This window comes from Oncorhynchus keta, chromosome 2, assembly GCF_023373465.1.
Source record: "Oncorhynchus keta strain PuntledgeMale-10-30-2019 chromosome 2, Oket_V2, whole genome shotgun sequence".
Taxonomy (NCBI): domain Eukaryota; kingdom Metazoa; phylum Chordata; class Actinopteri; order Salmoniformes; family Salmonidae; genus Oncorhynchus; species Oncorhynchus keta.
The window spans coordinates 6,150,067-6,255,165 of NC_068422.1; the positions used below are offsets into that span (position 1 = coordinate 6,150,067).

Consider the following 105,099-nt stretch of genomic DNA (forward strand, 5'->3'; position numbering starts at 1 on the left):
GAACTTTGTGTTTTTACTGTTCGGCTGTCCAAATGTATCCATTGTTGATAAGAAGCTTGAGGCTCGAGATACATGACACGGAAGGAATGTTTATGAACAATGTATAAGTTTCCCATCAGTGTGATGTTTGCATAGAAAATAAACATGGGGGATACAGTGGTTGTGGTCAGGTGTCCTTATTTGCCCCCCAAAATGTTAATTTTCCCTTACCGCCATCATCTTGTGGTTACAACTGACAGTGAGGTTTGAGAATGATAATTGTAAAATGTTCAGTACATTGCACCCCTATAAGAGCTCATTATCAATGACTTCAACAGTTATCTAAACAGTTACTGTTTCTGAATACAGTTTCTGTCAATTTGAGAGTGTGTTCCTTTAAATGATATTGATCAAATTAGGCCTAAAGCCCAGAAAACTGTCTAGAGAGCGATATGACCACAGACCTGGGTGGAATATGTCAATACTTGAGGTTCACATGATTTATCTTGCCTGGCATGAGTTTGCACTTTTGGGATTATTTGATTGAGTTTATTTGCAGCAGGTATCCTAACTGTTAAAAGCATTGGGTTTATTACCAAAAAGTTTCTGGTTCGAATCCCTTAGCCGGCTAAGTGAAAAATCTGTCTATGTGCCCTTGAGCAAGGTCCTTGTTAGTCGCTCTGGATAACAGCGTCTGCTAGATGACACATTTAAATGAATAATTTCCATTATTTCCGTTGCAGACATCTTATAGTGCATGGTTTAATACATGATATAATTACCTTTACAGACATAAACAGACACGCTACTGAGCTGCTATGAGCATTCAGTCATAAACCAGATTTGGACATTCTTTTAAAAATAATTCCTTGTTATTGCTTTGAGTTGTAGTGGTTTATTTCCACTGCACTGTGCTGGTATACAGAAAGGTGTTTGAAACAATCAATGTTAGAGTCTCTGGCATGTGCATTGAACTGATGAACATCTCTAATAAAATAATTGGCTAGGTAGTTACCTGTGTGCTTAGTCAGTAATTATGTTGAATTTGTACAACCTTTTCCTCCAACTATAGCCAGCATAGTTGATTAAAATGCACACAATTGTTTCTATTGTGTCTGAGAAGCTTAATCAAGCAAAAATACTTAAAATGTCTGAAATACATATTTGACCCAGGTCAGCATGACTGGTTTCAGAAAAGGTTATGATTTAATTGCACAAAGGTGCAGCATACGAGGTGCTTTTCAACCTATCCAGTGTTTCCCTGTCAACCCGTGAGATTATTATTGTGGGAGCGATAATAATCTGCATTATTATTATTCTGGGGTGATAGCTTCATTCGCTGAAGATGTGGGACTGAAAATTCTCTCTTTTTTACTCACAGTTTGAAGGGAACATGTGGAGGGCCAGAGTCATGCAGATCTAGTTACTTACATACAGGAAGTCAGTGGTTTAGCTTCAGTATTCCTGTTAGTTTCTTCATGTAGAAAGTTATTGCCCTGTCTATTCTTGGCCATTTCATCTATTGTATATTAAACTGTAATGGTTATGTTGGTTCTGGTTGAAAATATTCACCTCATTATCTTGTCCACCCACACACTACATCTGACCATTCAAACGCCCACACAGAACCATTACTTTGCCATGTGTTGCCCTACTGAAAAAATGGCTGGTTGGTTTCATTAGCATTTCTTTGCCAAGGAAATGGAGGTACATGGCAACGGGTACCTTGTTATTCAAGCTAACCTTGTCAGAGGAAAGTATGATTTTAAAAAGTAATTCAACAATCTAAGAGGTGTAAAAGTGTAATGCCTCCCCTCAGATATGTTTTTTGGGGAAAGTCGTGCAAATCAATATTTCATTTTCGCATTGGTTAATTAAAATTAGGTTGCCGTTACAGGGTTTAAGATGAGGGCCAGACTGTCAATGGGATGCTGGTCATCAAAGTCCGCTTGGTCTCTCTCATGTTTTGTCCAAACATCCCCAGGCGAGCGGAAGAGAGGACATTGATGATTCAACATTGAATGGAGAGAGAGGGAGAGATTACGTCTTGGTGCCCCCACTGCTGGGGAAGTCTCCTGTGAAGTGTATGAGTGCCAATTGGCAGGAACATCACCTAGCTGGGGTAAGTCCTCACCAGCTGTCCCCGCCAGCTGCCCCTACAGTTTGAATCATGGATGTGGCGATGCTATTTCTGCTGTGTCAGGGCTGAACACATTGGGATGCTGCAGCATTTTCTGTCCAACTGGGCTCTCTGAGGCCAGATTACGTTATTGTTAATGTTTTCCATTTTCCCAAGCTTGGAAATATGTACGCAATAAAGCCAAGTAAATAGTGGGAGCAAGATCATGAGGTTTCACTACAAAGTATTCTCCATGGTAATTATGTTGCCTGTAATATCTAGGTCTCTAAAGTATATACACTACCGTTCAAAAGTTTGGGGCCTCTTGGAAATGTCATTGTTTTCCATGAAAATGAGTTGCAAAATGAATAGGAAATATAGTCAAGATGTTGACAAGGTTATAAATAATGATTTTTAATTTAAATAATAATTGTGTCCTTCAAAACGTGCTTTTGTCAAAGAATCCTCCATTTGCAGCAATTTGTAATCTGGTAATCTGAAGAGATTTCACCCCATGCTTCCTGAAGCACCTCCCACAAATTGGATTGGCTTGATGGGCACTTCTTACATACCATACGGTCAAGCTGCTCCCACAACATCTCAATAGGGTTGAGATCCGGTGACTGTGCTGGCCTCTCCATGATAGACAGAATACCAGCTGACTGCTTCTTCCCTAAATAGCTCTTGCAAAGTTTGGAGCTCTGCTTTGGGTCATTGTCCTGTTGTAGGAGGAAATCAAATCAAATCAAATCAAATGCATTTATATAGCCCTTCGTACATCAGCTGATATCTCAAAGTGCTGTACAGAAACCCAGCCTAAAACCCCAAACAGAAAGCAATGCAGAAGCACGGAAATTGGCTTCAATTAAGCACCATCCACAGGGTATGGCATGGCATTGCAAAATGGAGTGATATCCTTCCTTCTTCAATATCCCTTTTACCCTGTACAAATCTCCCACTTACCACCATCAAAGCACCCCCAGACCATCACATTGCCTCCAAGTACTCCTCCAGCATATTTTCATATTTTTTACTGCGTCTCACGAATGTTCTTCTTTGTGATCCGAACACCTTAAACTTAGATTAATCTGTCCATAACACTTTTTTCCCCCAATTTTCCTCTGTCCAGTGTCTGTGTTCTTTTGCCCATCTTAATCTTTTCTTTTTTTGGGCCAGTCTGAGATATGGCTTTTTCTTTGCAACTCTGCCTAGAAGGCCAGCATCCTGGAGTCGCCTCTTCACTGTTGACATTGAGACTGGTGTTTTGTGGGTACTATTTAATGAAGCTGCCAGTTGAGGACTTGTGAGGCATCTGTTTCTCAAACTAAACACTCAAATGTACTTGTCCTCTCGCTCAGTTGTGCACCGGGGCCTCCCACTCCTCTTTCTATTCTGGTTAGGGCCAGTTTGCGCTGTTCTGTGAAGGGAGTAGTTGTTGTGCGAGATCTTCAGATTCTTGTCAATTTCTCACGTGGAATAGCTTTCATTTCTCGGAACAAGAATAGACTGACAAGTTTCAGAAGAAAGATCTTTGTTTCTGGCCATTTTGAGCCTGTAATCGAACCCACAAATATATACAGAAGCATAAGGTCTCTAAGCATAAGGGGGTTAAGGTCTCTATTAAATCTGTATAACTGAATCAAATCAAATGTATTTGTAAAGCCCTTTTTACATCAGCAGATGTCACAAAGTGCTTATACAGAAACCCAGCCTAAAACCCCAAACAGCAAGCAGTGCAGATGTAGAAGCACAGTGGCTAGGAAAAACTCCCTAGAAAGGCAGGGACCTAGGAAGAAACCTAGAGAGGAACCAGGCTCTGAGGGGTGGCTGGGGGGAAATTATAAGAGTAAATGGCCATTAAGGCTAGATCGTTCTTCAAGATGTTTAAACGTTCATAGGTGACCAGCAGGGTCAAATAATAATCACAGTGGCTGTAGAGGGTGCAACAGGTCAGCACCTCAGGAGTAAATGAGAGAGAGAAAAAAGAGAAGAGAGAGAGAGAGAGAGAGAGAGAGAGAGAGAGAGAGAGAGAGAGATTTGTGTTACAGCCTGATCTTAAAATGGATTAAATTGAGATTTTGTGTCACTGGCCTACACACAATACCTAAATAATCTCAAAGTGGAATTATGTTTTTAGACATTTTTACAAATTAATAAAAAAATGAAAAGCTGAATTGAGTCAATAAGTATTCAACCCTAAGCAAGCCTAAACAATTCAGGAGTAAAAATGTGCTTAATGAGTTGCATGGACTCAAATATTGTTTAACATGATTTTAATGACTACCTCATCTCTGTACCCCACACATACGATTACAGTATATGTAAGGTCCCTCAGTTGAGCTGTGAATTTGAAGCACAGAACTCCAAGCACAGAACTTCAAGATTTTTAAAAAGAATAATGTGCAAATAATGTACAATCCAGGTGTGTAAAGCTCAGAGATTTACCCAGGAAGACTCACAGCTATAATTCCTATATTGACTCAGGGGGTTGAATACTTATGTACTCAAGGTGTATTAGCATTTTTTTTCATAAATTCTTTACAAATGTACATTTTTCTTCCACTTTGACATTACAGAGTATTTTGTGTAGATCGTTGACAAGTAATGACAATTAAATACATTTTAATCCAACCTTGTAACATAACAAAACGTGGAAAAAGTCAAGGGGTGTGAATACTTTCTGAAAGCACTGTATGCAGTCTCTGTCAACACAGCAACATTGCCTTTAAATTTCAATTGGGCTGTAGCGCTAAATTTCTGCGATACAGATTGAAGCCTTAGGTCGAGGTCAACATGGAGCTGGCCAGCTTGTACGCCTAAAAAAACGTACATTAATTACCCCTGGTTGAATGGGGAAAGAACAGGGTTTTGGGATAAACCCTAAAAATAAGGTCTAAGTTGAACACAGGTTTAAGAGATCTTATAGGTTTTGTTCTATGAGATAATATCAGTCAGTTAATATGACCTTTATGGATTCTGAAGAATAAGATGAATAAGATGTTGAATAAGGTGTTGACCAAACCGGCCATGTTGCGTGCCCAAGCGTTGCAAAATACATTTGCATATACATGTTATTCAATCATCTCATCCTAACTACTCGCACGCGTCAATGGGCATCTGTGTAGCCGGGCGCTAAAATATGAACTTGGTTCTATTTTAGATGCTTAAAGTGCTGCATGTCCCGCCTCTCCAGACTCCTCATTGGTTTTTAGGAGCATTATACCCACGTGGGTGATTGAAAGATGAGCGAGGTCCACACTCCAGTCCAGTTGGTGGCAGTAATGAACCATAAAGTTCGTTGCCAACCGCCATATAAAATTCACAGAAGAAGAAGAAGAAGAAGAAGAGATTAATCAAAGAAAACTAATTAGCTTTCCCCTTTTTTATCTGTGGATGAATTGTTGGAGTAGAGAGCACACCCAATGTTAATCTTCCAGGACAAAAATTAGCAACAGCAAGCTACAGTTTCAACCTGTTGGTTCACAGTTGGTTTTGGTGGGGATAGACGAAATGAACATGTGCACGATGGTGCACGTAGACGCACGTGCAGAGCCAGTTTGATCAGCATATAACTAGTTCCTTTCCACTTCCTTGCAACACAAGAAGCACAGCCCTTTCACATTGTATCTCTCTCTGTTTGTTCAACATCTTATTGTACAGCTTAGGGTTCAACACCATAGTGCCCTCAAAGCACAACATTAAGCTAAAGACCTTGGGACTAAACACCTCCCTCTGCAACTGGATGCTGGACTTCCTGACGGGCCACCCCCAGGTGGTAAGGGTAGGTAACAACACATCCACCACACTGATCCTCATCACAGGCGCCCCTCAGGGGTGTGTGCTCAGTCCCCTCCTGTACTCCCTGTTCACTCATGACTGCACGGCCAGGCACGACTCCAACACCATCACTAAGTTTGCCGATGACACAACAGTGGTAGGCCTGATCACTGACAACGATGAGACAGCCTATAGGGAGGAGGTCAGAGACCTAGCCGTGTGGTGCCAGGACAACAAGCTCTCCCTCAACGTGATCAAAACAAAGGAGATTATTGTGGACTACAGGAAAAAGAGGACAGTGCACGCCCCATTCTCATCAACGGGGCTGCAGTGGAGCAGCTTGAAAGCTTCAAGTTGCTTGGTGTCTGCATCACTAACAAACTAACATGGTCCAAGCACACCAAGACAGTCGTGAAGAGGGCACGACAAAACCTATTCCCCCTCAGGAGACTGAAAAGATTTGGCATGGGTCCTCACATACTCAAAAAGTTCTACAGGTGCACCATCGAGAGCATCCTAACTGGTTGCATCACTACCTGGTATGGCAACTGTTCAGCCTCCGACCGCAAGGCACTACAGAGGGTAGTGCGAATGACCCAGTACATCACTGGGGCCAAGCTTCTTGCCATCCAGGACCTCTATACCAGGCGGTGTCAGAGGAAGGCCCAAAAATTGTCAAAGACTCCAGCCACCCCCGTGTCGTGTCTTTGGCTATGCCGGATTAAATGATATGACATGCTATTCTACAAAATAATTTCTCCGTCATTAATATTACCTGATTGAGCTAATCATGTAAATGTAATTAACTAGAGAGTCGGGCACCAATAAATAATATTTATAGAGCTGTTATCTTCCGAATAAACTCTTAAAGACCTAGTCATATTTTACCTCAATAGCAGTTAATATTAATCGTCATCTTAATTCAGTCTCATCTAAAAGTTGTAAATTCTTGGTTATCTGCACGAACCCTGGCTCACAAGTTGAATCAGCAATACACAATTGAGTTTAATTATTGATTTACTAAATACCTAACTAATCACACAGAATTACACATACACATAATTAAATCATACCTTGATTACAAATTACGTCATAAAGGAAAACGTCCCTAGCGGGCGGAACAGATATGACAGCTTGTTACACAAAAGAAAAGGGGCTGGGTTTGAGTGAAAGAGTGGGAAGACTGAGGAACAAAGGGAAGAAGCTGTGCTATCGTAAATACAGTATCTTATGCATTCTAAATTACCGCCCATTTGGAAAAGGCAAATGCAATAAATATTTACTCTGAGCTGGGCTTCGGTAGGTTGGTGGTAGATGGAAGGCCGTGTTGCCCAACCGAGTCCTCTGAAGAATGTCTCTGGTTGTCAATTGGATACGTTGTAGTAACGTCGTTGGGTGATAGACGGGTTACTCTGTCTGTTCCTTCCTAACCCTCGTTTGCATCTGCTGTTGCTAACTCAACGGCTAGGAGGTATCACTTCTGTAGTGAATAAGAGTTCAAAGTTCATACCATTCGCAACCAAAGCTCACGCTGATGTTGGCTTCGTTCTGTAGTTATTATCTGAACCATTCTGACATCAGACCGTCGTCCTCACGTCCCCGGAACAGGAGGTTATATTGTCGTCAAGGGCTTATATAAGAAGGGAGAGGTGGGCATGTTTGAAAAGTTTTATAGCCCATGTCCTTTCACAGGGGTGGGCCACTGATTGAGCAGAGCCCTATCTTATGAAAACCCAAATCTCACATTTTAGAAGCTAAAATCACATTTCCTCCCATCACGAATAATTTCCTATTCAAACATTTAAATTGAACAACAATTCCATGTGAATCCGATAACTCTGATGTGTAGACTTTCCACTGTAGAGTTTATGTCATCTTATCATTGATGAGAATGTCTCAGATGACAGCCGAACTGACATCATATTCATTAAGTACCACCGCATAAGTTAAATTGGTCGGATTACCAGAATATTGTTAATTTCCCCCCACCTTATGATGTTCCCAGAATCTCTATGCTAACCAAGGGTTTGCAAATGTAACATCAGTAGGGTAGAAAGAGGAAAAAGGGGGGAAGAGGTATTTATGACTGTCAGAAACCTAACCCCCAGGCCAACATCATGACACTAGTCATGGAATGTCCTCTCTGCTACCGTACAGCAAGCGCCAAGTCTAGGTCCAAGAGGCTTCTAAACAGCTTCTACCCCCAAGCCATAAGACACCTGAACACCTAATCAAAGGGCTACCCGGACTATCTGCTCTCCCCCTCTTTTACACTGCTGCTACTCTCTGTTGTTATCTATGCATAGTCACTTTAACAACTCCACCTTCATGTACATATTACCTCAAATAACAGGTGCCCCCGCACATTGACTCTGTACTGGTACCCTCCTGTATATAGTCTCGCTATTGTTATTTTACATGTTACATTTACTTCTTATTCTTATCCTAATTTTATTAAACTGCATTGTCAGTTATGGTCTTGTAAGTAAGCATTTCACTGTAAAGCCAACACCTGTTGTATTCGCCAAATGTAACTAATACAATTTGATTTGATTTGATTCTCTCAACTCAATAGTAAGTATTGGAAACATTCGAACAGATGAATCTCAGGTTCACAAAGAGGTATACGCTTCTTGTCTTCATCCGTCTGGGTGAAAAACTGATTGAACCAAGATGGCATATTGAGGTAGGCAGAGTGCCAGTGGGAAAAAAAGTCCTACTGCCTGTGAAATCACATTTTCCAGGTGCATGACATCTACAAGACACACTGAGGTTTATAACAGCTCTAGGGCTGATTGAGCGAATGTAACATAATTTAGCAGGGCCTTGGCTAAAATACGTTTATTCCCTCACGTTGTTCACAAAGGCACTAACATTACACACAGGCCGCCAACGCCCTAAAGATAACTGGCAGGCTGATATGGCAGATGAGCTGTTTCAAAATGCTGTTATCAATTTATCCTTTAAAACCTCTTCAGGATTGGTGGGTCCCCTGCGGGACAGTTGAGCTAACGTAGGCTAATGCGATCAGCATGAGTTTATAAGTAACAAGAAAATTTACCAGGACATAGACATATCTGATATTGGCAAAAAGCTTAAGCTTCTTGTTAATCTAACTGCACCGTACAATTTACAGTAGCTATTACAGTGAAATAATACCATGCTATTCTTTGAAAAGAGTGCACAGTTTTGAATGTGAAAAGTTATTAATAAACAGATTAGGGAGATTTGGGTAGTCTTGATACAACACTTTGAATAGAAATGCAATGGTTCATTGTATCAGTCTAAAACTTTGCACATACACTGCTGCCATCTAGTGGCCAAAATCTAAATTGCACCTGGGCTGGAATAATACAGTATGGCCTTTCTCTTGCATTTCAAAGATGATGGTACCAAAAAAATGAAAAAAAAAATGTTTTTTTTCTTTGTATTTTACCAGATCTAATGTGTTATATTCTCATACATTCTTTTCACATTTCCACAAACTTCAAAGTGTTTCCTTTCAAATGGTACCAAGAAAATGCATATCCTACTTCAGGGCCTGAGTTACAGGCAGTTAGATTTGGGTATGTCATTCTATGCGAAAATTGAAAAAAAGTGTCTGATCCCTTTAATGTACTTTAGTAGCAGTCTGTGACCTATTAAAGTGTCATGCAGTCTGTGAGGAGCACAGAGAGGACTTGCGGTTCCTTTAGCAAGCTGTGAACATAGCATTTATCCGCTACAATACAATAACTTTCAAACTTGTATAGTGGTATTTAGTAGGGGGAAGAATTGATTTATCTTGTAAATTAATTTGCAACCTGTTCAGGGCAGTATATCACCATACCATAGATTTAGCTAATCTAGTCGGAAATTACTACCAAGAACATATATTTATATTCACGATGGATTTGTTCTGACTTTGAAATTAGCCTTTCATTTTTGTATTTGATTAATTTCTGCATTGGAACTGTCAAATCGGTGAGCAGCTGCTCTTTTGATCATTGTCATGAAGCCACATCCGTCTCACTCGCGTTAGAAGTTCAGAAAGAGAAAGTGTAGGCTATATAGAAATAATGACTCACATTGAAAATCATTAAACAAAATACTGAGGATTTTTATCAGCCTAATCGAGGTGTAGATTACATCTCACATTCCAGTGTTTGTACTTGTAAACAAGGCTGCATGGGATTTCTCTTAACGCGACTCCGTGTAGCCAATGGCAATGCCCAGGTATAATGCCAGGAGCCGCTTGTGGATTTTACAGCTCTAATGCAAGTTCCACCTCTTACATCATCCACACATCATCTATGCGGATGTCGGCTAAAGCGTATCTAAAGTGGTTCCCTGCGTTGTTGGACATTAGACTGTCAAAGCGCCAGCAAATCACCTCGAAGTGATTTTAATTTGGGTATTCTGTTTCAAACTATTCCCACGCATAATAGGCACGTGATCATATACAAATGTAATCATGGTTTTAAATGACGATTTATTAATATTACATCTGGTTGGGTTTCTTGCGGTCAATTTGCAGTCTACAAATTATTTCTAATTATGTTCTGCCCTCCTGAACATCCGCTCAAGAAAAAATCAGCCTGCACTGAATTTAGTTGATGATCCCTGGACTTGTGCGTCACGGCTCTCCTTAGCTGTGTACCATGTGAGTCGCGTCAGCCAGGCTAGTAAACAACAGGCAGATAGATGTTTTCTTAATATCCATGAAATATTCTATTACAGGCCTGGCGCCTCTGACGATAGAAGGGTACGCTGTTTTGATCAAAACAGATTTGATAGGGGAGTTAGTAGAAAGAGTTACACTATTTCAAGGGAAGGTTGTACAATATGGACATCTTCTCTTCGGCTTCTCCACTGGTTACAGCTTACTCATCAGTATGACATCCTCCCACATGGCAGGGCATTCTGCTGCTTATAGAGTTCAATAACCATCTGCCAAGTCTGCTACTATTGGCTCTTCCCATTGTAGACATGGAGGGCACAGTTTTTTATTTTTACCTTTGGCAAGTCAGTTAAGAACAAATTCTCATTTTCAACTAGGAACCATGGGTTAACTGCCTGTTCAGGGGCAGAACGACATATTTGTACCTTGTCGGCTCGGGGATAAGAACTTGCAACCTTTCGGTTACTAGTCCAACACTCTAACCACTAGGCTACCCTGCCGCCCCGTTTTGAAATAGGGTCGTTCCACAAAAATAGTGCCTTTTCTGTCCCTTTGATATTCTAAGTAGAAGTTCTGCACTAATGAGGCTGGTATGTTAAATTAAGTTCAATTTAATATAGACCACATGGACAATTCAATAAAATTGATTTTGCTATATGAATAAAGACTTGCTAAAGTGACAAATTTCAGCATTTGAGATGTCCCTCTCTGCACCCTCTGACTTTCAGGAAGATTTTAACCCACTTAACCACTCTGAATTCTCAATTGCCACTCCTTGTTGCACACAACAAGCTTCCATTCCCCCTTTCACAAGGGGAGTTATGGCTGGTTTAAGATCATTATCAAGCCTGTTACATTCAAGCCTGTTGCGTTCAAGCCTGTTGCGTTCAAGCCTGTTAAGGTCAACCCTGTTAGGGTCAACTCTGTTAGGGTCAACCCATTTATGGTCAACCCTGTTACTTTATTTTGCATTAATAGGAACTTACAGTATATTTTTTATTTAACCCTTTGAGATGGGAAAACTCCTTTTTTAATAAGTTGAACATATGCTCTTTATGACAGGATGTTAATTAGGTAAAATCCGATCTTTTTTTTACCAAGTTACGCTCTTCAAAACGGCACTGAACGACCCGGGCAATAGAGGCAGTTTTGAATTGGGCGAGCTTGTTTTGCAAAGCGTAACGTAACAGGCGTAAAATAAATGCCTGAAGCTAGATCTCTTAGAGCAGTGTTTCCCAAACCCAGTCCCGGGGACCCCAAAGGGTGCACCTTTTGTTTTTTGCCCTAGCACTATACAGTTGATTCAAATGATTAAAGCTTGACAATTAGTTATTTGAATCAGCTGTGTAGTGCTAGGGCAAAAACCAAAATGTGTACCTCTTGGGGTCCCCAGGACCATGTTTGGGAAAACAATGCCTTATATTCTGGTCTTGATGAGAAGAAAAAAAAAGTTGCGTCACAGGCTCTCTCTCCATTATTTCCATTCCTCCTGACAACCGGAACATCTGGTTGTTGGGGACTGCGGGGGGGGTTAAAAGCCTTGTTTATATCTGGTGCTAACATGCATCCTTTGTCCTGATATTGTCCTCATTCTGATTGTGCACACATTGTATCTGCTGCACAAATGTGTCTCATTTCCCTCCATTGTGCCTGCATTGTAATCAGATATCAGGTCCCCCGTAAGCAAATTATTTATGATTTATTATTAATAAATTATTATTTCTTCTAAAATAATATTTATTTATTCATTTTAAGACATATATTGATGCCATAAGTCAATGGCGTCACAGGGCAAAGATTTTAGAAGACAGGATAATGATGATTTAAATGGTTTCACTGTCTAAAACCGTCTACACTTGTAAGATATCCAGACACATTAGATCCCTGTCTACCTTAAGTTCTGATCAAAATGAGACTTAATCGTCTACACCTGTCTAAAAATGTGCGCACAATCAGAATGTTGACAAGATCAGAACAAAGGATGTTAGAACCAAGTATAAACAGGGCTGTACACTGACCATCGACGACAAGGCCAGCTATCAGGGGTGGTGGATACAAACCAACTTCTAATCATTGACGCCCCGGCTTTGCAAAATTAGCTCACCCACTCTGTTGTTGTTCATGCCTGTAAACAGGAAGTCGCCTGGCTGTGTACCGTATGATGAGGTTATATTGCTGTGCTTGGCAACCAGTGGAAAATGTGACATATGTACACTAATGTAAGTGCAAGCAATGTCTGTTTGACTGCTTCTCCCACAGTAACCTGAAACCAATAAACCCCATCAGAGATTTATTGCTGTAACCTAATGGAAAGTGATACAAATTGACATCCTCCATCTAACATATGATTCTTCTAGAAAAATGAGACATTTAAGTGAGCTTTAAACCATCTGTTTCCATAAAATGTGGGTTTAGCAGTTGGCACAAAAGGCTGGCCAGTAACCCACTCCAGTAGATGTTCACATACAGTATTTTCCACAAACATATTAGCTACTCATAATTCCCTCACAGAGATATGCTGCTTCAAAATATTACGCAATTAATATTACTTGAGACGTGTGGTCTTTGTTCAAGGGTCCTGCCTGTCACTTTGACCCTTCTAAGAGACTGAACGTTTTGCTTTTGGCATTTGCTGCTGCCTATATCCACAGAGGTGCTTTTCAACTGTGATCAATGGCCAAGAACCAGAGACAAAGACATGCCATTGGAACTGAGTGCACCACTCCTGCTTGGCTTTTTATTGACCCATTCAATGACTTCACAGTCGACTGCAAGGTGGATTAAGGCCAGGCAGACAAATTACTTTCCACCGCACAGATGATTTTCAACACAAACACACTTCTACAACATTTGGATCCTGACCACTTTAAATCGATTATGCACAATGGGACAGAAACAGTCCGACAAAAGGTAAATAATAATATAAACTTGTGTTTTCATGGCTTGGTCTGTCAATACACAAAACTATACACAATGACACACATACTGTTAAAAAAATAAAGGGAACACTAAAATAACACATCCTAGATCTGAATGAATGAAATTCATTTTTCATTTTTTCTTTACATAGTTGAATGTGCTGACAACAAAATCACACAAAAATTATCAACGGAAATTAAATTTATCAACCCATGGAGGTCTGGATTTGGAGTCACACTCAAAATTAAAGTGGAAAACCACACTACAGGCTGATCCAACTTTGATGTAATGTCCTTAAAACAAGTCAAAATGAGGCTCAGTAGTGTGTGTGGCCTCCACCTGTCTGTATCACCTCCTTAAAATGCCTCGCATGCTCCTGATGAGGGGGCGGATGGTCTCCTGAGGGATCTCCTCCTAGACCTGGACTAAAGCATCCGCCAATTCCTGGACAGTCTGCGGTGCAACGTGGCGTTGGTGGATGGAGCGAGACATGATGTCCCAGATGTGCTCAATTGGATTCAGGTCTGGGGAACGGGCGGGCCAGTCTATAGCATCAATGCCTTCCTCTTGCAGGAACTGCTGACACACTCCAGTCACATGAGGTCAAGCATTGTCTTGCATTAGGAGGAACCCAGGGCCAACCGTACCAGCATATGGTCTCACAAGGGGTCTGAGGATCTCATCTCGGTACCTAATGGCAGTCAGGCTACCTCTGGCGAGCACATGGGGGGCTGTGCGGCCCCCCAAAGAAATGCCACCCCACACCATGACTGACCCACCGCCAAAACGGTCATGCTGGAGGATGTTGCAGGCAGCGGAACGTTCTCCACGGCGTCTCCAGACTCTGTCCCATGTGCTCAGTGTGAACCTGCTATCATCTGTGAAGAGCACAGGGCGCCAGTGGCGAATTTGCCAATCTTGGTGTTCTCTGGCAAATGTCAAATGTCCTGCACGGTGTTGGGCTGTAAGCACAACCCCCACCTGTGGACGTCGGGCCTTCATTACCACCCTCATGGAGTCTGTTTCTGACCGTTTGAGCAGACACATGCACATTTGTGGCCTGCTGGAGGTCATTGTGCAGGGCTCTGGCAGTGCTATTCCTGCTCCTCCTTGCACAAAGGCGGATGTAGCGGTCCTGCTCTGGGTTGTTGCCCTCCTACGGTCTCCTCCACGTCTCCTGATGTACTGACCTGTCTCCTGGTAACGCCTCCATGCTCTGGACACTACGCTGACAGACACAGCAAACCTTCTTGCCACTGCTCGCATTGGTGTGCCATCCTGGATGAGCTGCACTACCTGAGCCACTTGTGTCCGTCTCATGTTACCACTAGAGTGAAAGCACCGCCAGCATTCAAAAGTGACCAAAACATCAGCCAGGAAGCATAGGAACTGAGAAGTGGTCTGTGGTCACCACCTGCAGAACCACTCCTTTATTGGGGTGGCTTGCTAATTGCCTATAATTTCCACCTGTTGTCTATTCCATATGCACAACAGCATGTGAAATTGATTGGCAATCTGTGTTGCTTCCTGAGTGGACAGTTTGACTTCACAGAAGTGTGATTGACTTGGAGTTACATTGTGTTGTTTAAGTGTTCCCTTTATTTTTTGAGCAGTGTATACACACACACACACACACACACACACACACACACACACACACACACACACACACACACACACACACACACACACACACATATATATATACACACATATATATGTACATACATATTTTTATATATAAATATATACAGTGCATTCCGAAAGTATTCAAACACCTTGACTTTTTCAACATTTGTTACGTTACAGCCTTATTCTAAAATGGATTAAATTACTTTTTCCCCTCATCAATCTACACACATTACCCCAGAATGACAAAGCAAAAACAGGTTATTAGAAGCTTTCGCAGGTAGCCTAGTAGTTAGAGCGCAGGGCCAATAACCAAAAGGTCACTGGTTCAAATACCCGAGTCAACAAGGTCAATCGATATGCCCTTGAGCAAGGCACTTAACCCTAATTTGCTCCATGGGCACTGTACTACTATGACTGACCCTGTAAAACAACACATTTCACTGCATCTATTCAGTGAGTGAATCTTTTCATTTTTAAGCGGATCTGATTGAATAGAGCCCTAAGTCAACATATTACTCCATTTAAGTGGCCATGGGGTCACTTTTAGTCTATGTAGCTAATACTGAAGGGTTATGGCATCTTCTTCCTGAGCATACACCGTTGATGGTTCGTATCTATGTATGTGATCAACAACGGAACAATAAAGCAATTTAGAGGAATATATAGACCTCGTATATGCATGATGGATATGGGAGTGGCAATACATGTACAGTACCAGTCAAAAGTTTGGACACACCTACTATTTTCCACATTGCAGAATAATAATGAAGACATCAAAACTATGAAATAACACATATGGAATCATGTAGTAACCAAAAAAAGTGTTAAACAAATCTAAATATTTGTTCTATTTTAGATTCTTCAAAGTAGCTACCCTTTGCCTTGATGACAGCTTTGCACTCTTGGCATTCTCTCAACCAGCTTCATGCGGTAGTCACCTGGAATGCATTTCAATTAACAGGTCTGTCTTGTTAAAAGTTAATTTGTGGAATTTCTTTCCTTCTTAATGCATTTTAGCCAATCAGTTGTGTTGTGACAAGGTAGGGGTGGTACACAGAAGATAGGGCTATTTGGTAAAAGACCAAGTCCATATTATGTCAAGAACAGCTCAAATAAGCAAGGAGAAACGACAGTCCATCATTACTTTAAGACATGAAGGTCAGTCAATACGGAAAATTTCAATAACTTTGAAAGTTTCTTAAAGTGCAGTCGCAAAAACCATCAAGCGCTATGATGAAACTGGCTCTCATGAGGACTGCCACAGGAAATGAAGACGCAGAGTTACCTCTGCTGCAGAGGATAAGTTCATTAGAGTTACCAGCCTCAGAAATTGCAGCCCAAATAAATGCTTCAGAGTTCAAGTAACAGACATCTCAACATCAACTGTTCAGAGGAGACTGCGTGAATCAGGCCTTCATTGTTGAATTACTGCATAGAAACCAGTACTAAAGGACACCAATAAGATGAAGAGACTTGTGTGGGCCAAGAAACATGAGCAATGGACATTAGACCGATGGAAATCTGTCCTTTGTTCTAAATTTGAGATTTTTGGTTCCTTTAAGACTGTTGGAAAATCATTCCTTGTGAAGCTGGTTGAGAGAATGCCAAGAATGTGCAAAGCTGTCATCAAGGCAAAGGGTGGCTACTTTGAAGAATATAATATCCAATATATTTAGATTTGTTTAACACTTTTCTGGTTACTCCATGATTCCATATGTGTTATTTCATAGTTTTGATGTCTTCACTATTATTCTACTATGTAGAAAATAGTCCAAATAAAGAAACACCTTTTAATGAGCAGGTTTATCCAATCTTTTGACTGGTACTGTACATACATGAATATTATGTACTGACATAATTCAAAGATACAGTACTCACATATGAACAGCACATAGCGCCATCAATACGAAACTCATCCTGTACATCACATCAATGTAAAAATCTATAGGGTAATTGGCAGTAAACTTGTGATCATGCAACCGATATACATTATGTACAAAAAAAATCCATAGAATGAGAAAAACATTAGTATGCATACTATGGTTCTCTTCCTATATTCTACAACTGCCCTTAGCAGTCTGAAATGAATGTAAATTGATTGGTGCACACAGTAATGATACATATTCCTTATTATCTAGGCAAAATTCATGTACTCCCAGCCACTTTGAGATCAGCATCAACAATTACCCCTTAAAACAAGACCCAAACACCTTCATTTCCACCATCAGGACCACATGGCAGTAAAACTAACCATTTATTCTTAACACCTTGCCATGCACTTCCATGATTACGTGAAGTTAAGGACTATGTGTCTGATTTGGTTATATTTGTCATTGCACTGTTGGGGAAGCTTGCAAGTAAGCATTGCATTGCATGGTTTACATTGTATCCTGTGCATATCACAAATAAACATTGATTTGATTACTGTTACCTTTGGCTGGACTTGCCTAACCTACAACATTGTCATAGTTGCAAAACCATTTCCCTTCCAGTCCATGGGGACTTGGTCAAGGCCTGTTAAGGTGCTTCAGGAAGCCAAAAAGTATGTGGTTAATTAAATCAGTGCTGTGTTACAAAGTGAAACTGTTTTGTCCTTCATGGATAATGGCCTCTCTCTCTCTCGGTCTGTCTCTTTTCACACAGCACTAAAGCTCAGTCTGGTCTGGTCTGTGTAAGCAGGTGTGGCCCAATGTTATCAACCTCTATTGATCTGTAGAGTTGGAGCCAGGTTGGCCCTGGGAGACGGTGTCCATATGTCCGTGCCGAGGGGCATCCAGGCCCCAGGCTCCGGGGAAAAGCCCGATGGTGAAACACGCAGCGGGGAGAGAGAGCCTTTAGGCAATGCCGGCAGCCGACCAGCACCCCCACTGGAGAGAGAAATGCCTCAGGGCCGATGGAATCTGCCAAGGCACAGGGAAACAGACACTGTTGGATCAGAACTGCAGTCTGCACCTTATAGCACACTGTTACTAGGCCTAAATCAAAAAGCAGTTTATTATCTTGTATGACTCATAATGAACTGTAATGGCTGGGGATCAATAACGTTCAAGTTGTCATTACCTGGTAAATTGTTTGCTCTCTTCATGAACTTCCATCTCTTTGCTTTTGAACTCATTCAGTTCTTTACGGATAGCAGCCTGAGGGAATATAAACATTCAGTTCTTTATGGATAGCAGCCTGAGGGAATATAAACATTCAGTTCTTTACGGATAGCAGCCTGAGGGAATATAAACATTCAGTTCTTTACGGATAGCAGCCTGAGGGAATATAAACATTTAGTTATTTACGGATAGCAGCCTGAGGGAATATAAACATTCAGTTCTTTATGGATAGCAGCCTGAGGGAATATAAACATTCAGTTCTTTACGGATAGCAGCCTGAGGGAATATAAACATTCAGTTCTTTACTGATAGCAGCCTGAGGGAATATAAACATTCAGTTCTTTACGGATAGCAGCCTGAGGGAATATAAACATTCAGTTCTTTACGGATAGCAGCCTGAGGGAATATAAACATTCAGTTCTTTACGGATAGCAGCCTGAGGGAATATAAACATTCAGTTCTTTACGGATAGCAGCCTGAGGGAATATAAACATTCAGTTCTTTATGGATAGCAGCCTGAGGGAATATAAACATTCAGTTCTTTACGGATAGCAGCCTGAGGGAATATAAACATTCAGTTCTTTACTGATAGCAGCCTGAGGGAATATAAACATTCAGTTCTTTACGGATAGCAGCCTGAGGGAATATAAACATTCAGTTCTTTACGGATAGCAGCCTGAGGGAATATAAACATTCAGTTCTTTATGGATAGCAGCCTGAGGGAATATAAACATTCAGTTCTTTATGGATAGCAGCCTGAGGGAACATAAACATTCAGTTCTTTACGGATAGCAGCCTGAGGGATTCATAGATTAATTGTCAAATTTTTGAATTCATTGTCAAACTATCAGACCATCAATAGCTTCAGACAGGCAACACATTTAATATAACTGAAGATTAAATGGTAGATAACTCATTATCTGTGAATAATGTATTTATAGCATTGTTCAGGTAGCTGGAATACATGAGGAAGAAAATGCCAACGAAAAGTTTTTTAATTATGCCTTTTTATAACCTCTCTTATTTCAAGTATTTAATGGCATTATGAATGTCATGTGTTTTAGTCGCTTTAGCAATAACATTATACGGTAGGAGTCTGGAACCCACTTTGTCAGCTGGAGTGAGCCTGGTCCAGGGTTTGTCTGCGCGACGGTCATAGTCCTTAGCATCTGTGCACTCCACGTACTCATTGAAGCGCAGAATCCGCCGAGCCACCAGCTCTGCTACTGTCGGCCTCACACTCAGCTATAAAAACACACACGAAATATACAGAGTGGACAAAACATTAGGAACAACTGCTTTTTCCATGACATACTGACCAGGTGAATCCAGGTGAAAGCTATGATCCCTCATTGATGTCACTTGTTAAATCCACTTCAGTGAGTGTGGCTGAAGGGGAGGAGACAGGTTAAGGAAGGACTAAGCCTTGAGACAATTGAGACATGCATTGTGTATGTGTGCCATTAAGAGGGTGAAATACCAAGACAAAAGATTTAAGTGCTTTTGAATGGGATATGGTAGTAGGTGCCAGGTGCATCAGTATGTGTCAAGAACTGCAACGTTGCTTGGTGTGTATCAAGAATGGTCCACCACCCAAAGGACATACAGCCAACTTAACACAACTGTGGGAAGCATTGGAGTCAACATGGGCCAGCATCCCTGGGGAACGCTTTCGACACCTTGTAGAGTCCATGCCCTGACGAATTGAGGCTGTTTTGAGGGGGTGTTCCTAATGTTTGGCATACTCAGTGTAAGTAGCCAGTGATTGACAACTGTAAAGTGTGACTTCGAGACAAGACAGCTGCGGCACGGGAGATGGATAGAGAGTTGTCGGAAGAGTTTAAGTCCTTCCACAATGCCATACAGGGGCATTGTGTTGAAACTACACTCCAGTTCTCTTCATTATATCTAAGGTCAAGCAGTGTTGGCCTAACCCTGGAAAATTCCCTCTTCCCCCAGCCACCACAGGGGCGAGCAATCTGAGGAATTTCAAGCAGCCTGATACTACACTGAGGCATGCTTCTCACACAGAGCTGGAATGCCCTACAGTATGCACTGTGGCATGCTTCTCACACAGAGCTGGAATGCCCTACAGTATGCACTGTGGCAACTGAGTCATACAGTTGTTGCATTTTGGCTTGTCAAAAAACTCTAAAATTATGAGTTTGTTATTTTCTATTATACTTATTTATACTTATACTTATTAAACAATGGAATAAACACAATCATCTTCCTCCACCTTCAATGTGGGTTCTGAATGTGACAATGTGTGCACCCCCTCACATTTTATAACCCTAAATGAGTTAGACATTTGTTTGGTAATTCATAAATTAAGAAATTGTTTGGAAATTCAGTCAATGAGATTGAATTTTTATTGGTAATTCAGAACCTAAGACATTATCTGGTAATTCAGTGAATATGAGTTTGAATGTGTTTGGTTCCAGTTAATTCAGTTCCGGCTATGTCCACCAGATGGATCTGTGTACCACAAATATCAACACAAGTCATCAGCCATAAACTCAATGAGATGCAGACGTTCAGCAGGCTTACCTAAACATAGTATAAATGACAGTACCTTTCGGGAGAGTCTCCTTTTAATCTCTTGTATGGCTTCATGTTGATCAGCTTCATTTGTCTCTGCAGTGAAATCAAAAAGAAGTTGTAAGTAGGCTGGGGTGGTACTTTACTCCCCAATATAGCGATTATTAATTAAGCAATGTGGTCTACAAATGGATGAAAAAGATAGATCTGGAAATGATACGGTGCTTATCTTTCCAATTGATGTTGGAGTGTCCGCCTTATGGCTACATCTACCAAACAGATGTCCTGGAATATGGAATTATCTCAACAGAAGTCTGCTTTTGAGGTCTGAAAACATCTGACAAACTTTGATTTTAGAGTTGTATTTTGTCAACCATACATAGTCAACCCTTTAAACCCAAGCCCAGCATAGACCATTGTTCTATTCTTCAACAGATAGTTGTTGAGATTCTAACAGATGTGCATAGCGTCCCTGCGAGGCTGTGCATAGCGTCCCTGAGAGGCTGTGCATAGCGTCCCTGAGAGGCTGTGCATAGCGTCCCTGAGAGGCTGTGCATAGCGTCCCTGCGAGGCTGTGCATAGCGTCCCGGAGAGGCTGTGCATAGCGTCCCTGAGAGGCTGTGCATAGCGTCCCTGAGAGGCTGTGCATAGCGTCCCTGAGAGGCTGTGCATAGCGTCCCTGAGAGGCTGTGCATAGCGTCCCTGAGAGGCTGTGCATAGCGTCCCTGAGAGGCTGTGCATAGCGTCCCTGAGAGGCTGTGCATAGCGTCCCTGCGAGGCTGTGCATAGCGTCCCTGAGAGGCTGTGCATAGCGTCCCTGAGAGGCTGTGCATAGCGTCCCTGAGAGGCTGTGCATAGCGTCCCTGAGAGGCTGTGCATAGCGTCCCTGAGAGGCTGTGCATAGCGTCCCTGAGAGGCTGTGCATAGCGTCCCTGAGAGGCTGTGCATAGCGTCCCTGAGAGGCTGTGCATAGCGTCCCTGAGAGGCTGTGCATAGCGTCCCTGAGAGGCTGTGCATAGCGTCCCTGAGGCTGTGCAGGCTGTGCATAGCGTCCCTGAGAGGCTGTGCATAGCGTCCCTGAGAGGCTGTGCATAGCGTCCCTGAGAGGCTGTGCATAGCGTCCCTGCGAGGCTGTGCATAGCGTCCCTGCGAGGCTGTGCATAGCGTCCCTGAGAGGCTGTGCATAGCGTCCCTGAGAGGCTGTGCATAGCGTCCCTGAGAGGCTGTGCATAGCGTCCCTGAGAGGCTGTGCATAGCGTCCCTGAGAGGCTGTGCATAGCGTTCCTAAGAGGCTGTGCATAGCGTCCCTGAGAGGCTGTGCATAGCGTCCCTGAGAGGCTGTGCATAGCGTCCCTGAGAGGCTGTGCATAGCGTCCCTGCGAGGCTGTGCATAGCGTCCCTGCGAGGCTGTGCATAGCGTCCCTGAGAGGCTGTGCATAGCGTCCCTGAGAGGCTGTGCATAGCGTCCCTGAGAGGCTGTGCATAGCGTCCCTGAGAGGCTGTGCATAGCGTCTCTGAGAGGCTGTGCATAGCGTCCCTGAGAGGCTGTGCATAGCGTCCCTGAGATGCTGTGCATAGCGTCCCTGAGAGGCTGTGCATAGCGTCCCTGAGAGGCTGTGCATAGCGTCCCTGAGAGGCTGTGCATAGCGTTCCTAAGAGGCTGTGCATAGCGTCCTTGAGAGGCTGTGCATAGCGTCCTTGAGAGGCTGTGCATAGCGTCCCTAAGAGGCTGTGCATAGCGTCCCTGAGAGGCTGTGCATAGCGTCCCTAGCTTCTAGCAGATATAGAGAATGATCAGGTAAACATACAGACGTAGGATCTTTATTTGAGCCAGTTTGCTACAGCAGGAAAATAATCTTACAGCAACAGAAAATGTGCATCATCATGTGAATTACACTTAATATACATTTTTCTAGGGGTTGATACATTTTTCCGAAGGGAAAATCAATCAGAAATTTCATTGTGGAAATTACAAACTTCAGAAGCTTTTTAAACCTAATATGCACTAAGTTCTACTACAACTGGGTGATCAAGTTAAGATTCTAGATATGTAAAGAACACATTCCTATTGACTTTTATCCTGCCATTCTCTGACCAACAATGTTTTAACACTGTCTGGCACAATAAGAGCCCAAGATGTTTTCCTCTTAAATTGTTTTATTTTGACTGGTCATGCTCAATCTGGGGCAATGCGTTTCCCCACATCGATTTTACTAACCAATAAACTGGGAAAGCAGATGGGCCATCAGTCGATAACTGGCCCTCCCTCCCTATCAATGGACCACAGGATGTACGTACGCCAGCAGCATACCACCCTGCATACCACTGCTGGCTTATTTCTGAAGCTAAGCAGGGTTGGTACTGGTCAGTTCCTGGATGGGAGACCAGATGCTGCTGGAAGTGGTGTTGGAGGACCAGTAGGAGGCACTCTTACCTCTGGTCAATTTTTTTTTTTATCCCAATGCCCCAGGGCAATGATTGGGGACACTGCCCTGTGTAGGGTGCTGTCTTTCGGATGGGACGTTAAACGGGTGTTCTGACTCTCTGAGGTCATTAAAGATCCCATGGCACTTATCGTAAGAGTAGGGGTGTTAACCCCGGTGTCCTGGCTAAATTCCCAATCTGGCCATCAAACCATCACGGTCACCTAATAATCCCCAGTTTACAATTGGCTCATTCATCCTCCTCCCCTGTAACTATTCCCCAGGTCGTTGCTGCAAATGAGAATGTGTTCTCAGTCAACTTACCTGGTAAAATAAATAAACGTGGCACCTTAATTGGGGAGAACTGGCTCGTGGTAATGGCTGGAGCGGTTTCAGTGTAATGGTATCAAACACATGGTTTAATACCATTCCATTTGCTCCATTCCAGCCATTATTATGAGCAGCCTCTACGACAATACACCAATAGACTTTGATACACAACTATCCAGTCTTGATACACAACTAGTCTTGGATTCCAGCCTGGCTAATTCATTCACATACAATGTATTCTAATGTAAACCTGTAAGGCTAATTCATTCACATACACTCTCTCCTTATGAAAACCTGTAAGGCTAATTCCTACACTACCGGTCAAAAGTTTTAGAACACCTACTCATTCAAGGGTTTTTCTCTATTTTCTACTATTTTCTACATTGTAGAATAATAGTGAAGACATCAAAACTATGAAGTAACACATATGGAATCATGTAGTAACCAAAAAAGTGTTAAACAAATCAAAGCATATTTTATATTTGAGATTCTTCAAATAGCCATACTTTGCCTTGATGACAGCTTTGCACACTCTTGGCATTCTCTCAACCAGCTTGGGGGCCAGTGTGGTCCTGTCTGTCTGTAGCCCGACTGGGGCCAGTGTGGTCCTGTTTATCTGTGGTCTGACTGGGGCCAGTGTGGTCCTGTTTATCTGTGGTCTGACTGGGGCCAGTGTGGTCCTGTCTGTCTGTAGTCTGACTGAGGCCAGTGTGGTCCTGTTTATCTGTGGTCTGACTGGGGCCAGTGTGGTCCTGTTTATCTGTGGTCTGACTGGGGCCAGTGTGGTCCTGTCTGTCTGTAGTCTGACTGGGGTCAGTGTGGTCCTGTTTATCTGTGGTCTGACTGGGGCCAGTGTGGTCCTGTCTGTCTGTAGTCTGACTGGGGTCAGTGTGGTCCTGTCTGTCTGTAGCCCGACTGGGGTCAGTGTGGTCCTGTTTATCTGTGGTCTGACTGGGGCCAGTGTGGTCCTGTCTGTCTGTAGCCTGACTGGGGCCAGTGTGGTCCTGTCTGTCTGTAGCCTGACTGGGGTCAGTGTGGTCCTGTCTGTCTGTAGCCTAACTGGGGCCAGCGTGGTCCTGTCTGTCTGTAGCCTGACTGGGGCCAGTGTGGTCCTGTCTGTCTGTAGCCTGACTGGGGTCAGTGTGGTCCTGTCTGTCTGTAGCCTAACTGGGGCCAGTGTGGTCCTGTCTGTCTGTAGCCTGACTGGGGCCAGTGTGGTCCTGTCTGTCTGTGGTCTGACTGGGGCCAGTGTGGTCCTGTCTGTCTGTAGCCTGACTGGGGCCAGTGTGGTCCTGTCTGTCCGTAGTCTGACTGGGGTCAGTGTGGTTCTGTCTGTCTGTAGCCTGACTGCGGTCAGTGTGGTCCTGTCTGTCTGTAGCCTGACTGGGGTCAGTGTGGTCCTGTCTGTCTGTAGCCTGACTGGGGTCAGTGTGGTCCTGTCTGTCTGTAGCCTGACTGGGGCCAGTGTGGTCCTGTCTGTCTGTAGCCTGACTGGGGTCAGTGTGGTCCTGTCTGTCTGTAGCCTAACTGGGGCCAGCGTGGTCCTGTCTGTCCGTAGTCTGACTGGGGCCAGTGTGGTCCTGTCTGTCTGTAGCCTGACTGGGGTCAGTGTGGTCCTGTCTGTCTGTAGCCTAACTGGGGCCAGCGTGGTCCTGTCTGTCCGTAGTCTGACTGGGGCCAGTGTGGTTCTGTCTGTCTGTAGCCTGACTGGGGTCAGTGTGGTCCTGTCTGTCTAGTCTGACTGGGGCCAGTGTGGTCCTGTCTGTCTGTGGTCTGACTGGGGCCAGTGTGGTTCTGTCTTTCTGTAGCCTGACTGGGGTCAGTGTGATCCTGTCTGTCTGTAGTCTGACTGGGGCCAGTGTGGTCCTGTCTGTCTGTGGTCTGACTGGGGCCAGTGTGGTCCTGTCTGTCTGTAGTCTTACTGGGGCCAGTGTGGTCCTGTCTGTCTGTGGTCTGACTGGGGCCAGTGTGGTTCTGTCTGTCTGTGGTCTGACTGGGGCCAGTTTGTTCCTGTCTTTCTGTGGTCTGACTGGGGCCAGTGTGGTCCTGTCTGTCTGTGGTCTGACTGGGGCCAGTGTGGTCCTGTCTGTCTGTGGTCTGACTGGGGCCAGTGTGGTCCTGTCTGTCTGTGGTCTGACTGGGGCCAGTGTGGTCCTGTTTATCTGTGGTCTGACTGGGGCCAGTGTGGTCCTGTCTGTCTGTAGCCTGACTGGGGCCAGTGTGGTCCTGTCTGTCTGTGGTCTGACTGGGGTCAGTGTGGTCCTATCTGTCTGTGGTCTGACTGGGGTCAGTGTGGTCCTGTCTGTCTGTGGTCTGACTGGGGCCAGTGTGGTCCTGTCTGTCTGTGGTCTGACTGGGGCCAGTGTGGTGCAGTCTGTGGTTCTGTCTGTCTGTGGTGCTGTCTGTCTGTGATCACTCACGTTTCAGAATGTTCCTCTGCTCCAGTTCCTCAGTACTGGGCCTCTGACTAAGTCGTCTGTGAGGGACAGAGAGGGAGAAGGAAGTGAGACAACACCACTGTGATTTGTTCCCTAAAAGCTTTGTAGGACCAGGATCATTTTAAGTCCCTTGGATGAAAGATGATTTTAGTGCCACCAAATTTTCAGGAATCTCACACCAGAACAGTTATTTCATATTAGATATAATCTTGATGACAAACAAATACTGTAGGTTTTAGAGACTTGGCTCCATCACATCTCATTATTCTATCCACAACTTTAATAGCCCACCCAGGGTAATGTTATCAACCCCCCACTGAAGAGTGGAAACTTAGAAGAAGCATCGGGTTATACCCACAGCAAGTCATGCCGGGTCTTCTGGAGTGGTGGATCCCTAAGCTAGAGACACCTACTGCTGCTTCAGACAGTGGTGTGTGTCAGTGTTTCCTCTGGAAACATGTGTAGCAGTGGGGGGAAAAGGAGTGAGGGGAAAAGGTTGCGGAGGGGGGTTGAAGAGGGTGGGTCCCTCCTATCATTTTTATGTTGAAGGACTGAGGAGATCAGTTCTGGTGACTTTTTTAAAAGGATGAATTTGAAAAATTATGCTGACACCATCTAAAATAGAATTTCCACCTCCAGAAATTAGCCCAATAACACATTAGTAAAATTATTTTTAATATATTGGGCCATGTACAGTATATATCCTATGCATGGTCCATATTATCAGCTATGCTATTAGCAATAAAGATTATCACCTTTATCCCAACTGATGCTGCCAAACGCAAATAAATAGGCTGAAGCATGGGTTTGCCTTTCTGCATTTACCCTATTGGGCTAATCATTAGCCAGATCTCAAATGTCATCTTTTAACTAGTTATCATCATATTGATTAATTTTATGTCCCAAAAAACATGCATAAACTCTGAATATGATTTAGGCCTACCTGTTAGGGTAACTTAGGGTAAGTTGCCACCTGGGGTAAAAAGCCCCTGTACTTCTCACAGAAACCACGTCATGTCACAATTCTTCCCCCAACACTTTTCCTGTTTCCACTACTCTTGCTCAACAAAAAATATTATCTCTCATCACATTTTTTTAAATGTCATTCCAAAGAAATGATTTTGAGGTAGAGAGGCCTACAACTAACCAGTGTTACATTTAGCCCCACTATCCCCTATGCACACTGGGAATTGCAGAGTGGTAATGTGTAACCATGCGTCTGTTAAAAAGCCCAGGTTTAAAATGGCGTATTTCACGCATATTTATGAGTTGAGAAATAAATAAAGTAGGAATGAAAAGCTGGGAAACAAAAGCCATTAAAACTGTTGTTTTCACAATTGCAAGAATTGTTGTGCATTGACTACTTGTCAGAATGCATGTTTCCATCCTTGTGGCACTTATAACATGAATGCGCCACGAGAGGAATATTTATTTATCCGACTTGTTAAAAAGATTTATCTAGCCGACTAGGTAAATAGATCAACTATTCTACTATGGGGTTGTTAGATTTTTCCAGTAATTGTTTGTTTTGTTTTCACAGGAATTCATGTTCCATTGTTGCGTGGCGGCAATGATTTTGCCGTTGCGCAGCACCACAGGAAAATGAGTGTAGCGGAAACACCGGTGTGTGTGTGTGTGTCTGTGTGTGTATATGTGTGCATGACTCCAGGGGTGTACTCTGTACCTCACTAGCTTGGAGTGAATCTGCTGGCGGAGTTCCTGCCTCTCGGTCTCAGAGGTACGAGGCAGGATGTTCTTCTCCTCTAGCTCTCTCTTGCTGGGCCGGTTGCCAAGTCTGATGGCCAGGGTGTCCCTGCGGCGGATCTTACTGGCTAGAGAGCCTACAAAACCAATAATAGTCATGTAAATTCAGCTAGTCCCCCAGTTTTATACTGTAGGAAAGTGTTCTGTGCAGTACATATACTAGTACATATAAAACCTCCCAGAAAGAAACACAGAAGTGACATTGTTTTCAACTGTGTTTTGGTTGTTCCTTGTCCATGTGTCTAGTCCTTGTGTCTTGTCCTTGTTTCTAGTCCTTGTGTCTAGTCCTTGTGTCTAGTCCTTGTTTCATGGGTGTTTTCCGTATTTCTATCACAGTAAAAGTGAAATCTAAGCAAGCCTAAATATCTTATAGAGGGATAATTCACTTAAAATATGTTTCTTTTATTTTTTTACCAAGCAAAATTATCTCACATCATTGGCAGATCATTTTTTGTTGTTAATTAGAAATAAGCAAAATTAAGATATGTTTCAAGATATTTTACCTTAAGACGATTAAAATATCTTGGTTAATAAAATCAAACCAGCAAAAAGATCTGTCGTAAGATCATTTAGCTTGGTAAGAAAAGAACAACACTTATTTTAAGTGAATTATCCCTCAATATAAGATATTTAGGCTTGCTTAGATTTCACTTTTTGCACTGAGTGCACTGCACTAGTGGCTGTGGATTAATTTGTTGCAAAGGCTGGACAGCATACATGAAGACTGACTGACTAAAGGCTAGAATACAATTAGCTGTAAGCTTCTATATCTGTGACGGATTCCTTACTTGTGGTATACTCGTCCTCCTCATCCTCGTCCTCTTCTTCGTCTCGGTAGAGGATGGGCCCATCTGAGTCGGAGTCGCTGACTATGGAGTGGTAGTCAGACTCCGTAGTACTGTCTGGGATGACTGTAACCTCTGGGCTCTCCAGGTTAACACTGTGGAGCTTCTCACCAATCCCATTGGTAGGCCTGGAATCATATAATCAAAACTCTGATAAAGCGTTCTTACTTGATTGATTATTGTCTATTGATTGATTTATCATGTCCATAATGGAAAATGGCGATAAAAAAATGTAGATAAAGGGTGTATAGACCAAAACGCTGGTGAAAACAGGCCTTTTCTTTCCCAAAAGGTTTTTCCTCATCAACCTGGCATCATGCAAGATAAACTATCCTATATCCAATGGTTGAAGGCATACTTCACAGACAGGGTTCTGTGACTTACAGCAGGGGTTCCCAAACTTTTCACTTAAGCCCCCCTTCCAGCATTGGGGTACATCCCACACATGACCAAGTGCAATACCCCTGGCAAATGATCCAGCTTCTCTGGGAGAATAAGTGTATATCAGTAAATTATACAGTACAATATTCCACACAGAATAGCTTATACTTTCAAATACTTGAAATGCACTTGATTTAATTGGCCTGGTTTGATAGAACAAATGGAATGATCCCAAAAGTGCAGAATTCAAGCTACATCAAGTGTACCTCAAATATCTCAAATACTTTGAAATATGTCTGCGTTTGATCCAGGCCTGCTTCACTTTATGAATTCAGACCTGCTATATGGAGTCCACAACTCAAAAGCCTTGTAGCAGGGGACAGCTAGAACTAGTTTCCCTTCCATTCCTGCATGTACAATATGACAGAGTGTGTTTCCCGCATACAGATGTAAGACCTTAATTTGAGCCAGTTTGCTACAGCAGGAAAAAAATCTTGCAGCAACAGGAAATGTGAAATGTTATGTGGATTATAATTAATGGACATTTTTGTAGGGGTTGATACATTTTTCGTAAGGGAAAATCAAGTCTGATTTCTAAGTGGAAATTACAAACTTCAGAATACTTTTTAAACCTCAAGTACACTATAAGTTTAAAATGTCCTGCATTGCAGGAAAGTTCTCAAGTAACAGGGTGATCAAATTAAGACCCTACATCTGTAGCAGGATGCTCATGACAAACAAGGCCATGCTTAATCAGATGCGTCTCAAAACTCGCAACATTTTCTGATGAATGTCGTTCTCTGAGATGATGAACGAACATTGCCATGCTTCAATATAGATTTTCAGCAAGCATCTGTTCAGCTGCTCCAGTAGGTGTTTGGAGTACAGTAGCTAGCAGAATACCACAGTATAGCCTGGGAACATACTTCAAATATAATGAGACTTCAACTATATGGTTCTGTCTGCAAGAATGTTCATACAATATAAATGTTATTATAATTATGTTGTTCATACCCTTATGAAGTGGCTTTGTGGCATTGCTGAACCAATAACATTTTCTGTGCTGTTTTTTCTCTGTACGAAACCCCATAAAATGGCTTTTCTGCACTAGAGACATACCTCCGATTTTTCTCTAAGTCATGGTCTTCGTCCCCCGACTGTTGCTCATGGTCACCTCCTCCATCTTTCCCAGTCCTCAGGGCTTCCTCCGTGGAGCTCTCACTTTGAGACTCAGTGAAGGAAGTGTCCTCAGTGGTGCTGTTGACAAGTGGTGCTTTCTCTCCAGGGTCCTGAGGGCCAGCACCTGAGGCATTGTCTTTATCCACCCCAGGCAGAGAGGAGTTATCCTGAGCAACAGGCCTGCCCTCTGGGCCAGAAGAGGGATCCTCCTTAACCCCCTGGTTCCCATCCCCAGGACCCGTGAGCCATCTTTCACCTGAGAGGCTGTCTGTGTCTGGGGAGGCCTTGGGAGCTCCAGAGAAGCGGGAAGGGTCAGTTTCTAGTTGGAGCTCGCGCTTGTTGGTCTTCTCTGTCCCGGTTGGATTGGCAGGCCTGTCCTTCGAGATCTTTGTGGTACACTGTGTGGACGATGAGGAGGATGAGGACTGGGCCGTGGTCTTGGATGTGCCTCCAGTTTTCTTAGGATGAGAGGATTTGGCTAAGAGGAGAGGAAACTTCATTAGGTTTATTTGAAACAACAGCAAAAACTGGCTGATGTCCTGTTGTATTTTATGCCCTTTTGTTTTTGCTGTCATTTTAAATGACGAGCCCAGGGACTTCAGATCTGGAACAAATCTGGAACATTAACAGTCAATGATATAACAAATATATATATACGTTCTATAGAATGTTGTGGTCATGTGATAGAAATAGAAGAGTAAAATGATAATAATAATTTGGGTGTATTATAAGCACACCCTCGGAGAGTGGGGTCACGGTCAGGGTCAGGGTAAGCCAGGGTCATCACAATGAAGAGCTGCTGGCAAAACCCACGAAAGTGCTGTTTGAATGAATGTTTACGCGCCTGCTTCTGCCTATCACCGCTCAGTCAGATACTTAGATACTTGTATGCTTGTATGCTCAGTCAGATTATATGCAATGCAGGACACGCTAGATAATATCTAGTAATATGATCAACCATGTGTAGTTAACTAGTGGTTATGATTGATTGTTTTTTATAAGATAAGTTGAATGCTAGCTGGCAACTTACCTTGGCTTACTGCATTTGCGTAACAGGCAGTCTCCTTGTGGAGTGCAACGAGAGAGAGGCAGGTCGTTATTGCGTTGGACTAGTTAACTGTAAGGTTGCAAGATTGGATCCTCCGAGCTGACAAGGTGAAAATCTGTCGTTCTGCCCCTGAACAAGAACCTGTTGAAGCTATGGGGGCGCTATTTCAATATTGGATTAAAAAAAACGTGCCCGTTTTAAGCGCAATATTTTGTCACAAAAAGATGCTCGACTATGCATATAATTGACAGCTTTGGAAAGAAAACAGTCTGACATTTCCAAAACTGCAAAGATATTATATGTGAGTGCCCCAGAACTGATGCTACAGGCGAAACCAAGATGAAACTTCAAACAGGAAATGAGCAGAATTTGAGGCTCTGTTTTCCATTGTCTCCTTATATGGCTGTGAATGCGCCCTGAACGAGCCTACACGTTCTGCCGTTTGCCCAAGGTGTCTGCAGCATTGTGACGCATTTGTAGGCATATCATTGGAAGAGTGGCCATAAGAGACTACATTTACCAGGTGTCCGCCCGGTGTCCTTTGTCGAAATTGCTGCGTAATCTACAAGCTGCATGCATTCATCCATGTGATTCAGGGGAGAGAGGAGACTTCCACGAACGATATATCATCGAAGAGATATGTGAAAAACACCTTGAGGATTGATTCCAAACAACGTTTACCATGTTTCAGTCGATATTATGGAGTTAATTTGGAAAAAAGTTTGGCGTTTTGATGACTGAATTTTCTGGTTTTTTTGGTAGCCAAACGTGACGCAGAAAACGGAGTGATTTCTCCTAAACAAATAATCTTTCAGGAAAAACGGAACATTTGCTATCTAACTGAGAGTCTCCTCATTGAAAACATCCGAAGTTCTTCAAAGTTAATTATTTTATTTGAATGCTTTTCTGGTTTTTGTGAAAATGTTGCCTGCTGAATGCTAACGCTAAATGCTACGCTAGCTATCAATACTGTTACACAAATGCTTGTTTTGCTATGGTTGAGAAGCATATTTGGAAAATCTGAGATGACAGTGTTGTTAACAAAAGGCTAAGCTTGAGAGCTAGCATATTGATTTAATTTAATTTGCGATTTTCATGAATAGTTAACGTTGCGTTATGGTAATGGGCTTGAGGCTGTAGTCACGATCCCGGATCCGGGATGGCTCGACGCAAGAAGTTAACCCACCGTTCCTAGGCCATCATTGAAAATAAGAATGTGTTCTTAACTAACTTGCCTAGTTAAATAAAGATTTTATTATTATTATTTTTTAAATCGGCCAAATCGGCACCCAAAAATACAGATTTCCGGAAACCTGAAATCGGCCCTAATTAATCGGCCATTCCGATTAATCGGTCGACCTCTAGAAGCCACTGCTCCAAAACCGCCATAAAAAAGCCAGACTATGGTTTGCCACTGCACATGGGGACAAAGATTGTACTTTTTGGAGAAATGTCCTCTGATCTGATGAAACAAAAATAGAACTGTTTGGCCATAATGACCATCGTTATGTTTGGAGGAAAAAGGGGGATGCTTGCAAGCCGAAGAACACCATCCCAACCGTGAAGCACGGGGGTGGCAGCATCATATTCTGGGGGTGCTTTGCTGCAGGAGGGACTGGTGCACTTCACAAGATAGATGGCATCATGAGAAAATAAAATGATGTGGATATATTGAAGCAGCATCTCAAGACATCAGTCAGGAAGTTAAATGGGTCTTCCAAATGGACAATGACCCCAAGCATACTTCCAAAATTGTGGCAAAATGGCTTAAGGACAACAAAGTCAAGGTATTGGAGTGGCCATCACAAAGCCCTGTCTCAATCCCATAGAACATTTGTGGGCAGAACTTGAAAAGCGTGTGCGAGCAAGGAGGCCTACAAACCTGACTCAGTTACACCAGCTCTGTCAGGAGGAATGGGCCAAAATTCACCCAACATATTGTGGGAAACTTGTGGAAGGCTACCTGAAACGTTTGCCCCAAGTTAAACAATTTAAAGGCAATGCTACCAAATACTAATTGAGTGTAACTTATGACCCACTAGGAATGTGAGGACAGAAATAAAAGCTGAAATAAATCACTCTCCACTATTTTTATTATTATTAATTATTATTATTATTATTATTATTTCACATTCTTAAAACAAAGTGATGATCCCAATTGACCTATGACAGGACATTTTTACTAGGATTAAATGTCAGGAATTGTGAAAAACTGAGTTTAAATGTGCAGTTGAAGTCAGAAGTTTATATACACCTTAGCCTAAGATATTTAAACTCAGTTTTTCACAATTCCTGACATTTAATCCTAGTACAGATGTCCTACCTGGATTATATTGGAGGCTTCCATTAAAGAACACCCTCTGTGTTCTGTTAGACAAGTAACTCTTTATCCACATTATAGCAGGGTGTGTAAAGCCATAACACATATGTTTTCCAGCAGCAGACTATGATTGATAATGTCAAAAGCCACACTGAAGTCTAACAAAACAGCCCCCACAATCTTTTTATCATAAATTTCTCTCAGCCAATCATCAGTCATTTGTGTAAGTGCTGTGGTTGTTGAATGTCCTTCCCTATAAGCGTGCTGAAAGTCTGTTGTCAATTTGTTTACTGTAAAATAGCATTGCATCTGGTCAGACACAATTTTTTCAAAAAGTTTACTAAGGTTTGGTCTTATGCCGATTGGTCGGCTATTTAAGCCAGTTAAAGGGGCATTATTGTTCTTAGGTGGGAGAATAACTTTTGCTTCCCTCCAGGCCTGAGGTCACACTCTTTCTAGTAGGCTTCAATTGAAGATATGGCAAATGGGAGTGGCAATATCGTCCACTATTATCCTCAGTAATCCTCAGTAATTTTCTATCCCAGTTGTCAGACCACCAACAATTTTTTCACCTCTTCCACACTCACCTTACAGAGTTAAATATTACTTGTCTTTCATAATTTGGCCAGATATACTTGAATGTGTAGTGCCAGCGTTTGTTGCTGGCATGTCATGCCTAAATTTGCTCATCTGAATGAGAAATCTGATTCAGTGAATGATGGAAGTGGGACTTTGCCCTTTTACCTCAAATTTCATTTAAGGTGCTCCAAAGGTCATATTGTGGATAGAGGTGGTATTGTGGATACAGGCCGTATTGTGGATAGAGGTCGTACTGTGGATACAGGCCGTATTGTGGATACAGGCCGCATTGTGGATACAGGCCGCATTGTGGATAGAGGTTGTATTGTGGAAACGCCATTTGATAGATATACCGAAGCTATTCAAAACCAAATGAACTACTGTCACTCAACAGGAGAGAAATGTGAACTCAATAAACTGTCACTCAACAAGAGAACAATGTGAAATCAATAAACTGTCACTCAACAAGAGAACAATGTGATCTCAATAAACTACTGTCACTCAACAAGAGAACAATGTGAACTCAATAAACTACTGTCACTCAACAAGATAACAATGTGAACTCAATAAACTACTGTCACTCAACAAGAGAACAATGTGAACTCAATAAACTACTGTCACTCAACAAGAGAACAATGTGATCTCAATAAACTACTGTCACTCAACAAGAGAACAATGTGATCTCAATAAACTACTGTCACTCAACAAGAGAACAATGTGAACTCAATAAACTACTGTCACTCAACAAGATAACAATGTGAACTCAATAAACTACTGTCACTCAACAAGAGAACAATATGAACTCAATAAACTACTGTCACTCAACAAGAGAACAATGTGATCTCAATAAACTACTGTCACTCAACAAGAGAACAATGTGATCTCAATAAACTACTGTCACTCAACAAGAGAACAATGTGATCTCAATAAACTACTGTCACTCAACAAGAGAACAATATGAACTCAATAAACTACTGTTACTCAACAAGAGAACAATGTGAACTCAATAAACTACTGTCACTCAACAAGAGAACAATGTGATCTCAATAAACTACTGTCACTCAACAAGAGAACAATGTGATCTCAATAAACTACTGTCACTCAACAAGAGAACAATATGAACTCAATAAACTACTGTTACTCAACAAGAGAACAATGTGATCTCAATAAACTACTGTCACTCAACAAGAGAACAATATGAACTCAATAAACTACTGTCACTCAACAAGAGAACAATGTGATCTCAATAAACTACTGTCACTCAACAAGAGAACAATGTGATCTCAATAAACTACTGTCACTCAACAAGAGAACAATGTGATCTCAATAAACTACTGTCACTCAACAAGAGAACAATGTGATCTCAATAAACTACTGTCACTCAACAATAGAACAATGTGAACTCAATAAACTGTCATTCAATAAGAGAACAATGTGATCTCAATAAACTGTCATTCAACAAGAGAACAATGTGATCTCAATAAACTACTGTCACTCAACAAGAGAACAATGTGATCTCAATAAACTACTGTCACTCAACAAGAGAACAATGTGATCTCAATAAACTGTCATTCAATAAGAGAACAATGTGAACTCAATAAACTACTGTCACTCAACAAGAGAACAATGTGATCTCAATAAACTGTCATTCAACAAGAGAACAATGTGATCTCAATAAACTACTGTCACTCAACAAGAGAACAATGTGATCTCAATAAACTGTCATTCAATAAGAGAACAATGTGAACTCAATAAACTACTGTTACTCAACGAGAGAACAATGTGATCTCAATAAACTACTGTCACTCAACAAGAGAACAATGTGAACTCAATAAACTGTCACTCAACAAGAGAACAATGTGATCTCAATAAACTACTGTCACTCAACAAGAGAACAATGTGATCTCAATAAACTGTCATTCAATAAGAGAACAATGTGAACTCAATAAACTACTGTTACTCAACGAGAGAACAATGTGATCTCAATAAACTACTGTCACTCAACAAGAGAACAATGTGAACTCAATAAACTGTCATTCAATAAGAGAACAATGTGATCTCAATAAACTACTGTCACTCAACAAGAGAACAATGTGATCTCAATAAACTACTGTCACTCAACAAGAGAACAATGTGATCTCAATAAACTACTGTTACTCAACGAGAGAACAATGTGATCTCAATAAACTACTGTCACTCAACAAGAGAACAATGTGAACTCAATAAACTGTCATTCAATAAGAGAACAATGTGATCTCAATAAACTACTGTCACTCAACAAGAGAACAATGTGATCTCAATAAACTACTGTCACTCAACAAGAGAACAATGTGATCTCAATAAACTGTCATTCAACAAGAGAACAATGTGAACTAAATAAACTACTGTCACTCAACAAGAGAACAATGTGAACTCAATAAACTACTGTCACTCAACAAGAGAACAATGTGAACTCAATAAACTACTGTCACTCAACAAGAGAACAATGTGATCTCAATAAACTGTCATTCAACAAGAGAACAATGTGATCTCAATAAACTGTCATTCAACAAGAGAACAATGTGATCTCAATAAACTGTCACTCAACAAGAGAACAATGTGAACTCAATAAACTACTGTCACTCAACAAGAGAACAATGTGAACTCAATAAACTACTGTCACTCAACAAGAGAACAATGTGATCTCAATAAACTGTCATTCAATAAGAGAACAATGTGATCTCAATAAACTGTCATTCAACAAGAGAACAATGTGATCTCAATAAACTACTGTCACTCAACAAGAGAACAATGTGATCTCAATAAACTACTGTCACTCAACAAGAGAACAATGTGAACTCAATAAACTACTGTCACTCAACAAGAGAACAATGTGATCTCAATAAACTACTGTCACTCAACAAGAGAACAATGTGATCTCAATAAACTGTCATTCAATAAGAGAACAATGTGATCTCAATAAACTGTCATTCAACAAGAGAACAATGTGATCTCAATAAACTGTCACTCAACAAGAGAACAATGTGAACTCAATAAACTACTGTCACTCAACAAGAGAACGATGTGAACTCAATAAACTACTGTCACTCAACAAGAGAACAATGTGAACTCAATAAACTACTGTCACTCAACAAGAGAACAATGTGATCTCAATAAACTGTCATTCAACAAGAGAACAATGTGATCTCAATAAACTGTCATTCAACAAGAGAACAATGTGAACTCAATAAACTACTGTCACTCAACAAGAGAACAATGTGATCTCAATAAACTGTCAGTCAACAAGAGAACAATGTGATCTCAATAAACTGTCATTCAACAAGAGAACAATGTGAACTCAATAAACTACTGTCACTCAACAAGAGAACGATGTCACTCAACTCAATAAACTGTCACTCAACAAGAGAACAATGTGAACTCAATAAACTACTGTCACTCAACAAGAGAACAATGTGAACTCAATAAACTACTGTCACTCAACAAACTGAGAACAATGTGATCTCAATAAACTACTGTCACTCAACAAGAGAACAATGTGATCTCAATAAACTACTGTCACTCAACAAGAGAACAATGTGATCTCAATAAACTACTGTCACTCAACAAGAGAACAATGTGATCTCAATAAACTACTGTCACTCAACAAGAGAACAATGTGAACTCAATAAACTACTGTCACTCAACAAGAGAACAATGTGATCTCAATAAACTACTGTCACTCAACAAGAGAACAATGTGATCTCAATAAACTGTCATTCAACAAGAGAACAATGTGATCTCAATAAACTGTCATTCAACAAGAGAACAATGTGAACTCAATAAACTACTGTCACTCAACAAGAGAACGATGTGAACTCAATAAACTGTCACTCAACAAGAGAACAATGTGAACTCAATAAACTGTCACTCAACAAGAGAACAATGTGAACTCAATAAACTACTGTCACTCAACAAGAGAACAATGTGATCTCAATAAACTGTCAGTCAACAAGAGAACAATGTGATCTCAATAAACTGTCATTCAACAAGAGAACAATGTGAACTCAATAAACTACTGTCACTCAACAAGAGAACGATGTGAACTCAATAAACTGTCACTCAACAAGAGAACAATGTGAACTCAATAAACTGTCACTCAACAAGAGAACAATGTGAACTCAATAAACTACTGTCACTCAACAAGAGAACAATGTGAACTCAATAAACTGTCACTCAACAAGAGAACAATGTGAACTCAATAAACTACTGTCACTCAACAAGAGAACAATGTGATCTCAATAAACTGTCACTCAACAAGAGAACAATGTGAACTCAATAAACTGTCACTCAACAAGAGAACAATGTGAACTCAATAAACTGTCACTCAACAAGAGAACAATGTGAACTCAATAAACTACTGTCACTCAACAAGAGAACGATGTGAACTCAATAAACTGTCACTCAACAAGAGAACAATGTGAACTCAATAAACTGTCACTCAACAAGAGAACAATGTGAACTCAATAAACTACTGTCACTCAACAAGAGAACAATGTGATCTCAATAAACTGTCACTCAACAAGAGAACAATGTGATCTCAATAAACTACTGTCACTCAACAAGAGAACAATGTGATCTCAATAAACTGTCAGTCAACAAGAGAACAATGTGATCTCAATAAACTACTGTCACTCAACAAGAGAACAATGTGATCTCAATAAACTACTGTCACTCAACAATAGAACAATGTGATCTCAATAAACTACTGTCACTCAACAAGAGAACAATGTGATCTCAATAAACTACTGTCACTCAACAAGAGAACAATGTGATCTCAATAAACTACTGTCACTCAACAAGAGAACAATGTGATCTCAATAAACTACTGTCACTTAACAAGAGAACAATGTGAACTCAATAAACTACTGTCACTCAACAAGAGAACAATGTGATCTCAATAAACTACTGTCACTCAACAAGAGAACAATGTGAACTCAATAAACTACTGTCACTCAACAAGAGAACAATGTGAACTCAATAAACTACTGTCACTCAACAAGAGAACAATGTGAACTCAATAAACTACTGTCACTCAACAAGAGAACAATGTGAACTCAATAAACTACTGTCACTCAACAAGAGAACAATGTGATCTCAATAAACTACTGTCACTCAACAAGAGAACAATGTGATCTCAATAAACTACTGTCACTCAACAATAGAACAATGTGATCTCAATAAACTACTGTCACTCAACAAGAGAACAATGTGATCTCAATAAACTACTGTCACTCAACAAGAGAACAATGTGATCTCAATAAACTACTGTCACTCAACAAGAGAACAATGTGATCTCAATAAACTACTGTCACTCAACAAGAGAACAATGTGAACTCAATAAACTACTGTCACTCAACAAGAGAACAATGTGATCTCAATAAACTACTGTCACTCAACAAGAGAACAATGTGAACTCAATAAACTACTGTCACTCAACAAGAGAACAATGTGATCTCAATAAACTGTCACTCAACAAGAGAACAGTATGAACTCAATAAACTACTGTCACTCAACAAGAGAACAATGTGATCTCAATAAACTACTGTCACTCGCCCATGGTTCCGTCCCTGCGCCCTGCTGTTACCCCACCAGCTGATTTGGGAGGTGCAGTGGTAGGGCTTTTATGGGGGGCTTCCCGCATTCTGGCCTGGTTCGTTCAGTAGATATACACCTTTTTTAGCACCATAGTACCCATAGTACCCTGGGTCTCGACCTTGCCCAGTGCAACTGGGTCCTGGACTTCCTGACGGGCCACCCCCAGGTTGTGAGGGTAGGTAACAACATCTCCACCCCGCTGATCCTCAACACTGGGGCCCCACAAGGGTGCATTCTCAGCCCTCTCCTGTACTCCCTGTTCACCCATGACTGTGTGGCCATACATGCTTCCAACTCAATCATCAAGTTTGCAGACGACTCTACAGTGGTAGGCTTGATTACCAACAATGACGAGACGGCCTACAGGGAGGAGGTGAGGGCCCTCGGAGTGTGGTGTCAGGAAAATAACCTCACACTCAATGTCAACTAAACAAAGGAGATGACTTCAAGAAACAGCAGAGGGAGCAGCCCCCTATCCACATCGACGGGACAGTAGTGGAGAAGGTGGGAAGTTTTAAGTTCCTTGGCGTACACATCACGGAAAAACTGAAATAGTCCACCAACACAGACAGCATGGTCTCTTCAACCTCAGAAGGCTGAAAAAAAAACACTCACAAACTTTTACAGATGCACAATTGAGAGCATCTTGTCGGGCTGTATCACCGCCTGGTACGGCAACTGCTCGGCCCTCAACCGCAAGGCTCTCCAGAGGGTAGTGAGGTCTGCACAACGCATCACCGGGGGCAAACTACCTGCCCTCCAGGACACCTACACAACCGGATGTCACAGGAAGGCCAAAAAGATCATCAAGGACAACAACCACCCGAGCCACTGCCTGTTCACCCCGCTATCATCCAGAAGGCGAGGTCAGTACAGGTGCATCAAAGCGGGGACCGAGAGACTGAAAAACAGCTTCTATCTCAAGGCCATCAGACTGTTAAACAGCCATCACTAACATTAAGGGGCTGCTGCCAACATACTGACTCAACTCTAGCCACTTTAATAATAAAAAATTGGATGTAATAAATGTATCACTAGCCACTTTAAACAATGCCACTTTATATAATGTTTACATACCCTACATTACTCATCTCATATGTATATACGGTACTCTATACCATCTACTGCATCTTGCCTAAGCTGTTCGGCCATCACTCATTCATATATTCTTATGTACATATTCTTATTCATTCCTTTACACGTGTGTGTATAAGGTAGTTGTTGTGAAATTGTTAGGTTAGATTATTTGTTAGCTATTACTACATGGTCGGAACTAGATGCACAATCATTTCGCTACACTCGCATTAACATCTGCTAACCATGTGTATGTGACAAATAAAATTTGATATGATTTGAGAAGATACTCTGGTTAGATAAGAACACAATCATGCTGTGGGGATGTTTTTCCATCGGCAGGGACTGGCAAACTGTTCAGAATTGAAGGAATGATGGATGGTGCTAAATACAGGGACATTCTTGAGGGAAACCCGTTTCAGTTTCAGTCTTCCAGAGATTTGAGACTGGGACGGAGGTTCACCTTCCAACAGAACAATTTAAGTCCATGTTGTAAGGCAACAAAATAGGAAAATTGCCAAGGGGGGTGAATAATTTCGCAAGCCACTGTATATCGGTATGAAGGTATGAAGAAAGGTCTAACAAACCTAAGATGTGACTTGACCTCTAACCTAACGTGTGTGTTTATATCGGAGGGGACAAAAGTAGAAGACAAATGTCCATCTAGTATGGACTTATAAAGTATATCTTATGGGGTCAACATAGGAGAATTTCTCTCCACATTCTTACTCATATGAGCTGTCACAACCATGCTCCCGATGCATTCATTAAAGCAGCACATTATTATTGCCAGGCAGTGCCCTCAGTGCTCGGGCACTGTAGATGAGGCATAGTCTGAGTATCTGCCCTGACAGGGCGCCAAATGGCTCTGTAATGAACTGAGAACTCAATTGAATCAGATTTCCTGACCTGCATTGACCAGCTGAACCACTCTGAATGTGTCGTTGGAGAGAGATCTAGCCGGTCATTCCAGTTTGTCTTTGGTCTTAAGTGGGGAGCAGTGGAGTGGCTTACTATTGAGCTGAAGAGGCCAGAGCTCTGGCTCCAGTGGTATGATCAGTAAGAGTACATTTACATTTAAGTCAAGAGTACAGAAGGCATTTGATCATTGCAGAAGTGACAGACTCCTTTGACCTGCAGGTCTTAAGAATAGGAGATTTCTACTCTTTAATTTCTCTATTCAAGCATCAAGGGGATTTAACATAGAAGGTGTATCTGGATACATTCTGCTGGAGTGTGCAGCCTTGTGCCAATCAGCCATCTGCTAAAAGATGAACAGCGATGGAGACATCTTAATGGATATGGGGTGGAAAAAACAGTACAAATTGAATTGAGAAACCCCCACAACACGTTAAAAGGTTCAGATGGCAATACTCCTGCAGGTCTAACAGGGTAATATTGGCCATCAGTGGATGGGTTATTGCTCTGTTCAGACTCATGCTTGGAGGTCAAAGCCAAAATAGGAAATGCTAGTGGACACATTATTCAATCAAACACTGAATGGATTTAGACCATGCCATTTCATTTAGCATTGGCCTGCTTGCAGACAAACATGTTCAAAGCATTCCAGTATACCTGCTTTGTCTTCAGAATTCTCTAACTCTTCGGTCTTCTCCTCTGAAGGCATTTCAGGAGACTCTATGTCAACTTTGACCTCCTCTGACCCCAGACTAAGCGTGGCGTGGCCATTTAGAGTTGCAGGGTTCACTGGGTCCTCTGGTCCTAAGGAAACATTTAACAGTTAGCAGGGGGTGATATGAAGCTATTTTACTATTTTACATCCACTCAGTATACAGTACACACAAGGAATACAAGGAGGCTTCTGGCTTGAGACATTTACGTTTACCATGAGATAAACTCCCTTACGAACAAAATGTAATTTTTCATCCTTGCAGATTTGAAGTAATGTTAAATTAGAATGTAACAATGTAGGGGGCAGGGGATGTTAGTGAGGGCAGCAATAGAGTCCTCTCCTGGGCCTCATTACTCTTGCTCTTCAGTGACTACCAGGAGGACAAACAACTTAGATGGTACTGCAGTTTGGGTTTCTTCCCCATCGTAGCAACAGCTAACATCAGGGAGTTTTCCACTGGTTATAAAAACACAAACTTGTTGATTCAGGTAAATTGTTAGTAGAGGACAGCAGCTCTTGTGAGAGTGGTTTTTGGCATGACAATGCCACAGAGGGAAACAGGGGGTTGGGGGAGGGCCTTAAACAAATGCACACTGTTAATTACATTAACTTTCCCACCGTAACTCTCACCTTGATCAGGAATGAGGACTCCTCGTCTTATCAGCTCCTCTCGACTTTGCCTCGTGGAGATTTTCCTCTCCAGAACTATGGAGATGAGCAAGGCAGAGTTAATCATTGGCCAGATGTAGTCATTAATTTTGTGATCTTTGCAATGACAGGGTAGGATATTACCCAGTGTGCACACACACACACACACACACACACACACACACACACACACACACACACACACACACACACACACACACACACACACACACACACACACACACACACACACACACACACACACACACACTATATGTACGGCAGGGTTGAAAAAAAATTCCAGGAAACATTACACAGAAGAATACAACTAGAACAGACCATGTGACAGATGGACAGCTTAGGGTCATGGAGCCATGATGCAGTAGGGAAAGTAGACCATTAAATATGTAAATTCTGTCAAAAAAATTATAATAACAGCATTTGTGTTCAAAAGTCGATTATCACACCAAGAGATAAACGTGAGAAGGCCTTCCTACTACAGAATTGGGTTCCAGTAGTATTGTTTTTCTTTAAATAGCTGTCCGACCCAGATGGCATTCAGACAGGCTCAATCAAATGGTCAAACTATTTGAAATAAAACAAACTATTTGAAGCCAGGTCTAGTATGACATGAATAGCTCAACATGATTGCATATGATGATCAGATATCACTTCATTTAGTTCTGTGTTACATCATACATAGTACAGAAACAGTGGAGGATGCTTGAGAAATGAAACCCATGATTACACTCACTCCTGTCAAACCTGCCTGCTGATATTCTTATAATCAAGCTTCAAATTTGTACATAAATGTCAAATCCACAAGATATACTATAGTTAGGGTATACACTATGGAGTTTGCCCGGCATGGCAGAGTCACGCAAGATGCAAACCAATAGATTCAAACTTTGCGGGGATGTTAATCATGTGAGGGGATAGCGAATGGCACAAGTTTCACGTCATGTTTGGCATGAAAACATGTGGAATGACAACGATGAAGGAGTTGGGTACAGCATAATACATGAAAACATGTGGAATGACAACGATGAAGGAGTTGGCTACAGCATAATACATGAAAACATGTGGAATGACAACGATGAAGGAGTTGGCTACAGCATAATACATGAAAACATGTGGAATGACAACGATGAAAGAGTTGGCTACAGCATAATACATGAAAACATGTGGAATGACAACGATGAAGGAGTTGGCTACAGCATAATACATGAAAACATGTGGAATGACAACGATGAAGGAGTTGGCTACAGCATAATACATGAAAACATGTGGAATGACAACAATGAAGGAGTTGGCTACAGCATAATACATGAAAACATGTGGAATGACAACGATGAAGGAGTTGGGTACAGCATAATACATGAAAACATGTGGAATGACAACGATGAAGGAGTTGGCTACAGCATAATACATGAAAACATGTGGAATGACAACGATGAAGGAGTTGGCTACAGCATAATACATGAAAACATGTGGAATGACAACGATGAAAGAGTTGGCTACAGCATAATACATGAAAACATGTGGAATGACAACGATGAAGGAGTTGGCTACAGCATAATACATGAAAACATGTGGAATGACAACGATGAAGGAGTTGGCTACAGCCTAATACATGAAAACATGTGGAATGACAACGATGAAGGAGTTGGCTACAGCATAATACATGAAAACATGTGGAATGACAACGATGAAGGAGTTGGCTACAGCATAATACATGAAAACATGTGGAATGACAACGATGAAGGAGTTGGCTACAGCATAATACATGAAAACATGTGGAATGACAACAATGAAGGAGTTGGCTACAGCATAATACATGAAAACATGTGGAATGACAACAATGAAGGAGTTGGCTACAGCATAATACATGAAAACATGTGGAATGACAACAATGAAGGAGTTGGCTACAGCATAATACATGAAAACATGTGGAATGACAACGATGAAGGAGTTGGCTACAGCATAATACATGAAAACATGTGGAATGACAACAATGAAGGAGTTGGCTACAGCATAATACATGAAAACATGTGGAATGACAACAATGAAGGAGTTGGCTACAGCATAATACATGAAAACATGTGGAATGACAACAATGAAGGAGTTGGCTACAGCATAATAAATGAAAACATGTGGAATGACAACGATGAAGGAGTTGGCTACAGCATAATACATGAAAACATGTGGAATGACAACAATGAAGGAGTTGGCTACAGCATAATACATGAAAACATGTGGAATGACAACGATGAAGGAGTTGGCTACAGCATAATACATGAAAACATGTGGAATGACAACAATGAAGGAGTTGGCTACAGCATAATACATGAAAACATGTGGAATGACAACAATGAAGGAGTTGGCTACAGCATAATACATGAAAACATGTGGAATGACAACAATGAAGGAGTTGGCTACAGCATAATACATGAAAACATGTGGAATGACAACGATGAAGGAGTTGGCTACAGCATAATACATGAAAACATGTGGAATGACAACAATGAAGGAGTTGGCTACAGCATAATACATGAAAACATGTGGAATGACAACAATGAAGGAGTTGGCTACAGCATAATACATGAAAACATGTGGAATGACAACAATGAAGGAGTTGGCTACAGCATAATACATGAAAACATGTGGAATGACAACGATGAAAGAGTTGGCTACAGCATAATGACGCAGTATGTGATGAGGCTACTTCAGACATACATATGGATAGGTCCTGAAACTTGTCGCTGGTTTTCTTCTTGCGCCACTTCCAGGGTTTGAAGATCCTCCCTATAGTGGAGAGCTTCCCCTTCTGCTTCAGTGGAGGATTCTGGGTGCTGCCCACCACAACATCACAGCTGGCCAGAGAACATTTTTCCAGTCCGTCAACTGTGGGAAATCACACAAGAACACCTGATCAGAAAAAATGAACATATTTACTGTTCATTACTATGTGGAACATAAGGCTTCAAGAATCACTGAACACAAAATTAGAAATTGTGGATATTGAACAATGGTATATTCAAGTCAGTACATATCAGTAATAAACTGTACTTTCACTTGACTTTAATTGGACTTTCTAGGCCAATAATTCTGTCAACGATTATCCCAACTCTTTGCAAAACAAATTATAATCTCCATAGCAAAGCAAAATAACAGATCAAGTCTTCCGATGCAGCGCAGCACTAGGGTAGCAGATGAAGTGTTCTGATACAGAACAGCACTAGGGTAGCAGATGAAGTGTTCTGATACAGAACAGCACTAGGGTAGCAGATGAAGTGTTCTGATACAGCGCAGCACTAGGGTAGCAGATGAAGTCTTCTGATACAGAACAGCATTAGGGTAGCAGATGAAGTGTTCTGATACAGCGCAGCACTAGGGTAGCAGATGAAGTCTTCTGATACAGAACAGCATTAGGGTAGCAGATGAAGTGTTCTGATACAGAACAGCACTAGGGTAGCAGATGAAGTCTTCTGATACAGCGCAGCACTATGGTAGCAGATGAAGTCTTCTGATACAGCACAGCATTAGGGTAGCAGATGAAGTCTTCTGATACAGCACAGCATTAGGGTAGCAGATGAAATCTTCTGATACAGCGCAGCACTATGGTAGCAGATGAAGTCTTCTGATACAGCACAGCATTAGGGTAGCAGATGAAGTCTTCTGATACAGCACAGCATTAGGGTAGCAGATGAAATCTTCTGATACAGCGCAGCACTATGGTAGCAGATGAAGTCTTCTGATACAGCACAGCATTAGGGTAGCAGATGAAGTCTTCTGATACAGCACAGCATTAGGGTAGCAGATGAAATCTTCTGATACAGCGCAGCACTATGGTAGCAGATGAAGTCTTCTGATACAGCACAGCATTTGGGTAGCAGATGAAGTCTTCTGATACAGCACAGCATTAGGGTAGCAGATGAAATCTTCTGATACAGCGCAGCACTATGGTAGCAGATGAAGTCTTCTGATACAGCACAGCATTTGGGTAGCAGATGAAGTCTTCTGATACAGCACAGCATTAGGGTAGCAGATGAAATCTTCTGATACAGCGCAGCACTATGGTAGCAGATGAAGTCTTCTGATACAGCACAGCATTAGGGTAGCAGATGAAGTCTTCTGATACAGCACAGCATTAGGGTAGCAGATGAAATCTTCTGATACAGCGCAGCACTATGGTAGCAGATGAAGTCTCCTGATACAGCACAGCACTATGGTAGCAGATGAAGTGTTCTGATACAGCACAGCATTAGGGTAGCAGATGAAATCTTCTGATACAGCGCAGCACTATGGTAGCAGATGAAGTCTCCTGATACAGCACAGCACTATGGTAGCAGATGAAGTCTCCTGATACAGCACAGCATTAGGGTAGCAGATGAAATCTTCTGATACAGCGCAGCACTATGGTAGCAGATGAAGTCTCCTGATACAGCACAGCACTATGGTAGCAGATGAAGTCTTCTCATACAGCACTGCACCAGGGTTTTCACAGTGATTCACTTACTTAGGGACCAGATTCTTGTCCTTCCCTAATCCTTCCCTTTCCTGTTTCAAAGTAAGAAGCCCGGGGAATGGAAACAGACCGGAAACACTGAGGCTGGAGGGGAAAGATAAGGTGTGGCATTTACTCATGCCTCACTTTTCAAGAATAGGGAGGTTCTATGGCCCATGGCTGTTGAATGTTTTATCTGCACCATTAATTCACACTCTACATACAACACTGCTACCACTGAGGACTGCCACATAGGACTACTACAGAGGACTACAGCGGAACATTCTCCACCTACTTCTTCAAAAAGATTAACACCACAAGAATTGCAATCATAGCCTGTGTAAACTCAAGACTATGAGAATTTCCAATCCGGTTTCAGGCCTAACCAATGTAGAGAAACACCTAGGAACGGGACGATACCTGTATCGCGATACATTTTAGTATCGTGGCAAAGGAACAAAACACAAAGCAGATTTAACTTCTCTAGGAAAACAGCCCTAATGTTGGAAACAAACATCATTATCATCCAGAGTCACATGTATTTATTTTCCAAGCTATATCACACAATATTTGACATAGAGCAGGTTTTTAAGGATCAAAAAGTTTGGTCTGCTTCGTGGTTTTCTGTTTTGCCATGGAAAAAATATTGCAGTACTGGTATCGTCCAGGCCATAGAAATGGCCCTCGTCAGCGTGGTAAACAACCTCCTTGTGTCAGCTGACAGTGGACTTCCGAACATCCTCGTCTTCCTTGACCTCAGTGCCGCCTTCAACACGGTTGACCACAGCATCCTCCTGGATCGATTGAAGGAACAGATAGGTCTCGACAGTATCGGTCTACACTGGTTCACCTCCTACCTTTTCAAATGCACACAATATGTTGTCATGGGAAATGACAAGTCAGAACCAACCACGATCACCTGTGGTGTCTCTCAAGGCTTCATCTTAGGCCCGTATTAAAAAATGGATTAAATACAAAATAATTTTTTGCAAATGTTTAAAAAAAAACATTAAAAAAATAGCTTATTTACATAAGTATTCAGACCCTTTGATATGAGAGTCGAAGACTCATATCACCCTCATTAGCTTTAAGCACCAGCTGACAGAGCAGCTCACAGATCACTGCACCTGTACATAGCCCATCCAACTACCTCATCCCCATACTGTATTTATTTATTTAGTTATTTATCTTGCGCCTTTGCACCCCAGTATCTCTACTTGCACACTCATCTATCACTCCAGTGTTTATTTGCTGTATTGTAATTACTTCGCCACCATGGCCTATTTATTGCCTTACCTCCATTATCCTACCTCATTTAGACATACTGTATACATACTGCAAAGTACAGAGAGATCCTCGATGAAAACCTGCTCAAGACCTCAGACTGGGGTGAACGTTCACCTTCCAACAGGACAACAACCCTATGCACACAGTCAAGACAAAGCAGGAGTGGCTTCGGGACAAGTCTCTGAATGTCCTTGAGTAGCCCAGCCAGAGCCCAGACATGAACCCGATCGAACATCTCTGGAGAGACCTGAAAATAGCTGTGCCCCCATCCAACCTGACAGAGCTTGAGAGGATCTGCAGAGAAGAATGGGAGAAACTCCCCAAATACAGGTGGGCCAAGCTTGTAGCGTCATACCCAAGAACTCAAGACTGTAATCACTGCCAAAGGTGCTTCAACAAAGTACTTAGTAAAGGGTATGAATACTTACATAAATGTGATATTTCTGGGTTTTTTTAAATAAATGTGCAAAATGTTCTAAAAACCTGTTTTTCTCTGTCATTATGGGGTATTGTATGTGGATTGATGAGGGGGAAAAAAACAATTTAATCAATTTTAGAATACGGCTGTAACGTAACCAAATGTGGAAAAAGTCAAGGGGTCTGAATTCTTTCAGAATGCACTGTATCTACATAAAACAAACCTGGACTCCCTCTCCTTCAGAAATACCCTGAAGGAGAGGGAGAAACGGCACCCTAAAGTTTTTTTTCTTTAAGTGGCTGAAAGAAAGAATAAAGGGGTGTTTGATCACATAGTGGAATAGAATCCCAGACCATCTTGAGAACAATGCAAGCTCAGTTCAATTTAATGTCCAAGTAGCTGTAAATAAGCAGAACTAATGTATATAAAACCGGGGGTCTCTGTCTGATGGAGGGGAAGTGGATGAAGGCCTGTCCAAATAAAGGAAACACATGGGAGTTTCCCATTGACACAGAAAAATATGGAAGGTTCCCATTGACACAGCAAAATATGGGAGGTTCCCATTGACACAGCAAAATATGGAAGGTTCCCATTGACACAGCAAAATATGGAAGGTTCCCATTGACACAGCAAAATATGGAAGGTTCCCATTGACATAGCAAAATATGGGAGGTTCCCATTGACACAGCAAAATATGGGAGGTTCCCATTGACACAGCAAAACATGGGAGGTTCCCATTGACACAGCAAAACATGGGAGGTTCCCATTGACACAGCAAAATATGGAAGGTTCCCATTGACACAGCAAAATATGGGAGGTTCCCATTGACACAGCAAAATATGGAAGGTTCCCATTGACACAGCAAAATATGGAAGGTTCCCATTGACACAGCAAAATATGGGAGGTTCCCATTGACACAGCAAAATATGGAAGGTTCCCATTGACACAGCAAAATATGGAAGGTTCCCATTGACACAGCAAAATATGGAAGGTTCCCATTGACACAGCAAAATATGGGAGGTTCCCATTGACACAGCAAAATATGGGAGGTTCCCATTGACACAGCAAAACATGGGAGGTTCCCATTGACACAGCAAAACATGGGAGGTTCCCATTGACACAGCAAAACATGGGAGTTTCCCATTGACACAGCAAAACATGGGAGGTTCCCATTGACACAGAAAAATAGGTGAGGTTCCCATTGACACAGCAAAATATGGGAGGTTCTCAATGACACAAAAGAAACAAGACAGTGTAAAATAATGTGCTTGAGAAACAGGAAGTGTCAAAAATTCAATCCATGGTACTACAGCATCTCTCTTGTAATTACCAGCGTCTCTCTTATACTTTACACTTATTGTTTCATTTGCTGTTCAGTGCTGTTCACTGTTGTTCAGTGCAAAATTATGATGCCTGTAAGTAAAATGTTCTCAAGTATTCAAAAGCAGAAGGTAGGTTCAAAGGTTGTGGAGGCGACAATTTGAGCATCAAAAAAGGCCATATAGGTTAATATTATTACCTCAGGAGGTTTGGCTCTCCAAAGATCATGAGGCCAGAGGGGAATACAACAAACCAGGATCAATGAGTTAGCCAGCTTACTTGCAAAAATATTCAGAAATAACTTTTATTTTTTTAGAAAGATAAGCTTGCAATGGACATGATCTAATTGACTCAACAACCAAAAACACATCTCTATGATTAGCATTCTAAATGAATTAGAATATAAGTGGTTATTTCTGGTTGTTTATCAGAGTTAGCTGGCTAACTCATTGATTCTGCTTTGTTGTATAGCCCTCTAGGGTATCTTATCCCTAACAACGTAATTACCAGGAACCTTGTGACAGCCACCTTATGATAGATTTCATTAGTGGTTCTATGCTGTGTGAAGGGTCAGACATGGAGACTAAACAGCACTCCTCCACACCATTCTGAGAGGAACACACCCACATTCCCTCCCAAGGACATTCCCCCAAGATCTAGTGAGCAGTCGATTCACCTGCCTGTAAACAACCATAGAGATAGTTAGAGGACGCAACATTGTATCCGTCCCATTATGGTGTCTGTGAGAGCATGGGCAGCACCAATGAGGCCATCTTCATTTTGAAGTAATCCATTTTCTTATTCTACTACTTCTATGAATTGGTAAACAAACTGAAAGGGTGTATACTGCCACCTGGAGAGGGTTGTTTGAACAGGTATAATGCCAAGATTGTTGATTTACTGCCCATTGCAGTTTTGGAATGTTTGCTCATTATTATAATTCATTGTCTGACTCCTGGTGACCTGGATGGACTTAAGTGATCCTTCCTTAACCCATAGGAAGTCCCATCCAGTTGACTACTTTAAAATGGTGACAGGCCTCAATGCCCCTGCTCATGCTAAATCTGGCATTTTGGCACTAGAGTCCTCTATATATCTCTATGTAAACAACCCACTGCTGATCCAGGTTGCTTTCAGATTCCTAGGCTGTAAAATGTGACCTTATTTCTTTCGATATGACTTTACCTTGAACTAAAACATAATTTAGTTCAAGGTAAGGAGGTGAGGAACAGTCACAAGGAAAAGACAAGCAGAAAGATAATGGTATTTCAATCGATCAGATCATCCTTGTTCACTCCGTTCATTCAATGTCACACACAACCTTAGAGTATACATCTATAGAGTAGAACCTAATAGTATACATCTACAGAGTACAACTTAGTAGAATATATATTATTTCTTTCTTTTTTATTTCACCTTTATTTAACCCGGTAGGCTAGTAGAGAACAAGTTCTCATTTACAACTGCGACCTGGCCAAGATAAAGCAAAGCAGTAAGACAACAACAACAACACAGAGTTACAAATAAACAAACATAGTCAATAACACAATAGAAAACTCCATGTACAGTGTGTGCAGAGTACAACCTAGTAGTATAGAGCTATAGAGTAGAACCTAATAGTATACCTCTGTAGAGTATAACCTAGACATATACAGTGTCTTGCAAAAGTATTCATCCCCCTTGGCGTTTTTTTGTTGCATTACAACCTGTAATTTAAATGGATTTTTATTTGGATTTCTTATAATGGACATACACAAAATAGTCCACATTGGTGAAGTGAAAGGAAATGTTAAAAATGTAAATGAAATGAAAAAATAAAAAAATATATAAAACTGAAAACTGGTGCATGCATATGCTATAAAGCCCCTAAATGTGATCTGGTGCAACCAATTACCTTCAGAAGTCACATAATTAGTTAAATAAAGTCCACTTGTGTGCAATCTAAGTGTCACATGATCTGTCACGTGATCTCAGTATTAGAGTATTAATCGGAATGGCCAATTTCAAGTTTTCATAACAATCGGTAATCTGCATTTTTGGACACCGATCATGGCCGATTACATTGCACTCCACGAGGAGACTGCGTGGCACGCTGACTACCTGTTATGCGAGTGCAGCAAGGATCCGAGGTAAGTTGCTAGCTAGCATTAAACGCACCTTATAGAAAAACTATCAATCTTAACATAATCTCTAGTTAACTACACATGGTTGATGATATTACTAGTTTATCTAGCTTGTCCTGCGTTGCATATAATCGATGCGGTGCCTGTTAATTTATCATTGAATCATAGCCTACTTAATCATTGCCAAACGGGTGATTTAACAAGCGCATTCGCACCAATGGGTACCTAACCATAAACATCAACGCCTTTCTTAAAATCAATACACAAGTATATATTTTTAAACCTGCATATTTAGTTAATATTGCCTGCTAACATGAATTTCTTTTAACTAGGGAAATTGTGTCACTTCTCTTGCATTCTGTGCAACAGAGTCAGGGTATATGCAGCAGTTTGGGCCACCTGGCTCGTTGCGAACTGTGAAAACGATTTCTTCCTAACAAAGACAGCCAACTTCGTCAAACGGGGGATGATTTAACAAAAGCGCATATGCGAAAAATGCATAATCATTGCACGAATGTACCTAACCATAAACATCAATGACTTTCTTAAAATCAATACACAGAAGTATATATTTTTAAACCTGCATAGTTAGTTAATGTTAGCAGGCAATATTAACTAGGGAAATTGTGTCACTTTTCTTCAGTGCAAGCAGAGTCAGGGTATATGCAACAGTTTGGGCCGCCTGGCTCGTTGCGAACGAATTTGCCAGAGTTTTACATAATAATGACATAACATTGAAGATTGTGCAATGTAACAGTTCCATAAAATATGGAACGGTTCCGTATTTCGCTGAAAGAATAAACTTTTGTTTTCTAAATTACAGTTTCCGAATTTTACCATATTAATGACCAAAGGCTCGTATTTCTGTATATTATATTAAGTCTATGATTTGATATTTGATAGAGCAGTCTGACTGAGCGGTGGTAGGCTGCAGCAGGCTCGTAAGCATTCAATCAAACTTTACTTCGTTTGCCAGCAGCTCTTAGCAATGCTAGAAGCATAGCACTGTTTATGACTTCAAGCCTATTAACTCCCGAGATTAGGCTGGCAATACTAAAGTGCCTATTAGATCATATAGTCAAAGGTATATGAAATACAAATGGTATAGAGAGAAATAGTCAACATGTCATAATTTCTATAATATCTACAACCTAAAAACTTCTTAACTGGGAATATTGAAGAACTGGGAATATTGAACCACCAGCTTTCATATGTTCTGAGCAAAGAACTTAACTTTTAACTTTTTTACATGGCACATATTGCACTTTTACTTTCTTCTCCAACACTGTGTTTTTGCATTATTTAAACCAAATTGAGCATGTTTGATGATTTATTTGAGACTAAATAGATCATATTTATATGATATTTTATTTATTATATTAAGTTAAAATAAAAGTGTTCATTGTTCATTCAGTATTGTTGTAATTGTCATTATTACAAACAAAAAATTACACATATATATATATATTTAAAAACAATGGTCGATTTAATCAGTATCGGCTTTTTTTGGTCCTCCAATATTCGGTATTGGCGTTGAAAATAATTGGTCGACCTCTACCAAGTAGTATACATCTATAGAGTAGAACCTAATAGTAGAGATTTATAGAGTAGAACCTAGAAGTATAGATCTATAGAGTAGAACCTAGTGGAATACATCTATAGAGTAGAACCTAGTGGAATACATCTATAGAGTAGAACCTAGTGGAATACATCTATAGAGTATAACCTAGTCATATAGATCTATAGAGTAGAACCTAGTAGTATAGATCTATAGAGTAGAACCTACTGGTATAGATCTATAGAGTAGAACCTACTGGAATACATCTATAGAGTTGAACCTAGTAGAATACATCTATAGAGTAGAACCTACTGGAATATATCTATAGAGTAGAACCTACTGGAATACATCTATAGAGTAGTACCTAGTAGAATACATCTATAGAGTACAACCGAGTGGAATACATCTATAGAGTAGAACCTACTGGAATACAGCTATAGAGTAGAACCTAGTGGAATACATCTATAGAGTTGAACCTAGTGGAATACATCTATAGAGTAGAACCTAGTGGAATACATCTATAGAGTAGAACCTAGTGGAATACATCTATAGAGTAGAACCTAGTAGTATAGATCTATAGAGTAGAACCTAGTAGTATAGATCTATAGAGTAGAACCTAGTAGTATAGATCTATAGAGTAGAACCTAATAGTAGAGATCTATAGAGTAGAACCTAGTAGTATAGATCAATAGAGTAGAACATAGTAGTATAGATCAATAGAGTAGAACATAGTAGTATAGATCTATAGAGTAGAACCTAGTAGTATAGATCTATAGAGTAGAACCTAGTAGAATACATCTATAGAGTAGAACCTAGTAGAATACATCTATAGAGTAGAACCTAGTAGAATTCATCTATAGAGTAGAACCTACCGGAATACATCTATAGAGTAAAACCTAGTGGAATACATCTATAGAGTAGAACCTAGTGGAATACATCTATAGAGTAGAACCTAGTCATATAGATCTGTAGAGTAGAACCTAGTAGTATAGATCTATAGAGTAGAACCTACTGGTATAGATCTATAGAGTAGAACCTACTGGAATACATCTATAGAGTAGAACCTAGTAGAATACATCTATAGAGTAGAACCTAGTAGAATTCATCTATAGAGTAGAACCTACCGGAATACATCTATAGAGTAGAACCTAGTGGAATACATCTATAGAGTAGAACCTAGTGGAATACATCTATAGAGTAGAACCTAGTCATATAGATCTATAGAGTAGAACCTAGTAGTATAGATCTATAGAGTAGAACCTACTGGTATAGATCTATAGAGTAGAACCTACTGGAATACATCTATAGAGTAGAACCTAGTAGAATAGATCTATAGAGTAGAACCTACTGGAATACATCTATAGAGTAAACCCTAGTGGAATACATCTATAGAGTAGAACCTAGTAGTATAGATCTATAGAGTAGAACCTAGTAGTATAGATCTATAGAGTAGAACCTAGTAGAATAGATCTATAGAGTAGAACATAATAGTATAGATCTATAGAGTAGAACCTAGTAGTATAGATCTATAGAGTAGAACCTACTGGAATACATCTATAGAGTAGAACCTAGTAGAATAGATTTATAGAGTAGAACCTAGTGGAATACATCTATAGAGTACAACCTAGTCATATAGATCTATAGAGTAGAACCTAGTAGTATAGATCTATAGAGTAGAACCTAGTAGTATAGATCTATAGAGTAGAACATAGTAGTATAGATCTATAGAGTAGAACCTACTGGAATACATCTATAGAGTAGAATATGTCTATAGAGCAGAACCTAGTAGAATACATCTATAGAGTACAACCTAGTAGAATACATCTATAGAGTAGAATATATCTATCGAGCAGAACACATCTATAGAACCTAGAAGAATACATCTGGCAGGTAGCCTAGTGGCTAAGAGTGTTGGGTCAATATCTGAAAGGTTGGTGGTTTGAATCACCCAGCTGATAAATCTGTTGATGTGCCCTTGAGCAAGGCACTTAACCCTAGTTGCTCTGGATAAGAGCATCTGATAAATTACAAAAAAAGAATTATGTATATAGAGTAGAATCGAAGACAGATGTATTTGATAGGTCTGAATGGTATCATGTATGCATGACATTGAGTGAACAAATGACCGGTAACAAGCTAAATAAATAATCATTATGTCTCAGCCAGTGGTTATATATGGCAAGTGTTTCAATGTGAAGAGAAGTACAGCATGAGGCAAGTGTGATTTCCAACAGCTTGAGTTAACAACTCCATTTCAGCTGAGCTTGTTTTAGTCTAACTAGCTTTTGTGACACTGTTCGAGCGCAGGGTTTTGATTTGAGCACGACATAATTGTCCATCATTCTAAGGCTAATAATACCTTGTTATGTCATTGCAATGAAAACAACATTCAAAGCCATCAGACAGCTTTATAGCCCAAATTGTGTTTACACAGGCGACATATATTTTCCAATTTCTAATCATCTTTCCAACAGAGCTCCAGTTACAAGTTTAAACATCCTACTCATATAAAAATTGATTAGCTATATACAAACAGAAAACTATACAACTATATATATATATATATATATATATATCATTGCAGATGGCAGTTACCAAACATTGATATGATAAAAAACAACCATGATAACTAATGATTATTCCCATGAATGACCAGACCAGCAGGGATAACAACTTCTTGCCTGAGGCCTGACATTCAATATTAAAAAGGCCTGAGGTGATGAGCATTGAATAGTGCAGGAACATATCATACACCACTACAGTAGATCAGTTCATATCTTCCTATGAGACTTTGCTCCTCAACTCTGACAAGGAATTTTAAGTGAATGTTAATTTCTGATGCAAATCAAAGTTTTACTAGAAATATATTTTTCTCTAGCATAAGGGAGGGACAGAACAGTGGACAATGAAGTAGTTGTTAATCAGGTCCTACTAATTTCCCAGAATGGCACTCAATACTCCAAACAGCTACTAAAAACAACCCCAAAATGTGTGGGGAATTTTGGGTTAAGCCTATAGAAGGACTCATAATGTCCTTCCGCAGTTATCACATGTAGCCTCAATTAAGCAAGCTAACAAACAAATATAAAAGAGGTGTGGCCCATGAGGGGCCAGCTGCACTCCAAACTTCCGATCCCATGGTTTCATTTCCAGATTGATATAAACTAAGAACAATGGGAACGTTACAGCAGGTTCTTTGTGTGTTTAATGTCTGGAAAATCTGTAATGCTCACAATTATCACCATTAGACTCTTCAATAAAAAGACTAGAACTGCCTGGGAGAAAATGGACAGTGACTTCACTTGTTGCTGCTTAGTGGAGAGTGTTAGAGAGGTTGACTATTAGGACGAACTGATTTAGGACAGAGCTTTATAATGTTGTTCTCCTAGCACATGGGCATTTCGCTGTCACTACTGTCATGTCACCTTTCTTCCATTCTTAGACAAGCTCACTTAATTGACAGAGGAAACAGTAGCCCTTCTCAGTTTTGTTTGGATTTTCTTGTCAATGAATTGATGGTGCTAAACCAAACAATCAATGATTGGGACTGCACTGACAGCACAAACATCTAGGCCATATACAGATAAATGCAGATAAAATCTGCTAGGAGAACAACATAATACATTATGTATTGTCATGTGAATCTGCTAGCACATTCAGTATACAAATCCTAAAATGTGTGCAGCGCTAATCTCTGTTATAGTCCAGGCAGCAGCTTTCATGTTGAGGTGGAGGTTTAACTCACACACAGTATCAAACAACGTACTGCAGGACAACAATAATTAAAACAGCTGCTGGACAGGGAGAAAATGGTTTAGGGACACAGATGCAGAAAAGAAGTGAATAGTCCTCGGCTCTTACATTGCCCAAGGAGAATGGCTTGGAGCCATAATGAAATGAAAGTCACAGAAAATGGCACATCAGAGTAGCCCCAGCCATACATCAAATCAATCAAATTTTCTTTGTCACATGCGCCGAATACAACAGGTGTAGGTAGACCTTGTCATGAAATGCTAACTTACGACACCTTAACCAACAATGTAGTTCAAGAAAAATAGTTAAGAAAATATTTACAAAATAAACTAAAGTAAAAAATAAAATAAAAAGTAACACAATAAAATAACAATAACGAGGCTAGAAACAGGGGGTACCGGTACCAAGTCAATGTGCAGGAGTACAGGTTAGTCAATGTCATTGGGGGGGGGAAAACACCTGTATATAGGTAGTATATACCTGCATATACGAGGTATATTCTACCTAGTATATACAGTGCCTTGCAAAAGTATTCACCCCCTTGGTGTTTTTCCTATTTTGTTGCATTACAACCTGTAATTTAAATAGATTTTTATTTGGATTTTATATAATGGACATACACAAAATAGTCCAAATTGGTCAAGTGAAAGAAAATGTAAAACATTTAAAAGAAATGAAAGAATTCTAAAAAAATAAAAAACTGAAAAGTAGTGAGTGCATATGTATTCACCCCCTTTGCTATGAAGACCCTAAATAAGATCTGGTGCAACCAATTGCCTCCAGAAGTCACATAATTAGTTAAATAAAGTCCACCTGTGTGCAATCTAAGTGTCACATGATCTGTCACATGATCTCAGTATATATACACCTGTTCTTAAAGCCCCAGAATCTGCCACACCACTAAGCAAGGGACACTATGAAGACCAAGGAGCTCTCCAAACAGGTCAGGGACAAAGTTGTGGAGAAGTACAGATCAGGGTTATAAAAAAATACCTGAAACTTTGAACATCCCTCAGAGCACCATTAAATCCATTATTAAAAAATGGAAAGAATATGGCACCACAACAAACTCGCCAAGAGAGAGCTGCCCAGCAAAACTCACAGGCAAGGAGGGCATTAATCAGAGAGGCAACAAAGAGACCAAAGATAACCCTGAAGAAGCTGCAAAGCTCCACAGCGGAGATTGGAGTATGTGTCCATAGGGCCACTTTAAGCTTTACACTCCACAGAGCTGGGCTTCACGGAAGAGTGGCCAGAAAAAAATAAGCAAACAAGTTTGGTGTTCACCAAAAGGCATGTGGGAGACTCCCCAAACATATGGAAGAAGGAACTCTGGTCAGTTGAGACTAAAATTGAGCTTTTTGGCCAACAAGGAAAATGCTATGTCTGGCGCAAACCCAACACCTCTCATCACCCCGAGAACACCGTCACCACAGTGAAGCATGGTGGTGGCAGCATCATGCTGTGGGGATGTTTTTCATCGGCAGGGACTGGCAAACTGGTCAGAATTGAAGCACTAAATGCAGGGAAATTACTGAGGGAAACCTGTTTTAGTCTTCCAGAGTTTTTAGACTGGGATTGAGGTTCACCTTCCAGCAGGACAATGACCCTAAGCATACTGCTAAAGCGACACTCGAGTGGTTTAAGAGGAAACATTTAAATGTCTTGGAATGGCCTAGTCAAAGCCCAGACCTCAATCCAATTGAGAATCTGTGGTATGACTTAAAGATGTCTGTACAGAAGCGGGAACCCATCCAACTTGAAGGAGCTGGGGCAGCGTCGCCTTGAAGAATGGCAAACATTTCCAGTGGCTAGATGTGCCAAGCTTATAGAGACATACCCCAAGAGACTTGCAGCTGTCATTGCTGCAAAAGGCTGCTCTACAAAGTATTGACTTTAGGAGGGTGAATAGTTATCCACGCTAAAGTTTTCTGTTTTTATGTCTTATTTCTTGTTTGTTTCACAATAAAAAATATTTTGCATCTTCAAAGTGTTGTGTAAATTAAATGATACAACCCCCCCAAATTCCATTTTAATTCCAGGTTGTAAGGCAACATAATAGGAAAAATGCCAAGGGGGGTGAATACTTTCACTATAGGTCGAGGATGGCAGGAAGCTTGGCCCCAGTGATGTACAGGGCCGTACGCACTACCCTCAGTAGTGCCTTACGGTCGGATGCCAAGCAATTGCCATACCAGGCGGTGATGCAACCTGTCAGGATGCGATAGAATAGATGGTGCAGCTGTAGAACCTTTTGAGAATCTGGCGACCCATGACAAATCTTTTCAGTCTCCTGAGGGGGAAAAGATGTTGCCATGCCCTTTTCATAACTGTTTGGTGTGTTTTGATCATGATAGTTTGTTGGTGATGTGGACACCAAGGAACTTGAAACTCTCGACCCGCTCCACTACATTTGTCTATGGCTGCGTTTACACAGGGAGCCAATTCCGATCTTTTCCGATCTAATTGGTCAAAAGACCCATTCGTGAAAAAAAAGATTGGAATTGGGCTGTCTGTGTAAATTTCATCCATAGACAAATGAATGACTGGGACTATACAGAATCCATCTACGATTTGAGATGACTTAAATGTCATCAGTAGTTATATATATATATCAGCTTCAGCTGTAATGAGACAACAATCAAGACATTTCATTTCAAGATAAAACAAGAGGCCTATAAGACTTTCAATAAAGGACCAGCATGCCTCAGTCAGGCTGATAATTAATGTTTATGAGGTATCAGGAGAATCAGCTAAAATAAACATCACAGATGGAGTACACAGAAATCATGAATAGTATGAAATTGATACTTCCACAATGCTACGTTAGGAGGGTCAAAACACATGTCCGGTCCTATGTGTTTACTGATGCACTTGTCATACAATTTAGTCAACCCTTTTTGTAAACTCCAGGCTGTGACTCATACTGACGGGATTCTAGTTCTGTGATGACGTCATTGGAAAGGAGTCTCATAACCAAAAACACTAATACTGTTTGGGCCCTCGAAAACAGAATTTAGAGTAGCCAAATAACATATGAAGAAACTACACACCAAATCAAAAAGCATTCATTCACATCCATCTGTTTGCGTTAAATACGATCAGCCATGCTGTTTGCTCACCAGATGTTTTTCCCATTGTCTTTCTTTATGTGCCACGGGCAACAAGAAAAACATTTGGTCAAGGGGAAATAGGGAGAGGTTTCCTCAGTTGAAGCCACTGGGGAGGGTTTATCCAGTCACTGTGGAGGGCTTACACACTTAAACGCCAAGGTTTTTAAGATCACATGCTATTTGACATATAAGAATTTTCTCACATTTTGTGTAATTGACCAAACGTGAAAAGCTGACATTGTTATTACGAATAGTGAAAATGATGGACTATGGTTCCTTATAGGAGGGAAGAGAACAGGAAGAGAACAGGGAGAGAACAATTTTGTTTAAGAGAATACATGCCTTGCAAGGTAAACTCATAACTATAACACCTTAGGTTATGTTTTATTTAACTAGGAGGGTCAGTTTAGAACAAATTCTTATTTACAATGACGGCCTACCCCGGCCAAATCCTAACCCAGACGACGCTGGGCCAATTGTGCGTCGCCCTATGGGACTCCAAATCACGGCCAGTTGTGATACAGCCTGGAATAGAACCAAGGTCTGTAGTGACGCCTCTCGCACTGAGATGCAGTGCCTTAGACCGCTGCGCCACTCGGGAGCCCCAATGTGGCTGCACTATAAGCTTATTTAGGCCCTGGAGAATTGAAAAGTCAGGCCTGCATGAACTTGTTAGTAATGTTATTGTTAAAGGTTCAATGCAGCCCTTATTATCTCAATATCAAATCATTTCTGGGTAACAATTAAGTACCTTACTGAGATTCAAAACCATAGTACCATCAAGCTGGAGGACCTGGGTCTCAACCTCGCCCTGTGCAATTGGGTCCTGGACTTTCTGACGGACTGCCCCCCAGGTGGTGAAGATAGGAAACAACATCTCCACTTCGCTGACCCTCAACACTGGGGCCCCACAAGGGTGCGTGCTCAGCCTCCTCCTGTACTCCCTGTTCACCCACAACTGCGTGGCCACGCACGACTCAAACTCAATCATCAAGTATGCAGACGACACAACAGTAGTGGGGTTGGTTACCAACAACGAAGAGAAAACAGGAAAACAACCTCTCACTCAACGTCATCAAAACAGAGATGATCGTGGACTTCAGGAAGCAGAAGAGGGAGCTACCCCCTATCCACATCGAAGGGACAGCAGTGGATAAGGTGGAAAGTTGTAAGTTCCTTGGCGTACACATCACAGATAAACTGAAATGGTCCACCCACACAGACAGTGTGGTGAAGAAGGCACAACAGCGCCTCTTCAACCTCAGGAGGCATACATATAAAAACACAGGGAAATCACATTTCTGACTGCACTGGGCCTTTAAGTAAGCTTTGTGGTTGGTATGGTACAGAAGTTGCATCCTGATCCACCCTGTTGAACATCTCCCACTGCATTAACTGTGCCATTATGGACCATTATTCAACACCACTCACATACTAACTTCGAGATCAATACAGCAATGTCTGTTTGCTTGGGCATGTGTGAGCAACTGGGTATTGAACCCAGGTTGTCTGCAAGACTACTGCGTTAGCCCATTGGGCTAAAGCCGTAAGGCATAAGCTCTTAGGGCTCAGTCAAGGTTAGGTTACTTATTGTGTAGGCTAGCTTGTTCACCAAACCTATATGTCCCTACTCTCTTTTGAAAAGAAAACAGATGTGCTGATCAGTATCTCTTCCATTGAAGATGTAGTTGATAGCGCTATAGCCCAGGGGTGGACACACTTTTTGGCTCAAGGGCCACATCGGATTGTAAAATTCAACGGAAGGCCACATTTTTTGGGGTGACCAATTATTTGTTAAAATCAGTTTGAAGGGGCCTCCCGAGTGGCGCAGCGGTCAAAGGCATTGCAAGGCAGTGCTTGAGGTGTCACTACAGACCTGGGTTCGATTATACATTTTTTTTAATGTCTCGCGGGCCAGATTGAAGTGCAAAACATTGATTGTTTGTTCAATAGTGAACTGTTATTGCGCCGTAAAAAAAAAAAATAGAGTACAACACCTGATCCAGAGCTGTTTTGTACTCGATTTTTTACGGGTTAGGGTTAGTTCACTATTGAACAAACAATCAATATTTTGCATGTCTTCCGGTTTGCATTGTCATTTAGTTGTGTCTATATTAATCAGGGTTCAAATATGAGTAATTGTTGAGTCCATCACTGATGGCCATAACGTAACCGTTTGTGATACAAAGTATTCGATTCTTGTCAAAGTAAATGTTACTTTCGTTTCGCCTCCAGCAGCTTGTTACATGTACATGCATTCAGAATCAGCTGCAATGATGTAGCTGCATATGCACGAGCACATTGGAGTGATGGGAAATACGACAGATATTTTTTTTCCGGAAAACCAACTCAAACTTGTTGAAAAGCTACATTTCAATAGGGTAAAGTTTTAAGAAATAATATAACGAGTGAAAATTGTCAGACATCGACTTCCTAAACAATTAGATAGCGGCACGCGCTTGAACGAGGAAAGTAGACTCACCACCGCTCGCATTTTGAGACAAGGTAGAGACAGACGTCTGGCCCATTCTGTCTTCAATTGACCGAAAAAGCAACAATCACGCGCTCCCCGAGGAACTTTTTTTTTCACCACAAAATCGTAGCCATCGCCTAATCCTAAAGTTCATTTCACCTACTTCAGGCAGTGGACAATTGTTGGGATAAAACTCTTGAAAAAACCGCTGGGTCTCAAAACCACTGATTCAGCTCAAGAATGCCTGTCATTCCTTTATGCAGATTAGTCTACTACCCGTCAGAGGTCGAGGGGAGGCAGTCTCTGTAGCCTACCTCCCCAACAGCCTACAACTGAGATGTAGATACCAGGTTTTCATGCATACAGTATAGAGACATTTTTCGAACACACAGTTACTGACACCACAATATCATTCCAGCGTTCAAAATCTTGAAATTCATGGCAGTTTGATGTTTGCAAACATCAATTTCTAAAATCCAAATAATCATGGCATAGTTTTAGTAACTTAGTAATACATATAAAATCAACACAAATCTTCAAACAGGTCTTTGAAAGCAGAATAGAAAGTTAGTTTAATACTTATATTTGGGCAATGGAAATCTTAAATCTACATATTATGGCTACCTGCAAAACTTTCTTACACTGTTGCAATCATCTGAATTGTTCCTCTTAGGCTACGGTTTCCTGAGAAGAAGAACAAAGCCCTGAGTGAGCTATATGGTCAGTGGGTGGGAACCTCTCAGGAAGGCTCTCCAATTCCCGCCCAGAGCTGACGGAAACCAGCCCTCTCCTGCCTCCAGACCCTCCCTGAGCATTGTGTCACAGGCAGCTACACTGTGAACGCCTCACCATAACCCATCTCCTCGTCGTCCCACCTCCTAAACCGTGTACAGTATCTCTGTTATTACAGCACACAAAGGCAGCACTGTACAATGAGCATATGCTGTTACTTTGGCCCTAAATGCTAATACTAAACTAAAAGATCACCACCCCTGAGCTTGTTCACACCACTTAAAAATACACCAAAGATGGCTGGCTCTATTTCCTTTCGAGGCATGAGGCTCAACCCCTGAGTGGACCTCTGTTGCAGTGAGCTCCAGCTTTTGACATGGGCGATACCATTCTGATGTGATAGTACTCGCAGGGACCCTATGGCAGGGCCTCAGCTGACACTCTAGCTGTGTGATGTGTGTTATCAGGAGATAAAATACTTTCACATACCAAAACCTGGATATACTAAACCATCCAGCACTGTCACACACACTGATTACAGCCTACACGTTGAGTAAGGGCATTGCCATTGTACATATAGGGAAACTGTGATTGTAGATACATTGTAATGTGCAAATAACTATTGTAATGGTGACAAGAGGGATCATTATAATCATGATTAATGACATGAATGTATGTACACAGTAGGGTCTATGGCGACAGGGTAGCCTAGTGGTTAGAGTGTTGGACTAGTAACCGGAAGGTTGCAAGTTCAAATCCCCGAGCTGACAAGGTACAAATCTGTCGTTCTGCCCCTGAACATGCAGTTAACCCACTGTTCCTAGGCCGTCATTGAAAATAAGAATTTGTTCTCAACTGACTTGCCTAGTTAAATAAAGGTTAAAAAAAATGTTTTTTAAATAAATAAAAATCTGAGAGAGGTTGTAAAAATCCATTGACCTTTGCAGACTGTTTGGTTTAGGTGCAAGGCTGACATCTACTGTTCAATGAAAATTCTGTCAACAAGGATATTCTAGAAACCATGCCATCAATCAATTTAACAGCAAAAATGTATGGACAAATCTTTAAGTAAAAGGCAAAATCTTTAAGAAAAGTCTTACCAAAATGTCCCAAAGTACATACAGAAACATAACATTAGCCTTATATTATCAAACACGAATCAAGGCTCATACATGCTTCTAACAAGAAAAGCATTGCCAGTCAGCTTTAAGTAAAGTGGCACATTGCTCTTGAGATGAAAGCCTGCCGTGGCATAGGGAGGAAATCACTAACGACTATAACCAAAGTGCAGTCTAAGTGCATATGGCAGACTAGATCCTCTACCACCCAACCTCTCCACAAGAACCCAAATACAGCCCTATGAATCTATCAATGCTAATACACTGATCCCCCAGACAGCCTCACTACTTATCCTCTGATGCCTTCCGTCAGTTCCTTAATGTATTGATAGGAGATGTTGGCAACACATAGCCTACTTTTACAAATTACTAGGTAAATACTTTAAATACTAGGTTATAATCCGTACAAAAAGTATATTGTTTCAATACGTGAAAGGAAGTTCTGTATGGCCTAATCACTATTCTATGCTAGTATCAATTACTACTCAGTATAATCCTAGTTATTCATTATGAAGAAGGCCCAGTAGTAGGAAGGGAAATGGATAATGGATATGCAGTACCAGTCAAAAGTTTGGACACACCTACTCATTCCAGGGTTTTTCTTTAGTTTTACTATTTTCTAAATTGCAGAATAATAGTGAAGACATTAAAACCATGAAATAACGCATACGGAATCATGTAGTAACCGAAAAAGTGTTAAACAAATCAAAATATATTTGAGATTCTTCAAAGTAGCCACTCTTCGCCTTGATGACAGCTTTGCACACTCTCTGGATTCTCTCAAACAACTTCATGAGGTAGTCACCTGGAATGCATTTCAATTAACACATGTGCCTTGTTAAAAGTTAATTTGTGGAATTTATTTTTTCTTAATGCGTTTGATCCAATCAGTTGTGTTGTGACAAGGTAGGGGTGGTATCCAGAAGATAACTCTATTTGGTAAAAGAACAAGTCCATTTATGTCAAGAAAAACTCAAATAAGCAAAGAGAAACCATCATTACTTTAAGACATGTAGGTCAGTCAATACAGAAAATTTCAAAAACTTTGCAGACAGTGCCGTCGCAAAAACCATCAAGCGCTATGATGAAACTGGCTCTCATGAGGACTGCCACAGGAATGAAAGACCCAGAGTTAAATCTGCTGCAGAGCATACATTCATTAGAGTTACCATTCTCAGAAATTTCAGCCCAAATAAATACTTCACAGAGTTCAAGTAACAGACATCTCAACATCAACTGTTCAGAGGAGACTGTGTGAATCAGGCCTTCATGGTCGAATTGCTGCAAAGAAACCACTACTAAAGGACACCAGTAAGAAGAAGAGACTTGTTTGGACCAAGAAACACGAGCAATGGACATTAGACCGGTGGAAATCTGTCCTTTGGTCTGATGAATCCAAATTTGAGATTTTTCCAACCCCCGTGTCTTTGTGAGATGCAGAGTAGGTGAACAGATGATCTCCGCATGTGTGGTTCCAACCGTGAAGCATGGAGGAGGAGTTGTGATGTTGTGGGGGTGTTTTGCTGTTGACACTGTCTGTGATTTATTTAGAATTCAAGGCACACTTAACCAGCATGGCTACCACAGCATTCTGCAGCTATACACCATCCCATCTGGTTAGCGCTAAGTGGGACTATCATTTATTTCTCAACAGGACAATGACCCAAAACACACCTCCAGGTTGTGTAAGAGATATTTGACCAAGAAGGAGAGTGATGGAGTGCTGCATCAGATGACCTGGCCTTCACAATCAACCGACCTCAACGCAATTGAAATGGTTTGGGATGAGTTGAAGCTGGTTGAGAAAATGCCAAGAGTGTGCAATGGATAATGGATATATGTATTTATGTTGTTACAGTATACCTCACTCATTGACTAATGGATATATGTATTCATCTTATTACAGTATACCCCACTCATTGACTAATGGATATATGTATTTATGTTATTACAGTATACCCCACTCATTGACTAATGGATATATGTATTTATGTTATTACAGTATACCTCACTCATTGACTAATGGATATATGTATTCATGTTATTACAGTATACCCCACTCATTGACTAATGGATATATGTATTTATGTTATTACAGTATACCCCACTCATTGACTAATGGATATATGTATTTATGTTATTACAGTATACCTCACTCATTGACTAATGGATATATGTATTCATGTTATTACAGTATACCCCACTCATTGACTAATGGATATATGTATTTATGTTATTACAGTATACCTCACTCATTGACTAATGGATATATGTATTTATGTTATTACAGTATACCCCACTCATTGACTAATGGATATATGTATTTATGTTATTACAGTATACCCCACTCATTGACTAATGGATATATGTATTTATGTTATTACAGTATACCCCACTCATTGACTAATGGATATATGTATTTATGTTATTACAGTATACCTCACTCATTGACTAATGGATATATGTATTCATGTTATTACAGTATACCCCACTCATTGACTAATGGATATATGTATTTATGTTATTACAGTATACCTCACTCATTGACTAATGGATATATGTATTCATGTTATTACAGTATACCTCACTCATTGACTAATGGATATATGTATTTATGTTGTTACAGTATACCTCACTCATTGACTAATGGATATATGTATTCATGTTATTACAGTATACCTCACTCATTGACTAATGGATATATGTATTTATGTTGTTACAGTATACCTCACTCATTGACTAATGGATATATGTCTTCATGTTGTTACAGTATACCTCACTCATTGACTAATGGATATATGTATTTATGTTGTTACAGTATACCCCACTCATTGACTAATGGATATATGTATTCATGTTATTACAGTATACCTCACTCATTGACTAATGGATATATGTATTTATGTTGTTACAGTATACCTCACTCATTGACTAATGGATATATGTATTCATGTTATTACAGTATACCTCACTCATTGACTAATGGATATATGTATTCATGTTATTACAGTATAACTCACTCATTGACTAATGGATATATGTATTCATGTTATTACAGTATACCTCACTCATTGACTAATGGATATATGTATTTATGTTGTTACAGTATACCCCACTCATTGACTAATGGATATATGTATTTATGTTGTTACAGTATACCCCACTCATTGACTAATGGATATATGTATTCATGTTATTACAGTATACCTCACTCATTGACTAATGGATATATGTATTTATGTTATTACAGTATACCCCACTCATTGACTAATGGATATATGTATTTATGTTGTTACAGTATACCTCACTCATTGACTAATGGATATATGTATTCATGTTATTACAGTATACCCCACTCATTGACTAATGGATATATGTATTCATGTTATTACAGTATACCCCACTCATTGACTAATGGATATATGTATTCATGTTATTACAGTATACCCCACTCATTGACTAATGGATATATGTATTTATGTTATTACAGTATACCTCACTCATTGACTAATGGATATATGTCTTCATGTTATTACAGTATACCCCACTCATTGACTAATGGATATATGTCTTCATGTTATTACAGTATACCCCACTCATTGACTAATGGATATATGTATTCATGTTGTTACAGTATACCTCACTCATTGACTAATGGATATATGTATTTATGTTGTTACAGTATACCTCACTCATTGACTAATGGATATATGTATTCATGTTATTACAGTATACCTCACTCATTGACTAATGGATATATGTATTCATGTTATTACAGTATACCCCACTCATTGACTAATGGATATATGTATTTATGTTGTTACAGTATAACTCACTCATTGACTAATGGATATATGTATTTATGTTATTACAGTATACCTCACTCATTGACTAATGGATATATGTATTTATGTTGTTACAGTATACCCCACCCATTGACTAATGGATATATGTATTTATGTTATTACAGTATACCTCACTCATTGACTAATGGATATATGTATTTATGTTATTACAGTATACCCCACTCATTGACTAATGGATATATGTATTCATGTTATTATAGTATACCTCACTCATTGACTAATGGATATATGTATTCATGTTATTACAGTATACCTCACTCATTGACTAATGGATATATGTATTTATGTTATTACAGTATACCCCACTCATTGACTAATGGATATATGTCTTCATGTTATTACAGTATACCTCACTCATTGACTAATGGATATATGTATTCATGTTATTACAGTATACCTCACTCATTGACTAATGGATATATGTATTTATGTTATTACAGTATACCTCACTCATTGACTAATGGATATATGTATTTATGTTGTTACAGTATACCCCACTCATTGACTAATGGATATATGTATTTATGTTGTTACAGTATACCCCACTCATTGACTAATGGATATATGTATTCATGTTATTACAGTATACCTCACTCATTGACTAATGGATATATGTATTTATGTTATTACAGTATACCCCACTCATTGACTAATGGATATATGTATTTATGTTGTTACAGTATACCTCACTCATTGACTAATGGATATATGTATTCATGTTATTACAGTATACCTCACTCATTGACTAATGGATATATGTATTTATGTTATTACAGTATACCTCACTCATTGACTAATGGATATATGTCTTCATGTTATTACAGTATACCCCACTCATTGACTAATGGATATATGTCTTCATGTTATTACAGTATACCCCACTCATTGACTAATGGATATATGTATTCATGTTATTACAGTATACCTCACTCATTGACTAATGGATATATGTATTTATGTTGTTACAGTATACCTCACTCATTGACTAATGGATATATGTATTCATGTTATTACAGTATACCTCACTCATTGACTAATGGATATATGTATTCATGTTATTACAGTATACCTCACTCATTGACTAATGGATATATGTATTCATGTTATTACAGTATACCCCACTCATTGACTAATGGATATATGTATTTATGTTGTTACAGTATAACTCACTCATTGACTAATGGATATATGTATTTATGTTATTACAGTATACCTCACTCATTGACTAATGGATATATGTATTTATGTTGTTACAGTATACCCCACCCATTGACTAATGGATATATGTATTTATGTTATTACAGTATACCTCACTCATTGACTAATGGATATATGTATTTATGTTGTTACAGTATACCCCACTCATTGACTAATGATATATGTATTCATGTTATTACAGTATACCTCACTCATTGACTAATGGATATATGTATTTATGTTGTTACAGTATACCCCACTCATTGACTAATGGATATATGTCTTCATGTTATTACAGTATACCCCACTCATTGACTAATGGATATATGTATTTATGTTATTACAGTATACCCCACTCATTGACTAATGGATATATGTATTCATGTTATTACAGTATACCTCACTCATTGACTAATGGATATATGTATTCATGTTATTACAGTATACCCCACTCATTGACTAATGGATATATGTATTTATGTTGTTACAGTATACCTCACTCATTGACTAATGGATATATGTATTTATGTTGTTACAGTATACCTCACTCATTGACTAATGGATATATGTATTCATGTTATTACAGTATACCTCACTCATTGACTAATGGATATATGTATTTATGTTATTACAGTATACCCCACTCATTGACTAATGGATATATGTATTCATGTTATTACAGTATACCCCACTCATTGACTAATGGATATATGTCTTCATGTTATTACAGTATACCCCACTCATTGACTAATGGATATATGTATTCATGTTATTACAGTATACCCCACTCATTGACTAATGGATATATGTATTTATGTTATTACAGTATACCCCACTCATTGACTAATGGATATATGTATTTATGTTGTTACAGTATACCTCACTCATTGACTAATGGATATATGTATTCATGTTATTACAGTATACCCCACTCATTGACTAATGGATATATGTATTTATGTTATTACAGTATACCTCACTCATTGACTAATGGATATATGTATTTATGTTGTTACAGTATACCCCACCCATTGACTAATGGATATATGTATTTATGTTATTACAGTATACCTCACTCATTGACTAATGGATATATGTATTTATGTTATTACAGTATACCCCACTCATTGACTAATGGATATATGTATTCATGTTATTACAGTATACCTCACTCATTGACTAATGGATATATGTATTCATGTTATTACAGTATACCTCACTCATTGACTAATGGATATATGTATTTATGTTATTACAGTATACCTCACTCATTGACTAATGGATATATGTATTTATGTTATTACAGTATACCTCACTCATTGACTAATGGATATATGTCTTCATGTTGTTACAGTATACCTCACTCATTGACTAATGGATATATGTATTTATGTTGTTACAGTATACCCCACTCATTGACTAATGGATATATGTATTTATGTTATTACAGTATACCTCACTCATTGACTAATGGATATATGTCTTCATGTTGTTACAGTATACCTCACTCATTGACTAATGGATATATGTATTTATGTTGTTACAGTATACCCCACTCATTGACTAATGGATATATGTATTTATGTTATTACAGTATACCTCACTCATTGACTAATGGATATATGTATTTATGTTGTTACAGTATACCTCACTCATTGACTAATGGATATATGTATTTATGTTATTACAGTATACCTCACTCATTGACTAATGGATATATGTATTCATGTTATTACAGTATACCCCACTCATTGACTAATGGATATATGTATTTATGTTGTTACAGTATACCTCACTCATTGACTAATGGATATATGTCTTCATGTTGTTACAGTATACCTCACTCATTGACTAATGGATATATGTATTTATGTTGTTACAGTATACCTCACTCATTGACTAATGGATATATGTATTTATGTTGTTACAGTATACCCCACTCATTGACTAATGGATATATGTATTCATGTTATTACAGTATACCTCACTCATTGACTAATGGATATATGTATTTATGTTATTACAGTATACCTCACTCATTGACTAATGGATATATGTATTTATGTTGTTACAGTATACCTCACTCATTGACTAATGGATATATGTATTCATGTTATTACAGTATACCTCACTCATTGACTAATGGATATATGTATTTATGTTGTTACAGTATACCCCACTCATTGACTAATGATATATGTATTCATGTTATTACAGTATACCTCACTCATTGACTAATGGATATATGTATTTATGTTGTTACAGTATACCCCACTCATTGACTAATGGATATATGTCTTCATGTTATTACAGTATACCCCACTCATTGACTAATGGATATATGTATTTATGTTATTACAGTATACCCCACTCATTGACTACTGGATATATGTATTCATGTTATTACAGTATACCTCACTCATTGACTAATGGATATATGTATTCATGTTATTACAGTATACCCCACTCATTGACTAATGGATATATGTATTTATGTTGTTACAGTATACCTCACTCATTGACTAATGGATATATGTATTTATGTTGTTACAGTATACCTCACTCATTGACTAATGGATATATGTATTCATGTTGTTACAGTATACCTCACTCATTGACTAATGGATATATGTATTTATGTTATTACAGTATACCCCACTCATTGACTAATGGATATATGTATTCATGTTATTACAGTATACCCCACTCATTGACTAATGGATATATGTCTTCATGTTATTACAGTATACCCCACTCATTGACTAATGGATATATGTATTTATGTTATTACAGTATACCCCACTCATTGACTAATGGATATATGTATTTACGTTGTTACAGTATACCTCACTCATTGACTAATGGATATATGTATTCATGTTATTGCAGTATACCCCACTCATTGACTAATGGATATATGTATTTATGTTGTTACAGTATACCTCACTCATTGACTAATGGATATATGTATTTATGTTATTACAGTATACCTCACTCATTGACTAATGGATATATGTATTTATGTTGTTACAGTATACCCCACTCATTGACTAATGGATATATGTATTTATGTTGTTACAGTATACCTCACTCATTGACTAATGGATATATGTATTCATGTTATTACAGTATACCCCACTCATTGACTAATGGATATATGTATTTATGTTGTTACATTATACCCCACTCATTGACTAATGGATATATGTCTTCATGTTATTACAGTATACCCCACTCATTGACTAATGGATATATGTATTTATGTTATTACAGTATACCCCACTCATTGACTAATGGATATATGTATTCATGTTATTACAGTATACCCCACTCATTGACTAATGGATATATGTATTCATGTTATTACAGTATACCCCACTCATTGACTAATGGATATATGTATTTATGTTGTTACAGTATACCTCACTCATTGACTAATGGATATATGTATTTATGTTGTTACAGTATACCTCACTCATTGACTAATGGATATATGTATTCATGTTATTACAGTATACCTCACTCATTGACTAATGGATATATGTATTCATGTTATTACAGTATACCTCACTCATTGACTAATGGATATATGTATTTATGTTATTACAGTATACCCCACTCATTGACTAATGGATATATGTATTCATGTTATTACAGTATACCTCACTCATTGACTAATGGATATATGTATTTATGTTATTACAGTATACCTCACTCATTGACTAATGGATATATGTATTTATGTTGTTACAGTATACCCCACTCATTGACTAATGGATATATGTATTTATATTATTACAGTATACCTCACTCATTGACTAATGGATATATGTATTTATGTTGTTACAGTATACCCCACTCATTGACTAATGGATATATGTCTTCATGTTATTACAGTATACCCCACTAATTGACTAATGGATATATGCATTCATGTTATTACAGTATACCCCACTCATTGACTAATGGATATATGTATTTATGTTGTTACAGTATACCTCACTCATTGACTAATGGATATATGTATTTATGTTATTACAGTATACCTCACTCATTGACTAATGGATATATGTATTTATGTTGTTACAGTATACCTCACTCATTGACTAATGGATATATGTATTCATGTTATTACAGTATACCTCACTCATTGACTAATGGATATATGTATTTATGTTATTACAGTATACCTCACTCATTGACTAATGGATATATGTGTTCATGTTATTACAGTATACCCCACTCACTGACTAATGGATAAATGTCTTCATGTTATTACAGTATACCCCACTCATTGACTAATGGATATATGTATTCATGTTATTACAGTATACCTCACTCATTGACTAATGGATATATGTATTTATGTTGTTACAGTATACCTCACTCATTGACTAATGGATATATGTATTTATGTTGTTACAGTATACCCCACTCATTGACTAATGGATATATGTCTTCATGTTATTACAGTATACCTCACTCATTGACTAATGGATATATGTCTTCATGTTATTACAGTATACCTCACTCATTGACTAATGGATATATGTATTTATGTTGTTACAGTATACCCCACTCATTGACTAATGGATATATGTATTTATGTTATTACAGTATACCCCACTCATTGACTAATGGATATATGTATTCATGTTATTACAGTATACCTCACTCATTGACTAATGGATATATGTCTTCATGTTGTTACAGTATACCCCACTCATTGACTAATGGATATATGTCTTCATGTTATTACAGTATACCCCACTCATTGACTAATGGATATATGTATTTATGTTGTTACAGTATACCTCACTCATTGACTAATGGATATATGTATTCATGTTATTACAGTATACCTCAATCATTGACTAATGGATATATGTATTCATGTTATTACAGTATACCTCACTCATTGACTAATGGATATATGTCTTCATGTTATTACAGTATACCTCACTCATTGACTAATGGATATATGTCTTCATGTTATTACAGTATACCTCACTCATTGACTAATGGATATATGTATTTATGTTGTTACAGTATACCTCACTCATTGACTAATGGATATATGTCTTCATGTTATTACAGTATACCCCACTCATTGACTAATGGATATATGTCTTCATGTTATTACAGTATACCTCACTCATTGACTAATGGATATATGTATTCATGTTATTACAGTATACCTCACTCATTGACTAATGGATATATGTCTTCATGTTATTACAGTATACCTCACTCATTGAGTAATGGATATATGTATTTATGTTATTACAGTATACCTCACTCATTGACTAATGGATGTATGTATTCATGTTATTACAGTATACCTCACTCATTGACTAATGGATATATGCATTCATGTTATTACAGTATACCTCACTCATTGACTAATGGATATATGTATTTATGTTGTTACAGTATACCCCACTCATTGACTAATGTATATATGTATTCATGTTATTACAGTATACCCCACTCATTGACTAATGGATATATGTATTCATGTTATTACAGTATACCTCACTCATTGACTAATGGATATATGTATTTATGTTGTTACAGTATACCTCACTCATTGACTAATGGATATATGTATTTATGTTGTTACAGTATACCCCACTCATTGACTAATGGATATATGTCTTCATGTTATTACAGTATACCTCACTCATTGACTAATGGATATATGTCTTCATGTTATTACAGTATACCTCACTCATTGACTAATGGATATATGTATTTATGTTGTTACAGTATACCTCACTCATTGACTAATGGATATATGTCTTCATGTTATTACAGTATACCTCACTCATTGACTAATGGATATATGTATTCATGTTATTACAGTATACCCCACTCATTGACTAATGGATATATGTATTCATGTTATTACAGTATACCTCACTCATTGACTAATGGATATATGTATTCATGTTATTACCGTATACCCCACTCATTGACTAATGGATATATGTATTTATGTTATTACAGTATACCTCACTCATTGACTAATGGATATATGTATTTATGTTGTTACAGTATACCCCACTCATTGACTAATGGATATATGTCTTCATGTTATTACAGTATACCTCACTCATTGACTAATGGATATATGTCTTCATGTTATTACAGTATACCTCACTCATTGACTAATGGATATATGTATTTATGTTGTTACAGTATACCCCACTCATTGACTAATGGATATATGTCTTCATGTTATTACAGTATACCCCACTCATTGACTAATGGATATATGTATTCATGTTATTACAGTATACCTCACTCATTGACTAATGGATATATGTATTCATGTTATTACAGTATACCTCACTCATTGACTAATGGATATATGTATTCATGTTATTACAGTATACCTCACTCATTGACTAATGGATATATGTATTCATGTTATTACAGTATACCTCACTCATTGACTAATGGATATATGTATTCATGTTATTACAGTATACCCCACTCATTGACTAATGGATATATGTATTCATGTTATTACAGTATACCTCACTCATTGACTAATGGATATATGTATTCATGTTATTACAGTATACCTCACTCATTGACTAATGGATATATGTCTTCATGTTATTACAGTATACCCCACTCATTGACTAATGGATATATGTCTTCATGTTATTACAGTATACCTCACTCATTGACTAATGGATATATGTATTCATGTTATTACAGTATACCTCACTCATTGACTAATGGATATATGTCTTCATGTTATTACAGTATACCTCACTCATTGAGTAATGGATATATGTATTTATGTTATTACAGTATACCTCACTCATTGACTAATGGATATATGTATTCATGTTATTACAGTATACCTCACTCATTGACTAATGGATATATGCATTCATGTTATTACAGTATACCTCACTCATTGACTAATGGATATATGTATTTATGTTGTTACAGTATACCCCACTCATTGACTAATGTATATATGTATTCATGTTATTACAGTATACCCCACTCATTGACTAATGGATATATGTATTCATGTTATTACAGTATACCTCACTCATTGACTAATGGATATATGTATTTATGTTGTTACAGTATACCCCACTCATTGACTAATGGATATATGTCTTCATGTTATTACAGTATACCTCACTCATTGACTAATGGATATATGTCTTCATGTTATTACAGTATACCTCACTCATTGACTAATGGATATATGTATTTATGTTGTTACAGTATACCTCACTCATTGACTAATGGATATATGTCTTCATGTTATTACAGTATACCTCACTCATTGACTAATGGATATATGTATTCATGTTATTACAGTATACCCCACTCATTGACTAATGGATATATGTATTCATGTTATTACAGTATACCTCACTCATTGACTAATGGATATATGTATTTATGTTGTTACAGTATACCCCACTCATTGACTAATGGATATATGTCTTCATGTTATTACAGTATACCTCACTCATTGACTAATGGATATATGTCTTCATGTTATTACAGTATACCTCACTCATTGACTAATGGATATATGTATTTATGTTGTTACAGTATACCTCACTCATTGACTAATGGATATATGTCTTCATGTTATTACAGTATACCTCACTCATTGACTAATGGATATATGTATTCATGTTATTACAGTATACCCCACTCATTGACTAATGGATATATGTATTCATGTTATTACAGTATACCTCACTCATTGACTAATGGATATATGTATTCATGTTATTACCGTATACCCCACTCATTGACTAATGGATATATGTATTTATGTTATTACAGTATACCTCACTCATTGACTAATGGATATATGTATTTATGTTGTTACAGTATACCCCACTCATTGACTAATGGATATATGTCTTCATGTTATTACAGTATACCTCACTCATTGACTAATGGATATATGTCTTCATGTTATTACAGTATACCTCACTCATTGACTAATGGATATATGTATTTATGTTGTTACAGTATACCCCACTCATTGACTAATGGATATATGTCTTCATGTTATTACAGTATACCCCACTCATTGACTAATGGATATATGTCTTCATGTTATTACAGTATACCCCACTCATTGACTAATGGATATATGTATTCATGTTATTACAGTATACCTCACTCATTGACTAATGGATATATGTATTCATGTTATTACAGTATACCTCACTCATTGACTAATGGATATATGTATTCATGTTATTACAGTATACCTCACTCATTGACTAATGGATATATGTATTCATGTTATTACAGTATACCTCACTCATTGACTAATGGATATATGTATTCATGTTATTACAGTATACCCCACTCATTGACTAATGGATATATGTATTCATGTTATTACAGTATACCTCACTCATTGACTAATGGATATATGTATTCATGTTATTACAGTATACCTCACTCATTGACTAATGGATATATGTATTCATGTTATTACAGTATACCTCACTCATTGACTAATGGATATATGTATTCATGTTATTACAGTATACCTCACTCATTGACTAATGGATATATGTCTTCATGTTATTACAGTATACCTCACTCATTGACTAATGGATATATGTATTCATGTTATTACAGTATACCTCACTCATTGACTAATGGATATATGTATTCATGTTATTACAGTATACCTCACTCATTGACTAATGGATATATGTCTTCATGTTATTACAGTATACCCCACTCATTGACTAATGGATATATGTATTCATGTTATTACAGTATACCTCACTCATTGACTAATGGATATATGTATTCATGTTATTACAGTATACCCCACTCATTGACTAATGGATATATGTATTTATGTTGTTACAGTATACCTCACTCATTGACTAATGGATATATGTATTCATGTTATTACAGTATACCTCACTCATTGACTAATGGATATATGTATTCATGTTATTACAGTATACCTCACTCATTGACTAATGGATATATGTATTCATGTTATTACAGTATACCTCACTCATTGACTAATGGATATATGTCTTCATGTTATTACAGTATACCCCACTCATTGACTAATGGATATATGTATTTATGTTGTTACAGTATACCTCACTCATTGACTAATGGATATATGTATTCATGTTATTACAGTATACCTCACTCATTGACTAATGGATATATGTATTCATGTTATTACAGTATACCTCACTCATTGACTAATGGATATATGTATTTATGTTGTTACAGTATACCCCACTCATTGACTAATGGATATATGTCTTCATGTTATTACAGTATACCTCACTCATTGACTAATGGATATATGTATTTATGTTGTTACAGTATACCCCACTCATTGACTAATGGATATATGTCTTCATGTTATTACAGTATACCTCACTCATTGACTAATGGATATATGTATTTATGTTGTTACAGTATACCCCACTCATTGACTAATGGATATATGTATTTATGTTGTTACAGTATACCCCACTCATTGACTAATGGATATATGTATTCATGTTATTACAGTATACCTCACTCATTGACTAATGGATATATGTCTTCATGTTATTACAGTATACCCCACTCATTGACTAATGGATATATGTCTTCATGTTATTACAGTATACCTCACTCATTGACTAATGGATATATGTATTTATGTTATTACAGTATACCTCACTCATTGACTAATGGATATATGTCTTCATGTTATTACAGTATACCCCACTCATTGACTAATGGATATATGTCTTCATGTTATTACAGTATACCTCACTTATTGACTAATGGATATATGTCTTCATGTTATTACAGTATACCTCACTCATTGACTAATGGATATATGTCTTCATGTTATTACAGTATACCTCACTCATTGACTAATGGATATATGTCTTCATGTTATTACAGTATACCTCACTCATTGACTAATGGATATATGTATTTATGTTATTACAGTATACCTCACTCATTGACTAATGGATATATGTATTTATGTTATTACAGTATACCTCACTCATTGACTAATGGATATATGTCTTCATGTTATTACAGTATACCTCACTCATTGACTAATGGATATATGTATTTATGTTATTACAGTATACCTCACTCATTGACTAATGGATATATGTATTTATGTTATTACAGTATACCTCACTCATTGACTAATGGATATATGTATTTATGTTATTACAGTATACCTCACTCATTGACTAATGGATATATGTATTTATGTTATTACAGTATACCTCACTCATTGACTAATGGATATATGTCTTCATGTTATTACAGTATACCTCACTCATTGACTAATGGATATATGTATTTATGTTATTACAGTATACCTCACTTATTGACTAATGGATATATGTCTTCATGTTATTACAGTATACCTCACTCATTGACTAATGGATATATGTCTTCATGTTATTACAGTATACCTCACTCATTGACTAATGGATATATGTATTTATGTTATTACAGTATACCTCACTCATTGACTAATGGATATATGTATTTATGTTGTTACAGTATACCTCACTCATTGACTAATGGATATATGTCTTCATGTTATTACAGTATACCTCACTCATTGACTAATGGATATATGTATTCATGTTATTACAGTATACCTCACTCATTGACTAATGGATATATGTATTTATGTTATTACAGTATACCTCACTCATTGACTAATGGATATATGTATTCATGTTATTACAGTATACCTCACTCATTGACTAATGGATATATGTATTCATGTTATTACAGTATACCTCACTCATTGACTAATGGATATATGTATTCATGTTATTACAGTATACCTCACTCATTGACTAATGGATATATGTATTTATGTTGTTACAGTATACCTCACTCATTGACTAATGGATATATGTATTCATGTTATTACAGTATACCTCACTCATTGACTAATGGATATATGTATTCATGTTATTACAGTATACCTCACTCATTGACTAATGGATATATGTATTCATGTTATTACAGTATACCTCACTCATTGACTAATGGATATATGTATTCATGTTATTACAGTATACCTCACTCATTGACTAATGGATATATGTATTCATGTTATTACAGTATACCTCACTCATTGACTAATGGATATATGTATTCATGTTATTACAGTATACCTCACTCATTGACTAATGGATATATGTATTTATGTTGTTACAGTATACCTCACTCATTGACTAATGGATATATGTATTTATGTTGTTACAGTATACCTCACTCATTGACTAATGGATATATGTATTTATGTTGTTACAGTATACCTCACTCATTGACTAATGGATATATGTCTTCATGTTATTACAGTATACCCCACTCATTGACTAATGGATATATGTATTCATGTTATTACAGTATACCCCACTCATTGATCAAAAAAGTAACAGGATGTCCAAGTGGACGAAAAAGGGAACGAGTCATAAATGATTAACCAGAAATCTCAGCCAAGGTAATTATTGTTTATGTGGTGCTTCTTAGTTCTTCCTCTTTTTAGATGATTTCTTTATTAACCTCTAATTTCGAGGTGAGTTCCGATGTGTTGGTAAACTTTGTTTTATATTACCTAGACTGTATCTGTCTAAAATGACAGTAAAACCATAGTTCTTATCTGTATTGTAGAGTAGAAAGGATCATACTTTGTCTATGATGTAGTCTACATTAAGGTGAATATTTTCAGAACAACATTTGATACATTCAGATTGGTCTCATACTATAGGATCTGTTTTGCATATAGATTAAGTGGAGCAGACGGCCATTTGTCCATAGAGGTCATTGCTAGATCCGAAGAGCAAAGGTATAGCTTCTCTGTCAAGCACTGTGAAATGATGGGATGGTCATTGAGTGTGTCTCGTTGCTAGTCACTGAGTGCATTCAGATGACCAGTTTCAGTACAGTACACATTGATGTGAATGTAATGTGAAGGACCAAGCTAATATTATCTGATATGCATGCCATTCCATAGCTTGCCACAGGTAAAAAGGCTAAAATGACTATCATAATATGAGACAGAGAGGTGCAAGCATGTCCTCATCCCAGTAGTAGAGACTTGATGGTAGTTGTGCATGAAACACACTTTTTTTCATAAAGTCATACAATTGAAACAACTGTATATTTTGGATGTGCAATTTGCACCATAGTTTGAATTGTCTCACCATTGTGGGACAATTCAAAGTATGCTGCAACCTCAACGTTTCAGAGAATTTTACATACCCAAATCAAAAGTGATTACATACAAATACTGTATGTATGGTACAAGTATGTTGAGAAAACTTTAACATTGACCTATCAGAATGGGTTACTTTATACACAGATTAGATTTGACCTTCTCCACGAGCAAACTATTATTGAAACTGATATCAGTTACTTTGTTACTTTGTTTGGATAGCAGGTATCTCTCATTACTGGACCACTTCACTTCCTACACTGAAATGTTGTATGTACTGTATACACATCAATGCATCATCCTGTCTGTAAGGAGCTTATTTTCCCTGGTCTGGATGGCTCTTATTTTGAAATCTAGGCTGTTTAAAAATAGCTCATTGCAGAGCGAATCGAGAGCATTATATTTCACAGTGCAGAGACATCGGGGCTTATGATCACATAAAGGTTCAATATGAGAGAGAGGAGAGCAGCAGCAGACAGCCAGTTACAGAGGTCTACCCTCCCATTGCTCATCCACGTCAAAATAGACCATGACGATGTCGGACTGTTTGTCTTCATTGAAAAATCACTACCACTATCTGTAGCAAATGACAGATCTGATTTTCCTCAATTGGAATCCAATTGTTTTTGTTCAGACATGCTGCTAAGCTTATTGATGTGTTGTACATTAAAGATGTGGATTGGCTCAAAACCGTTGGCTTAGTGTCATTGATTTTCACGATTCTTACAGTTACTTTGGTCCATTACACTGTTTGGACTGAGACTGATCTGTTACTTCATATGCTGTCACACTGTACTAAAGCTGTTTCAATTACAAGTTCAATTGAAAGGACAACATAAGACTAGACAAAATAACATTTGTAAGACTGCATTGGTTAATTCCCCAATGGAAGTAGTGCCACATTTTCCGCCATTGAGTACATCTATTCTGGGATAGGGTTGGTTGTGACAGAATAAAGTAATGCCACAGGGAAGCCTTTAGCCTTGTTGAGCATCAGGATTTTCTACAACACTGCTGAATCACTGTGGTCTGAGGCTATGCAAATGTGGACAACCTGATTCATATGATACCATATACAAATTCTGTTTTGCATTGTAAAACACAGATTGAAGAACACAATCTAAGAACACATCTAGTCAAATGGCTACCCAGACTATTTGCATTGCCCCCCCCCCTCCTCTCTCCACACCATTGCCACTCTCTGTTGTCATAATAGTCATCTATGCATAGTCATTTTAATTAACTCTACCTACATGTACATACTACCTCAACTAACCAAAGCCCCCACACACTGACCCTGCACCCCCTGTATATATTGTTATTTTTACTGCTTCTCTTTAATTACTTGTTACTTTTCTCTCTTATTCTTATCCGTATTTTTTGAGAAAGTTAGGAGTTAAGATAGGAGTTATGACATGAGTTAACAAACAGTGAAATGTTATGACATTCACAGAGTGTGGCAAACTTAATTAAACTTATCAAATGGCATTGACTAAATATAGACCGACTGTAATCCACTACAAGACACAGAGTCATCATACCCTTTCATTAGCTGTGACTACCCTGTCACTAGCTGTACCTAACCTGTCACTAGCTGTGACTAACCTGTCACTAGCTGTGACTACCCTGTCACTAGCTGTGATTAACCTGTCACTAGCTGTGACTACCCTGTCATTAGCTGTGACTACCCTGTCACTAGCTGTACCTAACCTGTCACTAGCTGTGACTACCCTGTCACTAGCTGTGACTAACCTGTCCCTAGCTGTGACAACCCTGTCACTAGCTGTACCTAACCTGTCACTAGCTGTGACTAACCTGTCACTAGCTGTGACTACCCTGTCACTAGCTGTGACTAACCTGTCCCTAGCTGTGACTACCCTGTCACTAGCTGTGACTAACCTGTCATTAGCTGTGACTACCCTGTCACTAGCTGTGACTAACCTGTCACTAGCTGTGACTAACCTGTCACTAGCTGTGACTACCCTGTCACTAGCTGTGACTAACCTGTCCCTAGCTGTGACTAACCTGTCCCTAGCTGTGACTAACCTGTCCCTAGCTGTGACTAACCTGTCACTAGCTGTGACTAACCTGTCCCTAGCTATGACTAACCCGTCCCTAGCTGTGACTAACCTGTCCCTAGCTGTGACTAACCTGTCACTAGCTGTGACTAACCTGTCCCTAGCTGTGACTAACCTGTCACTAGCTGTGACTACCCTGTCACTAGCTGTGACTAACCTGTCCCTAGCTGTGACTACCCTGTCACTAGCTGTGACTAACCTGTCATTAGCTGTGACTACCCTGTCACTAGCTGTACCTAACCTGTCACTAGCTGTGACTAACCTGTCACTAGCTGTGACTACCCTGTCACTAGCTGTGATTAACCTGTCACTAGCTGTGACTACCCTGTCATTAGCTGTGACTACCCTGTCACTAGCTGTACCTAACCTGTCACTAGCTGTGACTACCCTGTCACTAGCTGTGACTAACCTGTCCCTAGCTGTGACAACCCTGTCACTAGCTGTACCTAACCTGTCACTAGCTGTGACTAACCTGTCACTAGCTGTGACTACCCTGTCACTAGCTGTGACTAACCTGTCCCTAGCTGTGACTACCCTGTCACTAGCTGTGACTAACCTGTCATTAGCTGTGACTACCCTGTCACTAGCTGTGACTAACCTGTCACTAGCTGTGACTAACCTGTCACTAGCTGTGACTACCCTGTCACTAGCTGTGACTAACCTGTCCCTAGCTGTGACTAACCTGTCCCTAGCTGTGACTAACCTGTCCCTAGCTGTGACTAACCTGTCACTAGCTGTGACTAACCTGTCCCTAGCTATGACTAACCCGTCCCTAGCTGTGACTAACCTGTCCCTAGCTGTGACTAACCTGTCACTAGCTGTGACTAACCTGTCCCTAGCTGTGACTAACCTGTCACTAGCTGTGACTACCCTGTCACTAGCTGTGACTAACCTGTCCCTAGCTGTGACTACCCTGTCACTAGCTGTGACTAACCTGTCATTAGCTGTGACTACCCTGTCACTAGCTGTGACTAACCTGTCCCTAGCTGTGACAACCCTGTCACTAGCTGTACCTAACCTGTCACTAGCTGTGACTAACCTGTCACTAGCTGTGACTACCCTGTCACTAGCTGTGACTAACCTGTCCCTAGCTGTGACTACCCTGTCACTAGCTGTGACTAACCTGTCATTAGCTGTGACTACCCTGTCACTAGCTGTGACTAACCTGTCACTAGCTGTGACTAACCTGTCACTAGCTGTGACTACCCTGTCACTAGCTGTGACTAACCTGTCCCTAGCTGTGACTAACCTGTCCCTAGCTGTGACTAACCTGTCCCTAGCTGTGACTAACCTGTCACTAGCTGTGACTAACCTGTCCCTAGCTATGACTAACCCGTCCCTAGCTGTGACTAACCTGTCCCTAGCTGTGACTAACCTGTCACTAGCTGTGACTAACCTGTCCCTAGCTGTGACTAACCTGTCACTAGCTGTGACTAACCTGTCACTAGCTGTGACTACCCTGTCACTAGCTGTACCTAACCTGTCACTAGCTGTGACTACCCTGTCACTAGCTGTGACTAACCTGTCACTAGCTGTGACTAACCTGTCCCTAGCTGTGACAACCCTGTCACTAGCTGTACCTAACCTGTCACTAGCTGTGACTAACCTGTCACTAGCTGTGACTACCCTGTCACTAGCTGTGACTAACCTGTCCCTAGCTGTGACTACCCTGTCACTAGCTGTGACTAACCTGTCATTAGCTGTGACTACCCTGTCACTAGCTGTGACTAACCTGTCACTAGCTGTGACTAACCTGTCACTAGCTGTGACTACCCTGTCACTAGCTGTGACTAACCTGTCCCTAGCTGTGACTAACCTGTCCCTAGCTGTGACTAACCTGTCCCTAGCTGTGACTAACCTGTCACTAGCTGTGACTAACCTGTCCCTAGCTATGACTAACCCGTCCCTAGCTGTGACTAACCTGTCCCTAGCTGTGACTAACCTGTCACTAGCTGTGACTAACCTGTCCCTAGCTGTGACTAACCTGTCACTAGCTGTGACTAACCTGTCACTAGCTGTGACTAACCTGTCCCTAGCTGTGACTACCCTGTCACTAGCTGTGACTAACCTGTCATTAGCTGTGACTACCCTGTCACTAGCTGTACCTAACCTGTCACTAGCTGTGACTAACCTGTCACTAGCTGTGACTACCCTGTCACTAGCTGTGATTAACCTGTCACTAGCTGTGACTACCCTGTCATTAGCTGTGACTACCCTGTCACTAGCTGTACCTAACCTGTCACTAGCTGTGACTACCCTGTCACTAGCTGTGACTAACCTGTCCCTAGCTGTGACAACCCTGTCACTAGCTGTACCTAACCTGTCACTAGCTGTGACTAACCTGTCACTAGCTGTGACTACCCTGTCACTAGCTGTGACTAACCTGTCCCTAGCTGTGACTACCCTGTCACTAGCTGTGACTAACCTGTCATTAGCTGTGACTACCCTGTCACTAGCTGTGACTAACCTGTCACTAGCTGTGACTAACCTGTCACTAGCTGTGACTACCCTGTCACTAGCTGTGACTAACCTGTCCCTAGCTGTGACTAACCTGTCCCTAGCTGTGACTAACCTGTCCCTAGCTGTGACTAACCTGTCACTAGCTGTGACTAACCTGTCCCTAGCTATGACTAACCCGTCCCTAGCTGTGACTAACCTGTCCCTAGCTGTGACTAACCTGTCACTAGCTGTGACTAACCTGTCCCTAGCTGTGACTAACCTGTCACTAGCTGTGACTACCCTGTCACTAGCTGTGACTAACCTGTCCCTAGCTGTGACTACCCTGTCACTAGCTGTGACTAACCTGTCATTAGCTGTGACTACCCTGTCACTAGCTGTGACTAACCTGTCCCTAGCTGTGACAACCCTGTCACTAGCTGTACCTAACCTGTCACTAGCTGTGACTAACCTGTCACTAGCTGTGACTACCCTGTCACTAGCTGTGACTAACCTGTCCCTAGCTGTGACTACCCTGTCACTAGCTGTGACTAACCTGTCATTAGCTGTGACTACCCTGTCACTAGCTGTGACTAACCTGTCACTAGCTGTGACTAACCTGTCACTAGCTGTGACTACCCTGTCACTAGCTGTGACTAACCTGTCCCTAGCTGTGACTAACCTGTCCCTAGCTGTGACTAACCTGTCCCTAGCTGTGACTAACCTGTCACTAGCTGTGACTAACCTGTCCCTAGCTATGACTAACCCGTCCCTAGCTGTGACTAACCTGTCCCTAGCTGTGACTAACCTGTCACTAGCTGTGACTAACCTGTCCCTAGCTGTGACTAACCTGTCACTAGCTGTGACTAACCTGTCACTAGCTGTGACTACCCTGTCACTAGCTGTACCTAACCTGTCACTAGCTGTGACTACCCTGTCACTAGCTGTGACTAACCTGTCACTAGCTGTGACTAACCTGTCCCTAGCTGTGACAACCCTGTCACTAGCTGTACCTAACCTGTCACTAGCTGTGACTAACCTGTCACTAGCTGTGACTACCCTGTCACTAGCTGTGACTAACCTGTCCCTAGCTGTGACTACCCTGTCACTAGCTGTGACTAACCTGTCATTAGCTGTGACTACCCTGTCACTAGCTGTGACTAACCTGTCACTAGCTGTGACTAACCTGTCACTAGCTGTGACTACCCTGTCACTAGCTGTGACTAACCTGTCCCTAGCTGTGACTAACCTGTCCCTAGCTGTGACTAACCTGTCCCTAGCTGTGACTAACCTGTCACTAGCTGTGACTAACCTGTCCCTAGCTATGACTAACCCGTCCCTAGCTGTGACTAACCTGTCCCTAGCTGTGACTAACCTGTCACTAGCTGTGACTAACCTGTCCCTAGCTGTGACTAACCTGTCACTAGCTGTGACTAACCTGTCACTAGCTGTGACTAACCTGTCCCTAGCTGTGACTAACCTGTCACTAGCTTTGGCTACCCTGTCACTAGCTGTGACTACCCTGTCACTAGCTGTGACTATATAATATGTTATGAGATGATGAATATAATATTCTTAGAGGTAATCTCTCTAAGTGATAAGGCTCTTTGTGTATATTCAAATAATCAAATAAGTACAATACAAAACAGGTTTTTAAACAATTTAGGCACAAGCTAAGTTATTTAAACAACTCTAATCCAACAAAATGACATTACAGGAATGGGTTTTTGCCTGGCAGTGTTCCCTAAACAGCTGATCTGAATACACAGAGGGAAAGTCAAAAGGTTCTTCCTCAATAAGTAGGGTAGATAGCAATCCTAACTGTCTCTCGGCAACCCTCTTCATGCATAGTCCAGGGGCAATGTATCCAACAGAGAACATTTAGAGAACTCCTACTACCAACTACTGTAACAGCACACACACAACAATCACAAGGACAATAAATTCTCTCTCACACACACAAATACACACAGAAACATAGACACACACAGAAACATAGACACACACAGAAACACAGACACACACAGAAACATAGACACACAGACTAAAGGGGACTCACGAGCATGCTCCATGACTGGAAGAAAATGATCACCCTTGTGAGCTGATCCTTTCTTTTCCTAATCTCTCTCTCTCTCTCTCTCTCTCTCTCTCTCTCTCTCTCTCTCTCTCTCTCTCTCTCTCTCTCTCTCTCTCTCTCTCTCTCTCTCTCTCTCTCTCTCTCTCTCTCTCTCTCTCTCTCTCTCTCTCTCTCTCTCTCTCTCTCTCTCTCTCTCTCTCTCTCTCTCTCTCTCTCTCTCTCTCTCTCTCTCTCTCTCTCTCTCTCTCTCTCTCTCTCTCTCTCTCTCTCTCTCTCTCTCTCTCTTCCTGTGCAGGGAGATTCAGTGTTCCTTGCTGCATGCCTCTCTGCAGTGGACATGACCATGAAGCCATTGGAGGTTGCTGAGGGGAGGACAGCTCATAATAATGACTGGAATGGAGCGAATGGAATGGTATCAAACACATGGAAACCATGTTTGATGTATTTGATACCATTCCACTGATTCCGCCATTACAACGAGCCCGTTCTCCCCAATTAAGGTGCCACCAACCTCCTGTACATGAAGCAGCCCAGTGAGCACAGGCAGGGGACACAACAACCATTACCTCCATTAGCAAGGCTTGATTGAGCCAGTCTGGAACCATCAAATGGAGCCTCCCTGTCCACTGAGGCTTTTAGCTGCAACCTGAGGCCACAGGGGGGAAGATAGAGAGAGGGGGGGGGGTCTCTGCAACCATCATTAAAGCCAGACTGATTTCATTACTGCTATTCACCTAAAAAAAATATTCTCTCTGCACCCCAGACTCCATGTGTCAATACCCATCACGACGTTCAGAGGCAGAATGGAAAGTTATGTGAGGTTGAAGTCGGTGAACAAGTGGGTTTGAGGGCTGTGTGGAAAATCTCTGAAAAAAACAGTTTAGTCTATTTTGAAGCGCAGTGTTGAAATTAGCCAACGTTCTAAAAGGAATGAGTCATAGTAGCTGATATTTTCTTCTCTGGCAGCAGACACTTCAAAGTGGGCTTTCAGAGAAACAACACTTGAGGGTATTTAGATCTCTGGCTCAGCCAGGAGTCTATAAGAAGGCTGTAAATGGCATTGCACTGTAGAACTGAGCAAGCATACAGTATGAAGCCTGGGCAGGTAAGGGTACATTTCATTGTTAGGATAATCTCTCATGGACAGATGCAAGTAACCTAATCAAGAATCTTACGCAATAATGCAAGATTTTAGTACCTGGTGTCCTAGATTATTGTTAGGCTATTGACAAGATAACGACTGAAAGTGCTGCCACTTAAGAATTTCACTCACAACCTGTCTAGTCTCCCGGGAACCAGCACCTGATATGGTAGCTAGTAGCTAAAGAGCCATGGGGGTTGAGATGAGAAGAGGCCTCCAAGGCTTCCAAAAGCTGCCAAGTCCTTAGCCCTTTATGGTCCTAACAAGTCCTTAGCCCTTTATGGTCCTAACAAGTCCTTAGCCCTTTATGGTCCTAATAACTCCTTAGCCCTTTATGGTCCTAACAACTCCTTAGCCCTTTATGACCCTAACAAGTCCTTAACCCCTGATTGGTCCTAACAAGTCCTTAACCCCTTATTGGTCCTAACAACTCCTTAGCCCTTTATGGTCCTAACAAGTCCTTAACCCCTGATTGGTCCTAACAAGTCCTTAACCCATTATGGTCCTAACAAGTCCTTAGCCCTTTATGGTCCTAAAAAGTCCTTAGCCCTTTATGGTCCTAAAAAGTCCTTAGCCCTTTATGGTCCTAAAAAGTCCTTAGCCCTTTATGGTCCTAACAACTCCTTAGCCCTTTATGGTCCTAACAACTCCTTAGCCCTTTATGACCCTAACAAGTCCTTAACCCCTGATTGGTCCTAACAAGTCCTTAACCCCTGATTGGTCCTAACAAGTCCTTAACCCCTTATTGGTCCTAACAACTCCTTAGCCCTGATTGGTCCTAACAAGTCCTTAACCCCTGATTGGTCCTAACAAGTCCTTAGCCCTTTATGACCCTAACAAGTCCTTAACCCCTGATTGGTCCTAACAAGTCCTTAACCCCTGATTGGTCCTAACAAGTCCTTAGCCCTTTATGGTCCTAACAAGTCCTTAGCCCTTTATGACCCTAACAAGTCCTTAGCCCTTTATGACCCTAACAAGTCCTTAGCCCTTTATGGTCCTAACAAGTCCTTAGCCCTTTATGACCCTAACAAGTCCTTAGCCCTTTATGACCCTAACAAGTCCTTAGCCCTTTATGGTCCTAACAAGTCCTTAGCCCTTTATGGTCCTAACAAGTCCTTAGCCCTTTATGACCCTAACAAGTCCTTAACCCCTGATTGGTCCTAACAAGTCCTTAGCCCTTTATGGTCCTAACAAGTCCTTAGCCCTTTATGACCCTAACAAGTCCTTAGCCCTTTATGGTCCTAACAAGTCCTTAGCCCTTTATGACCCTAACAAGTCCTTAGCCCTTTATGACCCTAACAAGTCCTTAGCCCTTTATGACCCTAACAAGTCCTTAGCCCTTTATGGTCCTAAAAAGTCCTTAGCCCTTTATGGCCCCTAACAAGTCCTTGGCCCTTTATGGCCCTAACAAGTCCTTGGCCCTATATGGTCCTAACAAGTCCTTAGCCCTTTATGGTCCTAACAAGTCCTTAGCCCTTTATGGTCCTAATAAGTCCTTAGCCCTTTATGGTCCTAACAAGTCCTTAGCCCTTTATGGCCCCGAACAAGTCCTTGGCCCTTTATGGCCCTAACAAGTCCTTGGCCCTATATGGTCCTAACAAGTCCTTAGCCCTTTGGTCCTAACAAGTCCTTAGCCCTTTATGGTCCTAATAAGTCCTTAGCCCTTTATGGCCCTAACAAGTCCTTAGCCCTTTATGGCCCTAACAAGTCCTTAGCCCTTTATGACCCTAACAAGTCCTTAGCCCTTTATGGCCCCTAACAAGTCCTTAGCCCTTTATGGCCATAACAAGTCCTTAGCCCTTTATGGTCCTAACAAGTCCTTAGCCCTTTATGGCCCCTAACAAGTCCTTAGCCCTTTATGGCCCTAACAAGTCCATAGCCCTTTATGATCCTAACAAGTCCTTAGCCCTTTATGGTCCAAACAAGTCCTTAGCCCTTTATGGCCATAACAAGTCCTTAGCCCTTTATGGCCCTAACAAGTCCTTAGCCCTTTATGGCCCTAACAAGTCCTTAGCCCTTTATGGCCCTAACAAGTCCTTAGCCCTTTATGGCCCTAACAAGTCCTTAGCCCTTTATGGCCCTACCAAGTCCTTAGCCCTTTATGGCCCTACCAAGTCCTTAGCCCTTTATGACCCTAACAAGTCCTTAGCCCTTTATGGCCCCTAACAAGTCCTTAGCCCTTTATGGCCATAACAAGTCCTTAGCCCTTTATGGTCCTAACAAGTCCTTAACCTCTTTATGGTCCTAACAAGTCCTTAGCCCTTTATGGTCCTAACACGTCCTTAGCCCTTTATGGCCCTAACAAGTCCTTAGCCCTTTATGGACCTAACAAGTCCTTAGCCCTTTATGGCCCTAACAAGTCCTTAGCCCTTTATGGCCCTAACAAGTCCTTAGCCCTTTATGGCCCCTAACAAGTCCTTAGCCCTTTATGGCCCCTAACAAGTTCTTAGCCCTTTATGGCCCCTAACAAGCTTGATGACTAATTTAGAACACCAAGTAAATTATAGCAATCTGAACAAGGTGCAAACTTGTGCCCTGCTAACTCTCCCTGATGGTGCTAAAACTGAACTGCATTATTAAAGTAGCTGCATATACTCAATACTCACAAAGGTCATATTTGAGAGTCAAAGTCCATGTTAAATTTCTGCCAGTGTTTCAACACATGATGTAATTGAATGTATTTAATCATTATTGTGTGAACAGCATTATTACAAGTTATGTTGACAATATCCTCCATGTCCTTTTGGTCTTGCGGATATTAATGACCAACAGTGTGACATTAACTGAGCTGGGTTACTGTTTGACAACTGGGTCAGCTCAAGTGGGATGGAAATTGCATTTACATAGTTTTGAAAGTGACAGCGGAAACAAGTTTGTATTTTTAGACTCTTTAAGGAATGATAAACAAAGTGAGCCACTGACCTGGCACAGTCAGGTTGTTGTGTAACTTAAAGTCACACCGTACCGTATTAAAGGTTGAGTTTTACTATGTTGGAACTTGTAACCCATGGTCATTGGACAAAGTATGTGGCTGCAGAATAGATGCAGACCCATGATGATGAGTCATAACTATATATCTATAAAGTCTATAAAGACATCAAAGCAAAATAAACCTTTTATAAGCAACTGAAAAACATATGGGAAAATATCCTAACGGCTTTCAAAGATAACCAGGGCAGCATGGAAATCAGTGATGAAAGACCCCTCTCACAAAGATAACCAGGGCAGCATGGAAATCAGTGATGAAAGATCCCTCTCACAAAGATAACCAGGGCAGCATGGACATCAGTGATGAAAGACCCCTCTCACAAAGATAACCAGGGCAGCATGGAAATCAGTGATGAAAGACCCCTCTCACAAAGATAACCAGGGCAGCATGGAAATCAGTGATGAAAGATCCCTCTCACAAAGATAACCAGGGCAGCATGGACATCAGTGATGAAACAATCTGTGCCGTACTAAACCCAGACCGGTCTATTAGTTCATAAGCTGTCACACTGTACTAACCCCAGACTGGTCTGTTACTTCATAAGCTGTCACACTGTACTAAACCCAGACTGGTCTGTTACTTCATAAGCTGTCACACTGTACTAAACACAGACTGGTCTGTTACTTCATATGCTGTCACACTGTACTACACACAGACTGGTCTGTTACTTCATAAGCTGTCACACTGTACTAAACCCAGACTGGTCTGTTACTTCATAAGCTGTCACACTGTACTAAACACAGACTGGTCTGTTACTTCATATGCTGTCACACTGTACTACACACAGACTGGTCTGTTACTTCATAAGCTGTCACACTGTACTAAACCCAGACTGGTCTGTTACTTCATATGCTGTCACACTGTACTAAACACAGACTGGTCTGTTACTTCATATTCTGTCACACTGTACTAAACACAGACTGGTCTGTTACTTCATATGCTGTCACACTGTACTAAACACAGACTGGTCTGTTACTTCATATGCTGTCACACTGTACTAAACACAGACTGGTCTGTTACTTCATATGCTGTCACACTGTACTAAACCCAGACTGGTCTGTTACTTCATATGCTGTCACACTGTACTAAACACAGACTGGTCTGTTACTTCATAAGCTGTCACACTGTACTAAACCCAGACTGGTCTGTTACTTCATATGCTGTCACACTGTACTAAACCCAGACTGGTCTGTTACTTCATATGCTGTCACACTGTACTAAACACAGACTGGTCTGTTACTTCATAAGCTGTCACACTGTACTAAACCCAGACTGGTCTGTTACTTCATATGCTGTCACACTGTACTAAACACAGACTGGTCTGTTAATTCATAAGCTGTCACACTGTACTAAACACAGACTGGTCTGTTACGTCATATGCTGTCACACTGTACTAAACCCAGACTGGTCTGTTACTTCATATGCTGTCACACTGTACTAAACACAGACTGGTCTGTTACTTCATAAGCTGTCACACTGTACTAAACACAGACTGGTCTGTTACGTCATATGCTGTCACACTGTACTAAACCCAGACTGGTCTGTTACTTCATATGCTGTCACACTGTACTAAACACAGACTGGTCTGTTACTTCATATGCTGTCACACTGTACTAAACACAGACTGGTCTGTTACTTCATAAGCTGTCACACTGTACTAAACACAGACTGGTCTGTTACTTCATATGCTGTCACACTGTACTAAACACAGACTGGTCTGTTACTTCATATGCTGTCACAATGTACTAAACACAGACTGGTCTGTTACTTCATATGCTGTCACACTGTACTAAACCCAGACTGGTCTGTTACTTCATAAGCTGTCACAATGTACTAAACACAGACTGATCTGTTACTTCATATGCTGTCACACTGTACTAAACACAGACTGGTCTGTTACTTCATATGCTGTCACACTGTACTAAACACAGACTGGTCTGTTACTTCATATGCTGTCACACTGTACTAAACACAGACTGGTCTGTTACTTCATATGCTGTCACACTGTACTAAACACAGACTGGTCTGTTACTTCATATGCTGTCACACTGTACTAAACCCAGACTGGTCTGTTACTTCATATGCTGTCACGCTGTACTAAACACAGACTGGTCTGTTACTTCATATGCTGTCACACTGTACTAAACACAGACTGCTACCCTGGTTACAAAGATAACCAGGGCAGCATGGAAATGAGTGATGAAAGACCGCTCTGACAAAGCAACCCTTTGTGTGTTTGATGCTGAGTCTTTTGGCATCGCCGTCTCACAGGGCCACGATTTTGCATTCAAGGGAGCAGAGAGCTTTAGGCTTGGAAAGATGATCAAGGAAGATGTTCGAGGTGTTTTCCTTGCCCCCCCCCACAGGTCGGTGGGGGTTAACCCAGGAATACATGTCTTCTCATGTCGCTGCCTGAGGTACAGACTCAAAAATACTTATTTAATGTAACGTTATGCAGGGAGACAGAATACTTCATAATGGCAGGCCCTTCAAAACCGAGGAGATATTGAAGTTTGAACTTCAATGTCTTTATTCCAGAAGCTTCCCTCTGTATGTGTTGATCATCACAACTCAAGATGAGGATATGACTCCAAAATATTGACAATAAAACAGGAATGGAATGGATCTGGAACGAATATCAGCCAAGTCCTCAAATCGATGAGTGGATATGATCGACATCTGAGGGAAGATCATTTCAGGGGAAGGGAATTATGTGATGTTGTTCAGCGGCATTGAAATAGTCCCAGCCAGCAAGAGACAAATTAATATTGCGCTTCAGTCGGAATCACTCTGAACTGATCTTAGTTAGAAGCAGACATCTGCCACCACACAGCTGCCTGCATAGAGATACTGTATCACGTTCTAATTATATTTTTATGGCCATCTGCTTAGATTACCCCTCTTTCACTTTCAGTTCCTTCCCAGTCTAGAGATTGATTAGTGTCAGAGGAAGATCACTTCCCTTGGTTCCACTCTACTAACACTGCAGTGACTACAGGTCCTTGTGAGGGGTTGTACTTTCCTAGAAAATGGGGTTACCTTAACTAATCCAGTTGTAACCATAGTAATTAACACACAAACATAACATGTTTTGATGTTCATTGATACTACCTTACCAGACCAGTTGGCCTTGTTGAGAAACCAACAAGACTGCTACAGTACAAACTCTCTTAGAATGTAGTCTGAGAATCATTTACATGATATGCAGTACCAGTCAAAAGTTTGGACGCACCTAGTCATTCAAGGGTTTTTCCAAATTTTTACTATTTTCTACATTGTAGAATAATAGTGAAGACATCAACATTATGAAATAGCACATATGGAATCATCTAGTGACCAAAAAAGTGTTAAACAAATCAAAATATATTTTAGATTTTAGATTCTTCAAAGTAGCCACCCTTTGCCTTGATGACAACATTTCACACTTTGGCATTCTCTCAACCAGCTTCACCTGGAATGCTTTTCCAACAGTCTTGAAGGAGTTCCCACATATGCTGAGCACTTGTTGACTGCTTTTCGTTCACTCTGTGGTCTACTCATCACAACTCATCCCAAACCATCTCAACTGGGTTGAGGTCAGGTGATTGTGGAGGCCAGGTCATCTGATGCAGCACTCCATCACTCTCTTTCTTGGTCAAATAGCCCTTACACAGCATGGAGGTGTGTTTTGGTTCATTGTCCGGTTGAAAAACAAATGATAGTCCCACTAAGAGCAAACCAGATGGGATGACGTATGACTGCAGAATGCTGTGGTAGCCATGCTGGTTAAGTGTGCCTTGAATTCTAAATGAATCACAGACAGTTTCACCAGCAATGCACCAACACACCTCCTCCCTCATGCTTCACAGTGGGAACCACACATGCAGAGCTCATCATTTCCACAGGTCTAATGTCCATTGCTTGTGTTTCTTGGCCCAAGCAAGTCTCTTCTTCTTATTGGTGTCCTTAAGTAGTAGAAGTTCCTTTGCAACAACTCGACCACGAAGGCTTGATTGACGCTGTCTTCTCTGAACAGTTGATGTTGAGATGTGTCTGTTACTCTGTGAAGCATTTATTTGGGCTGCAATTTCTGAGGCTGGTAACTCTAATGAATGTATCCTCTGCAGCAGATGTAACTCTGGGTCTTCTTATCCTGTGGTGGTCCTCATGAGAGCCAGTTTCATCATAGCGCTTGATGGTTTTTGCGACTGCACTTGAAGAAACGTTCTTGAAATGTTCCCTATTGACCGATCTTCATGTCTTAAAGTAATGATGGACTGTCGTTTCTCTTTGCTTATTTGAGCTGTTCTTGCCATAATATGGACTTGGCATTTTACCAAATAGGGTTATCTTCTGGACACCACTCCTACCTTGTCATAACACAACTGATTGGCTCAAATGCATTAAGAAGGAAAGAAATTCCACAAATGAACATTTAAAAAGGCACACCTGTTATTTAAAATGCATTCCAGGTGACTACCTCATAGGGCTGGTTGAGAGAATGCCAAGAGTTCCCAAACCTGTCATCAAGGCAAAGAGTGGCTACTTTAAAGAATCTCAAACATAAAATATATGTTGATTTGTTTAACACTCTTTTGGTTACTACATGATTCCATATGTGTTATTTCATAGTTTTAACATCTTCACTATTATTCTGCAATGTAGAAAATAGTCAAACTAAAGAAAAACTCTGGAATGAGTAGGTGTTCTAAAACTTTTGACTGCTACTGTACATTGTTATAATGACCTGGCTATGATTGAATGCAATGCTGGATATGTTGGAAACATAATTATGACCAGCTGCATTGTGTTAAACACAGGCAGTAGCAAAGGGCACAGAAAGTGTGATACTTAGTAATTTGGAGTGTCAAATTCAAACTGAATGTCTATTTTGGGAGTATTGTCCAGAAAGGGTACAATGTGCACAGCGTGCTACACTGCCTAGCTCCCTTACAGTGTAATTACATGACTAATTGAGTGTAGGGAGGAACAGTATTCAACCCCTCATTGATTCTGAAGGGGCAAAAACCTATAATGATCACAACAAATCATTACTTCCCAGAGCTTCTCTAAGAGTCTGAAACCCCTTCCATTATTATTTGAGAGAGCGTAACAACTCTGAGTTGGAAAGGTCAGAGGTACTCAAATGAGAGACAAAGAGTACACTTTCAAGACAAGTTCTTATTAAGCAAAACAATATATAAATGGAATATTAACTAGATCATTTCCATGTAGGCCTTTATTGTGGTGATGTGTGGCCCTGTACTGTTATATTTATTAGAAGACCACATACTGTATATATATTTATAAACTGGGTGGTTCCTTGCCTGAATGCTTACTGGCTAAAAGCTGTGGTACATGAGACCGTATACCACGGATATGACAAATCATTTCTTTTTACTGTTCTAATGACATTGGTAACCAGTTTATAATAGTAATAAGACACCTCAGGGGTTTGTGGTGTATGGCCAACAGACCATGGCTAAAGGCTGTATCCAGGCACTTAAGAACATCTTATAGCCATGGTATATTGGCCATATACCACACCACACCCCCTCGTGCCTTATTGCTTTAATATACACTACCGTTCAAAAGTTTGGGGTCACATAGAAATTTCTTTGTTTTTTAAAGAAAAGCAATTTTTTTGTCCATAAAAATAACATCAAATTGATCAGAAATACAGTTTAGACATGGTTGTAAATTACTATTGTAGCTGGAAACGGCTGATGTTTTTATGGAATATCTACATTGGCGTACAGAGGTCCATTATCAGCAACCATCAGTCCTGTGTTCCAATGGCACGTTGTATTAGCTAATCCAAGTATATAATTTTAAAAGGCTAATTGATCATTAGAAAACCTTTGCAACTATGTTAGCACAGCTGAAAACTGTTGTGCTGATTTAAAGAAGCAATACAACTGGCCTTCTTTAGACTAGTTGAGTATCTGGAGCATCAGCATTTGTGGGTTCGATTACAGGCTCAAAATGGCTAGAAACAAAAAACATTCTTCTGAAACTCGTCAGTCTATTCTTGTTCTGAGAAATGAAGGCTATTCCATGCGAGAAATTGCCAAGAAACTGAAGAACTCGTACAACACTGTGTACTACTCCCTTCACAGAACAGCACAAACTGTCTCTAACCAGAATAGAAAGAGGAATCCCCGGTGCACAACTGAGCAAGAGGACAAGTACATTAGAGTGTCTAGTTTGAGAAACCGATGCCTCAAAAGTCCTCAACTGGCAGCTTCATTAAATAGTACCCGCAAAACACCAGTCTCAACGCCAACAGTGAAGAGGCGACTCCGGGATGCTGGCCTTCTAGGCAGAGTTGCAAAGAATAAGCCATATCTCAGACTGGCCAATAAAAATAAAAGATGAAGATGGGCAAAAGAACACAGACACTGGACAGAGGAACTCTGCCTAGAAGGCCAACATCCCGGAGTCGCCTCTTCACTGTTGATGTTGAGACTGGTGTTTTGTGGGTACTATTTAATGAAGCTGCCAGTTGAGGACTCGTGAGGCATCGGTTTCTCAAACTAGACACTCTAATGTACTTGTCCTCTTGCTCAGTTGTGCACTGGGGCCTCCTACTCCTCTTTCTATTCTGGTTAGAGACTGTTTGTGCTGTTCTGTGAAGGGAATAGTACACAGTCTTGTACCAGATCTACAGTTTCTTGGCAATTTCTTGCCAAGAAACTGCCTTCATAGCCTTCATTTCTCAGAACAAGAATAGACTGATGAGTTTCAGAAGAAAGTTCTTCATTTCTGGCCATTTTGAGCCTGTAAACGAAGCCACTAATGCTAATGCTACAGATACTCAACTATTCTAAAGAAGGCCAGTTGTATTGCTTCTTTAAATAAGCACAACAGTTTCCGGCTGTGCTAACATAATTGCAAAAGGGTTTTATAATGATCAATTAGCCTTTTGAAATGATAAACTTGGATTAGCTTACACAACATGCCATTGGAACAAGGGAGTGATGGTTGCTGATAATGGTCCTCTGTACGCCTAAGTAGATATTCCATGAAAAACAGCCGTTTCCAGCTACAATAGTCATTTACAACGTTAACAATGTCTACACTGTATCTCTGATCAATTTGATGTAATTTTAATGGACAAAAAATTGCTTTTCTTTCAAAAACAAGGAAATGTCTAAATGACCCCAAACTTTTGAACGGTAGTGTATATATACCCTTTTCAAAACAAGTTGGCCTGAGTTACAACTGAGATACAACAGACACAGGAAATGAGCTCCAACAAAAGGAGCTTTCCCCCCCTCTTGTGGATATTTGAGAAACTACCAGACAATAGCCAGCATTTCCTGCTATTACTCTACATGTGTTATCACACTTCCTGCTGCAATAAAGTGCAAAGAATGAATGATGGCAATACATAAACCGACTTTTGTCTGTAAAATATTTCTGGTTTAGGTAATGTGATCTAGATAATAAAAATAACTTGAAACTAAATTAACAAGGCAAGGCAATATCACACAGACACCAATCGGCAGACTTTGGCTAGATACAGACGATGATAATATACAGATGTAGAATCTTAATTTAAACGCCCTGTTGCAGGAGGAGTTTCCTGCAATGCAGGACATTTAAAACATAGTGTATTTGAGGTTTAAAACGACTTCTGAAGTTTGTAATTTCCGTTTAGACATTTCTGTCTTGATTTTCCCTTACGAAAAATTGTATCAACCCCTACAAATGTATAATCCACATAATCATTCACATTTCCTGTTGCTGCAGGATTCTTTTCCTGCTGTAGCAAACTGGCTCAAATTAAGATCCTACAGCTGTACTGTAGCATGCATGAATTCAAGATCCACTTAACTAGACTACTCTGAAAGGGCAGAAGGACAGAAGTGGAAAACAAAGTTGACTGATGACAGGAAGTGGACTGTCAGTAGACATAATGTACTGATGTGACATTTGATAGAGGAGTCATGGTAAAGCTTGGGGTCTAATGTCAGTAAATTGTTTGCGAAAGCCTTGACATTGTACATACTGTATGAGAACCTTATGACCACATCAATGTGAAATATGTGAACATTTAACCCACACAGCTGTGACAATTAAGAAATAATACAGATATGGTGTTTATAATGCACTTCTGAACGATATGGAATATCTCACAAACAAAGTCCTTCTTCTATAGGAAATAATCTATGTGGAATAAAGAACAAGGCCTTTACTGTGACGATTAACAGCCCATTCTCACCAGAGCCTATTAAACCTCAGAGGAACACAGCTCCATAGGACATCAAGACTAGAGGCATTATAGCTCTTTGAAGGTCTGTGCACTTTGCAGAAATGACAACAGGAAACCACTGCAGCATTGGGCACCTTAGTTCTATATAAAGGCCATTCTCGAGAAGGGGACTCAGCAACTTCTCTCTTGGAAACGTGATCTCATGCTATCGTTGTCATTGTCAGTTCATGATATCAAGTACATCCTTTCATTGAAAAACATGAGGGCAGTGGAAAAAGTACCCAACTGTCATACTTGAGTAAAAGTAAAGATACCTTAATAGAAAATGACTCAAATAAAAGTAAAAGTCACCCAGTAAAATTCTACTTGAGTAAAAGTATAAAAGTATTTGGTTAAAAAAATATACTTAAGTATCAAAAGAAAAGTATAAATAATTTCAAATTCCTTATATTAAGCAAACCAGATGGGGCTATTTTATTTTTAATTTATGGAAAGCCACAGGCACACTCCAACACTCAGACATAATTGGCAAACAAAGCATGTCGGTTTAGTGAGTCCGCCAGATCAGAGGAAGTAGGGATGACCAGTGATGTTCGGTTGATAAGTGCATGAATTTCATTATTTTGCTGTCCTGCTAAGCATTAATAATGTAACAAGTACTTTTGGTTGTCAACGAAAACATGTGGAGTAAAAAGTACCATATTTTCTTTAGGAATGCAGTGAAGTAAAAGTAGACGAAAATATAAATAGTACAGTATAGATAAGATACCCCCAAACATGACTTAAGTAGTATTTTTGTTCACTTTACCACACTGCATAAGGGAAATCATAATTCATGATTGATTGTTAATCAACAACAACACATTATACATTGTTGGACTTTTTATGTTGAGGCCTGCCTATATTAGATAGAAAACATAAACGTACGTGTTTTAAAGTTGGACGTTTGTGACTGGAATCACAATGAGCAGCATCAGATGCCTTGCATGTTTAAAACAAATATATATATATATGTATATATATATATATTTACAGTTGAAGTCAGAAGTTTACATACACCTTAGCCAAATACATTTAAACTCTGTTTTTCACGATTCCGGACCTTTAATCCTAGTAAAAAGTCCCTGTCTTAGGTCAGTTAGGATCACCACTTTATTTTAAGAATGTGAAATGTCAGAATAATAGTAAAGAGAATGATTTTTTTCAGCTTTTATTTCTTTCATCACAATCCCAGTGGGTCAGAAGTTTACATATACTCAATTAGTATTTGGTAGCATTGCCTTTAAATTGTTTAACTTGGGTCAAACGTTTTGGGTAGCCTTCCACAAGCTTCCCACAATAAGTTGGGTGAATTTTGGCCCATTCCTCCTGGCAGAGCTGGTGTAATTGAGTCAGGTTTGTAGAGGCCTCCTTGCTCGCACACACTTTTTCAGTTCTGCCCACACATTTTCTATAGGGTTGAGGTCAGGGATTTGTGATGGCAAAATGGCTTAAGGACAACAGTCAATGTATTGGAGTGGCCACAACTTTGGAAGTATGCTTGGGGTCACTGTCCATTTGGAAGACCCATTTGCAACCAAGCTTTAACTTCCTGACTGGTGTCTTGAGATGTTGCTTCAATATATCCACATAATTTTCCACCTCATGATGCCATCTATTTTGTGAAGTGCACCAGTCCCTCCTGCAGCAAAGCACCCCCACGCTTCACGGTTGGGATGGTGTTCTTCGGCTTACAAGCCTCCCCTTTTTCCTCCAAACATAACGATGATCATTATCGCCAAACAGTTCTATTTTTGTTTCATCAGACCAGAGGACATTTCTCCAAAAAGTACAATCTTTGTCCCCATGTGCAATTGCAAACTGTAGTCCGGCTTTTTTATGGTGGTTTTAGAGCAGTAGCTTCTTCCTTGCTGATCGACCTTTGAGGTTATGCCAATATAGGACTCCTTTTACTGTGGATATAGATACTTTGGTACCTGTTTCCTCCAGCATCTTCACATGGTCGTTTGCTGTTGTTCTGGGATTGATTTGCACTTTTCGGAGCAAAGTACGTTCATCTCAAGGAGACACAATGCATCTCATTCCTGAGCAGTATGACGGCTGCGTGGTCCCATGGTGTTTATACTTGCGTACTATTGTTTGTACAGATGAACGTGGTACCTTCAGGCATTTGGAAATTGGTCCCAAGGATGAACCAGAATTGTGGAGGTCTACAATTTATTTTCTGAGGTCTTGGCTGATTTCTTTTGATTTTCTCATGATGTCAAGCAAAGAGGCACTGAGTTTGAAGGTAGGCCTTGAAATACATCCACAGGTACACCTCTAATTGACTCAAATTATGTCAATTAGCCTATCAGAAGCTTCTAAAGCCATGACATAATTTCTGGAATTTTCCAAGCTGTTTAAAGGCACAGTCAACTTAGTGCATGTAAAGTTCTGACCCAATGGAATTGTGAAACAGTGAATTATAAGTGAAATAATCTGTCTGTAAACAATTGATGGAAAAATGACTTGTGTCATGCACAAAGTAGATGTCCTAACCGACTTGCCAAAACTATAGTTTGTTCACAACAAATGTGTGGAGTGGTTGGTAAACATACACCTAACTGTATGTAAACTTCCGACTTCAACTGTATATATATATATATATATATATATATATATATATATAATAAACCCCCATATATATAATAACCCCACAATCAAAATGACTGCATATCCTCATTTGATCACAGAGAGGTGTAGCATTATGCATTCAAAAACTTGAATTATGAATTCTATGCATGTCAAGCCCTGCCATTTAATTTCTTCCAAATATACTTTTAACTAACTCTGCTTTCATCTGTGGTACAACCATTTTCAGTGTTTTCCATTAAGTTCTAACTTCAGCAAACAAAACTAAATTTGCAAAATATGGACGAGGTTATACATATTTGGCGCGTGTAGGCTATTGAAATACTCACCTGAACGTGCGCCTCGCAGTCTCAACAGTATTCTAGACCTGAAACCAGAAGTGTCACTGTGAGAACGAACTCTGCAAATCGGAGAGAACGTCTTCAAATCGGGGAAACTGTCTTCATTGGCCATCTGATCCATAGAACACCGAGTGATATATACAGTATTGTCGGGTGTGCTGAAAATGACAGGGTACAGCGACAGCTTTTAAGAAGATCAGTAACCCCTCCCCTCGACTTGTTGTTCTGCTCGAGAAGATTGCTGTAAAATTCACTTTCAATGTACTTGTACAAAAATACAGTATTTGGGTTAATAGTGTGTCATAAAGTTGGGAATTAAGAAGATATGAAAGAGGAAATATGATCTGTTTAAAAAAAAGTGTATATATATATATAGCAACACCTCTCCTTCACTTGCTGTTCTGTTGTTGTTGATACAGTGATGAGAGTGGGCCTGTGTATTCAAATAACAACTTTACAGAGAATATCCTGCCTGT

At 39.8% G+C, this 105,099-nt stretch overlaps 1 protein-coding gene across 5 annotated transcripts; it reads right to left on the reverse strand.

Moving 5' to 3' along the window:
- Positions 1 to 14,968: 14,968 nt before the first annotated feature.
- LOC118371011 (phosphatase and actin regulator 2-like) lies at positions 14,969 to 104,784 on the reverse strand. 5 transcript variants are annotated; one of them, XM_052471120.1, is made up of 12 exons: positions 104,612 to 104,783; positions 45,761 to 45,928; positions 43,007 to 43,081; positions 42,319 to 42,465; positions 30,029 to 30,566; positions 28,472 to 28,656; positions 27,604 to 27,760; positions 25,902 to 25,957; positions 20,763 to 20,824; positions 19,295 to 19,432; positions 18,147 to 18,223; positions 14,969 to 17,986 (listed from the first exon to the last, which is right to left on the reverse strand). In XM_052471120.1, exons 1-12 carry the CDS (start codon positions 104,742 to 104,744, stop codon positions 17,971 to 17,973), a joined length of 1,752 nt encoding a protein of 583 aa, XP_052327080.1. In that variant the 5' UTR covers positions 104,745 to 104,783; the 3' UTR covers positions 14,969 to 17,970. The 5 variants fall into 5 exon arrangements, with proteins under 5 accessions (XP_052327080.1, XP_052327096.1, XP_052327091.1 ...); XM_052471136.1 differs by lacking the exon at positions 104,612 to 104,783 and adding an exon at positions 89,304 to 89,331; XM_052471131.1 differs by lacking the exon at positions 104,612 to 104,783 and adding an exon at positions 63,586 to 63,838.
- Between the last annotated feature and the right edge of the window lie 315 nt (positions 104,785 to 105,099).

Coding starts and splice junctions, on each gene's coding strand:
- LOC118371011 (XM_052471120.1), bottom strand. CDS start 104,744: ATGGATCAGATGGCCAATGAAGACAGTTTCCCCGATTTGAAGACGTTC. Junction 42,466..43,006: donor AGTCCTCATTCCTGATCAAG/GTGAGAGTTACG, acceptor ATGTTTCCTTAG/GACCAGAGGACCCAGTGAAC. Junction 27,761..28,471: donor GGAGGACGAGTATACCACAA/GTAAGGAATCCG, acceptor TTGGTTTTGTAG/GCTCTCTAGCCAGTAAGATC.